The 121,896-nt window shown below is 48.6% G+C and overlaps 6 protein-coding genes across 11 annotated transcripts in view; 3 read left to right on the forward strand and 3 right to left on the reverse strand.

Moving 5' to 3' along the window:
• The window catches only part of PRKRIP1 (PRKR interacting protein 1), a 10,324-nt gene extending 5,075 nt beyond the window's left edge, over window positions 1-5,249 (forward strand). The window contains exons 4-6 of the mRNA XM_030536857.1: window positions 682-767; window positions 2,197-2,264; window positions 4,512-5,249. Coding sequence (XP_030392717.1) covers window positions 682-767; window positions 2,197-2,264; window positions 4,512-4,624 — 267 coding nt within the window. The 3' untranslated portion in view covers window positions 4,625-5,249. The remainder of the gene's footprint in view (window positions 1-681; window positions 768-2,196; window positions 2,265-4,511) is intronic.
• A 5,481-nt stretch (window positions 5,250-10,730) lies between these two features.
• Window positions 10,731-26,753, forward strand: ORAI2 (ORAI calcium release-activated calcium modulator 2). Of its 2 annotated transcripts, XM_030537077.1 has the most exons (3): window positions 10,731-10,793; window positions 15,922-16,162; window positions 24,508-26,753. In XM_030537077.1, exons 2-3 carry the CDS (start codon window positions 15,935-15,937, stop codon window positions 25,051-25,053), a joined length of 774 nt encoding a protein of 257 aa, XP_030392937.1. In that variant the 5' UTR covers window positions 10,731-10,793; window positions 15,922-15,934; the 3' UTR covers window positions 25,054-26,753. The 2 variants fall into 2 exon arrangements, with proteins under 2 accessions (XP_030392937.1, XP_030392938.1); XM_030537078.1 differs by lacking the exon at window positions 15,922-16,162 and having other exon boundaries at window positions 10,743-10,793.
• A 6,291-nt stretch (window positions 26,754-33,044) lies between these two features.
• On the reverse strand, window positions 33,045-40,804 carry ALKBH4 (alkB homolog 4, lysine demethylase). Its single transcript, XM_030537024.1, has 3 exons — window positions 40,697-40,804; window positions 39,422-39,619; window positions 33,045-38,803 (listed from the first exon to the last, which is right to left on the reverse strand). Exons 1-3 carry the CDS (start codon window positions 40,802-40,804, stop codon window positions 38,129-38,131), a joined length of 981 nt encoding a protein of 326 aa, XP_030392884.1. The 3' UTR covers window positions 33,045-38,128.
• Window positions 40,805-40,850: 46 nt separating this feature from the next.
• LRWD1 (leucine rich repeats and WD repeat domain containing 1) lies at window positions 40,851-64,450 on the forward strand. 3 transcript variants are annotated; one of them, XM_030537075.1, is made up of 16 exons: window positions 40,851-40,910; window positions 45,313-45,459; window positions 48,683-48,917; window positions 49,743-49,862; window positions 51,944-52,096; window positions 53,350-53,493; window positions 54,486-54,809; window positions 56,835-56,961; window positions 57,314-57,423; window positions 57,796-58,003; window positions 59,625-59,697; window positions 59,790-59,930; window positions 61,193-61,290; window positions 62,083-62,244; window positions 63,016-63,140; window positions 64,072-64,450. In XM_030537075.1, exons 2-16 carry the CDS (start codon window positions 45,380-45,382, stop codon window positions 64,210-64,212), a joined length of 2,241 nt encoding a protein of 746 aa, XP_030392935.1. In that variant the 5' UTR covers window positions 40,851-40,910; window positions 45,313-45,379; the 3' UTR covers window positions 64,213-64,450. The 3 variants fall into 3 exon arrangements, with proteins under 3 accessions (XP_030392935.1, XP_030392934.1, XP_030392936.1); XM_030537074.1 differs by lacking the exon at window positions 40,851-40,910 and adding an exon at window positions 42,339-43,697; XM_030537076.1 differs by lacking the exon at window positions 40,851-40,910 and adding an exon at window positions 43,777-43,867.
• Window positions 64,451-64,634: 184 nt separating this feature from the next.
• POLR2J (RNA polymerase II subunit J) lies at window positions 64,635-71,689 on the reverse strand. The gene is made up of 4 exons (XM_030537079.1): window positions 71,559-71,689; window positions 68,189-68,278; window positions 65,798-65,972; window positions 64,635-64,990 (listed from the first exon to the last, which is right to left on the reverse strand). The coding sequence occupies exons 1-4, from the start codon at window positions 71,609-71,611 to the stop codon at window positions 64,955-64,957; spliced, it is 354 nt and encodes a 117-aa protein (XP_030392939.1). The 5' UTR covers window positions 71,612-71,689; the 3' UTR covers window positions 64,635-64,954.
• Window positions 71,690-72,356: 667 nt separating this feature from the next.
• Window positions 72,357-121,591, reverse strand: LOC115636608 (ras GTPase-activating protein 4-like). Of its 3 annotated transcripts, none has more exons than XM_030536929.1 (21): window positions 121,455-121,591; window positions 105,662-105,718; window positions 103,437-103,550; window positions 100,308-100,369; window positions 97,868-97,997; window positions 91,477-91,558; window positions 88,963-89,094; window positions 87,773-87,864; window positions 87,184-87,301; window positions 85,860-86,013; window positions 83,711-83,775; window positions 83,114-83,226; window positions 81,773-81,965; window positions 80,494-80,631; window positions 79,816-79,960; window positions 78,451-78,611; window positions 77,334-77,471; window positions 76,653-76,788; window positions 75,695-75,815; window positions 74,666-74,727; window positions 72,357-74,361 (listed from the first exon to the last, which is right to left on the reverse strand). In XM_030536929.1, the coding sequence occupies exons 1-21, from the start codon at window positions 121,517-121,519 to the stop codon at window positions 74,225-74,227; spliced, it is 2,415 nt and encodes an 804-aa protein (XP_030392789.1). In that variant the 5' UTR covers window positions 121,520-121,591; the 3' UTR covers window positions 72,357-74,224. The 3 variants fall into 3 exon arrangements, with proteins under 3 accessions (XP_030392789.1, XP_030392788.1, XP_030392790.1); XM_030536928.1 differs by having other exon boundaries at window positions 85,860-86,016; XM_030536930.1 differs by lacking the exons at window positions 87,184-87,301; window positions 87,773-87,864.
• Between the last annotated feature and the right edge of the window lie 305 nt (window positions 121,592-121,896).

The following is a 121,896-nucleotide window of genomic DNA, read 5'->3' on the forward strand; positions in this document are numbered from 1 at the left end:
TCAGACCATGCCATTCCCTCTCTGTAATGGCTGACCCTGCTGGAGGGTTATGCCCTCATTCCCAAATATGACTTAAAAATGCTTTAAAAATCAATAGAAATATGAGTAGATTCTTCCCAGCCAACAAAGTGAGCAGCATTGGTTATGCTTCCTTGGTTAACAGCCCTTGGCTTACAAAGACAGCATCAAAACAAGTACTTCTCTAAAGTCAGGAATCAAAAATTGCCCACTCCTGGACTTGCTCTCAAGTCCTGGACGAGGGATACATTAGCACTGCTCTCCCATGGATCTTTGTCCCTCGGCCGAGTCCCCCTCTCAACACATCTTTCAAAGTCACTTGATTTGTGTGTTGCTGCTGATGTCTTCCATGTTGTTTCCTCTTTTGCTATATAATTTTCTAGGGCCAAATCCTCAGGTTCTTGTTGCACTTGATGTTGATTAGGTCCTCACTCTTTCCCCCCTCCCCTCTCAGTTAAGGATCTTGGAATTTGGCTGTTAAATTTTACATAGAACATTTTTCTTATCAATACACATTTTTTAATATAAAAAGGCACCCACACCAAACCTGCTGGCAAATCTTCCCAGTGTGTCTGCTAAGAGACTTCTCCCAACATCGAGAGATAATTTATATAATCATATTTTGTTTAGATTGTAACCAAAATGTCACATGATCAATTACAGCAAAAACTGGATGAGGAATACCAGAAGAAACTGGAGAAGAATAAGATGATTGCAGAAGAGCAGACGGCGAAACGCAGAAGGAAGCGGTGAGAGCAAATTGTTCCTGGAAGACTGAACATAGAAACTCTAAATGCTTTATGTCCTGCCTGTAGCTACATAGTTTGGCTGAATGCTGTCTTCCACGGTCCAGATCTTTCAGCTCAGATGTCTGACTACAGAGATCAGTTTCAAAAGTGTTTTAAAAGTTTCTTAAGTGAGTGTCTGTAGCACTTGGAGCCAAGAACTTTAAGTTCAGAAAATGACTGTGCATCTTGGGTATTTGCAGGGGTATGAGCCTGCAGAACAAAAGGTGACGACTTTGTAGATCGGGGTTCTGTTTAAATCAACGTGATTTATTCAGCTCATTGTTTCATGTGGATGCTCAAAAAGACTGCAGATCAGAATTACTACTTAAGTTGACTATTTAAGTCAACAGTACTGTGTGTGCTCTCTTATACCAGTAGTGAATTTAGCTCTGAAAATATACCAGATATATGGAACTACTGATTAATGTGAAATGTTTAAAATCACATTATAACTGACTGCTATCCATCAGCATATATGGGATTGACACAGATAAATTCCTGTTAACAAGCATACTCTAGGAATTGTATCCGATTGATGGAGGCATGTGAAGTCTGCAATCTTTGTTTAGTGCAGTGTCTTTTTAAAACACTAGGGCAACCTAGAGGACTAAATTTTCAGAGGTGTTGAGCCCCTGCAGCTTTCATTCACCACCACTGGAGACTATTGTTCAGGGTTCTAGTGACTGAAAGGTGCTACCAGCTGTTGAAAGGTCTATGAAATTAGTTACTGGTCTCAGTTAATGTATCTGTGCACAAGTATCCACATCACAAACAGCCTTGTCACCCTTGACTCTTACTGGTCCCTTGTTAGCATTCTTGACATAAGGGCCAAGGAGAGAATGAGCCCTGGAGACTGAAATTCTCTCCTACACCTTTAGGTTAGAACTGAAACATGCTGCTGGGGAGATGTTTGTAATAGGTCAGTGTAGTTAAAGAGATGATATCAAGTTAAAAACTTGTATATAAAAACTGTTAGTGATAATACCTTCCATTTTTTTAATTTTCAGCTTTAACAAACTGACTTCGCCATTCTGTTTGCTTTTTGGGCTTTTTTTCTTGGATAATGAAAATAGATGAGTCACGCTCATTTTTGTTTCATGTCTGTTCCATTTTCAGTTTCTTCTGTACTAGCACATGGGTTGCCAGTCCCCCAGGGAAATGGCTAAAAAAAAATGAAAGTTTTCAGTTGGAATAAAAACAACTTGGGGACATTTCTGTTCGTCTTGTTTTTGTCAAACTTCACTCTCACTAAAGGGAAATGTGAGGCCAGATTTGACCTGAACTTGGCTTTTAAGGTCCATGTTCCAAACCTGACAGGAACATTAAAATGTACAAAAAGATTGAAATGCTGGAATTTTCACTGTCATGAGTGTTTTTTCTTGTTTTACAGACAGAAGTTAAAAGAGAAGAAACTGCTGGCTAAGAAAAGTAAACTTGAGCAAAAGAAGCAGCAAGAAGGTCAGCAGAATAAAATTTTCCCGTTCTTCAGGGCTCAGTTCTGCTCGCTCTCCTCCCCCTCCCCCCTGCTGAGCTTGCAGTTTGTGCCTGTGTGACAGAGGACAAGCTAGTCTGTTACATTTCAGTATAACTTTCAAAAGCCCCATTGAAATTCACGTAGGATGGGAGCTAGGCTGGTAAATCACGTGGGGTATGTCTGCAGCAGCTGGGGCAGACAGATGCGCTAGCTCTGCTCGAGCTAGTGCACTCACGGTAGCAATGTGAAGGTCTGTGCTGCTTACCGACCAAGAGGGTTGAGTGGATGTGTACTCAGTTGGCTAGCCCGTGCCACTGCCACATGCTGCAATGGCCACACTAATATTTTTAGCTTGCTAGCTTGCCAGCACATCTGTCTGTCCAGGCTGGGAAGCAACCTCCCTGCTGCAATGTAGACATATCCTTAGGTGCTTCTGAAAATGCTACCCTTCATTCAGAATATCGCTGACCTACAAACTGGTTCGGTTTGCTCCTTAACTGCAGCAAACGTTGATGTTTTCCTAAGATGATGCTGTTGCAAATATTTTGGCTCAGTCAAACTGAGAACTTGCAGAATTAGAGCATTTTACAAAAGGCATTTTTAGAAAGGGAATCAGATGACATAAAAATAGTCTTACGCACTGAGGACAGGGCAGAAAAATTAGAACTGCACTGAGGAAAAAACTGCATACTGTGTGGCCAGCCAGAAACTGACTTATGGTACTGCGTGTAAAAGAGTGATCTATTCCGGTACCATCCGTGTTCCACATATAGAAAGAAACATCCACAATTCTATAGCTGTTCTGTTTAAATTTGGAAAATCAGGTATTTTAGTACAATCACGATTACTGATTGGAGAATCAAACACTTGTTGACTAGGTGGCTCTAGTGAGAGCACGATCACTCACTTTTCTTAGAAATAACTGCACGTTGTGGCTTTGAATTATGATTGCACAGGAAGTCTTTGAGGGCTGTAGCAATGCTGATAGTTTTGCTAGATGTGACTATATCTGTTTGTAAAACACACATCTGTTTGAATCTGACATTTGCCAGCCTGTGACCTATTAAATCAGAGGGTCAATCCTTGGCGTAATTCCACTGAAGTGACACTACAGGTGGATTTGATGCCTTATCATCAGTTCATTAGTTTGTTGTGGAGCTTGATCTTGAGGCGAACATAAATTGCAGAGTCTATATTTTGACTGGTTATGTACTGGTGAGGATGGAATTGCTGCATCAGGGACTTGTGATGTGGTGTGGAGTCTTTCACATCTAGGTTGTTGGTTGCAACTAGCATCACAGTTGGCTGTAACTGGCAACGGTCTTGGAAGTCTCAACAGAGATCACACTCTCCCCTCTGTCTTCTAGAGGGAGACCTTCCAAAGCAAGGTGGAAGTTTATTGGTTGGATTGCGTAGGGAAGCGTGTTCTCTGAATAAACAGGACTTCAGTTTCCAGGACTGTGAATCCAACTCCTGTCACCTTCTCTTTTTTTTTTTTTTCTTTCAGTAAAGTGTGGTGCCTAATATCAAGTGACATTACACAGCTTCACCAGTTGGTGGCATCAAACTACTAAGAAATAAAATGCTGTGTGCAAGGGTTGGTGCTTGGGATGAGTACTATTGCGTCCCAAACCAAATTCAGGTGTAGGAGCTGGAGGAGGGCGATAGGAAGGATTTTGGATCAAGGGTCCCATTTTATCCAATCAAAGATCATCATTGGGGTTCTGATAAATGGTCCCAGGTCTGGTCCTTCTCCAGCAGATTGAAACTTGAGACGCTTTTCATGAACCTGGTTTGCAACACCTACCCCACAGAGCTCAGCATACTCCTAAGCAAGGCCAAACCTGTCAATCTGTTGCAGATCCCAGCATAGCTATAAAATAGCTGTGATCTTGAACGGGCACTACCTAGTGGTACAAGGAGTGCTAGTAATAACTAGGAGCAATGGGATACAATTAAGAAGCTGAAGTGAGGGAGTATTCCTGAAGGTGTGATTTTTCTGGTGCGCCCATCGTTTCACTTGGAAGCCTGTTACATGGGGCCTTTAAAAGATAACTGGACAAAATATTAGTAAATACATGGTAGAGAGCAATCTTGCAGTGACGCTTTAGGATTGGACAAGGTGGGTAACCTAATTAACTTTTTCTCTTCTAATTTCTGAGGTTAATCTGCTGTTTAATACATCGGCGTGCATGTTCCAGGTAATCAACATGTTCTCTTTACCCCATTAGAGTCTGACCAGTCTCAAGAGCAACAGACCAGTGAGGAAGAAGATGAGGATACCAAGGAGGAGGAAGAGAAGGAGGATGATGCAGAAGATCCCAGCTTTGTGATGGGAAGATGATGATGATGCAGTGGCAGCTGGAAACAACGTTCATTACTTTATGTTCAGGAACACAGAAGCTTTCATCTCATATGCTAATAGGTTCTGCCTGGCTGTTGTACCTGCTTGACAGTGGAGGTGTGACCTTCACATCTGAGTCCCAAAGGCTTTTGGTAGAAGGCTGCCAAATAAGAGTATTTTCATAACTGCTTGTATAACTGCTGTGCAGTCTGCTATAAGGTTGCTCTAACGAGCCAGCCACAAGCCTGCGTTACCCTAGAGTTCTTTCTAGCATGGCCCAAAGTGTTTTCTGGCTGAGATCGAAAACATATCCATTGACATTTGAGGGCAGATTCTGCCCTGAAGGCTGTGTATGCAACATTCATTGAACTCACTAGCAATGGGATGTATGATTTGAGGGCAGAATTTAGCTTGAAGTAAAGATTGGACTGGGCCCAAACTCCCCCACACTGTGAGTATTTTCAATTTGGGGTTGTGTATTGGGCCCAGCTCTAACCCGAAGAAGTCAATTTCTGTTGCTAGACGAGGGTGAGAGGTATTTAAACTGAGAAACCCTTTTTTATTGCTCAGATGTGCCCTATTCCTTTCTTTTCAATTTTTCTATTAATAAAACGGGAATGTCTGATTTCCTGTCTGCTCTTATTTGAATGTGATTTAACTAACACAGGAACCTCTTGCCTGCTGATTTTAAAGCTGGACTCAGGCGTTTTTAAAGAACATGAATGATGCTTTGTTTCCTGGGGGTGGGGTGGAGAAGCATGTGAAATTCCAGGAAATTTAGAGAAATACTTAACACTATATGGCAATGCTGTGCCATCCTAACCGTGTTTGGATTAAGGGAAGAAGAGATCAGTAGTGACACTGACGCTTAACAGGGAGATAACAGATTTAAGACTGTAGAGAGCTGCTGTGTATACTGTGCCTTTAATTTTCTGATAGGAAGAACTTTTTCTTCTAATTTTTCCAAAAGAAAGTAGGTCTGTAACCTACCAACACAGGGCCAGTCATCTCTTAAGGGATAGCAGCCTCTCTTTCTATCATGCTTTGAACCTTGTGTTGCTGTGTTAAATGTTTTGCGATCCTGGGACACACATCCTTCTCTTAAAGACTGTCTTGGGGCAGTCTCTGCAGAAAGATCCAGCACAGTGCAGCCTCAGGGTTGACGCACGCTAGCGAGGCACCTTGCCCTGCCACTGCTTGAACTGTGCCTGTTTTGTGGAGAGAGGACTTTAGGTTTCAGGAGCTGTCAGTGTAGCACCTTCCATCTGCGCTGACCAGTTAAATTAAAACCAAAACCCATTATTGTATCCATTGCCAGCAGCTTGGATTGAAGAAAACAACTCTTGTTTCTTTTTAACTTGGAAGTGCTGGTCGTTTTTTGAATGCTTTTAGTCCAGGAGCTATTTTTTTTCCTCTCAAGCCTTTGCTGATGCTAAGTTATCTAAAATATCCTTAAAAGAAAGGGAGACTATTAGATCAGCCTGCTGCATCTGATGTTGCTGCCTGAAACCAGTTGTGTTTGAGCAAGTTAATGTTCTGCTTCTCTGTAAAGTTACCTGCATAACGGGGAAGCAGACTTTGTTGCTTCCACTGAGGTTTTTTCCAGTTCTCGGAGGCTAGATCCCTTTCCTTAATGGCCTGTGGCAAGGTCATTTCTCCTTCAGTGGTGGAAAGCTGCTTTGTGCTCTCTTTGGAGGTCACCGCTGCAGAAGGTGAGGCTTCAAAGCAAGCTATATGCTTTGTATGCTGTCTCTAGCCCACTCCCAGTGCGGGGAGTAGGACTGAAAAGACTGAATGATTCCATGATCAGTGAGACAAGGTGGGTGAGGTAATATCTTTTATTGGGCCAACTTCTGTTGGTGAGAGAGAGGGAGACAAGCTTTTAGCTTACAGAGAGGAGTTCTTCAGCTCTGGGAAATGTACTCAGAGTGTCCCAGCTAAATACAAGGCGGAACAGATTGTTTAGCATACGTGGTTAATGTATATTTCAAGGTGAAGTGGCCTGTCAACACCAGTCATGCGGGAGAAAGGAAGGAAGTGGGAGATGAGGAAAAGAGAGGCAGCTGGGAGTGGGACAGAGTGGCTGTTGTGGTGAGCCACAATTCCAGTGTCCCTATTCTGTCCATGATTCGTAGTGTCTAGCAAAGTTATTTCAGTTCCCAGGCTCGTCCTTTGAAGGTGTTGTGCAGATTTCCCTAGTGGACGAGGACTGAAAGGTTTTCCACCCACAGGTGAAAGGGTGTGTTTATCTTTTTTCCTTTTCCTGTGAGCTCATGCGAGAGTGTAGTAATGGCTTTCACCCACGTAGTTGTTGAGGTGTTTAGTGTGCTGGAAGGAGGTACACGACATGTTAAGAACACGCTACGATCAGTGGCGTTTCCCCAGGGATCTTGGTACAGCCACGAGTTAGGAGAACTGTGCCCTCTGCTTGCTCCGGGCAGGCAGAGGGTGAGCAGACTTTCCACACTAGGATGATTTGTAGGTGACAGGTAAAACAGGCTATTTCCCAGCCTGTATGGGGGGAAAAGGGAGGGGAGGAGTATGAGTCTCATGAATAAGCTGTTCCCTGAGGCATAGCTTCTCTTCCGACCTGTCAGGTTGCTGGGCTGAATGAAATGAATGGGGTTTTTCATCAATTAAAGTCATGTGTGTCACCTGAGGACTCTCGTCTGAATGGTGAAGATGGACTTGTCTATCCCACTACATTAGGGTCCAACTGCATTCAAACTATGCTGCCTGGTTCTGTCGCCTTATGACTCCCTAACGACCTATAGTGAATTGTGTATACACACACACACATCTCCTTCCAAGAACATTAAGCTTGTATGTGAAACTCCTCAAAGGACTGATGTTGCACCACTGAAGGTGAAATGTGTCCTGCTGTTTCCCTTGCTAGCAGTCTCTAGGAGGGCTGAATGTGTGTGTCAGTTCAGGCCATGTTTGGTGTATGTTGCAAGAAATCCTGCAAAGAACTGTATAAGCTACTTTAGAGAGATGTTTCAATGGTGTGTCTTCTAGACCACAGACATTGTACTGTAAATATCTATGCAGTATGTCTGCCCCTGAATACTAAGACCACAGTATGCTGTGGTAATCTTATAAAGGAAAATTAGTATCATTATCCTCATATAGAAAGGAAAACTGAAGTACAGCAGGGGAAGTGGCTTGTTCTGGGTCCCTTGAGAAATCAGTAGCAGAAACCTAGGTCTCTGGATTTCTAGTCCAATGCAGTTCCAAATGAGGATTGGTAAAATAAAGGCTACAGTAGTAAAACTGAGCAACTTTCAGCATCACACCTTGAATGAATGCAAAAATTGAACAACCTAAATGGTGAAAAGTAAATTAAATACATATTTATATTATTGTCGGGCTAGGAGTTATTTGGATTGGCTTTTGCTGTGTGTCTCCCCCCTTCCCCCAAGAAAACTGACTTCTGAAAGGTGGGAATGACTTTAGGGGTCAAGCTCCCCTATTGTGCTACGTTTGTCCTGGTAACATTTGGTATGGAATTTGCATTTTCCTGCATCTCCTTTTTAAGTAAAGAACTATGATGGCCTCTTCCCTGCAATGCAGTCCCCATCCCTGCTCCCTCTTACAATGGGCTCCTCTACGATTTCCTGCAGAGTCTATAGAGAGCAGGTGCAGCCCAGGGTGCTGTGCTCTGGTTTTGTTTCTAATGTACAAAGGGATACTTTCCTGTGCTGCAGTTCAGAGGTGGCTGCAGCTCAGAAGAGGAGGTCACTGCCTTCCTCAGTTCATCTCAGTGGGACAAATAGGGATGTTTTGTAAGGTAGACAGATGATTGCTGGGGTGCATAATTATTTATTCTACAATAAAGCAAATGGGGTGGTTCTTTCCATCCTATTGAGTCCCTCCTGGCCTCGGTGCAAAGAATAGCGATTACGTCTGAATAGGGTTGTGATGAAATTTTGATGCAACGGATTTGTCCTCTTTTGATCTTCAAAAAGCCTCCTTCAAAGATTGTAGGCCTTGCAAACACAATTATCCGCTTGGTTGCTCCTGGGTTGTTGGCTCTATCTATGTTTTCTATATAGCAGGACACTGCAGCAGGCAAGTGCACTCCTCCATCTGATCCTTGTAAACCACACACGGTATGGGCCTGGCAGATGCAGCTCCTGGTAGTGTGGGGTCACTCTATTCTCACCCCTGTAGTGCTCTGCAGTCAACGGCCTATGCCTGCAGGATGCTGGGCCCTGGGGGGAGGGTGTCTGTCCATTGCAGAGCTGGAGCGATTTGCCTACCTGTTGGGATTTCCCTGGAGATTGGAGATGAACGGACCAGCCCTGCAGTCCCCATCCTGGCTTTGGGAGCTGCAGGTGTTACACAATCCCTTAGTAGAGAGGTACCCCAGCGTGTGTGGCTGCTGTGATTCCCACTGCAGGGTAGGGGAGACCCTCTGCACCCTTCCTGCCCCGTCCACTCCTATGCAGACTTCTCCTGCTCGTCTCACAGTGGGGTGAGCCCCAGATTTCCCCTGTCCTACCCCAGAGAACTCACCCCAGACTCCCCCTGCCCCCTCTATGGGGGCGTGTCCCAGACTTCCCCTGTCCCACCCCAGAGAACTCACCCCAGACTCCCCCTGCCCCCTCTACAGGGGTGAGCCCCAGATTTCCCGTCCCACCTCAGAGAACTCACCCCAGACTCCCCCTGCCCCCTCTACAGGGGTGAGCCCCAGATTTCCCGTCCCACCTCAGAGAACTCACCCCAGACTCCCCCTGCCCCCTCTACAGGGGTGAGCCCCAGATTTCCCCTGCCCCCCCCCAGAGAACTCACCCCAGACTCCCCCTGCCCCCTCTACAGGGGTGAGCCCCATATTTCCCCTCCCCCCCCCAGAGAACTCACCCCAGACTCCCCCTGCCCCCTCTATGGGGGCGTGCCCCAGATTTCCCCTGTCCCACCCCCCAGAGAACTCACCCCAGACTCCCCCTGCCCCCTCTATGGGGGCGAGTCCCAGATTTCCCCTGTCCCCCCCCAGAGAATTCACCCCAGACTCCCCCTGCCCCCCTCTATGGGGGCGTGCCCCAGATTTCCCCTGTCCCCCCCCCCCAGAGAACTCACCCCAGACTCCCCCTGCCCCCTCTATGGGGGCGTGCCCCAGATTTCCCCTGTCCCCTCCCCCAGAGAACTCACCCCAGACTCCCCCTGCCCCTCTATGGGGGCGAGTCCCAGATTTCCCCTGTCCCACCCCCGAGAACTCACCCCAGACTCCCCCTGCCCCCTCTATGGGGGCGTGTCCCAGACTTCCCCTGTCCCACCCCAGAGAACTCACCCCAGACTCCCCCTGCCCCCTCTACAGGGGTGAGCCCCAGATTTCCCGTCCCACCTCAGAGAACTCACCCCAGACTCCCCCTGCCCCCTCTACAGGGGTGAGCCCCAGATTTCCCGTCCCACCTCAGAGAACTCACCCCAGACTCCCCCTGCCCCCTCTACAGGGGTGAGCCCCAGATTTCCCCTGTCCCCCCCCAGAGAACTCACCCCAGACTCCCCCTGCCCCCTCTATGGGGGCGAGTCCCAGATTTCCCCTGTCCCCCCCCCAGAGAACTCACCCCAGACTCCCCCTGCCCCCTCTATGGGGGCGTGCCCCAGATTTCCCCTGTCCCACCCCCCAGAGAACTCACCCCAGACTCCCCCTGCCCCCTCTATGGGGGCGAGTCCCAGATTTCCCCTGTCCCCCCCCAGAGAATTCACCCCAGACTCCCCCTGCCCCCTCTATGGGGGCGTGCCCCAGATTTCCCCTGTCCCCTCCCCCAGAGAACTCACCCCAGACTCCCCCTGCCCCCTCTATGGGGGCGAGTCCCAGATTTCCCCTGTCCCACCCCCGAGAACTGACCCCAGACTCCCCTGCCCCCTCTATGGGGGCGAGTCCCAGACTCCCCCTGCCCCCCCACTGGGTTGAGCCCCTGATTCCCCCTGTCCCCCCCGGAGAGCGATGACCCCCCCGCGCCATTCCCATGGGATGAGCCGCAGGCCCCGCCCATCTCGCCCCCTCCCCGTCTGGAGCGGGGCTGCTCCGGTCACGTGGCGCAGGACTCCGCGAGTCACGTGCCGGGGGGGGGAGTCCGGCGTTGCCTTGGCAGCGGCGGAGGCGGCTCCGGCGCAGTCGGCGGGGCTGAGCGGACCCGCCCGGGCGCTGTCTGCCCCCGCCGCGGTGCGTGAGTGCCGGGGACGCCGGGGGGAGGGAGGCGCGTGGGCCCCCGGGGGTGCGCGGGGGGGAGGCTCTGGGTCCCCGGGGGGGGCTGCAGCATCTCTGCCGCCGGTGGCGGGGAGCCCGGGGCAGCCCTGGGGGGCCGGGCGGGCGGGCTCAGTGCCCGGGATGCTGTTGCTCGTGCCCCGGGCTAAGGAGGGGGCAGACGTCCGAGACCCCCCCCCCCCCCCGGCCCCTTGTCACAGGGGCTGTAGCCCCTTTAGGGTCCCAGGGCCACTGAGGGGGGGCCAGGCCAGGCCATGGCCCCAGGGGGCTGGGGCAGGTGTACAGCGGGGTGCTGCTGAGAGCCACTGAGCCAAACCCTTCCCGGCCCCCCAGCCCCACTGTGCACGCGTGGCCAGGGGGTCCTGAAATCCCTAGCGACGCCGATGTGATTCATTCAGCAAACGATCAGGCAGGGCACGCTGGCAGGGGCGAGAAGGAGACGCACCTGTCGGCCGGAGCGGTCTCCTCCTTACTGACTGCAGAAGTCCCTGGGTGTGCGTTTAAAATGGTCTTGTAGGCAGCTGAGCTCTAGGGCAAGGCAGAGGCTTTCCCCGCCATATCTGCTGTGGTGAGGGCTAATGTGGGACAGAGTGAGGTCAAAAACAGTATTAACTGGCACTGGCAAAAAGCTTCCATGGGTTCTACTGGCATGAAATGTAGTGGGGAGAAATGCATCTCTGTGGTAACTCCTCTGAAGTCAGTAAAGCTACCCCAGGAATGAATGTGGCCCAGTTAGTTTGCAGGTTTGTTTGGAGGTGTTGGTTCCAGGATATGAAAGAGACAAGGTAGGTGAGGTAATGTCTATTGGTCCAATAAAAGATATTACCTCACCTACCCTCTCTCCCTTGGCCCAATTTGACTATTACAGTGGTTCTCAACCAAAGGTCTGGGGCCCCCTGTGGGGCCACAGGCAGGCTTCCGGTGGGCCTCCAAGCAGGACCAACATTAGGCTTGCTGGGGTCCAGACAGAAAGCTGAAGCCCCATTGCCTGGGCCTGAAGCCCAGAGCCCTGTCATTTGGGGTTGAAGTTGAAGCCTGAGCGGTGTAGCTTCATGGGGATCCCCGGTGGTGTGGAGCCCCAGGCAGTTGCCTTGTTTGCCACTCCCTAACGCTGACCCTTGGTTTTATATGCAGAAAAAACAGTTGTGGCACAGGTAGGCCGTGGAGTTTTTATATCCTGTTGAGAGGGGACTCAGAAAGAAAAAGGTTGAGAACCCCTGGACTATTAGACTGGAAGAGTCTCCTTATGGAATTGTGGCTGTCTTGTCACTTGGTCCAAAACATGACCTAGTGCTGGTGAATAGACTTTGGAGAACACTGCTACTACGCTGACTTAGATAATAGTAAAAGCAGCAAAGAATCCTGTGGCACCTTATAGACTAACAGACGTTTTGGAGCATGAGCTTTCATGAGTGAATACCCACTTCCTCAGATGCATGTAGTGGAAATTTCCAGGGGCAGGTATATATATGCTAGCAAGCAAGCTAGAGATAACGAGATCAGTTCAATCAGGGAGGATGAGGCCCTGTTCTAGCAGTTGAGGTGTGAAAACCAAGAGAGGAGAAACTGGTTCTGCAGTTGGCAAGCCATTCACAGTCTTTGTTCAATCCTGAGCTGATGGTGTCAAATTTGCAGATGAACTGAAGCTCAGCAGTTTCTCTTTGAAGTCTGGTCCTGAAGTTTTTTTGCTGCAGGATGGCCAGCTTAAGGTCTGCTATAGTGTGGCCAGGGAGGTTGAAGTGCTCTCCTACAGGTTTTTGTATATTGCCATTCCTAATGTCTGATTTGTGCTCTTCCATATCTGCCTTAACTTTCATTTCTTTTCCATTCTGCGAGAGGCAACGGCGGGTGGTCTCCTGTCTTGCAGTATGACACAGGCAGGACCAGGATTCGTAGAATAACTCTGCCGCTCTATTCAGATACCCAGCTAGTGATTACTGTGCAGTAAAACCGTTCTGTTAAAGACATCATCCATACAGGAATCTCCTTCTGGGTCTCCTGTCTCAGCCCTCAGAACCATCAAGTCATTTCCCTCTGCAGTTAGAAAAGGTGCTCCCACCAACTCTTTTGTTGCTTATCTGGCATTTGCCTTTGCTTTTGCAGTGTTGTTCACATTCATTTTGGGTGATCTGTCAAGCTACTTGCACTCAGAGAGTCACAGTCCTGTACTAACGGTATTTTTTGAAAAGAGAAAATTATTCACCTGTGAATCTGCTTCTTGAAAATATCATGCTGGAGTGTCACCATGTGGAGCCTCCTTCTCCTTTGTTTGCAGGGATGTTTCTGAGGTGGTGTCATTTTGGTCTGGTTTTTATTGTCGCGTGCCTTGGGATGTTTTTATAGACATTTTATCTGATTCCTGAATGGAAATAAATTGGGAGGTCTTGCTTCCTGCACAGTTCAGGAGCTGAGTAGGAATGCTCCAAGGGCTGAGGCTGTAGCTGCTGTTGCAAGCTGACCAGGAGGAGGGTCTTGCACTGTAACTATCACCATGTCAGAAGGCCAAAATCTGAAAGAATTTGCAGAGCACAAGACTCAAGAGTGAGAATCCTCAGTCATTGTATCTGCAAAATAATAGAAATTGCTGGTAAGCAACTTTCCCTTGTTTGCCATAGCAACTTTATTCCTGGTTCACCATGGCATGTAGAGGTAGCATCCATGTTAAAATAGTGTATGGAATGAAGACAGTTCATGTGTATTGTTGGCACTTGAGTGACATTTACTTCCATCATTGCTTGAAACCCTGGAGAAAATACTGGTTTATTAGTTATATTTGTAGTCTCCATTTGTACTTCATGGGTGTGAATAAAAAGTAACTTGTGCCAAACTAAAGGCAAGGTGCTTTTGACCTTGAAGCATGGTGCTGAGATGAATTAGTACCACGTCATGTGTGTTCCTTCTAGCTATGTATGAATATTCATAGCATTAAAATGCTGACGTGGTCCAGTACTGCAGTAGCTCCTGTGTGTTACTCTCATTGAGGTCAGTGTCAGTCTTGTTGGTACAAGGGTTGATTGCAGGATCAAGGTCTCTGTTGTTTATCTGAAACCTCCTCATTAGGATATGAGTTTCAAACTTGTGTCAGAGTTCACAAACCCTGCTCAGTTAAATTCTGCTATATGTCCATGAGTAACACTGGGATCATAATCCAAGAGGTTGCCTTTTAAATAACAGTAAGGTTAACTCATAGTATTAATGAAGGTGACGTTTGGGTCAGGGCCAGTGTTGTATGTGGTCACTTGAAAAATAGTCTTGCTGATTTAACTTGCTTTTCATACAGTTGGTTGAATCTGATGATGTTTGAATATTTATGAAACTACATAGTTGAGAAGTAAAACCTGATTTCCCCTTAAGAGTCACATCTTTTTCTTCACTAAGCGAGGCTGATAGAAATAAAGAAGCACAAATATTGGCTGATAAGCATGGAATGGGGTGAGTGGCTTAGGAAATCCACAGCTGTCCCTTTCAAGGTGTCAGCCAGTTCAACTGCTATACACTATATGTCATTCAGCTCCTTTCGTATTTTTGCAATCTCAGGTGGCGAGAGGAATTGTAAAATGAATTGTGATCAATGATGTGATTGTTACAGTTCAGGGCAGCTATATTTCCCCTCTATGGTCCAGCAATGACACCCATTTTTAGGCTTCCAACTCCCCCTTGTTACCTCTCTTGAGTAGAGACCCACTTCCCTTTACCATGTACCTGGGCTTTTCCCCAGACTGCATGGTTCCCTGCCTACATTGAGGTATTCTCAGCAAACCAGACTTTCTAAACAGGCCTGCATCTCTACTTTACTTTCTCTTTGAGTGCTTATGATCTGCTTAACTGCCAGCCGTTATGTTACCACACAGCTATTTGTAAGCAAGCACATTTATTCTTAAGGTGTAGGCATTAAAGTGAAAACATATTAAAACAACAAAAGAACCAACACACATGCTAATAAGCTCACACACCAGAGCCTGCAACTCCTCCCCCTCCCCAAATTCCAACAAGGACTGTGGTAGGAGTCAGTCCTTCAAAAATCACACAGGATTTTCTGTGGTTACAAGTTCATACCAGCCTTAGCTCAGAATAGGTTAGTGTTTCCTTTATACAGTTTGGGCCTTTGACCATGTCACTCCAGGACAGGTAATCAGTAGACAGTGGGCCCCCCTTCAGCATGTAGCTTCAAAAGGCTGGACTTTTGCAAGACTGGAGGTGGGAATTTGCATTTGCCTCCCCCTAAAGATTCCCCAGGCAAACCATTTGACACTGTTTGTCCGAAAGTCCATTTTTTCTGGCCCATTGTTCAAAATAGGCCTCTGAAGTTCAGAGGACTTCCCAGGTTCAAATCCCATCTTCCCTCCAATGTTACTACATACAATCCCAACCCACATTAATACATAAAATTTGCCTTTGATACAATGAACTCGAAAGCTACTTAAATTTAATTCAATAAGGTTTTTCAAGGATACTGCAGGAAATTGCCATCCTGTCAGGTCAATTTAATTGAAAATGCTTCAATTTAGAAAATAATTAAAATGGACACACTGAATACAGTAGCCAATATTACAGCAGTGCTTTAATAAGAAGCTTTTGAGACACACCCATGATGCAGCATGGAATTAAACTGTGTCACTTTGGAAAGAACAAGCCAGATTTAAATTGAAAAAATAAGGGCAACCACTTTAAAACAAACGGGTGGGGGCGGCAGAATTAAGCAATGGTTTAAAGTTGAATGCAAACTGGCAGCAACCTAGAGATACAAAGTTCAACTGTCACAAGCCCATCCTGAACTCATGCTGAAAGTAGTTCACAGTTTTACTTATGTCATCTTTCCCCTTGTAACTCCCATAGGCATTCGCAGCAGTTACAGATGAGCAGGGAGTAGAGATTAGGGCTCTGTGTGTCATGGAGTCTAGTTTACATCTACCTCCTGAGGGTAATTTTTTTTTTTAATGTAGCTTTTTACTAAATTCCTGTCCATACATCTTATACAAATCAGGCTAATAAAACAGCCTCTGGGATTGCCCTCTTCTGTTCAATGGTTCATTCATGTTCTTTCTGTTGTTGCTATCCTGAACATGCAAATATTTTATTTCTCTAGCGTTGCTTTCATCATGAGTTCCGAGTTAAATGTCCCGGCGGATCCTGCCACTCCTGCTTGCGGCTCTGAACCTGGCACAAAGGGCATGGATTATCGGGACTGGGTCCGGCGTAGCTATCTGGAATTGGTCACTTCAAATCATCACTCTGTTCAGGCCCTCGCATGGAGAAAACTGTACCTGAGCCGAGCCAAGCTCAAAGCTTCCAGCAGAACATCTGCTTTGCTCTCTGGATTTGCTATGGTATGTGTTTCTAGTTGTTGGATTGTGAATGTTGAGTTGTGTAAAACCCTCCCCTGTTAATAGGGGTTGTACATAGAGGAGGACATTCCATTTCCTTGTTAGGTGGTAAGGAATCCGAGTGTGTATGTTTTTGTTTGTCTGCTGTTGAAAGGTTTTAACATAGAGGTCAGCTTTCTCAAGACACTTCTTGCAGTGTTGTGATATCAGCTGCCTAGAAATAGTCTCAGGGAGCCCCCAGACCCACACCCTAAAGTATCAGCTGACTTGTCGCTAACTGGCAGCCAGCAAGAGTCTTTGGCATAAACAGAACACTTGCATAAGATGATGGAGTGATGAACCTCCCCCTTATCTAACCTCTGGATCTCACTCATTGGTGGATGGAATTGAAACTCCTATCCCTATGCATGCACAGCAGATATGTGTGGTAGTGAGGAGGTGGAGGAATAAACACTGCTCAAGAAAATGCAGACCTGGTATTAGGGCTCTGTTGGTTCCTGAGGGCTTGTCCTTTTCATATGTCCATGTAAAGAGGTGTGTTGTGTGAGTGAGGGGGGCATGAAGGGATTTCAGGACTGAAGAGAGAGAGAAACAAGTTCCATAGAAAATTTTTGATTTGCTTGTAGGGTGTTTTTTGTTTGTTTTTTTTTAAACACTGGCAATTTTTTCTCTGAGTTGCAGGGGATTTTTCTGGGGGTGACAGGGGAAAGCAATAGGGGTTATATTTCCTTTTGCCTTTTTGTGGTTCATCCTCTTCCTGCTGATTATTTTTTCTTTTTGGATATAGTATATATGTGTGTATTTACAAATTATAGTAATGTACAGTAGAACCTCAGTTTGACAGACTGCATGGGGAATGAGGAGTTCATAAAATGAAAGTTCATAAACTGAACATCTCAAAATTACAATAGGTAAGTTGTACATAAGTTGCAGTATGGTGCACTGGATCACTTTCTTCTGGTCCTTCAAACTACCGCAAAGCAATTTCCAATGCGCTGAAGGCATCAGAATATGAAGGGATGTCAACTTGTTCTTCACTGACATCACTTTTGGGGTGGGTGGGTGTGTGTGTGTGTGTGTGTGTGTGGGTGGGTGGGTGTGTGTGTTTTATTTCTATATCTATATCTATTTCCTCCCAACCCTTACCAGGTCAGGAAAAATGATTCGTATAGTTGGTTGTTCATAAGATTGGTGTTCCTAAAATTAGGGTTCTTCTATATATCAAGTTGTAACTTCTTTTGTATTCTGAAGTAGCAGATGGAAACTTCTAACTGCAAAAAGTTGCAGATCACTGATCCAACGTATTTTTGTTAGATCCTCCAGAATAGCAGCTTTCTTGATGTTAGGTCATATCTATGGTCGGAGTGCTCTGCCAGTATAGGAATAGCAGTATACTATACCAGCCAAGCGCTTCTAATGTGGACTCAGGTTATACTGGTAAAACTGTGCTTGTACCTGTATAGAAAAAACACTCCCGTGAGCGAAACAAGCCTGTACTGCAAGAAGCAGAGTTTTGTGGGTATAGTTGTGTTTGTGCTAAGAACTTCTGACAGCATAGCTCTGTCAGTCATGTATGAAGAGGTATGTTCCCTTACAGACAGAGAGATGCTGGTAGAAGTCTGCAGCATAGCCAGGGCCATCCCTAGGGTAGTGTGGGGCCTGGGACAAATCAGCCCCCGCCGGCTTTGGGGCCCTGCTCTGCATTGGTGGCTGGGACAGATCCAGCCTGGTGCTGAATCACCTGCTGCTGCTGGCAGTTGCCGGCGCCTATTGTGGGGCTATTGTTGGCCATAGTGCCAGGGCGGCTCAGGGCTCTGGTTGGGGTGCGGGACTCGCAAAGCCCTGGTCGCATGGGGTGACTTCGGAGCCCTGGTCACGCGGTGTGGCAGCCGTGAGCCCGGGGGTGCTGCACCACCCTCCTCACCCCTAGTTCCCATGCCTATCTCTTCCAGGACTGACTGAGATAGCTAATTGCACTGGCCCGCAGGGCCCCCCCAAAGTGAGGGGCCCAGAGCGGTTGACCCGATTTGCTCTACCCAAGAGATGGCTCTGAGTGTAAAAATAAATAGTTAATAAGTTGGTTATTAGAACATAAGAGAGGATACTGGGCTAGACCCAGTACGGCCAGTCTTCTGACAGTGGCCGGTACCAGATGCTTCAGAGGGAATGAACTGACAGGGCAATATATTGAGTGATCCGGCCCCTGTTGTCCCCAGCATCTCAGTCAGAGATTTAGAGACACCTAGAGCATGGGGTTGCATCCCTGACCCTCTTGGCTAATAGCTTGAACTTATCTCATTCTTTTTTGAACCCAGTTATACTTTAGGACTTCATAATGTCCCCTGGCAATGAGTTCCGCTGGTTGACTGTGCATTATGTGAAGAAGTACTTCCTTTTATTTGTTTTAAAGCTGCTGCCGCTTAATTTCATTGGGTGACACCTAGTTTTTGTTATGTGAAGGGGTAAATTACACTTTTCTACAGGGGTGCTGGAACTAGGGGCGCTGGGGGGTCTTGTCTTGTCTTGAAGTAGTAATAATAACCAAATATGTGGTTTCTGCGTTCAGCACCTCCACTATAAAAATTGTTCCAGCACTCCTGCTTCTCTAGTCCTTTCTCCACACCATTCATGATTTTGTAGATGTCTATCATAGCCCTTCTCATTTGTCTCTCTTCTAGGATGAACAGTCCCAGTCTTTTGAATCTCTCTGCGTATGGAAGCTGTTCCATACCCCTGATCATTTTTGTTGCCCTTCTTTGTTTTTTTTCCAATTCTAATACATACTTTTTTAGATGAATACTTGAGTGAATACCATCTGGGCCTGGTGACTAATTTGTCAATTTGTTCCAAAACCTCCTTTGCTAACACATCAGTCTGGGACAGCATCTCAGACTTTGAAGGACTGGCTCAGGTGTGGGGATCTCCCACACATCTGCTGTAGTGAAGACTGATGCGAAGAATTAATTTAGCTTCTCTGCAATGGTCGTGTCTTCTTTTAGCACCTCCATCATCCAGTGCCCAACTGATAGCTTAGCAGGCTTCCTCCTTCTGATGTACTTAATTTTTTTCACTGTTAGCTTGTGTGTCTTTAGCTAATTGCCCTTCAAATTCTTTCTTAGCCTGCCTTATTTTATTTTAAAATACATTTTACGTGGCTTGGTTGTACTTTTGCACGTGACTTTCCAGAGTTTATTCCCCTTTCTGTTTTCCTTACGAGAATTTGGCTCTTAGGCACTAATAGAGTCTATAGGTAAAATCTGCTTCCTTTTAGTAGTATTTAGCATAATTGTTTGTCTTTAGAGACAGAATTCTGTAGTAAGAACAGTGTCATCATCCTAGATATAATGCATTCTGCAACCTGATCTAGGCAAACAGACCTTCTATGCCCCTGTGGAGTGTCACTGAAGTCCACAGAACTTCTCCTTGGCTCAGGGTCGACCCACATAGATCTGTTTGCAGGATCGGAAATCACAGTGGTCACTTTAAAAACAAAACACTACTTCTCAACTCCCTGAATACAAACAGCAATGGAAAGTTCTCAGCAAATATACAGTATAAACCATCTGACTTCTATTTATGGCATGTTCACAAGGTGTTTAGAGGTCTCTGCTAAAATTATCCGCTTCACTTCATGCTATTGGATCGGTCTCAGAAGGATTCTTGCTCCTGTTAGATTTTTTTTTTTTCAGTGCAACTGTTGTGAGAACTTCAGAGCTGACTCCAGGGAGCACTGATGGTTTGGGTATATTTAAAAAAAAAAAATGTAAAGAATATAGACCAAAATGACTTTCATTTTGGATGGTGTATGTTTACATTCAAAGAAATGGGATCTCTAGTTTTGGGTATTACCGTACTTGCAATATGTTTTCTTCATAAACCGAACTTTCAGAATATAGGGATTCCTTTAATTTGTGCAAGTTTGTTACTAATTTTTCTCCAACTGATAGAATTGAGCATCCCAATTAATGACCATGATATCACTTGCAGACAATTTATTTCTGCTGCAGTAATTTGGTAGGCAAATACTTATTAAGCAGGCTGTGTACTCTGTCCTAAGAGAGACGATAATCTGTCTATTGAAGGAAGTAAAATGTGTTCCAAAGTCTTATGTATATTTAAATAAGTCCAAAGTCATGTAGTATAGGATGCGGATTCAGATCTTTTCACCACTCGGCTGCTGCTTCCAATTCAACACAGATCAGTAGTGGCTGAAAATTGTTACAGCTGATAGCTCTTTAATGATCTATGTGAAATAAGCTGCTAATCTGGGTCCCATTCCTATTGGGCAGGCATCTCATCACACTAATCATCACTAATTGGTGCTTTTATTGGCCGTTTTAGCAGAGAGACCAAAGACAGAATAGGTCTGGAAGACAGAGCTCCTCTTTTTCCTGTAGGTGTATTCCCTTTGAGTCTAGTTTGAGGCATGTTGTCAGGGCAAGTGCGGAAGGTCTGCATTGTCACTCCACCTGGCCTGTGACCACTGCAAACAGAGGGCCTCCGGTACCCATGCTCTCAATCTAGCACTTCTCAGAAGCACTAATTTCACTTTAAAAAGAAAGATCAGACACCTGCAGTTTAGGAACCAGAGGCTATGCGCTCCCAATGGTCCTTGCCAGTCATTCTATGTCCCTATATGAAGAAGGAAACTGCAATCTCCTTTCTGTCCTAACTCTTGTGTTTAAACGGTCTGATCCTGTGCCTGCCTCCCTCAAGGTCAGAGTTTATTTTCTCTCAAAGATGTCCACCAGTGACTGCTTGAATTAACGATTCCAAGACTAACTTCGAGCTGCCTAAATTTTCTGGTAATATATTTTATTTTACAGAAAGAGATGAAAATAAACTCTAGGTATAAAAATAAACTTGACTAAATGACTAATATGGAAAACTTTTTACCAGGCTGACTGACCCTATGCTGAATTACATGTACTGAAACAGTTACCAGGACTTCTAGCATATTAGCTTGTCCTTTTTCTCTGATCTTGGCTGGAGAGCAACATGACAGCCTCTGAGGGGAAAAGTGCTAAGAGGACACTACGTTTCTTCAGTACTTGTTTGGGCTGAATAAAACCCCTTCCTCCTTTTCTTCTACCTCCCATCATCCGTCTTCCTCTGGACTGTTGTTGTTTACCTGTGAAATAGACTGATGACTCTCTGATATCTGAAAGATTCATTGGTTCACACCACTAAGGCCAGCCTTAGGTAACGGTAGTGTGAGAGGGAGCACCCAATCAACTGGAAACTGTTGTCCGCACAAAGGGTAGTAACTGCAAGTGGAAACTGATATTTTGACAAGCCAGGCTGATTATATAGGATTTAAGGCTTTTTATTATAGGTAAAATTCCTGTCTAATATGTTGAACACTATATATGTCCTTTGGGTCTGGTACCCTCCCTCAAACAACGGTATAATTTTTCCAGTCAAATATGGTGTGGTTGACATGCAGCATTGTAGAACAGCAAAGTGGAGAAGGAGAGTCCTTTTTCACTTGGAACTCAAATATTTGAGGACTGATGGGTCTCTCCTTGAATCAACACAGAGAGAATTACAGGGGGAGAATGTCTGCAAACATATTTCAAACAACAAAACATACATTTTGGTTAAAAGATTTGTGCTTCTAATGGATGGCAAAGCTAATACCTTCATTAATCCTGTCAACATATGAAGAGAGCTCATTTTTAGAGCAAATGAGCCTTGGAAAACCGTTTGTAAACACTAGTGAAAAGATACATTGTTTCAGGAGTATCCAAAATACTTGAGATGTATTTACTGAAATGAGAATCATAGGATCATAGACATGTAAGACTAAAGGGACTTGGAAAGGTCACCTTGTCTAGCTCCCCCATGCTGAGACACCTCCAACTATATCTAGACCATCCCTTGACAGAAGTTTGTCTAACCAGTGATACTCAGACTGTGGCTTGTGAGTTGCAAGTGGCTGTTTAATGTGTCTCATGCAGCACTAACTTATTTGCTGTGAGAATAACATGTATTATATATAATATACACAGACACTAAGTATTTCCCCATCATACTGTTTAAATATGAATAGTACTATAGTAAATGAAACCATGAATTCACACTACTGTGGCTCTTTTGGGTAATGTTGATCGCTAATTTGGCTCCTGAACCACTGAGGTCTGAGTATCACTGGTCTAACCATTTCTTAAAAACCTCCGGTAACTGGGATTCAACAACCTACCTTGGTAACCTGTTTCAGTGCTTAACTATCCTTATAGTTACAAAGCTTTTCCTAGTATTTAACCTATCTCTTCTTGGTTGCACATTAACCTGATGATTTGTCTTACCTTCAGTGACCATGGAGAACAATTGATCACCATCCTTTTTATAACAGCCCATAACATATTTAAAGACTGTTAACAGGTCCCCACTAAGTCATCGTCTTGCCAGGACTAAATGTGCTCAGGTTTTTCCTCATAAGTCATGTTTTACAAATCTTCTGACCTTGTTGATCTCCTCTGGACTCTCTCCAATTTGTTCTAAGTCCAAGAACATGGAGATTCACAATTTCAGTCACTGTAGGAACAGGTTTTGTTCAGCTAAATTAAAAATAACAATGTCACCTGTGTATACAGGTATGCTGTATGTATTTGCTAATGTGACTTTCCTGCAAGCTTCTAATCAGTCTGCTGGTGGTTTCAGAGTAGATGGTAGGTAGAATGTGCAGTCACCCTAGCCTAGGCCCTAGTCCTATCCCGCTGAAATTTAATTGCAGAGCTTCCAATAACATGAGTGGAAACAGGATTATATCTCTTGACTCCCAATGCATTTTAAAGGGTCTTGCTAATAGGACGTATCCCACAATAAACAAATTGAGGTATTGTGTAGAACCTGCAAGAACTATTCAAGACATGTTTCAAATGGAATTTTTGTAAAAGTGGGGACACTTGGCCCAATGAAATCCATTCACCCAGCACTATGGTCAAGCTATTCATTCTGCCTCCACTAAGCTCCTGTAAACATACTGAGGTCCCTCCTGACAGGGACTGATCTGATGCTGGTATCCAAAAAACATCCCTGTTTGATCCTCTTATTAACAGATGTGGGTGATGGGGCCTCAGTGGAATACAAGATCGGGGAGAGTATGACCCAACACATTTGTTTTTATTCCTTTGCTTACTGAAACGCTTTGCTAATCAGTGTAAAATCAATAAATACAGCTGCAAACAAATTTGAACAATATGCTGGAGGTTGACTAGCGGAGACATATAGTATCTGACTACTACTGTTATACAGGGGCATTGCACTTACATCGGTTCTCTTAACTCTGGATTTTCTGAGTGCTTTACAAAGGTTAAATTTCACAGCAAACCTGGGATATAGTTATGCTTTAGTATTTTTCTTGTTATAAATGGAGAAACTGAGTCACAGAGTGGATGAGTGACTTGCCTAAATTCACCCAGCAAGCCAGTAGTAGAGGTGGACTGGCATTTGAGTCCTGAAACCCAATCACCTGCTCTGTTGAACATGCTTCTGTTTTTTACATGGAGCTTAACTTAATGAAGTGATAAAACTCAACAGTGTATGGGCAAAATGATCAAATACACTTTATAAAATGAGCTAATTAGCTGTGAAGCTAATTTCTGTAGAGTACATTGGAAACAAAAGTGCACTTTTATATGGTGTTACTAAGCATGCATAACACATCTATCATCCATTTCTTTTGAATATTCAGTAGTTATTGGAAACTGAGAAAGATACTCTGGATGGAAGTAAGTTCCTTTATCTGGCTATATTTGTGGTGACATGAAGATGTAAAATAATAGGAGGCACCCATTTAACCAAGGAATAGTTAAACTATTCAGTAGCTTGGGAGATAGTATCACCTATCCAATGACCAGAATTACAGCTTTTCTGACTTAACCCTTTTTACACGAGAAGTCAGTGTTTCCCATCACGTGACTACTAATGATGCAAACTGAAGCTGTGTCATGAACTGCGTGGTTGGCTGCACTGTTATCTGTACAAAGTTAGACTTGCTGCCTAATAAATTCCCCTTGTGAGCCTTTCGTTTGATGCTATTCATATGGGTCACAGTTTAAGGGAGAGTTTGCTAAAAAAACAAACAAACCCTGCAATGTTGAAATAATTTCCTGTGGGCTCGGATGTAACTTTGTGTGTAAGCCCCGAGAAAGGGAAAGATACAGACTGTTCATGCATCTTTAGAAAAAAAGGAATGATTCATTTAGGCCCCAGATCAGGAAAGCACTTATTCAGAGCGCTTAAAGCACATGCTTAGTGATGCTTTCCTGAACTGAAGCCTTGAAAAGTGAAATATGGGAATTCTAGCAACTGACCATCTGTTTTTTTGCCCCTCCTCCCCTCAGGTTGCCATGGTGGAGGTGCAACTAGAGATGCAGTATCAGTACCCCCAAATGCTGCTGATTGCGTTCAGTGCCTGCACAACAGTGCTGGTAGCAGTTCATCTCTTCGCCCTTCTCATCAGCACCTGTATACTACCTAACGTGGAAGCGGTGAGTAACATACACAACCTAAACTCCATCAGCGAATCCCCACACGAACGCATGCATGTCTACATAGAGCTGGCCTGGGGTTTCTCCACAGTCTTGGGAATCCTCCTTTTCCTCGCTGAGGTGGTGCTTCTGTGCTGGATAAAATTTCTGCCTGTGGACTCCATTATGAAAAACGAGACTTCCATCGTTCAAAAGCCCAGTGGCCATGTGGGCTGGCAAGCAGCTCTGGTCTCCACAATCATCATGGTCCCAGTGGGTCTGATTTTTGTTGTCTTCACCATTCACTTCTACCGTTCTCTGGTGCGGCACAAAACGGAGCGACATAACCGGGAGATTGAAGAGCTTCACAAACTGAAAGTGCAATTAGATGGACATGACAGAGGGTTGCAGGTAGTGTGACAAAGGAACAGGGATCTATTTCAAAGCAAACCATTTTGCTCAGGCTAAGAGCAAAATAAACATTTTGCTAATAGGAGCAACCCAAACCAATTATGGATTATTTGGGGGTCTAACAATCTAAAATGCAAATTGCCTGATTTACAGGCCAATGGGTTCTAGTGCTTTTCCAAACTAATGGGGTCTCTGGCCTATTTCTCATCCTGCACGATTGTGTACTTAAGTTGATACTGCCATACAGTTAAAAACCAAAACTTTACCTACTTTAACATTATGTTCTGGAGAGTGGTTTCCAAATTGTTATATTTTAACAATGCAACTTTCTTTTGCCAAGAGTGAAACTACTTGACACTTCAAAAAAAGCCACTGTTTTTGTAGGACCTGTTTGTTTGGGTTATTTTTAAGAGTCTGAGCTCCCTTTCTGGCTGTTCAGCAGCAAACTGACAATGACTGTTTCCAGGGTTGAGGTGATAAGTAGTGCTATCTACTACAAATCTGAGGACATTCTGAACGCACTGCAGAACATGGGTGTTTGTTACCTTTATTATAAAATGAGTATTACAGAAACAGATCACTAGAATGATGCAAGAGATTAGAAATCAGCAGTCTTAGTACATATGTCCTCCTTTTGCTATCTCCTAACCCTCCTTTAGAACAGGGAGGAGAGAATTTCAGACTGGCAGAAGGCTGGGAAGTGTTTTTGCCTGCTTCAGTAGTGTCCATTCTTTTACAATGAATGCATGCCCAGGTCTTCTAATGTTACTGATAATGAAAGTTTGTGTGTCCAGGGAAGGCTTACAGGTATTTTTATTTTAACAACAAAGACATTGTTAAAACAGGAAACTAACTGGGAATTTAAAAAGACCTGGCATAGAATTTCGAAGAACTAGAAAAGCAGATTTAAACGTGTGAGGAAAGTTAGCACATAAGACAGTGACAGATTTCAGCAGTATGCTTTTTTCATTTGCTTTGTATATACCAGAATGAGTCGTGTGTTTTGCTGGCTTGGTTTGTCACACAGGACTCGGAGTCCAGATCCCATGCTGCTCCCTTGTTCTTTGTGCTAGTTGTGCCTGAGAGCGTTCAGCATTCTTACTTCTTAGGGAAGAAAGCATCGTGCATTTTCTCAAACACATACGCCTTATGGCACATGAAGCTGTGTTTTTGAGTTTGGGGTGAGCTGCAACCAGCCATTCCAAAGGGAAAGCTGTGTGCAGTTAAAGTACTATCACATTTCACTTGTTGGCTGTATTTCAGCAGTGGAGGAAGTGATTTTTGTTTGTGCTTATATAGCTTAGTGAGTGAAACTTGTAAAGCGCTGTAGCATCTTTCTGGTGAAAGTATTAATAAAGTCACAACTAATTACAGCTACTTCACGGGGAGGCAAAATATTCTTCTGCAATAAGTAGAATGATTTTAGTTTTTAAAGGAAAAGTAACACGTATTTCAGCTGCAGAAATATGTCAAAATACTTAAGCAAAATGGTCCCGTCCTGTCCTGTCTCATCACGCTCAGTAATCTGCAGGCTGCTGCCAGTGCTAATTTCAGGCCCTACTCCCTTGCATTCTATAATAGTTTTACAATTTCTGCCAGTTCTTGAATATTTCTAAAATAATTGAAGTTTGTAATGTTCTATTTCAGGGGTAGGCAACCTATGGCACGGGTGCCGAAGGCTGCACACGAGCTGATTTTCAGTGGCACTCACACCGCCCGGGTCCTGGCCACTGGTCCAGGGGGTTCTGCATTTTAAATGAAGCTTCTTAAACATTTAAAAACCCTTATTTACTTTACATACAACAATAGTTTAGTTATATGTTATAGACTTGTAGAAAGAGACCTTCTGAGAACATTAAAATGTATGACTGGCATGCGAAACCTTAAATCAGAGTGAATGCATGAAGACTTGGCATACCACTTCTGAAAGGTTGCCGACCCCCGTTCTATTTAATCCTTTCCCTTTAACCAGTGGCATTTAGGAAATAGGTCAGTGTATGAAGTATCAGATTCCCAGTATGGAGTGTGTGTGAAATAATGAGAGCAGCAAGATGAGAATGTATCTTTAAATATCTCTCTCTGACAAGTTCCTGGTAAGCCAACTCCAATCCTATTTTTTTTTTCATTTTAATTCAGTCATTCCTGGGCAAGCAGCTTAGCACTTGTCTGTTTTTTTTTCATCCATTATTCTTATCCTCATCAACATGGGCCATGTTTACACAGGACTAGGGTGACCAGACAGCAAGTGTGAAAAATCGGGACAGGGGGTGGGAGGTAATAGGAGCCTATATAAGAAAAAGCCCCAAATATCGGGACTATCCCCATAAAATTGGGACATCTGGTCACCCTACACAGGGCTACCTACTCCTTTCCAAATACACAAGATAAGGATCTTATTCCTGGAAGGGGTAGTTTTAAAATTCCTACTAAAGCTCCTGAATGTAATTTCAGTGAGCTTCCATACCAAATGCTAATGCACTTCCTTATATGTAGTACCTCTATCCTAAGGACCCCCAACATGTTTTGAATGTCAGACGATAATCTCTTCATCCATTATTGAAGTGTAGCCTCTCTCTGACATTGCACAGGTACACTATGCAAGTTTTAGGATGGAACTTTAATACTGATTGCAGTTGAAATTGCTAGGATAGTTTAGGTGAGTAGAGTATAATTACCTGATTTGGAGGTTGGCTAGGACATTAGGGTTGAATTCTGTCCCATCTCACTCCTTTTCTCATCTCACCACAGTAAAAATTAGTATTGACATTTCAAAACCAGATCAGGATCACAGTAATGAAAATCAGAGTTTCGAATGTAGTGGCATGAAATTGTTCACAACCCTAAATGAAGTAGCTAGATTGACTTAAGTTTTTGGTGTAGACCAGGCCTCAGGCTGTGCCTAACTTTGTTCACTAGAGCAGTGGTTCTCAACCAGGAGTCTGGGGCCCCCTGGGGGGCTGTGAGCAGGTTTGAGGAGGGCTGCCAAGCAGGGCCAGCATTAGACTTGCTGGGGCCCAGGGCAGAAGCTGAAGCCCCAAAACCCCGAGCCCAGTCACCCGGGGCTGAAGCTGAAGGCTGAGTAACTTAGCTTCAAGGGGCTCCAGGTAGTTTCCTTGCTTGCTACCTCCTAATGCTGGTCCTGCTTTTTATATGCAGAAAAACAGTTGTTGTGCCACAAGTGGGCCATGGAGTTTTATAGCATGTTGGGAGTGGGAGGCCTCAGAATCAAAAAAGGTTGAGAACCCCTGCACTAAAGGCTGTCTCCTGCAAGCCAGTAGGATGATTTGGCCCTCCAGCCAAATCAAATTGTCCTCTGCCATGGCAAATAAAGTCAAAACAACAAGAAGCAAGATTTAGGCCACAGCCTTGCCCTGTGTGTGTGTGTGTGTGTGTGTGTGTGTGTGTGTGTGTGTGTGGGCGGGCATTAATCCTCCTTGCATCAATAGACTTTTTACTGCTTGGCTGCAGGGGTCTGTGACAGCTAGGCACTCCTAGACCCTCTCATCAGCTTCTTGCTATGGCTCCTCTCCAGCTCCTGCCCCAAGTGTAGTGGTTCCTTTTCTCTTTCTCCTGTGCCTCTTTGTCTTCCTCTAATGTGTCTTCATCCTCACCGCTCTCCAATACAGACTCACTGTTGTGTGTTCCTTAAAGGTTGAACATGGTGTCAGCCACAGCTACAGAAATTGTAGTTGATCCAAAAAACGGGTGTTTGGCAGCATGGTGAAACTCAGCCGTTTCCCAAGCAATGTCTGAAGCGGTATGAGCTTGTTTTAATTAGACTTTTGTGAAGGCTTCATGGAGTTGAGCCCTGGTTGGCCAGCTGTGCGTGTCTGAGCCACTGTGCCAAAAATTCCAGCAGCTGCTGCTTGTCTTCGCATGAAAGGATTTCCAGTAGTGAAGCTTGTAAGTGACTGTCCTGTTTCCTTCCATTACATTCTCAGTTGTCTAAATTTACCAGTTGTTGTCTTCTGTTTGTTGCATTTTTTCCCCACGGCCTCTAGTCCCTCTATTCCAGATTTCACCCCGGGACCTCCCTATACTGTAGAGCGACAACTTGTCTTCAGCTTCCAACTGCTTGTTTCATGATTCCCAGGGCCACATTCTGCTTATATCTAGCTCTGTTCAGGCTTTCTCCCTGGCTTCTTCCTGCAGTCTTCTACTCAGCCCCTCATGGCCTCTGTTTCTGATTCTTTGCCGCAGGGAGCCACCAGTGGTTTTGCTGCAGACCCCTGATGACTGCTCTTCCCCAGGTCGTCTTCTGAGTCTTCTCAGGCAGTTCCTTCTTTGGCTCCCTTTTAGCAGAGAACCATGCAGGCCCTGACGCAAGCTGTCCCCACTGAGCCTTCCCAACCAGCTGCTGCTCTTATTAGGTCTGTTTCCTCTGCTGAGGGAAGGAAGCTACCTATCTAGGTACTTAAAAGGCCCCTCCTCTTCATAGTGTCGGGGCACCTCTTATTACTTAAAAAGGTGACAGTGATCTCTCTCTCTCTGCCACCAAGTATCAGGCTTAGAGTATTTCTGAAAAGAATGAATTTGAGAATGAGAGCACTATTGTAGGAAAGTCTAGGGAAGAGAGGGGTTTTATACTTGGCTCTGAATACATTGAGGTTAGTGGCTGTTCTGATTTCTTCTGGAAGTGAGTTCCATATTTTTAGTCCAGACCCTGTCTCCCATAGTTACAAACCTACATCTATTGGTCGACAGTATCATTTTCCCTTAAAAACACAGTGGCTGGGAGGTCCTTGTCACAGAGGGAGATATGTGGTCTCAGGGGGTTGGGATCAGTTCTCTGTACGATTTTGAAAATCAGGACTGTGATTTTGAACTGGACTGTCTTCTTTGGGAAGCCAGTGCAGAAAGCAGTGTGTTGGGGTAAGAACATGAGAACAGCCATACTGGGTCAGACCAAAGGTCCATCTAGTCCAGTATTCTGTCTTCTGACAGTGGCCAGTGCCAGGTGCTTCAGAGAGAATGAACAGAACAAGTGATCCATCCCATTTTGCCCATTCCTAGCTTCTGGCAAACAGAGGCTAGGGACACCTTCCCTGCCCATCCTGGCTTATAGTAATTGCTGAACCTATCCTCCATGAATTTATCTGGTTCTTTTTTTTTTTTTTTTGAACCCTGGTATATACGTGGCATTCACAGCATCTTCTGGCAAAGAGTTCCACAAGTTGACTGTGCGTTGTGTGAAGAAATACTTCCTTTTGCTTGTTTTAAGCCTCCTGTCTATTAACTTCATTTGGAGACCCCTGGTTCTTGTGTTACAAGAAGGAGTAAATAACACTTCCTTATTCCCTTTCTCCACACTGGTCATTATTTTCTAGACCTCTATCATATCTCCCCTTCATCGTCTCTTTTCCAAGCTAAAGAGTCCCAGTCTTTTTAATATCTCCTCATATGGAAGCTATTCCATATCCCTAATCATTTTTGTTGCCCTTTTCTGAATCTTTTCCAATTCCAATATATCTTTTTTGAGATGGGGGTGGCCATATCAAGGTGTGGGCATACCATGGATTTATATAGAGGCAATATATTTTCTGTCATCTTATCTATCCCTTTCTTAATGATTCCCATATTCTGTTAACTTTTTTGACTGCTGCTGCACGTTGAATGGATGTTTGCAGAGAATTATCCACAATATCTTCAAGATCTCTTTCTATGCAGAGTTTACTCTGGGAATGGGGTCTTCCTTACTAGATCCAGAGAATTGCAATAGTCCAGCCTAGATGTCTGGCACTTTGATAGATGGGATTGTAATGCCTCTACTTTCCTCCTCTTGCTAGCATTCCTTCAGCCTTATCCAGATTCAAATTCAGCCAGCTGCTCTTTTTCCTGATGCCGATGTCAGAAAGACAATCAGAAAGCTTGGAGGCTGGTTTTCAGTTGATGGAAGGAAGATGTACAGCTCGGTGTCATCCATGTACTGTTGGTACTTCAGCCTATGCTATCTCACTAGCTCTCCCAGAAGCTTCACACGCATTGAAAAGAATGGGAAAATAGCTAAGCCTGGTGGGACACCTGGTATGAGGGGGCTAGAGGCAATTATTCCTGACAATCCATTGGGTTCAGTCTGAGAGGAAAGACCTGAGCCATTGTAGTACATTTTCCATTCATCCCTGGCTGCTTTTGGAGACTGCATAGGAGGGTTTGATCATGTGCTGCAGAGTGGTTCAGCATACTCACTTAAATCCTGCTTCTTCCAAATAGACCTTGCGATAGCCTGTAGTTGCCTTATTTTGGAGGGAACCAGGTGTGGGCAAGAGAGAGCTGGGGCTTCAGATCTTTTTAAAGGCCCAGTTCATGCTGTGACAAGAGGTAAATAATGTATTGGATAGAAAGTTGGCCAAAACCGTGAAACAAGTGTTTATAAATGGCATCTTGCCTGCTGGACAAAAGTTCCTTGTAAGGTATTATACATCTGGGTGGTAGCTTGAGACTTTTCACTTAAAAGTTATGAATTGGATATAAGAATGTGCACATTTAAATAGTTGCTGTCTCCAGACAGGAGGGGAAAACAATGCAAGCAGATTTCAAGAATCTGGATTGATCTTAGGGAAATGAAGTTTACTCTAGATAATAAGAAATAATAAGTCTAAGGCCAAAGCTGGCTTATGTATGACAGAAGAGTAGTCCAGACCAAAGATTTGGGGATCATAATAGGGAAAAGCTCTTAAGGTACAGTGGACTTTGTCGTCTTCTCCTCAATTGTTTCTTTGCAAGTACCTGAGACAGTTAGGATTGCTAAGCAGGTTAAGATACGATAAAATGTGCTTTGGCTCTCTCTGATGGGGACTTTTTGGAAAGATTCGCAAAATCCACTTAGTGGTGTCTTAGTGAAAGTAGGGTAAAAAGAAAAATTGTGGTTTTAATTTTAAAAAGTGGCCCAGTGCACTCTATTGTGCACATGTGGGGTTTCTAACCAAACGATTTTTGAACATGGCTACAAAAAAAAATGGCTGGAGTGTGAAACTTTGCCGGGACATAAATCCCCAGAGGATGTGTGCCTTTGTTTTGAGGAGGAAAGAGATGAGACACTGAAAAACTGATTAAGGAAAAAATCACATCTGAGTATGCTCATGGAGCATCTGCTAAGATTTTAGTAAAGCCTATTGAAACTCCCTCCCTCTTCAACATCACTTAAATTCTCCCTGATAGCGGAGGGCCCAGACAGGGACATCAGCTGGTGCTGGGACTGTAAATGTGTCAATGGAGGATTTTGCTGCAAGGAAAAGGTGAATAGTGTAGGTGCAGAAAATGCCAGATGCTTCAGAGTGTATGAATAGAACAGGGCAATTATCGAGTGATCCATCCCCTGTCATCCATTTCCAGCTTCTGGCAATCAGAGGCTTAGGGACATTGAGGGTTGCATCCCTGACCATCTCGGCTAACAGCCATTGATGGATCTATCCTCCATCAACTTAATCTAATTCTTTTTAGATAATTCTTTTTTTAACCCAGTTATACTTTTGGCCTTCACAACATCCCCTGGCAATGAGTTCCACAGGTTGACTGTGCATTGTTTGAAGAACTACTTCCTTTTGTTTGTTTTAAACCTGCTGCCTATTAATTTCATTGGGTGGCCCCTGGTTCTTGTGTTATGTGAAGGGACAAATAACATCCATAACACAAGACTTAAATAAACAAATAATTGTCATTGTGCCTGGAGTGAGTCACAGCTAAAAATGCCAAACTCAGGACAGATTGTCAGAAAATAGGGCAGACACCCCTTCCCCCCCCCCACAAACTGGTGGTATATTCTACCATTAGATTTTACCAAGCCAGTAATAAAATCTGCTGCTGGATCATTTATACTAATTTTACGAGGGAGCTACAAGCAATCCCCTTAGACATTCCAGCCCCTTATTACCACCCGGACAAACTGGACTTCTGTGATGTAAGGTTATTAAGACGAAAAAACCCACCCCACATTAGGGTCTACCCAGGTCAATGGATGCTCAGGACCTTACACAAGAAACAACTCTGTGGCCAATCCTTAGTAAATTAACTAAAGATTTATTAACTAAGAGAAGAAATGATTTATTAAAAGGTTGACAGGTAAAACATATTACTGTTGGATCAGAGAATGTAGTCCAAAATGTTAGCATGCATGTTAAATCTGCTAGTTTCCTATAAGTCTCTCTGGGTTGCCCAAGTAGCTTTAGGACCTCAGTCCTTTCGTTTAAAACTTCCCCAATCAGAATTCACCATCCAGAGATGGGGTAGGAGAGAGGTGGCCAGGAACCTTTGTTCTCTCCTTTTATATCTTGATCCTTTGTTTGCTGGAAAAATCCTGGCTGTCTCAAGGGGTCGAGCAGTTCCATGGCAGAAGTGCTTTGCCCTCAGTTCCTCATATGAATTTCAAATCTTTGCTTGCCCCTTCCTGCACACATGCCATCTGAGGTGTCTTTACCCTTATTTACAGCTTCTTTGTCATTCTGAAGAGCTAACCTGTGGGTGTTGCTCAATCTCACAACATGTTTGAGTTACAAATATATCTCAGCTTTTCATAACTTCATATATAACGATGATACATTCAAACAGGACAATGAGTTTCAGCAAATTATGACCTTTTAATTGATCCCTTACAAGGCACTCTTTGTACAAGATTTATTACAATTTTGCAACAATGGTGACCATATTAGTGTAAACGGTCACCTTCCCCTTTAGACTGCATCACAATAATAGTAAAAGACAAATACAAATTATTTGTCAGGAAAGGAAAGGCACCAGACCACAGTAATGCAGCATCAAAGTTTTGATTTTGCAAACATTTGAATATCTTTAAGCAAATGAGTACGCCCGCTGAACTCGTCTGTATGTACTGGAAGGGTTGGGGCCCAAGGCTGCTCACTTAAAATCACAGTCAAGATACAAACAGAGTTTTGGAAGGGATAAAAACTCCAGATGCAAGGTTGGAGCCAATCTGATTCTTGGGGATTTGGATGAGACTTGTGTGGGGGCAGACCACATCTGCCTACTATGGGTGCTGGCATCTTCCTCTGAGGCATCTGGTGGAGGTTCTCTCAGAGACAAGATACAGATGGACCTCAATCTGATCCAGTCTTATAATTCCTATGTTCCTATGATAAAGATGCCTTAAACACAGTGGATGAATTAAGGTATGGCATGCATTTTACAGTAGGCGGTAGTAATATGTGGGAAGGTAGAATGCACACCACCACAGAGTTAGTGTGCTTGACTTTGTGACTTTAGCAATGTATCCTTAAGCTCTGACCCTGCAATTTACAACACACAGATGGAGGCTGTGTCTGTGTGAAGCCCTATTGACGTCACTAGAGCGCCATGAAAGCACAATAGGCTGCCATGCAATGTACATTGCAGGACTGGAGCCTAAGCTCCTTGTCCAATATTTTCCAGTATTTCAGGACATCCACCCTCTTCTCTCCCCCTCTCTCTCCTACATCCTGGATTTTAAATTCTCATACCCTCAACATTCCCCATTTCATACCTTCCCTATCCTCCAAGCTTTGTACCACTGCCACAAACCCCTCCCCTCCGATTCCTTGCAGCCAGAGAAACAAAGAAACCAGTTCTATCCCCAAGTGCCTGAACAATCAGACCAGCCCATTTATTTTCTAATTAACTTCTCACCATCAATCTCCTTTGTGTCCACTTCAAAGTTAATACTCTAAATCATTTGATAACCATCTGAATATAGCAAACATCTCCATTAATATCTGTACATACAGTTCAAAGCTCACCTTTGCTTTGATTGTAACAGCTGATACCGAGAACAAAATGTTGAATAATTTAAGTGCCAGGAGAAAACTTTTGAAGGCTGTGGGGCTTTTTCCACCTAGTTCCTGTTCCAGTCTTGCTTTACCTATGCATGGAGTATTTTATGGAATACATATATATCCTAGACTGTATCTAGATGTGTGAATAATAAGAACCCATCCTATGTGAAACTGGATCTAGATTTTCTAAAGTACAGTGGTCTTTACACTGTCATGCTGTTTAAGACTATATTTTTGAAGGCTAGACTGAGTCATCCAGTGTCCTGTATGGACAAAGAAAATATAATAGTACATTAGGATGTTGACCTAATTTAATTAATTTTGACCAAATATGGTAGGCTCCCCCTTTATAAAATGTACGGGATGCAAGTCAATTTGATAAATCTGATTTTTGAGAAGGAGCCTGTTTTTGAAATGTGTTTACAAGCACTAATCTAGGTTAAATTTATACTGCTCTGATGGGAGTTACTGTTGCATTGAACTCGAATAGTTTAAATGTATTACATTAACTGCATTAGCAAAGAAGCCCCAAACTCTTCTTAGCAGCTACTAGTTACAGATTAAAAACCTCTTTATACCTTCCACAGATCTCTACAATATTTGATAATCCAGAACAACTATTCATGTCTTTACAATGCTGCCATTCTGCCTTTTCAGGAGAGAACGTGCAGATGCTTTTCACAAATCAAAACAGAGCCACCATGTGTGTTACCGATGCCATAGCAGCATGAAATGCCAGGTTTACAAGTATTGCATTCAGGAGCTCCTTAAACAGGTGCTCATGTCAATGTTTACCTAGGAAAAGTATGCACTAAGATGCAGCAAGAAGCCGTTACCAAATTAAACTTCAGCCTCTCTAAAATACATAGTATAAAACCCTTTAGTTTATAGTTCAGAATATAACAGCATACATTTTTTAAAGGTTAGTTCATTCTGAGTCTCTCTAGTCTGTTTTCCTCAGGGCAGGGACTGTCTTCATTTAGATTGTACAGGGCTGAAAACACAGCCAAGAAACACATAGTACAGCGTGAGCCAAAGTATGCACTACAATTAATCTTCTTGTTATGGAATTCTGTTCTCCATGAAACAATCTGGTACCTTGAGATTAAAACAACCAGCACATCGAATATTTTAGCAGTGGAGTGAGAGCACAGAGCGTAAGTTAAATGAAGAATGTTTAATGACTGAAATATAAGGACCAAACACTAATTTAAATACTCTGTCTACTGTCGCTTAGTAAACTAACAGCAAACAGGATGATTTAGGACCATGGTTCCAAAGTATTGTTACATATACAACTGTGGTTCTCAAGGCTTTCTAACTCACTGAACCATGGTACTGCGCTCCAGGATTCTGCCACTGCCTTCCTTACAGTCAATTGGACATGCACTGAATTGAGATGTAGTTGGGAGCACTCCAAGACTCATCTTGCAACAGAGCATGCTATGCAACTGAGTAATAGGACGTAGGTGCTAGCAGTACAAAAGAGGTTAGAATGAACTGGTACATTTACCAGAAAAAGTTGGGGGGGTCTTTAGCTTAAGAGTACAAGTTACACACAATCCTGCTTTCTGATTGGACCAAAAAGCTTGTAGCCTATGGGAGAGGGGGTGTGTGTGTTTGTTTGGTTTTTTAAATAGACATGTGGCTGTAGTAAACAAGTCTCATGCACGTTGCATTTTTATAGTAGTATCGGGCACAAAGAATTGTCCTGCCGTGACAGATCTTCCCTGTCACAGTATATTGTTTCCTGCAGAGCGAGGGAATGCTTTAACTGTGTGAAGGGAATGCTTTGCTGTCAGCAAATCTGAATAGCAGCTCATGGTTTCAAGGCTTATGCGGGAGTCACGGGTGTGACACGATGTACATTTAATACTTGCTAATGAATGTAAGAATTAATATGTTGCTATTTGTGCATTTGCATTTAAATATTTGACTAAACTGAAACTGGTTCATTTTGTCTGCAATTATGATCAGCCCTGTGTTTTGTGTATGTAAAACTCAATGTGATTAAAATATCAGATAACTCAATGCTTTTTCTATTTGTGTCAGTTGTTTGTAGTGAGTAATTTTTTTTTCTTTAATAGAAGTGGCTGAAGCCTAAGACTTACTACATGAAGAAACTAGCTTCTGCCACAGCTGACTTCTCAAATCTCCTACATGGAGTGACACAAACCTGAGCCTTTGTTGGAAGTTACAGGAAAGGATTCATGCTGTAGTCTGCCTCTTTGCTTGTTCTTAAAAACATATTTTTATAACTGTGAATTAATGGCAGGTCAGAGATTACATATGCTCAGAAAAGAACACAACCTACTTAGAGTTCAGATACTGAAGATGTCTGAACTGTCTTTGAAAACAGCCCACTGCAAATGTTGCTCCGTCGCTCTGAAATCCCAGAAGATGTAGGTCATACACTTATATATGATTAATTCTCACAATGACCGTTAATATTTTCAGTAAAGGCAAAATTACTTCAATTAGTTCTGTGCGTATTGTATTATCTATGGGTAGATACTTATGCTCCTCCCCTGGAGCGCTGGCTTTTAAAGGAACTAGCCGATGCAAACAAGAAGATTATGTTCCTAAGGAACAGTGCAGCTCTAAAAGCAGTGTCTCCAAACTGAGCCTTGACAAGTAAAGTTTGGAATCTGCTCCATTGCTTGGACTGAATTTGAACCAGAAGGTTAGTGACTAGCTCCTAGAATGATAGTGTGAAACATTCTGCCCCATAGTAAGGGACATTTATTTTTCATTCACTATTAGTTTAGGCAGAGCACCTGGATTCTTAAAATAGAGCCCTAAAAGAAAAGTCCAGGCAGTAAGAGGATCCAAAAAGCTTAAAGAACAAGACCCTTTTCTGCTTGCAGTAATTTGAAACATCAAGATCAACATAGATCAATTTACAGTAATGTTTAGACTATACAGACTGTCAAATTGAAAATCACTTACAAACTAAGTTTCCTTCCTCGTTTACACCTTAGCTTCAAGTGATTATTTTAAAGTGATTTGTTTACTACTTTGCATTTCATTACAGTAAAGACAAAAGTACAATAGCCAGCTTCTGATTCTCATCCAGCAGCTAATCCTACAATGGTTTTGGTTTTGATACTGCAAGGGAAGGCTTATTTTAAAAACAAGCAAGCACCTTCAACTGCTGCAATGTTATAACATTGCCATGAGATCTAGCTTTTGTATTTTTGCATAATTTGGTCCGATAATGGCCCTTAAACAATCTCCAAATAAGACAGTGATAAACTGCAAAAAATCTGAACTTTAATTTTCAAATATCCCAACAACTCATAATTCCAATTTTCTCCCCCTGTTCACACTGGTTTTCCTTGAAATGTCAGGGCTATTTTGAGGAGCTCTTTACCCAGTTTTTCCTGCTTTCCTCCCAAAGCGAATTCTGCAGACAGCTCCCTGAAGGTGACACAGATCCGGCGATGCTCAATGTGCTTGCGGTAAATTGCATGTTTCCACTTATAGCGTGCATCTCCATACAGCACAATCAGGGATCTCCTAGGTAAGAGAATGTCTACAGTAACTTCTTTGTATGGAATAAGTCTTGGGGGAGATGAGCAGTCAATATCCCAACTGTCTAAATTTTCACATGCTGATGTGGGAGTATAGTTGTTTGATTCATGGGTCTGACAAGCTTGAGATGAGGCAGAGTGATTTGATTCCCCACTTCCTTGACTGAGAGTGGCAAATAACTGGAGACTGTCCTCCGAATCACAGGACATGGACAGCACAGTTTTTGAGAGCAAGTTTAAGCTAACCAGTCGCTCCCCCCAAAGCCACCAGTCATCAAAGTGTGGGTCAATGGCAGACCCTCTTTCAGGCAGATAGTCCAGGTTACACTGCTCAACAGGAAAGAAATCCTCTAGCGCAGAATGAGCCTTCATTCGCTGCACAATCTCCTGGCTAAAACTGGGCAAGCCAATGAAACTATCAACTTTCAGCTTCTTTTTCTTGAAGTTCACTTTGGGCCCATAGTCCTGTTGAAAAGGAAAACCAGATGATGATAAATAAAAATCTGGGGCATGCTTTTCTAGGGAGGCATTATCCTCTGGACAAACTGAGGAGACCTGGGTCTTTTGGGTTCTATTCCCATCTTTACCAGTGACGTGCTGGTGCAAGTCATGTTCTGATTATATGACTTTCATGGGGTCATTTTATACTCCTGTATTCAGTTTTCCTGTTTATGGACACTGATAGTGCACATTCAAATACAATCATGTGTGATTCATTATAACTATATCACAAATGCACTCTTGAGAGAACATAAGAACGGCCGTATTGGGTCAAACCAAAGGTCCATCTAGCCCAGTATCCTGTCTTCCAACAGTGGCCGATGCCAGGTGCCCTTGAGGGAATGAACAGAACAGGTAATCATCGAGTGATCCATCCCGTCGCCCATTCCCAGCTTCTGGCAAACAGAGGCTTAGGGACACCACCCCTGCCCATCCTGGCTAATTTCAAATACAATTATGGTTTTATTTAAAAAAGAATCAATTTAATGAAAATATTAAAACTAAAGTATGATTTTTGTTAACTGAAGAAATAATCTCCTTCCCCAGAGGGAGTTAGAAATAAGCATATTTCTGGAATCAGACCTGCTTCCTTCGGCCAGACTGTGATAGTTTCCAGTCATCTTGATCCATCAGCTGAACCATCTGAGATTCCTCATCTTGGTTTATAAACTCCTCCAGCAAGAACACGCCAGGAAATGGAAATGCCCAGCCAGCAAACTCTGAGCATTCATTTCCTACTGCTAAACCTGCTGCTGGACAATAAGTGAAGTTACCCTTTTCCTGCGGAAATAAAAAAGGACACAGCAAGATAAAAAACTGCCATGATATCTGTTACATCATTGCAACAGGTGAGCTATGCATAAGACTGTTATAGAGTTAAAAAGTTACACTGTTTGTCTTCATTGAAATGTTGCCCTCCTTTTGTAGCTGCATCTTTGCAATGCAGGTTAATAGATGCTATCTTTCTTTAACAGTGACCTCTATAGTACAAGCCATCACTGGAGGAAAAACAACAAGCTGTGCATTCTTAAAACATAATGTATATTTGAGGGATTATTGCCCCTCTCCCATCCCTCAGTGCTCCAGGTTGCAACAAACTTCACTGGGGCAGAGAGTGCTGGACTCCCCGCAAAACCAGAGGCACCTCTACCAATGCTGCTGGTTAGAGTAACAGAATCCTATGCTTTAAAAATGGACCCACTGTCTGGTGCACTAGCCCCAGGACTACCCCAATTACTATTTTGTGTTTTTCCTGCCTCTAGGTGAAATGTGAGCAATTGACTCTGGACGGGGTGCTCCAATTGCATTACTAACAAGTCCTTTGATGCCTTTGACACAGGCCTAATCTAAACACGAAGTGATCCAGATCTGGCTGGACAGTGCCCTATTCAAAGTCGAAGCAACATCTACTGCCCTGGCTTGAGGGGATGCCTTCTGAAGCTCATTAGCATCACTTCTAATCAGGTAGAGATCAATGTCATGCTCCCCAGGCCTGGCTGTTGCCTAAAGCTATCACCAGTACCATGCCCTGGAAATGCCAAGGGCAGGGGCTGTCCTTGTGGGGTTTCCTCCACCTGGCAGGAGTAGGGGAGGGCACTTGAATGGAAGCAGCTGATGTAACAGATACGCTTCCCCCCCCCCCTTAGCCGCTCCCTCTAACGAAGGAAGGGCGGGGGGGGGGGGGAATGCAAAACCATTCCAGGCAGGGAGAGGCAGACTACAGCCCCCTCTGCCGCTCTCTGTCCTCCGGGGGCAGCAAGGGCGCACGAGGCATTGGGCAATCCCCGTGCCTGTCCGCACCGCCCCCAACCCACCCCCCACTTACCCCAACCCACCAGTGTCCCCTCCCGCCGCTACCTGCGGGGGCGGAGCGGCCGGCGCGGGCCCCTGGCAGAGCAGGCAGCGGCGGATCCCCTTGCAGCCGCAGGCGGGCCCCGCGCCCCCGCCGCCTCCCCGCGCCTCCATCCCGCGGGGAGAGGCCCCGCCCCGGGCTCCGATCGCCGCCAGCCGGGCTCCGGCCTCCCCAGCGGCGGCAGGGGCCAGCGCGGCCCGCTCGCGGCCCCGGCGGCAGGTGAGTGAGTGGCGGGGGTGTTGGGGGAGGGGACCCGCGGCGGGGGGAGGGACACTCGGGCTCCCCAGCCTGGCTCCGACAGGCCCAGAGCTGATCTGGCCGCCCCGACGCGGAACTCGCTTTCCCAGCAGTCTGCGGGACTCCCGGCCAAGCTGGAGGGCCGCTCTCGGACCCGGGGCATGCTGGGAGTTGTAGTTCCCCCTATTTCCGGCCTTAGCCTCTGCTCGGCACCTACTCCAGTCCCTGCCCCTGGGGGCCTAGGTCCAGCTCCCGGCTCTGCCCGGCCTGGGACGCGGGGGCTCCCTGCCCCCCCAGCACCGCAGGCAGGGCCCCGAGCCAGGGCCGGCTGGGACCGGGGGCTCCCTCCCCCCAGCACCGCAGGCAGGGCCCCGAGCCAGGGCCGGCTGGGACCCGGGGGCTCCCTCCTCCCCAGCACCGCAGGCAGGGCCCCGAGTCAGGGCCGGCTGGGACCCGGGGGCTCCCTCCTCCCCAGCACCGCAGGCAGGGCCCCGAGCCAGGGCCGGCTGGGACCGGGGGCTCCCTGCCCCCAGCACCGCAGGCAGGGCCCCGAGTCAGGGCCGGCTGGGACCCGGGGGCTCCCTCCTCCCCAGCACCGCAGGCAGGGCCCCGAGTCAGGGCCGGCTGGGACCCGGGGGCTCCCTCCTCCCCAGCACCGCAGGCAGGGCCCCGAGCCAGGGCCGGCTGGGACCCGGGGGCTCCCTGCCCCCAGCACCGCAGGCAGGGCCCCGAGCCAGGGCCGGCTGGGACCCGGGGGCTCCCCCCCCCCCCAGCACCGCAGGCAGGGCCCCGAGCCAGGGCCGGCTGGGACGCGGGGGCTCCCTCCCCCCCCCAGCACCGCAGGCAGGGCCCCGAGTCAGGGCCGGCTGGGACCCGGGGGCTCCCTCCTCCCCAGCACCGCAGGCAGGGCCCCGAGCCAGGGCCGGCTGGGACCCGGGGGCTCCCTGCCCCCAGCACCGCAGGCAGGGCCCCGAGCCAGGGCCGGCTGGGACCCGGGGGCTCCCTCCCCCCCCAGCACCGCAGGCAGGGCCCCGAGCCAGGGCCGGCTGGGACGCGGGGGCTCCCTCCCCCCCCCAGCACCGCAGGCAGGGCCCCGAGCCAGGGCCGGCTGGGACCCGGGGGCTCCCTCCCCCCAATGCCGCAGGCAGGGCCCCGAGCTGGGACCCGGGGGCTCCCTCCCCCCCCAGCACCGCAGGCAGGGCCCTGAGCCAGGGCCGGCTGGGACCGGGGACTCCCTCCCCCCAGCACTGCAGGCAGGGCCCCGAGCCAGGGCCGGCTGGGACCGGGGGACTCCCTCCCCCCAGCACCGCAGGCAGGGCCCCGAGCCAGGGCCGGCTGGGACCCGGGGGCTCCCTCCCCCCAATGCCGCAGGCAGGGTTGGCATGAGACGTGGGGTGTTTTTGACCCCATCCCTCAACATCACAGGCCTTGTCCCGAGCCTGAGACATGGAGGCTCTCGGCCGCCCCTCCCCCCCCCAATTGCAGGCAGAGGTGTGAGCCTGGGCTGGCCTAGAACATGGGGGTCTGGCAGCTCTCCATACTTTGGGCAGGGCTCTGAGTCAGGACTACATTGATACATGGGGACATGCCCGTGGAGGCTCTGCATCCCCAGACCCACCCCGGAACTAGACTGGACCAGAACACAACATAGTCACAGCTGTGTTAACACACAACATGGTAACGTGTCCCGCTCTGCAACTGGACCAGACCACAGCAATCAGGGCAGCCCTATGTCTCCGGACACAGCACCGTTACAGGATGAGACCATGCTGATTCAGACATAGCCATATGGCCCAGAACATGGCAATGCCACGGCTCTCTGGAACTGGACCAGGACACAGCACCGTGACAAAACATGGCAATGTAATCTTGAGCTGGGACGGAACTAGAAAAGGGTGACCTGGCTGCAGCCACCTGACCCATAACATAATGGCACAACCCCACACTGGAACTGGACCAGCCTAGACCATGGCAACCTGGTCACAGCCACGTGACATGGCAACACAACCCCATGCCAGAACTGGATTGAAAGGGTGACTCAGCCACAACCACATGGACCTTAACATGGCAACGCAATCCGGATCCAGAAGTGGATGGAATATAGCAATCCAGTCACATGCAGCCCCCATGCTGGAATGAGATCGAAACACAGTGACCTGGTCACAGCCATGCAACCCATAGCACGGCAACGCAACCCTGTGTTAGAACTGAACCGGAACACCCCAACTCGGTCACAGCCACATGATCAACAACATGGCAACACAAACCTTTGTTGGAACTGGACCAGAACAAAGTTACATGGTTACAGCCATAACATGGCAAAACAATCCCGCATTGGAACTGCACCAGAAGATGGTGAGGCAGCCACAACTAGAGAACCCATAATGTGGCAACGCAGTTTTGGGACAGAGCTGGACTGGAACATGGTAGTGCAATCACAGCTCCACAGGAACCTGTAAAATGGCAATGCAACCCTAAGCCAAAACACAGTGACAGCCACTCAGATGTGGCTTGTAACATACCAACACAATACAGCCCTGAGCCGGAACCAGACCAGAACATGGCGACAGTCACACAGCCAGGCAGCCTGTAACGTGGCAAAGCAACCTTAAGCCAGAACCAGACCAGAATACTGTGACATGGTCATAGCCACATGGCTCATAATGTGGCAACACAACATGACAATGTGGATACGGCAATGCTGTCATACTATAGTGACCTAATCCATAATGGAGATGTGATGCTGAGCCAGGACTGGAGGAGAATATGGTGGTGCAGTCCTTATCACTGTTCTGATCCAAAAGCACCTTAGAACACAGCAATGCAGCCTTTACACAGTGACACAGCCCCGATGCATAACTAGCCTAGAACATGGTGATTTGTATCATAACGTCGTGCTGGCACCTTTGAGCCAGCACAGGCGAAGGATGTGTCCCTGAGTGAGTGCTAGTCCAGAAGGTGGCTGTGTGAAACATGGCAGTGACGTGGCCTGTAACATAATGGCAAAGCCTGTAATACTGTCAATCTGATCTGTGACAGAGCCCTTGTATGTGAGATGGTCCGTGTGGCCCATAATGTGGCCCATGACAGTGTGACACAGCTGTGTCTGCGATATCAGCCCAGTTTCTGACATGGCTTGTAACTCAGGTGTGCCTGCCCTGGTTTTAGCTCCTAACTGGACTTTCATAATTGAGATAGGGGTTTATGGTTGGCTTGAATATATTGAGCTTGGTGAGATTAGTACCTAGGGGTCTAGCTATCTGTCCAGAAACTCAGCTCCCACTGACAACCCTGGTAGATGAAGGGGGCTCTGCAGCTTGCTGGATCAGGCCATAAATGACCACTGTTTAAATTGTCAGGTTTAATGCTTTTAATTCTTGGATACAATGGGGAAATTATTATTTGAAATGAGAGATTCTCCCTGCTGTTGAGCCTGCAAAACCTTTATTTGAACAAAAGCAACAGTGTTGGTCCCAAACAGATCCTACAGCTGGCTCTTGCCTGTAGCAAATCTTCTTAAGCAAGACAAGTGACTGCTCAGGGCCCCACATACTCTCATCAGCTTGCAGCCTAATCTCCGTCCCATTAGATGGCAGGTCATGATCATGGTCTAGGAGCTCTTTTTGTACTCCCTTCCTTTAGAACAAGGGCTGGAAAGGAAGCTAAACCAAGGCCCAGTATCCCCAACAGCTGTTCCCTAAGGCTGTTCTGGCACTGTACATAATATTTTTTAATATGGGTCGTTTCCACTTTCCACAGCAATGTGTTTCCTAATAACCTACAATATTGCTATTAGCATTTCTTTCCCCTGTGAGAAATTAGTGCCCATCAAAGGTGATGGGCATTATCACTTGTACTTTCTCTCCCTTTGGATGGAGGAATGAGCTAGTTAGTCCAGCTTTGCAAAATTCTGGGCATTTCCAGACTGGATCCAGCTAGTGGTCTCTGTAGTCCAGTATCCTATCCAGGGGCTAGTAACACTTGCTTCAGAGGAAGAAACCTTGCAGTAGGCAGACTTTGTTTATTATTTGTATTGCGGTAGCGCCTAAGAACCCTATCATGGACCAGGCCCTGTTGTGCTAGGTGCTGTACAGACACAGAAGTAAAATGTCGTCCCTACACCATCTTACAATCTAGGCTACAACTCACCTGCAAGGAGTAACTTCTTTTGGCAGGGGAGCAAAGTATCACTAATGTTTTTATTACCATCATTGCAGTGAGGGCAGTGAAGTGGAATTTGGTTGTTTTGTAAGTCTGGGTTGCTAATATTACCCAATGATGTCAGCTTTATCAACAAGGGGCAGTTGCACCATAACTTTTTTTTCTTTCTCTTGCTGGGACACAGTTTTAAAAGATTCCCCCTAATTCCTGTTTATTTCACCAGGAAGGTGCTGAGAAGACAGTCTACTGCTGACGGCCCTGTGTCTCCAGGAAAGGGGCAGAAATTAAAAATGTCAAAAGTTACTACAGAGCTTCTTTTGGAAAGAGCAGTTCCAAGATCTACTAGGCTACGAAAGATTGAGAATCTGAAGTAAGTGCAAACCAGACTCTCGCAAATTCTAGTTGAATCCAACCTGGGCTATAACCCCCTCTTTTTCCTTCTTTAAGTAGTGCTATTGGAATATGAAATAACTAGGGCGGTCAAGCGAGTAAAAATATTAATCATGATTAATTGCGCAATTAAAAAATGAATCGCGATTAATCGCACTGTTAATAATAGAATACCATTTATTTAAATATTTGTGGATGTAGTCTGCATTTTTCAAATACGTTGATTTCAATTACAACACAGAATACAAAGTGTACAGTGCTTACTTTTTATTTATATATATTTATTTTTGATTACAAGTATTTGCACGGTAAAAAAAACAAAAAAAAAATAGTATTTTTCAATTCACCTAAAACGAGTACTGTAGTGCAATCTCTTTATCATGAAAGTTGAACTTACACATGTAGAATTATGTACAGAAAATAACTTTATTCAAAAATAAAACAATGTAAAACTTTAAAGCCTGCAAGTCCACTCAGTCTTACTTCTTGTTCAGCCAATCACTCAGACAAACAAGTTTGTTTACATTTGCAGGAGATAATGCTGCCTGCTTCTTGTTTACAATGTCACCTGAAAATGAGAACAGGCGTTCTCTTGACACAGCCGGCGTTGCAAGATATTTACATGCCAAATGCACTAAAGATTCATATGTCCGTTCATGCTTCAACCACCATTCCAACAGACAGGCGTTCATGCTGATGACGGGTTCTGATCGATAACAATTCAACATACGGACTGACTCATGTTCATTTTCATTATCTGAGTCAGGTGTCACCAGCAGAAGGTTGATTTTCTTTTTTTGGTGGTTTTGGTTCTGTAGTTTCCACACTGAAGTGTTGCTCTTTTAAGACTTTTGAAACCATGCAACACACCCCGTCCCTCTCAGATTTTGGAAGGCACCTCAGATTCTTAAACCTTGGGTTGAGTGCTGTAGCCATCTTTAGAATTTCACATTGGTACCTTCTTTGCGTTTTGTCAAATTTGCAGTAAAAGTGTTCTTAAAATGAACATGTGCTGAGTCATCATCCGAGACTGCTATAACATGAAATATATGGCAGAATGTGGGTAAAACAGCATGGGACATAAAACTCTCCCCCAAGAAGTCACAAACTTAACACATTATTCTTTTAACGAGCGTCATCAGCATGGAAGCATGTCCTCTGGAATGGTGGATGAAGCATGAGGGGGCATACAAACTTTTAGCATATCTGGCATGTAAAGGCCTTGCAATGTCGGCTACAAAAGAGCCATGCAAATGCCTGTTCTCGCTCTCTGGTGACGTAAATAAGAAGCAGGCAGCATTATCTCCTGTAAATGTGAACAGACTTGTTTGTCTTAGCGATTGGCTGAACAAGAAGTGAACTGAGTGAACTTGTAGGCTCTGAAGTTTTACGTTGTTTTGTTTTTGAGTGCAGTTATGTAACAAAACAAAGTGTACGTTTGTAAATTGCACTTTCAGGACACAGAGGTTGCACCTCAATACTTGTATGAGATGAATTGAAAAATACTATTTTATCTTTCACAGTGCAAATATTTGTAATCAAGAATAATATACACTTTGATTTCAATTACAATACAGAATATAGATAAAAATGTAGAAAAACATCCAAAAATTTAATAAATTTCAATTGGTATTCTATTGTTTAACAGTGCGATTAATCGCGATTTTTTTTAGTTAATCATGTGAGTTAACTGTGATGAATCGACAGCCCTAGAAATAACGCATGTACATTATAAAATATGGAATATCAGCATTATAAGGTTGAATAAGCAAGAATTAATAGTCATATTATCTGCAATTGTAAGATCTTTACCCCCATGTATATTCTGCATATGCCATGCATTTTACTGCAGAACTGTTTAAGGAGGGCTGGCTTCTGATCTCCTTACATTAAATAGCACTTTCCTCCATTGTCTTTAGTGGGAACCACTCCTGGAGTAAGGTGCTACTTGCTGTGAGTAAGGGCATCAGAATCTGGACTGTAATGTAAAGGTTTAACTAGACCAGTCTGACCCTAATTCTCATGATATGTCCGGTGGGAAAGGTCCTCTGTCCCCTTAGAAAGAGAATTTCCCATTTCTCCAATGGGATGAAACACCTGTTTGGTTTTTTTAATAGGACCAGTTGTTCACAACTACTATAAACTTCTGCTTGTTCTAGGATAGGATTCTGCCCTTCCTGTACCTCGGGCCATCATGGACTTGGAGATGGAATTCCACATTGGAACACTTTGATAGCGTGCTTTTATTTATTGAAAGTAAAACATCATGTTGTTGTTGGTTTTTTTTGAAAGTTGGTCAGTTGTTTGAAAACTGCCATGGGGCTGATCCCAGGCAAGATGGTTTAGTGGTTAGAGAGGGAAGTGCTTTGAGGTGCATGAAGAGTACACCTCTACCTTGATATAACGCTGTCCTCGGGCGCCAAAAAATCTTACCGTGTTATAGGTAAAACCACATTATATTGAACTTGCTTTGATCCACTGGAGTGCGCAGCCCTCCCCCCCCCCCGGAGCACTGCTTTACCACGTTATATCCGAATTCGCGTTATATCGGGATAGAGGTGTATAATGTATTCTGTGGGTCTGGCCGCCATGTATGTGATGTAAATGGACACAACAGACAGTTTGATGAGGAAGTAACTCTGCTATGTTATTTCTCTTTTGGAAATAGTGTTTCAGAAGTCAAGTGTGGACTCTGAAAGATGTGAACCCAAAGAATTCAGCAACAGACATGCATCAAAATTGCTACAGTTATAATTTATCATTATAGGATATGGAATAGTATGAGCGATATGTGTTCATAGGAACTATAACTTGTTTCGTAGTGAGCCACTGATTGCATGGCCTGGGAATTAAGATACAGTCGTTCCACTGTTTATTTTCAGTGAATTGGGAGTGTCACAAATGGCTGTGTTTTCTCAGTAAGTAACAGGTGCAGGTTTTGCCTGTAGATAATAGCAATGGTTACTGTTCATCCACCAGATTTGTGGTTACACTTAACAAGTCTCTCCTTGTTGTCTTCAGATTTGTGCTTGAAACCTGTAGCGTTACACTCAAAAGTTAATGTAGGGTCAGTGAGATTTACTCAGCAAGTTTTGCCTGAGTGAGAAGTGCAGCAGAATGAGACTTTATATCCATTAAAAGTCAGATGTGCCCGTCTTTGGGGAACTGGAGACAGCATGTGTTCTGTTTTTGTTTTGTTTCAGCTTATCCAAGCTGCAGTTAAAGACCGGAGACTTGGACCCCCGGTTGTTTTCCCGTCTGAGACATCTGCAAAATCTCGATCTCTCTGATAATCTGTTGGACAAGCTACCTGCTAATCTAAGCCTGCCAGACCTCCGTGTCCTAAACTGCAGTAACAACCAACTGGAAGATGTGACTGTTCTGAAGCAGTTCCCACTGCTGGAGGAGCTAAACTATGAAAACAATGTGTACCTGACAGTGAGTGATACAATTTCCATCCTTATGTGATAAGCAGTATATTGAGTGAAAAGTAAATAATAATAGTACCTTATATAGCACTCTTCAACAGTAGAGTTCAAAGTGCTTTACAAAGGAGGTCAGTAGCATTATCTCTATTGTGCAGATGAGGAAACTGATGCACACAGAGGGCCCAGGGTCACCCAGCATGCCAGTGGCAGAGCCAGGTCTCTTGTGTCCCAGTCCAGTGCACTAGTCATTAGGCCAGCTACAGGAAACTTCCCTCCCAGGGCTGCTTGTTCAGGGTGTTCTGACATCATTCCTCTGTGCAACGCTTTGAAGATGGAAAACTCTATGGAAGTGCTAAGTGTGAAAGGGATCTTGGGGACCACAAAAACCCTTTTGCTACTTTGTACTCCACATAACGCTGCAGACGTGCCACAGCTGTGCGAGAGCGAGAGAGGTCATCAGCAGAAGAGTTAAGTGAGTTCTACGTGCAGAAGCAAATTCTGCCAGCCATCATAGCTGCACAAGTCTCTCTGGTGTAGCTACTGGCAGAGATTTTAGTCGTGTTGATGTATGAACAGGAAAGAGCCCAACGTGACTTTCAGACTCCAGGTTGAGTTTCCAGGGCTGGCTGTCAGGAAAAAGCTTTTACTTGTCAAATATGTTCCATTGATCGGGAAGTCTTATGTGGTGCTAAATGACTTCATTAAGTGCCCGTTGTGGAATAAATCTCTTCAGTTCCTTCCTGGTGATTTTGTAATTTAAAAACAAACAATGATTATTGATTCAAGAGAATATCATATGTGTCACCATAACTGAAACATTGTATCCGTTTTCTAGACCAATGATGACTATAAGGTCATGTTTCTTTTACAAAATCTTCGACTACTCAACGGCAAGGATGTCACCAAATTAGCTAATCATGTGAGAGTTGTCAACAGCCGAGAGCTGACCAGCAAGGTAAGATGTGTAATGTTTCCCCAGGCGTGCCTAAGAAATAGCTTAGACTTACAGTAGAACCTCAGAGTTACAAACGCCTCAGAATGCAGGTTGTTCATAACTCTCAACAAAACCTTTTAGTTCTTTCAAAAGTTTACAACTGAACATTGACTTAATATAGTTTTGAAACTTAACTATGCAGAAGACAATGTTGCTTTTAACCATCTTAATTTAAATGAAACAAGCTCTTTGTCAAATCTTTTTTGTTTAAACTTTCCCTTTATTGTTTTAGTATTTTACATTTAAGACGGTACTGTATTTGCTGCTGCTTTTTTTTTTTTTTTGGTCTCTGCTGCTGCCTGATTGTGTACTTCCAGTTCCAAATGAGGTGTGTGGTTGACTGGTCAGCTCATAACTCTGGTGTTTGTAACTCAGAGGTTCTGTGGTAGATACAATACAATATGCAGGTTAATGGTTCAGCCACTGTTCTCCACTTTGCCATTGAAACTATGCTGGCAGTCGGCGTGTTTAACTACAGTAGTACAGTTCCATCTGCAGTGTGAACAGTCCTTGTAAATACTTCAGAGTCCTCTTCACTGGCCTCCTGTTCTCTGAAACCAATTCGTGATTGCTCTCCTGGTTTTCATTAGTTTCCTTCCACTCACTTCACCCAGCCTTCACGGCCGTCCACTGCCCCCAATTTAAATCATCATTCTCAGCACTACAAGACATGGGCCCCGATTCTGGGATTCCCAGCAGCACCTGTATGCCAGCTGTGCTGGTGTGTAGGGGCTGCAAAGCTGGCAATCTTCCCACCTGGAATTCCCCTTAGTGCAGGGGGGATTTGGCAGCCCTCAAAGAGCTTGGCTTGTTTAGCCTAACCAAAAGAGGGCTGAGGGGAGATCTGATCACTCTCTATAAATATATCAAAGGGATAAACATCAGGGAGGGAGAAGAATTATTTAAGCTCAGTGCCAATGTGGACACAAGAACAAATTGATATAAACTGGACATTAGGAAGTTTAGACTTGAAATTAGATGAAAGTTTCTAACCATCAGAGGAGTGAAGATCTGGGAACAGCCTACCAAGGGGAGTAGTGGGGGCAAAAGACATATCTGTCTTCAAGACTAAGCTTGATAAGTTTATGGAGGGGATGGTATGGTGGGATAGCCTAATTTTAGTAATTAATTGATCTTTGATTATTAGCAGGTAAATATGCCCAATTGCTTGTGATGGGATGTTAGATGGGGTGGGGATCTGAGTTACTACAGACAATTCTTTCCTGGGTGCTGGCTGCTGAGTCTTGCCCACATGCTCAGCGTTTAGCTGATCACCATATTTGGGATCAGGAAGGAATTTTCCTCCAGGGCAGATTGGCAGAGGCCCTGGAGGTTTTTCGCTTTCCTCTGCAGCGTGGGGCACGGGTCACTTGCTGGAGAAGTCTCCGCACCTTGAGGTCTTTAAACCATGATCTGAGGACTTCAGTAACTCAGACATAGGTTAGGGGGTTGTTACAGGAGTGGGTGAGTGAGATTCTGTGGCCTGCGATGTGCAGGAGGTCAGACTAGATGATCATAATGGTCCCTTCTGACCTTAAAGTCTATGAGCCTGTAGTCAATGGGTTTGGCTGAGCTTGTGTGTGTCAGGGGCCTTCAGCTTTTCTGGACTTACTGCAACAGCCCAGCAGTATGTGGGTCTCAGCCTTTCCAGAGTAACGTACCTCTTTCAGGAGTCTGATTGATCTTGGGTCACCTCACTTAAAAACTACTTGCTTACACAATCGGACCTAAAAATGCAAGTGTCCCATGAGTAAAGGTGCTATATGTAAATATATCATTTATTTGCAGATGCTTCCAGGGTGCCTCTGTCTATCACATACGTGTTCTTTAAAGTAAAAACACAAATGCAAAATGTGTTGTTAAATCCTCCTCCCCCTGCCCCTCCCAAATGAGCTGAGATCATATACAAGCACCTGATCGAGGAAATGGCAAACAGAGCAGTGCCTGGTCTTAGGGATTGGCCATTTCTGGAGAAATTTTAGTAGGAAGCCTTCTGATTTCCATGAAGTATCCAGTTCAGTAAACCAAATATCTCTGTCTAGGTCACAGCTCACTGGGAGAGACACTTCCGGAGCCAACTCCCTGAGAAGTATTCAGCCGAGCACGTGAAGTTCCTCAGGAAAAAGTTTCTGAAGTCTGCACAAACCCAGGTCATATACGGACCCAGCTCCCTCAGTGAATTTACCCGATGGAGGGTAAGTGTCTGATCTTTCTGAGCTTTTTCTGAGTTGCCCGACACCAGGATTCTGCAGCTTCGTTTTGTGCACCCAGGAGGTTAAACTGCTCTAATGATTCCTGGTCAGGGGCGCTCCTGCAAATGACAATATCCACAATATCCGTCTTTGGTTTTCGTGCTAATTAACGGAGGCTGTTACACAAGCGCCAGCAATAAATTCCATTCCAGATGGAGTGATGATCTTTACTGCCTTTGTTTTCTACTTGCCAGTAGTTAAGGTGCTCACAGTGATTAAGTACTAGAAATACAGTAGTCACTGCAAGCGGCAAATGATTTTAATGGCAACCACTGTGTATTCACCGCTCATTTTGCACTGCTCCCATTAAAGCTAATGGCAGCTGTGTGCATATTTTGTTTGAGTATTTTAATTGCATGTGCCCTAGGCTTCCATCTGTTCTTTGTCTAGCATTACTGCTTTTGCATTCCTTCCTCAGATGACCCCATTGGCATCAGTAACAGAGTGGGGTGCCTGGTCTACGTGGCACAGACATACCCAGTAAAACAAAACACGTAATGGCAGAAGTCCTACGTGGAGGTTAAGATTGCCGTCAAACAGGCTTGTATTTCACCACGTTGCAGAACTCTGCTGTGCTAATGCAGACAATTCACCCTAATCTCTCATTTCTGCCTGTGCACTTTGGTCTCCCAGGTCACCAGTATCTATCACTTGCCATTCACGGTGTCCCGGTGCGCCCCTTGGTCGATGAGTCGCAATTGTTGCTCCGATGCACTGGTCTTTGGCTAATAACGGGTTTCAGTTGGCTATCTTTTCATTGCATCACCAGTATTTCGTCGGGGCTCACTGTATTGCCAAGCACCCGCTCCTTTCTCTGACTCTAAAAAGAGCCGTCTTTAAACTATCGTAACTGACCCTGGTTGCTAGCAGCCTCAGCAGAGAGGCCATAGTCTGAATGAGGCCAAATTCCAACCTCCTAGCAGTGGTCCCTTCAGATCAGGAATGAGGCACAGGAGGGTGGCAGCATGGGGCATCTTGCACTGCTGCTTCCCATACTGGACGTATTCTGTGAGTAAAGAGAGGGCTTCAGTCTCCCTGCCTGTGAGCCAGTAAGTACACACACAATATCTAATGGAAGCAAATGTTAAAAAACACCCTCCCCTATTACAAACTGTAATTGCATAATTGAGTAAGGATGTTCTTGTCCTTTGACCTCCATTAAGTGACACCTTTTAAAAATGTACTTGCAATGCTAGGTGAAAATGATTGCAGAGGAGTTGCTGGCATCCATGCTGGGACAGGAAGAGAACACAAATCCTGAAACACAAGAAAGGGTGGAAGATAATGAGGAGGAGACTACAGAAAACCCCAGGGAGGTGGGAGATGATGATATTGCGCAGGTAAGGATTCTCCAGGGGATTCTTCTGGTCAAGACACTCTTGCTTTTTTAAAAAGAATACTGCATTAAAGAGTAGGGACCACGCACAGCTGCTTTTCCAGTTAGGTTTTACACACTGCATTGAGGTCAGCTTTATGATCTTGATGTCACTAAGCTGCAGGTGAGTAGTATATTTCTCTACTAAGGATTCTGCAGCCAGGAGATCTTAGCAGATTCAGTTGCAACCTCATCAGGGAAGTAAAGACAGCTCATTCCAGCTATGTTTTTACTTTCATCCAGAAGGATCTTAAAGTCCTCTACAAAATTAATGCTGCTGTTATTAATTATTTGTATTTGGGTAGTGGCTTAGAGGCCCCAGCCTGAGATAAAGGCCCCATCGTGATTGGTGATGTAGGTGTATATAGTGAGAGACTGTCCATGCTTCGAAGAGCTTACAACCTAAACAAACAAGACAAAGAGCGAATAGAGGCATAGCAGGTCAATGGCAGAAATAGGTCACCTGACTCCTTCTCCAGTACCGTAGCCACTGGACCAGGCTGCCTCTCCGTTAGTACAGGGATTGCTTCACCCGCCACTAAAATGCAGCCACCTCTGGGATGATATGCAGCAGCTGCATGCTGACTTTCAGAAATCCAAACTGAAACGAGGGGTTGGTTTTGTTAACTTTTTTTTAATTGATTTTTCTTACAAATTCAACAATACTCATCAGTTGCATCCAAAACTTACCTGTCTGTAACTCAGGCAGCATCTCAGTATTATCCTATTTTAACAAACCTTGCAAGCTAGTGGCACCTTTATGTGGTGCTAGCTTTAACCTTTCCCAGGAATGTGAAGGCAGGGTTAGTATCCCAGAAGACTAGCCAGATTTAGGAGCCCAGTCTTTGGGCATTTAAGGGAATCAGTTTTTGGGTGAAGACTTTCTGTGAATTACAAGCTGTCTGTATGCTGGCTGGGGCGAGAAACAACCCAGTACATTGCCAGTGTGTTTTGTAGGTCACATTAGTCCCCAGCAAGAGAAGAGGGACTCACTCAACAGCGGGATCTGTGAGCAAAAGGCCACGGTCCCAGTGTAACACTGAGGAGGAAATGGTGCTTAGTCCCAGAAAGTCCGGCCATTCACAGGATGAGCCGACTCCCGATAGACCAAGAGCATCGAACCAACAGACCAAGGTGGCCGAAGAGACTCACAGGAATGGAGAACAGCCTCCGAAAGGACAAAGCCACGGAAGATCCAGCCAGTTGACAGAGGAGCAGAAAAGCCAGGAGCAGGATAAAAGGGTTCTGACCATAACCCCGGTCAAGAACCTAGAAGACAAGGTACATTGATCATTCTCCTTTGGGGTTGGTTTTTGGCCTCTTGGGCATACAGAGAGGATCCATGTTCAGATGGGAGGATGGGAAGGTTCTGCTCTTTCAAGGCATCTTAACGATTCACGCAGCTTTCCCTGATGCACAGTTGACCGAAGGATTCGGGGGTGGGGATTGCCTTTCTCTGAAGCATGAGGGTTTGGCCACAGTTGGAGATGGGACACTGGACAGGGTGGCTCTGAGGTGGTACAGAAAATCCTCTTTCCTAGATGCTTGGCTGCTGTGCCTTCCTTGCATGCGCAGAGTCAAACTGATCACCAGATTTGGGGCTGGGAAGGGATTTTCCCCTGGTCTGATTGCAAGGGGGATTGATTTAAAACAGAGATTTAAATCACTAATTTTAATCCTCATTTGAACTGACAGGCAGGAAACCTTGATTTAAATCGTCTGTTGTAATTGTGTTTTGCATTTGTACTTTTTAGCTATTTCAGCCAGTTCAGTGGTGTGAATTTCTTTAAAATTTGGTGGCAAATATTAATTTTTGTATTTAAATTATTTTAATAGATTATAATAAGTTTAGGCCTTAACATAGGTTGTCAATTTCAAATTTAATTTTAAATAAGTTTATTAAAAAAAAATTGCATTTAAATTAAAAAAAATCTGTTTTTGTTTGTGTTTTTAATAATTGATTTTTATCTACCCTGCCAGATGGGCATGGAGCTTGGTTTTTTTTCACCTTCCTCTGCATCACGGTGCTGGGTATATCCCACTTACTCAATTGAACTGCTTTGGTTTAACTCAGTTATTGGGCTCAGTATAGAGGTAAAATGTAATGGTCTGTGTTATACCAGCATTCAGACTAGAAGATCATCTGGTCCCGTCTGGCCTTAAACTCTATGAATCAGTGACACTGATTCATTCCAGATTTGGGATCAGTGTATGTGCTCGGCTCCCAGGGATGTGGAGGAAAGGCAGCAAGGGGGAAGAAATCCCTGTGCCAGTTGTGTAAAGTCTCCAGCGTGTTGGAATTTCTTTTTCTAACGTTACCATAGAATTGGCGGATTTGTCACGGTAAATGAGCAAAAAGGGTTTCGTGAGCAGAGCCTTGCTTGAAGAATCCTTAATTGTTTTTGGACGGTTCATGTACAGAGGATACTGTCCACTGCTTCGTGTTACTTCAGTCTCCCCTCGCATTGAAGCACAAGCGAGCAGCTGCAGCGAGCTGTGCTGGCTTAGCTGAACAAGGGAGGACTCTCTGTGTGGGGTGTTCTGACACCACCCCTCTTCCTGGTGTAGGGAGGCAGAGCTGGATTCTGTCTGTGCCCCACTGATTCCTGCCTAGCAGAGCAACCTCTTGGTGCCATAAGTGTCTGGAAATAAATTAAAAGAGCCCTGAAACTCCTCTAACATACAGCAGGAACTGGCCCATTTCTCAGCCAGTCCCAGGATCAGGAGAGCATAATTGGGGCATTAAGCCACCTTTCCGCCCAACATGGATATAGCGCAGGATCAGAGCCCTTGTCTTCAAAACCCTAATGGACTCTAGCCAGGCTACCGAAGGGAGTGCCTTGCTGCCTGGAACACTTCATGTCCAGACACTGGTAAGGACTTGGAAAGTAGAGAGGCCCAGAGAGAGGGTTAGCAGCTGGGTCTGAGGCTGTGGGACACCCCATAGGAGGGGACTAGAATGCAGCCTCTAGTCTGATCCCCTTCAGAGACTTGTGCAGACCTTCCAGTTTATATGCAAACCTCCCAAAGGTTGAGATGATGACTAGGTGCGTAACACACTAGTACAAGCAGCTGGGACCTGTGTGCGCAAGAGCAGATCCCTTTTATACGAAGTATTCTGCCCTTTTTTTAACACTGTATTTCAACTCCTAGCTGCAGTGACGGGGGCTGTGTAAACACCTAAGTTCCATCTGCCTCTTGAGCTAGTCACTGATGTCCTGTTTAAACAAGCCCTTGGAGTAGAAGGCCTCTGATCTTCTATTCCTGTTACTGGCGCATGTTTTCTAACTGCGAGGTTTATTGCAGGAAGTTATCAGTTTGGAGCCATTGCATTTTCTTCAATGTCACAGTAAAGGCAACAGCCGGGAGGATTTTAAAACGCAGCTCTGGTCCTGTGTCTTCGAGCCGCCATTGGATTCTGGGGCGAGGAAAGGTGAGTTTGTTCAAAGGCACCTGGAGAGCATTTTGCAGTGGGCCGGCTTCACAGAATGACTCCACAAACCCTTTGCTGAAGGGTGCCCAACTGACTCATGTGTTAGACCCCTCCCCTTTCAAGCAGCAGTTTCCACTGCTACCTACTTACATTTTTTACTATAAAATAGATCAGGATTCTCTTGTGGTTTGTGTGTGTGGATTTTGTGTCAAGTTAACCTCCGTAGAGATGCCAGCCCCCAGAATCATTCCAGTACCGCACAGACAGGGGGAGCCTCGGGTAACAGAGAGATGATTATGGTTAGTATAATGAGCAGAGGTCTAACCACAAGCCCTGGGATTTCACCTTTCAGACCCTGTAGTGAGCACCTCCAGAACCATGGCCACATGTGGAGGGGAATCTGTTTGTCTTATCGACTGTGAGACCGGAATCGTGCTGAAAAAGTATAAAGTTCCTGCGGAGGTAGGGGCAGGAGTACAGTGACTATAACTATGTTACAAACCAGCCTGTTAGAAGGGTGGACGGGCATTAAAATGATGGGTACAGACAGAAAATGTCATTTGTTGATCCTGAAAATAATAATACAGGCTAAAACTTAGCTACCCCACTTGTAGGCTGCTGAATCTGCTTCACAGCATAGAAGGATCCATGTCCTGCTTTTGCAGTTTGTTTCTTCCCTTTAAGTTTGGTCTGACATGTATGGCCCCTGACTGAATATTCATGTCATTTCAAAATGTGGCTTCTCACTAGTTCCCTAGATTGGGATCTAATCTGTGACCTCACAGCCATCCTCCTGTGTTACCTTTCACAAATTCTCATCTCTCTCTGTCCTAGGAGTTTTTCACCGTTGCATGGACAACTCTGACCATGGTAACTAATGACGGTCGGAAAAAAAAACATAATATCCTGGCCGCAGCCGGGAGAAGAGGAATTGTAAAGCTAATTCATGTATCGGCTGATTTCTGCTACGGAGAGATTAAGGCTCACAAAAAGCCCATTGCTACAGCCTGCTTCAGCCCAAGCTGCGAGACACACCTCTTTAGTAAGTCTCTAATTCTGCATCTCTCTAGTAGCAGGGAAGAGGCCTTTTGTGGTGGTCAGTGTTGGAGCAGGTACTGGTAGGTGGATATTGACGTGGATGGAGGAGTGTTGAGACACACGTGGAGCACATGTACCTCACTGGGGGGTGTGGTACAAGTTTCCCCTCAGTGTCTATCCACAGAGGATAGGAATTGTTACAGCCTTCTGCTATAGAGCCTTGATTCTTCCGCTCCAGTGGCAGCAGCTCAGGCTTTTGGCTCTAGAGGTGCAGTGTCTCGCCCGTGAGGGCAGCCATCCCATCGAGACCACATAAAACCCCAACTATTCCCTCCTGAGGCGTAAAGAGGGTGAGACCGACCATGCTGTGTCTTGTGGGTCAGAAGTTGTGACTCAGTCCCCATGTCAAATGAGAGAGCTTACCCTGGGCTTCTTCATTGATCGGAAGAAATCAAATTCTGTGCCTTTACTTGTTGTTAAATAAATTTAACGACCTCCGATTTTACTCACTCTTATTAATGACCTTATTCAGGGCCAGATCCTGACATCGAGGAGAGTTTTGCCTGGGTAGAGAGAGCGCGGTTTGGTGCTCAGTGAGCAGCCAGTAATAACCATTGGGTTACAAGTTACAGTTGTATTTTCTGTACAGATCAACCCTTCTGTTTTTTGCATTCCGTACATTGTCTTGCGTCTGAAACGACTCAGCCTGCTGTGTGCCCAGTGCCACATGAATTCATGAAGGCTTAAACTTTCAGAAGCATCCACTAACTTTGGAATCCCCCAGTTCTGGGTGCCCAACTTCTGGAAGCATCCAAAACTAATGGACAGCCTCAAAAGTACGCTCAAGAATTTAAAATGGAGAGGCTAGCCAGCTCAGTAGATAGGTACTCTATCTGATTATCATTCTCAGCTGAGGGGGACTTTCACCTGGAGAATTGTTCTGAGTTGGACAACCACAGGGACCTGGAATGGAGGCAGGGCCATTTTATTTTGTAGTTGTGGGTTTTTTGCAGGTGTTAACAGTTGTTCCCTGAAGGATGGTCTGGTGGCCAGTAGTGGCAGTTTGAGGGTCGTCATTTGATTGGGGTCTGAGTTTCTTTCTGAAGACTCTATTGGAAAAGTACCACATAGCTCTCACTGCCAAAGATTTTCAAATCTTTTGTACTTGGTACCTAGTGTCCACAGTGGGAGGTTCTGTGATGGTTAATCAAGTACGTGGAATGAACTGGTGGGTTGCAGTCCATTGGGAAAAGTAACAAAAACAACACTGTCTGGAACTGGCATTGATGCTTTTATTGGCCTTCTCAGAGGCCTGGAAAACTAACTTCCCTTGAGAAGACAGATTTGCTGTGGGGAAGTTTGCATTGCCTGTGCTGTGGATAAAGGGCCCCAGGGCTAGCAAGCTGGCACTCTTCACCAGCAGTAAATTCATACAAGATAGGGCTTGGCTGCTTTGTTAGTTGGGCCAAAGCCCATATGGCTGATGCTGTGTTAATGGCCTCACCCCAGACACAGCTGTGCAGTGTCATGTCATGTGAGCCAGGTGGAATTTTTAAGTGGAACAGAAAGAAATGTTGGCAAGTAATGGTCTGTAACTACCTGGTACTGTTTTTTGTCCCCCACAGCTGCATCCTATGACAAAAGAATTGGCCTCTGGGATATTGGGGTTCCGGATTGTGACTACAACTTCAAAGCAAGGTACGTGTTCAGAAACAAGATGCACTCAGTTAAATTCTCCTGAGAAGCAACTGTTACAGGAGGTTGGATTAAGTGTCTGTTTTATTTGCCAGCCAACTGATGGTGCTGGAAGTTGCCTCTATTCCATTACGGATTGCCCTGGTCCCATCCTGCCCAGATCAGTTCCTGCTGGCTGGTTGTGAAGAAGGTTGTTTTGCTTGGGATATTAGACTGGACAAGCCACAGAAGAGCAGGTAAGAACTATGGGTCTGGGACACAAATTCACTTTCCATACCCATAAGCATTCTGAGGGCTTTGGGATTTTGATTATAGAGGGCTGAGATGAGGAAAATCTATTAGATCTGGATATAATTCCTCAGCTCTTACAAGATGGTGGACCCCAGCAAGAGGTATAGAGAGCAGTTATTTGGCATGTGTGATGCTCAGATCCCTGATTCCAGTAGCGAGCTCCGCAGCACAAGGTTTCACCTTGTTCTCACCAAGCTAGTTACTCCTTGGAGGGTGACACCAATGGATCTGTCCTCCCTGAGTTCTTAACTACCATACCCTCAAACTGCCCCCGTCTGGTTTGTCATCCCAAAGGCATGAAACCAGCCCTCGGTTATTGATTCACTTTGGCACCCATGTTCCTAGCACAACAGCGACCTGTTTGGGATAAAAATAGACAAAAAGTTCATTTAACAGAAAACCCACCGCTTCAGAAATGAAATAGTAAGGGAAAGCAGACAGACACAAATGACACAGGCTTAACCTCAGGCTTTCCACTTCCACATTAGATAATGTCCCTTTTCTAAAAACAATCTACCTAATGCCTTTGAACAGGTTCCCCTAGTACCCTGTAACTCTAGGGGGATCCAGGTTTCACAGATAGCCTCCTGCCTGAAGGCTGTCCCTCAGTTTCCAGATTTAAAAGAAAAAACCCTCAGACACAAGCTTACTTTTAAAAGACTCCCCTCCCCCTTTTAGTCCAGGGTTTATTCAGTGTGTAAATCCCCTCATAGCTTTCCATTAACTCTAATGCTCCACCACTGTCTCTTCCTGACTGGACAATGGGTCATTACTTGAAGCCAGGTTCTTGAAAATACCTGGCTTGGGAGATGCAGTTGAAATTGTAGTGCAGGTATGTACCCATCTCTTACAAAACCTGTCAAGTTCAGCACATTACAGGCATTCCTAAAAGACTTTACTCAATACACTTTGATTGCGTACTATCAATTGCTTCAACTGCTCATCGTTGGGGGTTTAAACCTTCTGTTCTTCCCTTGGGGGTCAGGACCCGATTATCACAGCATAATAGGAGGCCTAGTTTTAGATGGGCCAAGAAATAGATCGTATTAGGGAATGATCCTGCCTAGGCACCGACAAGGGTTCGACGATGCACTGTTTCCATCCCTGAACTCTGTGAGACTGTCTTGTTTAAAGGGTCACATGGTGCTTGGAGAGGGTTTGTTTGTTCAATAGCTGAGCACTCTTTAACTTCTCAATTTTTTATCAGGCCTTTTGAAGTGGCGTTCCAGTTTCCTAATGATAAAGGAGAAGCAACAGCTTCCCACAGAGTGGATGGATTGGCTTTTTTGAACAAGGATGTTGTGGGTAAGCATGAAGTCAGATAGTTGGAGGCAGATTGCCATAAGCACAGTTATATTGCATGTAGGAAGTAAGTCATGATCCCCTGGTCTCAGGAAGACTGGAACAACTTTAATTTTGTACTACAGCTGTGGCTGTGAACATTTCAGTAGGTTTTATAATATTTGGGCTGGGACAGATTTGGGACTGGAGCCACATACCGTGAATATGGTAATGTTACATTCCTAATATAAGGATGAGTCTCTAGCTATGAAAGGCAGAGGGCTTGTTCTTGGTTCAGGGACCTTAACTCCCACCCTGAAATCTGGCAGGGTTTGGCTCTCTGGGCCTGTCCACACATGCCGCAAGCTGGGGTGTGAACTTAGCTATTCTGCCCTGTGTGGACACTCACACTAAGTAACTTTGTGCACAGTGAGATTAGCTACAGTGCATTAACGTCCTGTGTGGACAGTGTGTTATAAATTCACACCCTACCTTGCTGTGCACTAAACTTCTCAGCCTTCGTAGTAGTGAGCAGTACATTGGCCGCCTGTTTTCAGCTGCTGCTTCCTAGGCCCCACTAGCTCGAGTCCTTAAGTGCTGCTTTAAAGTACTGTGGGGTGGAAAAATCAATTAGTCTGCTTAAGGCTAGGATGGCTAGAAAGGTCCCTCAGCTATCATCATACATGGTGATTGGATTTCTTTTGTAATGGGGAGCCATGTTACTGTCAGAAAAGCAGTATTTAAAGAGGGCTGAGTGTTCTGAAATAAATGTCTGAATATTTTAGGACATTCAACGGTGTTTGCTCTCTCCTCCAGTTTCTAAGAGTTCTAAGACAGGGTCTATCTACTTATGGAGCTGGAGTCAGTCATTTGAGGCACAGGGAAAATCATGTCAGAGAACACGACCTGCGCTTATTTTAGCTGAACTGGAGTGGTCTACGACAGACCTGCCCTACCTTACCCTCAGCACCTGTCCAGGTAAGCCCACCATTGTTAGCTATAAATGAACAATGCAGAAGAGTGGACTCAAGAAGCTACTGTTCAGAAAGGACTTGGGCAGGGTATGTAAAGCAGAAATGGCAAGGTCTATTAACTTGTACCTTCTAAGGTATCAGCAGTAAGGCTAGGCCTAAAATCCTTCCCTGAGTTATTGTTCTGATGCTGCCTCTGTAAAATGCTAGTACCTAATGTCTGCAAAGCACTTTGAAATGAAGGGTGCGCTTACTATGCAGGTGGGCAGTGTGGTAGAACTTCCAGCCAGCCCTAACAGTGACACATTTCTGGGAGGAACCTGAATCTTAAAATAATCCACCCTCTTAGTGCCTTATGCAGCGAGTGCCTCATAACAAAGACCAGCTGTTGGCTGGAGGCACCCAATGGAGATGCTAGCAGTGCAAGACCAATGTTAAAATGACTTCATTTCAGCCTTGTGAAATGGTCATACCAACTTAACAGCCCGAGTCCAAAATCCACTCATCATTTGTCATATCATACTAAGGAGGTGCTATTGGCCAGCCCATAAAAATAATAGGAGGTGAATTTTGTAAGGCTGGTTTACTTAACACTCTGCAGCAATTAAGAATGGGACACGTTTCATCTGGAAGGTGACATTCCTTATACTGGGCTCTGTCTCCCCCTCTTAAGCTATGGCTGCCGCCAGAAGGGGTGAATGAGTGGTAGAGGGTGGAGAAGGTTTTGGTCTTGGCCATCAGATCTCTCAACACTGCCCTGGTTCCTTTGCATTTGCAGCTGCAGAGTCTGTGTTCTGTGGCGATGAGAAGGGAAGCGTGTGGATGTACAATCTCAGCAAGCACTCTTCAGCCTGGAGGGCCTCCAAGGGAAAACGCTCAGAGAGCAGAATAGCTCCCACACAGGTAGGCCTTGGCCTTTGCTTTTTATATTGAACAATATTCCCCATTGGTGAGGCTGTGCAAACAGGAGGCATAAGACAAATTACTTAACAGCTGTACAGATCTGAGTTTAAATCTCTCATTAGGTGGCTCTTTTAAGAAGAGAATTTTTTTTAAAATTCAGACCGTTCAATTTAATTCTAAAAGGGGCTGGCAAGAGTCAGCAGAGAACTAAATGTGGGGTAAGTCTCTGCCTTTCCCACGCTCTTGGTGCCATTGGATAGCGTATTATTAACCTCTTCCTCCTGAAAGGCTTCTCACCTGCCAAGTCCTGACAGTACCAAGTCATAGTTGATGTTTTTTCACCACCAGCTCTGAAAATTTGATTCCCCCAAAACAGCTGCTCTTGAACAGGGCTCTCTGTATTACCTACTGTCTTTCCGCAGTTAAACCAGTGTATCAAAACCTGAGTTAAGACTACAGCTGTTAAACAAGGGGAGATTTTAGCTAACTTGAAAATCTGTGGTCAAGCTTACATCTCTAATTGCCTAATAATCCTCTAGAATGGGTTTACTGTCCTAGATTGGAGTTGATACACTCCCAACAACTGAGGCCCTAACTGTTAGCATGCAATGGCAGCAGTCTGGAAGAATCACTTACGAACAGTACATGCTGTTAGCCAATAGCTACTCCACAACCCTATACACTTACAAACTTTTTATATAATCGTACCATGACTGGTATGTATAAAGGGATGGACTGAGGGGTCAGTCTCAACCTGTTTTATACCCTCCTGCAGCAAAGACTTAGGCTTTGCACAGAATGTACATTTCTGATAGAGTGGGTAGCTGCAGTTTTCTGACTGCATCCCTGTACCTTTCCTTTCTAAACAGGTAAATCCAAACCAAGCTTTAGTTCAGAAAAGCTCATACAAAGTAATCTGTTCTCTTGCTAGATTCTTGAGTGGCCAGAGCTTCGAGCAAATGGGGAGCTGCTGACTGAAGTCTTAATAAACAACGTGGTGACAGACCCTACTTTCACTTACCTTATTGCTTTAACTGGCGTAAATATAGCAGCAGTATGGAAGAAAACATAGCTTGTTCTTTATGGAAAATTTCATTCCTGTGATGTTTTGAAATAGTGCAGTATTAGTGATTGTTTCCAAGAGTAACCATGAAGTTTTCTAAACCAGCCCTTATCATGCAAGAGAGAAAACGCAAAGGGACTTGGCACACATGCTGTCATTGACAATGCCTAGTTTCTTTTACTGTGAGTTTTCACAATGTGTATTTGTTTTATAGAAATGATACTTAATAAAATGTAATACCTGGTAACTTGGGAGTGAAGAGATGACTTCTGGGGATGGGAGGGAATGCTGCCATAGATCTAGGAGGGGCATTGCTCAGCAGTTAATCATGTTCTGGAAGTACAGTTTCCAAGCCCAATACTACCTGGTGAAAAAGCTGTCACTTTAACATGCTCCTTGCTACACAAGACAAAACAACATGGAGACTACCCAGCTGTTAAATCTTACTTCTTTATAACAGTAATCAAAGGCTCTACACTTGTTGCGGAAGTCTCACACAGCTTTGAAAAAAGTGTAATAGCTCAAATAATACAAGACTTCTCATACACTTACCATCCTACCTGCAAATAATTTATCCTGTACAGAACTCTCAATACTGCAGGCAAATTAACTACAAATTAGTGAAATTAGAGACATTAATTCTTACTGAAAGTTTTAAATAATCCTTAAAGAAGTGGTTCAATGAAGTAGTCACATCCACTATCATGAAAAGAAACACCACAATCCAGGTCAAAAGAGAGAGTTCATGTTTCTATTCAATTCCTTCTTGTTTATCTTTGATAGCAACCTGTAAAACAAACAAAAGAAACAGATAGCCTGTTTTAAAGGAATTCTGTACCAGAAAGTGATCTCATTTATTTCCTCTCTAAATAATTTGATATTAAAGAGATGACTTTTATAAGAATCTATGATTAAATATTGTTTCCACCAGGCAGCAGGAAAAACAGGTAATGTTCTGAGGGAGAATGTATAGTCATACATTTCCCTTCCAGTAATTAATAAAACGTAAGGCATTTACATAAGAGGAAAACTTTCAAAGGATTTCTTGTGTGTCAACTACTTTATTCTTTGAGATATCATTAGTTGCTGTGATTATATTAAAACTGACTATGATTCAACTAAGGAACTAGCAAACAGGAGTGTATGAAATTCAATATAGCTTTATTCTGAAATGTTTTTCAGATCAATGGTATCTCAAACAATTTGAGGTTAAATAGGAATGGGGTAATTACAGAAGGGCACATAAATATTATTAAAAAGAGTTCTTGGCATGGGAAAGAAAGATGCGCAAGGCAGAATTTTTCAAGTAAGGTGTTCCAGGCAACAGGTTTTCACACTTGTTCAGTTTCTCACACACCTTGTCTCTCTAGGTGTCTAGCATTTGCTTTCTCTCCCTTTTCACAAGATCTCAAGTCTCCTGTGGTAACAGCCAAATTCTGCTCCGGCTTAATGGAATTTACACATGGGTGTTCAGATCAGCTCATAAAAGTTACATTTTTCATATGATAGCAACAGCTGTAAGGTTAACTGTGACCTGTTTTAAAAACAACAGTTTCAGAACCTTTCCTCACATTAGCCAGAAGAGCAAGCTTACCCTGAATCTCTCCTCTAGAAGGGAGAGTTCACTGATCAGGTCCGTGATAGCATTGGTGAAAGCTTCCTGGGGACTGTAATCAGGAGTGGTCTGAACTCGAATGATGATTTTATGTTCCAGAGGATGTGGGACCTTGTATCCTGCAAACAACACCTGAGGGTCTTTCAGTAATTGCCTGAAATGGGAAGGGAAGCATTTAGAGGGTACAAGACAGATGGCTTAAACAGTTTAGCTGCAAAATTTCTGTAAGATCCCAAAGCATGAAGCTGGGTCTGCCACATATTACATCTTTCTAACAGGCTAATTCAATCCTTGGAGAATTTTTCCATAAAGATTTTTTTGAGGGCTAGAGGAAATGTTATGTCCATGCCAATCTCACCTTGAGAGCAAGCTTTATCTTATCCTAATAAGACGCAGTACATGCATTTCATAAAACCACTGCACATTTTGGCAATATTAACAGTTCCTACCTTAGAGATCCACGCCTGGAACAGCAGGAGTAATGGGAAATGCTTGGCAAGCACTGGCAGAGCATCTAATAGCAAGAACTGAGCAGTGCTGTTTGTGTGAAAGAAGCACCACGGTGTAACTAGAATCATTTTCAGCAAAAATCTATGCAGAAGAGCTATCAAAAGCACACTTCAATAATCTGATGCAGAGAGCCCAAGTTTAAAGGCAGCAGTATTTACTCCTATCACTGGAGGCCACATGCTGCTGTCCTGAGCTTATACAGAAGGGACTTACGCAAAAGACCTACTGCATCACCAGCTATGAATGGATTAGCTCCTGCCATGTCCAACCACGTGAAGTCAACCTGGTTTAGCCTTGGAGATTCTTGAATTTCCTATACTGTTAAATGAATAGTTTCTTGCTTCACTAGAATCAGTGTGTATTGCTACAATGCTAATTTGTAATTTATAAAAAATAAAAGTAGGCATTTGCACCTTTGCCACCCAGGTTGAGAGTCATATTTTAAGGCCAGACGGGGTCCCTGGATCATCTCTGACCTCCTGTATATCACAGGCCACTACCACCCCCCAGCACTTGCACTAAACCCAACAACCAAAATTAGACCAATGTATTACAGCCCACAGAAGACTAGACTATTATGTGCCACAGGCAGAGACTACGAGGGACCGAGCTGTATCAGGCCCAGTAATAGCAGGGGAAATGGCAAAGTGAGAGAGAACCAGATCATTCAGGGAAGCAACCTGCACCCACATACAGCAGGGGGGGAGGTGAAAAAGAAACCCACAAGGTCACTGCCAATTTGGTGGGCTGGGGTGGGGTGGAGAGAGAGTTCCCACATTACTAGGAACCAACCTTTGCCCAAAAGTTACAGGCTATTTGCTAACACTGTGTGCTAGAGCAGGGTTGGGCAAACTTTTTAGCCCTCATCTGGGTATGGAAAATGTGTGGCAGGCCATGAATGCTCATGAAATTGGGGGTTGGGGTGTGGGGTAGGGTGAGGACTCCAGCTGGGGATAAGGGGTTTGGAGTGCATGAGGGTGCTCCGGGCTGGGACCGAGTAGTTTGGAGGGTGGGAAGGGGATCAGCGCTGGGGAAGGGGCACAGGATGCAGTCAGGCTCGGGGAGTTGCTTACCTCAAGCTCCTGGAAGCAGTGGCATGTCCCGGCTCCGGCTCCTACATGGAGACGTGTCCAGGCTGCTCTGTGCACTGCCTCATCCACAGGCACCACCCCTAAAGCTCCCATTGGCTGTGGTTCCCGGCCAGTGGGAGCTGCAATGGCAGCACTTGGGGCAGGGACAATGTGCTGAGCCCCTTGGCTGCCCCTACGCATAAGAGCCGAAGAGGGGACATGCCGCTCCTTCCAGGAGCTGCACAGAGCGAGGCAAGCCCCCGACCCCATTCCATGGCAGGACCTCGAGGCCCAGATTAAAATGTCTGGAGGGCCGGATGTGGCCCCTGGGCTGTAGTTGCCCACTCCTGCACTAGAGGTATGATTCCCATGCTCATGTACACATACTCTTGCTAGCTCTCATAGCGGCAGAAGTACAAACCTGCCTGAAACCAGGGGGCTGGGGGGGCGTATGTCTGCCGCTGCTGCTACCAGTGCTACTGCGGCCATACTGCTACTTATGCTCACGCTAGGAGCTAGCCCCAGTATGTGAACACCAGCAGAGAAATCACACCCCTAGCTCAAAGTTTTACACGGGGTGGTAACAATGGCCACAATGAGAAGTGGGTGTCAATTTCACATTCATAACTACCGCAAATAGGCCTGTGGGCATCACTCAAACATGCTATTGAAACAGCTAGTTATCCAGTGTTTATGATTTGTCACTCTCTGCACTTTGGCAATCTTCCCAGCTAAATGTAAGCTACTGCATCACCATTAGAACTATGCAACAGGAACTGGTTTTACTTACGATTTGATAATATTTCCAAGTGTGTGGTCTTCCTTGTTGATTGTAAACAAACAGGCATTTGGTACTTTTGTATCCTTATTAATTGTGATCCTGAGTAAAAGAAAAATATTGGCATTAAAGCAAGTGATGTTATCTAACAAATCAAATCAAACCAAACCAAACCGTTCTAGGCTTTCAGTCATAAATGGTTCTCTTTAGATTCACACCAGATAGATCCTTTTGTACCCATTTTGGATAAACAAAGTTATGAAATCAATATGGAATCATAATGATACTTTGATTCAGTGGAAGGAAAAGTTTATGTAATTCCTACAGCATTGCCAAAGCAGCACAACAGTGACTTAAAAAAACGAATGAATTTCAGAACCCGGTTTACTTCTTTAAGAATTACTGTAATAGCAATTGCTTCCCACACAGCTGTAGCTCTACACTATTGGCAAGGGAGAATTTTTTTAATGTGCCAAAGATTCCTCTGCACAGAGCACTAATAAAAGGGTAATTTAGCAGATAATTTTTAAAAGCTCTGTGGGTGAAATACAGAATAATTCGTCAACCTCAAAGTTGCACTCGTTTTTAAATTATAGCGTCTAAATGTCACTTCATGATGAATACTGTAAACCCACAAACATTTTATACTTGAGCTGTTTGCTAAATTATCTATTTAGTAGACGCTGCCTTTAATACAGATAATTTTTTGGAAGATTTAGCTTGTCAATTCTTTTTCCTGTCTTTAATCCATTTGTATTTCTGAAAGTTTCTCACTTAACCCATAACTTTGGGTGGCTACACTCGAAACTTCAAAGCGTTGCCACGGCAGCGCTTTGAAGTGTGAGTGTAGTCGCAGCGCCAGCGCTGGGAGAGAGTTCTCCCAGCACTGCATGTACTCTACTTCCTCATAGGGTTTCGCTTGCAGCGCTGGGAGCCGCGCTCCCAGCACTGCGGCACTGTTACACTGGCGTTTTACAGCGCTGTATCTTGCAGCGCTCAGGGGGGTGTTTTTTTCACACCCCTGAGCGTGAAAGTTGCAGCGCTGTAAAGTGCCAGTGTAGCCAAGGCCTTTGACTGATTGTGCAACTCAGAGACTAGGTAAAAGGTGCAACGTACAACCAATGCATGTCTCACTGATTGTCATTTTGCAGCTGCCAGAACACAGCCATATATACCAAAATGTCACGGCAGAAGAGAGCAGGAGTTTGAAATGAAAGGATTTGATTGGGACATGCTTGTTTTTGACTGCATGTCCTAGGACTGTGTGCACACAGGCCTTGGCTACACTGGCACTTTACAGCGCTGCAACTTTCTCACTCAGGGGTATGAAAAAAAAAACCAAACAACACACCCCTGAGCGCAGCAAGTTACAGCGCTGCAAAGCACCAGTGTAAACAGTGCCCCAGCGCTGGGAGCGTGGCTCCCAGCACTGCAAGCTAATCCCCACAGGGAGGTGGACGGTCGCACTTCAAAGCGCTGCCGCGGCAGTGCTTTGGAGTTTTGTGTGTAGCCAAGCCCATAATGAAACAATTGAAACAAAAATGAAACATTTCTAAACTGGAAATAGATTTATGGTCTGTCACCTAATTCCAAGTCCTTCTGCCCACTGAGATTTTACAATAGCAGCAATGTAGGGATGGAAGGACCCTCAAGAGCTCGTCTAGTCCAGCAGTTCTCAAGCAGGAATCCACAGGCAGATTCCAGGGGGCTGCAATCGCTGGCAACCGCATGGCCACAGAGCACGGCTGAGCAGAGAAGGAGGAATCGATTCCACCCGCCTTCACCGCAGCAGCCAGTGTCCCAAAAAGCAGCCTCCGCGCCAAGGAACGGGCGACGAAGACCGGGGTGGGTGTGTCTGATGCTGCCCAGCTCAGGCTGGGGTGGGAGGAGGCCCCGGGGGGGGGGGGTGTTCTGGGGCTGCCCGGCTCGGGGAGGGGGCGAATGGCGCGGCCCGGGGAAAGATGGAAAGGAGCCCGGGGTGTGTCTGGCTCGGTGGGAAAGGAGGGCCCGGGCGGGGAGGGGGTTCCCTAGGGCTCCCGGCTCGGGGAGGGGGTGAATGGCATGGCCCGGGAGAAGATGGAAAGGAGCCCGGGGGATGTCTGGCTCAGTGGGGAAGGAGGGCCCGGGGGAGTTTCTGTGGCTGCCCAGCTCGGGGGTGCAGGGGTGAATGGTGCGGCCCAGGGGAAGATGGAAAGGGGCCCGGGGGGTGTCTGGCGCGGCAGGGAAGGAGGGCCCGGGGGGGGGGTTCTGCGGCTGCCCGGCTCGGGGAGGGGGCGAATGGCGCAGCCCGGGGGAAGATGGAAAGGAGCCCAGAGGGTGTCTGGCTCGGTGGGGAAGGAGGACCCGGGAGGGGTGTTCCCTAGGGCTGCCCGGGGGAGTTTCTGTGGCTGCCCAGCTCGGGGGTGCAGGGGTGAATGGTGCGGCCCAGGGGAAGATGGAAAGGGGCCCGGGGGGTGTCTGGCGCGGCAGGGAAGGAGGGCCGGGGGAGGGGGGGGTTCTGGGGCTGCCCGGCTCGGGGAGGGGGTGAATGGCGCGGTCCGGGGGAAGATGGAAAGGGGCCCCGGGGGTGTCTGGCTCAGTGGGGAAGGAGGGCCCGGGGGGGTTTCTGGGGCTGTCCAGCTCGGGGGTGCGGGGGTGAATGGCGCGGCCCGGGGGAAGATGGAAAGGGGCCCGGGGGGTGTCTGGCTCGACGGGAAGGAGGGCCCGGGGGCGGGGGGTTCCTAGGGCTCCCGGCTCGGGGAGGGGGTGAATGGCCTGGCCCGGGGGGTGTCTGGCGTGGCAGGGAAGGAGGGCCCGGGGGGGGTTCCCCTAGGGTTGCCCGACTCGGGATATGTGTGTGTGTGTGTGTGGGGGGGTGAATGGCACAGCCCAGGGGAAGCTGCACAGGAGCCCGGGGGGTGTCTGGCTCGGCGGGAGGGAGGGCCCGGGCCGGGGGGTTTCTGGGGCTGCCCGGCTCGGGGGGTGAATGGCCTGGCCCGGGGGGTGTCTGGCTCGGCGGGAAGGAGGGCCCGGGGGCGGGGGGTTCCTAGGGCTGCCCGGCTCGGGGGTGGGGGGTGAATGGCCTGGCCCGGGGGGTGTCTGGCTCGGCGGGAGGGAGGGCCGGGGGCGGGGGGTTCTGGGGCTGCCCAGCTCGGGGAGGAGGTGAATGGCGCGGCCCAGGGGAAGATGGAAAGGGGCCCGGGGGGTGTCTGGCTCGGCGGGAGGGAGGGCCCGGGGGGGGGTTCCTAGGGCTGCCCGGCTCGGGGGTGGGGGGTGAATGGCCTGGCCCGGGGGGTGTCTGGCTCGGCGGGAGGGAGGGCCGGGGGCGGGGGGGTTCTGGGGCTGCCCGGCTCGGGGGGGGTCGGGCTCTCCTAGCGACGGGGCCCCGGCCCCCCGCACTCACTTCTTCTCCCCCTCGAAGAGCAGGAAGGACTCGAAGGCCGGCGGCGCGTTCATCCTGCGGCGGTGGCAGCGGCGGCGCCTCCGGTCCCAGCAGCGCCGAGCTCAGGTTCCGCTTCCGGGAGCACCCAGGGGCCCGCTACTTCCGCTTCCGGGGCACTACGCAGCGACTGCGCCCCCTGCCGCCAGCGAGGAGAAATTGCCACTCAGCCCAGAGGCCCCGCCCCCGGACACCACCCCGCTCATCCCCAGCGCCCGGGGCAACATGTGCCACCCCCCCCCCCGCGCCAACAGCAGCACCCTGGTTACCACCTTCATAGACAGCGATGCCATGGCAACGCCCTCATCAACGGCACCATCCGCACCCCCGTCGCCCCTGGCAACGCCCTCCCCCGTGTCACCCAGGCCCCCTCACTGCTGGCAACACCTCTTAGCACCTTGGTGGAGGTGACCCTCTCAGCGCCGGCAACACCCCTGTCAGCAGCAGCCGCCGCCCGCTCTGATGTAGACACAAGCCGTGGTTACTGATCACAACACCCTCTGCCCGTGCAGCCCCCCCAGCCCGGGCCTGAGGTGCCAGCAGGACCCCCGTCCACAAATGGCTTATAGACAGGCCAGGCCCGTGCACGGTTCTGAACGTGAAAGTCAATTCCATTAACTGAACTGTCAAACCAACCAACCAACTCGCCCTGAACTAAACTGAGTGTCCACAAATCCCACTGGCATTTCCTCAAGAGGGAGATGCTGGCAGGGAATGAAAAGCAAACACATGGCCTCATGGTAAAAGATGTGTTTATTGTACATTCAAATACACAGAGATTTCTCTAGCATTGATTCTGTACAGTGGCTGGGAAGCCATATGCCCTGGTTACTCCCTTTGACACTGGTCTCCTCTGGAGTCTATTGCTTTAGGTCATATAGCTCTGATCAGGTGTAAGCCACCTCTGCAATGAACACACCAGTCATGCCCCTGCCTGTACTTGATCAACTGAAAAAGGGACACATTTTCTGTGGCAAATGGATGGCTATTTGGGTCCCTCCACCAGGCTGCTGGATTGTGCTGACTCCATATGCTGCACTAAATGATAATATTGCACAGAACAGCAGGTCTAACCTACGGCATTTTCCATTCAGTTCAATGGAGAGTCCAGTGATCCAGCAGGTGCACTGTTCTGACACCCAAATGGCCATGAACCAGACTGTTTATAACCAGCGCTTTAGTTAGTGCAGGACACCAAGTAAGAGCCAGGCCACCTGCTCAATAGTTTCAGAGCATCCATTTACCTGGGCCTGAAATACAGCACAGGTGGTAGTGGCCAGCCTGCATCTCTATAGCACCTTTTGCCAGGGATGTGAAAGCACTTTTCAGACAGGAAGCCATTATACAGAGAGTATTTTGCATTTCCTGGGATCAAGAACCACTTGACAGGTAAGCAAGCTTTGCAAGACCCCTGGGAAATAGGCATGGGGAGTGAAAATCTGCCTTTGGTGACTGCCAATGGGATTGCAACTGAGAACTTGGTTTAGCCTAATATATATTATCCGCAATTACAGATCAGAAAACGGACGCAGAGGTCAAGGCCCTGGCTTTCAGAGGTGCTGAGCCCCTCCAGCTCCCACTGACCCTTGTGGGTGGATGCCAAATGCTTCTAAAAAACAGCAATTTACCCAGGGTGGGGAGAGGGAATAGAACCAGGAGGCCTGGCTCAGAATCACCTGCTCTAACAAACCACTTCCTCATCTCTTTTTCCTCAAGGTGTGGAATGGTCACTGAGCAGCCAGCAGTAATCACATACCATGCAATGGGGTCTGAGGTGCTGACTCAAGACTTGTCCATGTTCATTCAATAAGCTGAATCTGCATTCCTTTACCTCAGCTTCAACCCAGTGAGACGGATGGATGTGCTGCTCAGTGACGATGGTTATAAAATTCCAGGCGTCAGCCAGCATCTCCAGTTAACGGATACTTCACTCCTCCATTGCACCTTTCATCAGAGGATGGCAAAGCACTTTAACGAAGGAGGGGAAGTCTCATCATCCCTATTTCAGAGATGGGGAAACTGAGGAACACACCAGGGTCAAATGACCTGCTCCATCTCATACTGTGGGTCAGTGGCAGAAGAGTGTATGGAATCCAGGCCACCTGACTCCCAGTCCCCTGCCCTAACAGATTCCGCCTCCTCTTCTGCAGATGCATCAGCCTGTGCATTACTACTGGCTTCAGTGCTCCACCGAATCATTTTGACCTTGGTGTCTCAAACCCAGGGTGAAGCAGCTCAGATATAAGGTTGCACTGAGGAACTACGATTTCACATCAGACCAGGCTTGACAAAACAGCTGGATCTTGACTGAAAGGTAAAAATAATAGTGGAGAGACGTGAATCCTTCTGCACTACCTTCTGGATACAGCACAGGCACCCATGCCACTCTGGGGATTAGTGAGAGCACAAGAGGGTCATTGACAAGTTGGTCGCTAATGGAGACACGCTAAGCTGACAGAAGCCCATGACATGGCTTTTTGAGCAGTGGGGCGATGGCGAGAGCACACGGTGTCGAGGGAGTTCCCGTTGAAAAGATGTCTAGTGTTGGCAGCTCTGATGGATGCAGCAGGACCCAGTGAGCAGAATGAGAGGCAGCGGCGTCGCCCTGACGGAATGGCTCACTCCAGGAGTCACGTCTGCAGCTCCAGGAGGCAGTTTCTGTCCCCGTCAGCTAGGGTGCCTGAGCTGAAGACAGCTGTGTGATGGGCGTCTTCGAGGTCCTGCAGCACCTGGAATAGCCTTGTGGGGCCGTCCACATTTTCGGGGTCTGTGGAGGTGCAGGAAAGCAGAGAGAATTGCCCCGATTGGAGTGGTGCTTGCACAGCAGCTACTGACAACCCTACCTGCCCCAAGGATCACCAGAGGAGACAGCAACAGCAGAAATTCGAGCCCACCCCCAGCAGCAAAGGATGATAGCTAGGGCTGGTTGATGGCCAGGACAGAGAACTATTACACAGTAATGTGGCGTTGTCTGGGAAAAGGGAGGAGAGTGTTGGTTATTAGATGTATTGCTAATCATAGCACATGCCCTCCTAGGAAAGATTAATAATCCATCAACAACAAAGCAATACCTCCACTTTGGCGCAGAAGAACGTTTTCATTTTTCTCTGTCAACATCTCCAGATACTTTTCCCTGAAGGGAGCAAGATGAAACAAGAATGGGTTTTCAGATGTAATCCGCAATTAACCGATTAGCCCCACCATATTCAAAGCCAAAAAGTGCAATCCTGCACAATGCCACTGATAACAGGAGCTGAAGATAAATCAGCATCTCATGAGATGGTCAGGACCTTGTAAGATTAAGTTTGTGTGTCTGCTCCCCTTGGCTAACTCTGAACACATGGTGGCTTCTTCGAAGGATCTTTGAGCAGCCATCCCAGCCTCTTGTATATGTCCATCCCCCTGCTCACACACACTTCTTTCTCTGGGATGTAGCCCCAGTGAATGCTCAGGAAGGAGGAACTGTTCAGGGTGATATGGGGTGTAGATGGAGGAGGATGGAGACAGTCAGAAAGGGAACATTCAGAGTGAGATCCATTAAGACAATGGAAGAACCTCCCAAGGGAGATGATGAAAGCCCCGTTGCTTGGGGCATTTAAACTAGAATGGACAGTCTATTTATCAGTGCTCTGAAGGGAACAATCCTGGCCTGGGGATGGGCAAGATGGGACCTCACAGGGATTCCAATCTCCAAGGTAGTCACTAATGATCTCTTTCTGCACAGGATCCCAAGGCTGCAGACCAGCGCAGAGGGGGCCCCTGGGGTATCATCCTCATCCTGGCTTCAGTCAGAACGCCTGGAACATATGCACATAAGGATTCCAGCCAGTCCTTTGAAACAGAGCAGAACACTGGGCCTTAGGCAGATGATTGCCAGGGGCAGAGTGCATGGCCTGCTGGCCCCTGGAACATGTAACTTACTGTGCTGATTGGCCCCCTCCCTCCTTGGGGCCACAGAGATGGTCCTCTGCGAGCGAGAGCACACTGTGAGAGACTCGCTCCATGCTTACAGGCCCCTCGCAGGGCACAGAGATGATCCCTGGGTGCAAACTCCTAGAAGGAAACAGCCCCAATCATGCCGCACGAATCAAGCGACTCACCTCATTAACTCCCTCACTCCAAACAGGTGTCTAAAAATTAACTGAGACTCTAGATCTGGATCCAGGGGGTCATTCCATTCCTGCAGAGTGACTCCGTGCCGGGTTTTATCACATCCCAAACCTAGGCGACAGCAGCCAGGACACAGCAGGTTAATTTGTGGTGGGCCCCACCTCTCACAAAAGGCTGACTGTTGGTATCTGAGTGGTGTCCTCTAGTGGATGTAAGAGCCCACGGATTTAATTACACTCACGTAGGCATTCTGCGACTCCCCCTGCTCTGGCTTCCCTGGAGAAGGGAGCGTCCGGGCGTTCCCAAGCCATCAGTACAGCAAATGAACACAGCTCCATGCCCAGGGAGACAGGAGCAATACTCTGCCTTTCTCTAGCACCCGAGCCCTGGTCTGCACTACAAACTCGTAGTGGTAGAGCGAGTCACCCATCCAGCCGAATTCCCAATGTAGCCAGCGCTACGTCGACAGGATGGTTTCTCCTATTGCCTCTCAGGGGGGTGAAGCACGTACACTGATGGGAGACGCTCTCATAGGAGCGTCTTCACTACAGCGACACAGCTGCATCGGTGCAGCTTTATAAGTGTAGAGATGCCCTGAGCTGAGGGCCCTCTTGGCAGACAGCTGGGAAGCTCCACAGCTAAAAACAAGCTGATGACCCACACATCCCTAGTTTGGCCTGTACCAGCCACAGGCTCTGCAGGTCAGGCACAGAGGGGAACCCATCCCACCCACCCACCTGTAGATTGGGCAAACACTTGATGCCCAGGCATGCATCTCACAGATGGGACCCTGAAGGCACAGAGGGGTCAGGTGACTTGCCCAAGGTCAAGCAGTAAGGCAGTGGCAGAACTACAGCCCTAGAACCCACCCAAGAGCCATGCCTCTCCGTCTCTCTGCTCTCACCACTAGACTCCCTTTGCTGGCAGGAGGCCGGGCATGCGAAGTACCTGTTTTCTCCTTTTGGTGGCAGCAGCTCCATTTGTCTCCTTTGAACACTCCCGGGTGATAGGAGCCCAGCATCTCGGCGTTGTTAACGCAGACTTTCCTCAGGGCCGAGAGCCACTGGTTCAGCTCATTGACACACTGAAACAGACACACACAGCGGGCACTGCCCTATGTCCCTGCCAGAGGCACCAGGCACTGAGTGACTGGAGGGTCCCCACTCACGGCTTCTAGCGTCATTTGGGCTGTATCCCATGAGCACTGCCCAGCACAAGGTTAGTGCGCCAGACTGGGAGCAAAGCAAAGGGCCCCCATCCGTGGCACGCCAGCCGTGCATTGCACTAAGTGCTTTCCCAGGTGCCAGAGCCGCCTCCCCAAAATAGCCAGCCTCACGAGGCAAATGAAGCTTCCGCCCCTCACCGCCCAGCATGGGAGCCTCTCCTGGCCCCTGGGACTGACCGGCTGTGTCGATCTCTGCTCTCAGCACTGCTGCTCACACATTCTCGAACTGCTGCGCGGCGTGGCTGGCCTGCAGACATAGAACCCAGGAGTCCTGACCCCCCAACCCGCTGCGCAGTCAGGGAAGGGGGATGACACCGGACATCCATGACCAGGTCCATGAGTTCCAGTCTCCAGTGCATCCTCACCCGCTACCTGAACCCCCTCAGCCTGGGTGACCAGCCCACCTTGCACTGCAGATAGGCCATCTCCAGCTGCCCTGCCTCATCAGCGTAGATGATCTGCATCACGTGGGAGCTGCCAAAGCTTTTCTCCTCCACCTTCTCGGCTGCCCGGATGTTGGACAGGGTGATGAAGGAGCTTTTCTGAAATGAAGGGGAGAGCGGGAGCCATGGAAACCTCAGGAGGGAAGGCGTGGTGGGGGCCAGCCCCACAGCAGAGCCCAGGAGATCTGAGCTCGCCCTGGGAGAGGCCATGCCCCCCTTAGAGGGGCTTCACAGGAGAAAGCTCAGTCTGGGGCTGGGTCCATGCTGATCGGTCCCCCCTTCCCCCCGCAGACTCTAGAGACGATGCCAGCGGATCCCCTGCACTGCAGAATGGCTGGCCATGCTTCTCCAGCCTGCTCTCTGCAGGTCAGACCGGGTGATCCGAGCGGCTCCCTCTACCCTTCAGATCTCAAACAGATGGGCAGGAAGAGCCTTCAAGGCCCTGGGACAGCTCTGGCCAGTTCTCTTCCCCCCGACCAGTTCACCCATCCCAATGGCTGTTTTAATCCAGCCCTCGAGACCCCGCTGGGGAGCTGGGTCTGGAGCTTGCCCCACTCCAGCCAGAGAGCCGGATCGGGGGCTGCTTCACGACCAGTTCACCCACCCCAGGCGCTATGCCCATATTCTTGAATTCTCACCACCACCTCTGGAAGCCAGGAGCAGTTCAGCTCCACATCACAGATGGGCAAATGGAGGTACAAGCCCAACCCCGGCTCCCAGTCCCACCAGTGCGAGAGAATCCCCTCCCTAGGGACAGGCCAGCAGAGTCTTTGCCCCGTGTCGCGGCCAGGTGCGTCAGGGGAAAATGTGCCCTGCCCCGAGTATCCCCTAGAGCACAGTGCTCCAGGGGGGCTCACTGCGATGCTGGGCTGGGGGCTGACCAGGGAAGCAGCTTCCATCTGTCTGCCAGGTCCAGGCAGAGCCGAGTGTCCACCTGGGGTCCCCCAGCCACTTCTCTTCCACAATCAGTGCAGCCAGAGCGAAGACGTGGGACCAGCAGCTGCCTTCCTGAGATAGGCCAGTCCTAGGGATAGGCTGAAAACCATCCCCCACTAATGGCAGGGTGCGTCCCCCTTACCTTGGAGCTGGGCGTCTTGGCAAAGCTGAGGGCCTCACTCGTCAAGGAGAAGTGGAGTTTCTTAAAGGAAGATGACAGCAGCGGCCCTTTGCCTTTGCCCCTGTGGATGAATAACGGCCCCTCCTTCACAACCAGTGTCTGTGCCTTTGGCTGGTCCACCTCTGCAAGCAACAGGGATGCCCTCAGAACCGGGCAGCCGCAGACCTCAAAGCGCCTCACAACAGTGAGTCCCAGAGCTATTCCCATTTCACAGCTGGGACAACCACACAGGTCTCCTTCCCGAGGCAGTGCCTTGTCTGCTGGAGCACACCGCTTGCAGGCAGGGCCGTCTGCGACAGAGAAGGCAATTTCCTACACTGTCCCTGGAAAACTTTCTTGGGACTGGAGTCCATTGTATCAAGAATGCAAAGTTTATGTATCGCTGTGGGATTGCATGTAATGCCTGCAGGGGCAGAGAGGACCTGTGTGAACCCAGGGGAGTGTTCTGCACTCCCAGGGAGCATTTGAAACAATGGGCCAGACAAGAATGAACTTTGGGGGGACAGTTAAGTGGGTTGCCCAGGGAATCTCTAGGGACGTGGTGAATGCCAACATACCTCCCCGCCTCTGGTTATGCAAAGCCCCACCCTGAGGAGAGAGCTTGTGTCTGTGATTCACTCTTGCATGAGCGAAAGGCCCCAGCTGTATACAGGAAAGGCTACCTATGCACCTGTTCTCAGCAGAAGCTGCCATGGCCTTGTAACCACGGAGAACCCCCTGGGTGCAGTGTGAAGGACTAATCACCCCTTGCTGGAGCTGGGGGGATCTCTGGTAAGTGTATTAGCACACATGTAGGTTTGTAATGCTGTCACCTGAAGAACAGGGTGTTTGCTTAGAAAGGGCTGCGTGGTACCTGATCACTGTGGGAAATTCTCCTAGCCTAGCCTCTGGAGAGGGAGCATTGGCCTTTTAGACAGTCTGGCTTGCTGGGGTTATCACAGCATAGGCAGGAGACTATGTATCCTGAGGAAACCTGTCAGGTGGGCGTGAGATGTGAGTCTCTGTCCAAGAAAGGGGATGGCTGGGGCCCAAAGCCTGAAAGTGGGTGTCCTTGCTGATCCATGGAGCAGGAATACAGGTCCCGTACTCTGTGTCACAGGCTACCTCATTGATCCCAGTCTGATCTACCTTGTTCTATCCATCTAGGCTGAGTAGAGAGACTGAGTCACAGCATTCTACTTGTGGGGGCCAGAAGCTGCTATGCTTTTCGAAGAGGGATTCAGCCCAACGCCACATCAGTGACAGCGAATCCCACCCCCACCCCCTGAGCCAGATGGAGCAAGGTGTGGGGTCCTTAGACCAACTAGCTCCAGCGGATTGATTCACCTTCCTTTTCCTCGATGTCTATGAGCTTGGTGATGAACTCCTTCATCTGGGAGATGCTCTGCTGGATGGTGGGCTGTAGAGGGGCCATCCAGCCTTCCTTGGCCCGGCTGGCCGCAGCGTCCATGTTCCCAACGGTCTGGATAGCCTGGCACCAAACGAGAGGGAAGGATCACAGCACACCACCCGAGCTGCCCACAGCTGTGCACTCCGGGCAAAGCCAGGGCAGTTACACGCTGCCTGACATCAGGGCAGGAATAGAACCCAGGAATCCTGATTCTCAGTCTCCCACTGTAGAGAAATGGGCACCTGGACAAAGGCAGACTCTGTGGTTCGCTCTGGCTGCGTGACTGTCTGACACAGCCCACTGCTGCCTGGAGTCCCCACTGAATGTTCTGGCCTTGCTCAGAGAGCTGCAGGAAGGCTGGCTGACCCCATTGCTGCCTCCCATCCAACGGGAGCATGACACACTGGATCAGCAGGCAGCGAGGGCTGCCTGGCATCCTGCAGCAGGTGGGCTGCTTTGGGGGGGATATTGTCTATGCTCCCATGCCAGCTCCTCAGCTTGGCTGATCGGAAATGCTGCACTGGGAAGTGCTGGCAGGGTCCCTTATGGACACAGACACCTCCTCCCCTCTCCCTCTGCCAATGGAGCGCAGCGTAGGGCAACACGGGACTTACCTTGGCTAGGAGCAGCAGGGTCCGACTGGTGCGGGCGTCCGCATGCTTCTCCCGCAGGTGGAAGAGCTTGGGGGACATGATGGCAGGAGAGAAGAAGCGGAGGCAGAGGAAGCTGGTGACGGCAATGAACTTCACGTTCTGCAGGAGGAGAGTGGCCGGGGGGGGTGGGGTGTCGGCAGGGAGACAGAAGGAAATCGCTCATTAAACACCAATAGCAGCAACGTAGGCTTCCCAAGGAGATGTTTGGGTCTGTCAGCTGACCTCTGTGTAAGCACAATCAGAAATCGGGTCCCCTGAGCTTTCTTGGGTCAGCACTGTCGCAAAGTGCTTTAGCAATTATACAGTGTATTCTCCTGCCACTGTAATGCAGCCACCTCTGGGGAGAAACGAACATGCCAGCTGTTTGACAAGGCAGCCAACAGTGGGGAAGAATCCTGCATTCAACTTAAACTGCAAAGGAGACATGCACCATGCTGGATATGGAGACAGTCAGAAAATGCAGTTTTTTCCTGCAGAAAGTTCAGATGAAAAATGGGGGGGGGGGGAGGGGGAATGATTTTTATCTCAATTTTCTCTGGTGAATTTTGATATTTCAGTGAAAAAAAATTGGAAAACTGGTACATTTCAATTTGCTGCCATGGTACCTCATAGGTGCTGTAGTTCAGTGTTTCATGCTCTCCTATACCGGTCCAGCTTCCTGGTTGGACTACATCTCCCATGATGCACCACAGGATTCTCTGGCCTTGGGGCATCATGGGACATGTAGAAACCACACTACAATTCCCATAAGGTACCCAGGCAGGCAAATCCAAATCAAAATATTTCAGTTTACATTTTTTTGACAAAAAGTTTGAGATTCTCTACGGAGCTTCCTGCAAAAAAGTTTATTTAGCCAAAAACCCCATTTTCCATCCCAAAGTTTAATTTCTGACCAACCCTGCAGGCCACCATTGCTTCATTAATGGTCCAGAGGGAAGAGCGCCCCCTGCTGAACCACAGCGCTGCTCCTTGCAGCTCCCACCTCAGCAGGCCCTGCACTGGGAGCCGCCTTGGTCCAAACTCAAACAAGGCTGCGATTTCCAGCCATGGCTGTCCCCTTCCGGTCAGTGCTGTGTATGAGCAGCAGGCTCAGGGCAACTGCTGTCTGGCGGGTTAAGCTGTTCTGCAGCCTCACAGTCAATGCCTGTTTGAAGCCAGCCACAGCACGGGACAGCCAGGTGCCCCCAGAGAGTCACGATCCCGGTCTCTGTGCTGGGCTGGCGACGGCTTGGCAACCAACCTTGTGTTTGTTCTCTGGGAAGTGCTCCTCGACCCGCTTGAAGAGCTGCCTGAAGGTGGCACGGATGGTGGCGGGACACGTCCTCACCGACTTAGCGATAGTGATGAGCAGGTCGGTCAGGTACGACTGCAGGTGCTGGGTGCTCTGCTGGATCACCTCGCTCTCTGTCTGGATCCGATGGAGCCCGGAGCACCTGCCAGGCAAGCCGCATGGACTCAGTCAGGAACGCACACGGGGGGAGACCGTGTGCGTAAGCATGAGTGGTCTCTGCAGCCACGCAGCTGGGGTGCAGGGCTGCCAATCCACATGCTTCAGGACATGCTGGCTACCGGCTGGGGTCAGGAAGGATTGCTACCCTTCCCCACTGGGATGAGGGCTGCACCATTTGGTGCTGAAGTCTAGCACAGACTGACGTGGAACATAGGACACACTGAACTAGCTGGACCATCGCCGAGCGAGTTAGCTCCCTTCTTCCTAAGTCATCAGCCGATCCCCCAGCATCTGTCTGGCTCTGTTTAGGGACAGGCCTAAGACACCAAGTCAGGAGTGAGAGCCAGAGGTTTGGGCTCCTCTCTAACCCTGCGATTCCAGAGCAGGCGCAGATATTTGCAGCCAAGGAGTTACAGGCTTTAGGAGAACGCTCTGTTTGGAGGAGAACATTAGGCAGGTGTGTGATCCACACAGAGTCTAGGGCTTGATCCCCAGCTGGTGTCAGTCGGTGTAGATCCATTGACATCAATGGAGCGATGCCACATGACACCAGCTGAGGACCTGGCCCCTTAGGGTACGTCTACACAGCAAACCCCCCACCCCGCAGTCAGCTGACTTGGCCTCGCACTGAACAATAGCTGTGTCGATGTCCAGGCTCAGGTGGGAGCCTGGGCTCTGAAACTCAGCAAGTGGGGGGTCTCAGTGCCCAGGCTCCAGCCCGGGCCCTAACGTCTACACTGCTTTTTTAGCCCCACAGCGCAAGCCCCCTGAGCCCGAGTCAGCTACCCGGGCTCAGACACTGCTGTGGGGTTTGATTTGCTATGTAGACGTACCCAGAGACTCTGGCTCTTAAAGATCGTGGGCCTGATCTCACTTGTATCAGGTATTCCTGGGAGTTACAACCGGGGAGAGGGGCATCCGGCCTCACGCATCCCCTATGCTCAGGGAACACCGTCGGCGCCAGCAGCAGCGTGGTCTCAGGGTAGGGTGGCTGGCGCCAGGGCAGTCCGGGGTAGCGGTCTACATGTCAGCTCCACATTCCTCGGTGTCGGAGCCAGAACATGGCTCTTGGTTTCTTCCACGCTCGTCCCCTGCCCCGGGGATTGCCTGACGCCCTGCACTGCCTCTTACCCGACCTCTTTAATCTCCACCTTGCTGGGATCCAGCTCGATGTACTTCTTCTCGTCAAAGACTCGATTCACTGTCGGCCCCAGGACGTTGTGCAAATACTGCATCCCTGTCACCTAAGGAGAGGCGGCCAGTGAGGCAGGCAGAGGAGCATGCAGCTTGCACACACACTCACTCTCCTCCCTCAGCATTTACAGGCATAGTCCTGCGTCCAAAGGGCAAGCTGGATCCACACCACGTTTCCGGATCTCTCCCCACTACAGCCCTTTGGCCAATGAAAGTCTCAGAGGCCACCCCACTGAGGATGGGGGTCTAAAGTATACAGATGGACTCCAGCTACAGGGATCCAGGCCCGGTCTCCTCACCATTCACTGGTCTCAGAGCTGGGTGTTTATCTTGGCCCGTTACAGAGCAAAGATCTGGATCCAAAATCTCCTCAGTCACAGGGTTTCAGCTCAGACCCAGCTCTGCTCCCAACTTGTGGAGCAGCTTTCAAGGCAGACTAGGGCCTGAAACTGGAGGGAGCCAGACTCAGTTATCTAGGTCAGCTCCCGCCCTGGCGTCCGTGGATACTGCAAGACCGATAACACACTCCAGCACCTTCAGAAAGGATTCCATCGACTTCGAGGCCAGGGAGTTGCTCCGGAATAATGTGTTTGGCTCATCTGAAAATGAGAGCGTCACCCGTGAGAGACCTGAGGAGCCAGAGCCCACGGCTTTGGTCACCGGGAGCAGAATTTCCCTGGCACGTCTAGCACGCTTAGGGCACATCTTGCAGGCCAGTCCAAATGTGTTTGGATAAAATAAGAAAAACCCAAAGCTTCACTTTGGAGCTCAAGTCAAACCTAAACTGACCCTTTGAGGGCCTTGGAAAAATTCAGGTCCCCCCCCCGCCAATTATTTTATCATCATTCCTGTTGTAGTTTCTAAGCATTCCCATCATGGCAGGGTCTCCTGGCACTTCCAGCCCAGCCGTGCCGACCTAATGGGAACGGAGGCGACTCTCAGCAGTCCTGACACCTAGTTCCCACTAACATTCAGCCTCCAGCACGGAGCTGAACCAACCCTCCAGGCCTTTGGCCATCAGCCCCACTCGGATACTTGGGCCCCCGTCTCCCAATGCAATGTTACTCCACATGTGGTACTGCAGCCCTTGTGACTCCTCCCTCTGAGTAGCTCCATCCTGGCCAGCAGATGTTAGCCCTGGTCACTAGGAGAAGAGAGCTCTTCCTGAAGCCTGGCTCCAGCTCAGAACACCCCCAAAGTGGGGGATTAGCTAGTTCTGGTGGGGTGGGGAGAGGTTGGCCTGTTTGAGAATTCAGTGCCATTAGCTGACTCCAGAGCCATCCAGCCCCTTGTCTGTGACCTCTCTGCATCATCTGCTGTTTGGAGGTTGACAGAAAACTCACATGGGCTGGGGCAGCTGACCCTGATTCATCCCAAACCTGCAGGGACATTGGGGGTTTGTCACCAACACAGTGATGTTTGATTCATGCTTTCAGACTTGGGGGATGGTGGGGAGAGAAGGGGTGGGGTGGGGAAGGCAAAGACAGTCTCATGAAAAACTCTGAGCACCACCCCCTGCTTCTGAGAGGAAGGACCGTCGGGTGGTTAGAGCAGCAGCCCAAGGTATGGCTTCCTGCATTACCTGGGGCAAGTCACTCAGTCCCTCTGTGCCCCAGGACCCCCTTTGTACGACAGGGATAGTAGTCTTGCCCCACCGCCCAGGGCTGTTGCGAGGATGAATCCATTAAGGATAAGGAGGTGCGGAGATCCTCCAGTGACAGCGGCCATAAGCACCCCTTGGACAGATTCTCCTTTCTTGCCGGAGCAGTTAAATTCGTTCAGAGCTGGGGCTTCAGCAGCCACTTGCACCAAACAACTTTACCTTCCTTACGAACAAGGTCCAGTTTTCTTACTTGCCAGTCGATGGCGCTCTTTGTATGCACAACTTGCCTACTCACAGCCGGTAAACAAACTGGCCTAGAGAGACCCTTGTAACAGCAGTGGCACTGCACCGGATTCACATCAGAGAATGCGAGAGGAGAACTGGGCTGACAGCTGCAGGACACGCACCTGGCTTTGGGGAAGCTCGTCTATCCCGCACACATGCAGCGGGCTGCCGCTTACCTAGAATCACTTGTGGTGTTTAATGGAATCCCCGGGTGTGAAAGGGGACAGATACGTGACAGGAGAAACATGGTTTGTGAATTCCTGCTAGTTTTACATCCCTGTAACTACACCTACCTCGCCCCTTTCATCAGTAGATCTCAAAGCACTTTCCAAAGAAGGGCAATAGCATTATCCCACTTTACCGGGGGGGGGTGGGGGGGAGGGAACTGAGGCACAGAGAGGCAGTGACTTGTCCAAGACCAGCTAGCAGAGCCAGGAATAGAACCCAGGTCTGCTGAATCCCAGTCCAGTGCTCTATACACTAGGGTCCCAGACCATTTGAATCTAGCCGGGCAGGGCCGGCTTTAGGCTGATTTGCCCAATTTCCCCGAATCAGGCCCCGCACCAGCGCCTAAGAGGCCCCTGTGCTGGCACCTTTTTAATTTTTACTCACTCAGCAGCGCTCCATGCGGGAGGAGCCGGGGTCTTCGGTGGCGGATCCTTGAGTGCCACCAAAGAACCGGAGCGCTGCCAGGTGAGTATGAATCAGGCCCCACACTTGCTAAAGCTGGTCCTGCAGCCGGATCACTTGCTGCTAGTGTAATAACAGGCTCCTCTCCATATCCTCATGCCTCACCTGTTTTATCCAGCTCCAGCTTGAAGAGGAGATCCAGGAACTCTTTGGCCAAGCCTTGGCCTAGGAAGAGCTTGATGAGGTTGATGGCCACTTCCTGCCTGCACTCCGCCGTCGTGGTTTCGTCAATCAGGGTGATTAAACAAAGCTTCCCATCCTGCTGGGAAGAGAAGCGGGGGCCGCAGTGAGTGGAAGAGGCAGCCAGGATAAGGCCTTCCCCCTCGGCAGGGCACACTGGGTTCTGGGGAGTTTTCTTGGCTGCTGGCAGCTCTGGAGGCTGACGTTTTCCCTACACAGTGGGTACAGCCTGGGCATTGGCAGAGCTGGGGTAACCAACCCCGCTTGGCCTGACAGCAACGTTCAAAACCCTGCATCATCAGTGGTAAAAGCCCAAGCCTCTGCCACATGAACTACAGGAGTAACTCCCTCAGCTGCCAGCTGTAGTAGACTGCTGTCCTTCTATGTGGGCCAGCCACTGGACCGAGACACAGACCGCACTCGCTTCGTGTGGCATATACTCGCTTCCCCCATGCGGCCGCACCAGAACGCCCTACAGACTGTGGGCTGCTTGGGGCCGGGGCCATCTCTGTTGTGTGTTTGTACAGCACCTATCACAATGGGGTCTTGGGCCGGGACCACAGCTCCTAGGTGCTATCGCAATGCAAACAGATGGTTAATCAACCCAGCGGGACTATGTCTGGGAGGTCCGTCATGGCCTGAGAGGAACTGGTGTGGGCCCTGAACAGATGTCGAATGGTAAGTGGCTGATGGCCTGAAATGAGCTGATCAGCAGCAGGGAATGATATTTTGGTCACTACCGACCTAGAAGCGAAAGGCTCCGTAGCTCATTGCCAGGCCCAGCAGCCACCTGCGGCCTGCAGGGACTGAGGGGTGGCTGACCGGGAGCTCTCACGGTGACAGAGTAGTTGAGTTCCGAAGGGCGTTTAACTGATTTAATTCTTTTGATAGCTTAAAGTACCTAGCACACAGGCTCCTACAAAAATTTGCCCATGTGCATGTGTGAGCATGCGCAGTAACCATTGGAACAGCTTCCCAAGGGATGTGGTGGCTTCTCCCTCACTTGGGATCGTTACGTCCAGTCTCTAAACTCAATGCTCTAGTTTACCCTCTGGTTACGGGGCTTCATGCAGGAATCGCTGGGTCCAGTTTCTGAAGAACAGACCAGATGATCAGAGTGGCCTGAGAAATCTGTGACTCTGAATTCCTGTTTTAAACGGGGGTGATGCCAGGAAATATTAGCCATGTGCCCAGCTGTGCAGCCTCCCAGCCGTGTCCTGCATGGGATGGTGTGGTGCAGCCAGCTCACCTTGGGCCCTGCTTTTACTTCTTGGCACAGCAGCTGGACCAGAGGCTGGTAGTAACTGCCTGGCAGCACCGTCTCATCTCGAAGCCTCACCTGCAGCTGCAGGGAGCCCAGGTTGCCTCTGAAATGGACGGAGAACAGAACCAAAGAGTGGAGAGAAGCCAGAAGCTGGGAATGGGCGACAGGGGAGGGATCACTTGCTGATTACTGGTTCTGTTCATTCCCTCTGGGGCACCTGGCATCGGCCACTGTCAGAAGACAGGATACTGGGCTGGATGGACCTTTGGTCTGACCCAGCCTGGCCACTCTTATGTTCCTATGAGATACCACATGTGCCAGGACCCATGAGGACACCCACCCGATCGTGGTGCGCAGAAACACCATGGACGAGCATCCCTTCAGAAGGGCTGGCACAGAAATACAGACGCAGCGGGAAGAGCGCTCCCCACCGCGTCGCCTGCCCTGCTTAAAGCAAGCCCCAGGAACGGTGAGGTCAGCACTGCCTAGGAGGACGAACGCCCCCGGCTGAATCCCCTGGCGTTTTCTCTGCATTTTATGGCATGAAAATGTAAGTGGATAATGACAGACTTACTCATCCACTCTGGGCTTGGATTTATCTGGCCTCAGCCTGAACCATCCTTCCTCTTGCTGAACGGTCTGTGACCCCTGGATATTAAACACCACCTAGGAAGGAATGCAGGAGGAGAAAGCTGGCAAGGAAAACTGACCGGGTTACCACAGGGCACTTTGGCTATCGAATCACTTCTGGAATAGTTCTGAAGAGCGTCACCGGCTACTTCTCTCACCGTTAGCTTGTTCTCATGGCCAATTGCACATATTACACCAGCACCTAGGAGGCAGTAACTGAGATCGGGGGCCCCCCCATGCCGCTAGGCGCTGTCCGTGCACATAACAAGAGACAGTCCGTCCGCCCCCTTGCCCCAAGGCACTTACAGTGTAACAGACAAGAAAAAAAACAGGGTGGGAGAAAAGATTTCACAAATGGGGAAATGGAGACCCAGAGAGATCGGGTGACTTGCCCGAAGTCCCACATGAAGGCTGTGGCAAAGGTGGGAACTGACACCCAGTGCAGTCCCTTAATCCTGAAAGCCCCCTTCCTCCGCTAGGCCATCCTCAGGATGCTGGCGGCTAGCCTAGAGATGGCCCAGACTCAGATGCTTCTGTCTGAGCCCCCAGACTGCCCCAGAACTTCACTGGTTTGGATAAAATAATAATGAAAACACTTCCCCTCTCTACCTGACTTCACCGAGGGACTGGCAGCACTTTACAAAGGAAGGAAGAATTATTTCATCCTAACTTAGGTGTTTCTATCGAAGCATCTAGTTCCCGCTGAGATTTTACAGTGATGGGAGGTACCTGAGCCCCTCCCCATCTTTAACGCATTTATCCTGTGTGGCAGGGCAGTGCTGCCATCCCCTGGTACAGATGAGGCACAGGGAGGCTACAGGACTTGCTCAAGGTCACACGGGAAGGCTGTGGCAGAGCTGGGAATTGACTCTGGGTCTCCTGAGTCCCAGACTAGTGCCTTGACCACTGGGGCATCCTGCCTCCATTTCAAAGATGGGGGAAACTGAGGCACGGGGCGGCAACATGGCTTACCAACGCCACAGAGGGAGTCAGTGATAGTGCTGGAACCAGACCTCGAGGTTTCTGACTCAGCCCCAGGTCTGATCCATGAAGGTTATTAAATATTAATCCTAATGACTGTATAAGAAACCGGCCAACGGAGGTGGCTCTGATCAGCTGGTGGTCGCCCCTCACCTTCCCCAGGAAGTCGTTCCTGCTGACGAGATCCCAGTCCCACACCTCAATGCAGACCTTCTCTGTGGCTGACTCGTCCAGGTCAAACTCAAAGGTCTCGTTCCAGCGGGGGTAGCAGGATTTCTTGACCACCTTTGGGCAAGGCAAAGCAGTACAGCTTTAATCACCCTCCCGAGCAGGATCCGTAATCCTCCACTAAGCAGTTCAGGACAAGGGAACAGCGTCTCACCAAGCCACCAAGCAGATTAAAGGGAAAAAGAATGGGGTTTTTAAAAAGAGTGTTCTTCCCTGTGTCACTAACAGCCGTTAGGTTATCAACATGGGAAGAATTTTAAAAGACTAGTGCCCGATTCTTGACCCCATTCACTGCGGCTCTGCACCTTGTGTGGTCATCTGCATCAGTGCAAAGCACGTCAGGCCCACTTTGCACAGGGTGAGTGACCACACAAGGCACAGGGCAGGGAGTATCAGGCCCTGGATTTGCAGAGATGGCCACAATCGCCAGCGCTAGATCTCCAACACCTCAGAGCAGAGGAGTGGGGAGAGCCCAGAGGGTTGGAGCAGCCTGTTATGAAAAGAGGTAGCGTGTGCAAAATTCAAATGCAGATGTAAAATGAAGTCTGGGCTTTTGGGGCCAGTCTCCATCGATTTGTCACCCTGGCTGTTCTTAGTTCCCCTTTTGCCCTTTGGACATCAGAATTACGCTCAATTTCACCTCTGTCTTTTCTCTTTCTAATCAGTTTCACTGCCAAGGCCCAGATTCCTAGTGACACTAAGGCCTCCTCAATGGTTCTGGCAATCTAATGGGGCACTGAAGTGCATATAAATTTACATTTGAGACCACTGGAAGGCCTCTTTTCCCTGCTAGAGTGGTATAGTGGGGCCTTAGTATCCCTGAGAATTCAGGCCTTTGATCCTCATGCACTACAGCAGTCTTAGATCTCAAACACAAATGTTAACCCCCGCTCCTCACAGCCCCCTCTTGCCATGACACAGTTTTACCAACTCCTGTGATTTCATAGCGAGTCTTGCCATAGGACATGATTCACTGAAAGCCCCAGCTCCTGGAGTCATGCGATTATGGGGTGGTTGGGGGGGGAAATCGCAGCTTTCATTTTATAAAAGTAAGTTTCTAGCTCTCAAGGGCGAAAACATGACCCAAAGGTTCAAAACGCCAAAGGCAAATAAAAAGAATCCAAATTTTTTTTTAAGACAATCTCATGATTTTTGAGAGGACATTTGTGGTTGTCAGTACTGCTGTCTTTTTTCGTTTGTAATTGTGCAATCATTTCGATTCCTATTAGCTCTGGGAAAACTCTCTTAAAAACCACCCTAACTATACAAAAGGGAACTAAACTACCTACATTTCCATCCCCAGGGTCAGCAGCTCTCTCACTCTGCTGAGTTCTTCCCACAGGAAAAGAGTTAGCAGCTCTAGATCATTCCTATGCATGGTTTGCCATCCAGGAACACAGGACTTGCAGAGACCTCCGGGGTCATTGAATCTAGTACACTGCTATTGCGGGCAAGAATCCCATTCCTAAATTTATCAAGCTCCACCTTAAAACCAGGGAGGTTTCTTGCCCCCGCTACTCCTGTTGCGTTCCAGAGCCTCGCTCCTCTCATGGTCAGGAACCTTCTAATTTCCAGCCTCCATTTTTTCAGGGTTAGTTTAATTGCCATTGGTTCTTGTGCTAAGATTGTCATTAGGCTTCAGCTGCTCTTCCCCCTCCCTAGAATTCACCCTCCTGCCGTATGTCGAAAGCGCAATTGGCTCCCTTCCCCAGATGAGCATAACTACTTCCCCATGACCAGACAGTACCAGTCGGCTTGTCCCTGCTCTGCTAGGCAGGAGGCGCAGACCTGGACTGAGGGTCTATGCCCACATCTGGAGCTAATTTACACTCCTGTACTAGGTCACTGCAAAGAGGCCTAGGCCGGATACAGACAGCACCAAGCTATGAGGCTGGCAGCGACAGGAGTCAAACAGGGCACTAGAAATGAGGCCACACTGCAACATTTCAATTGGGGTGCCAAGCCCCCCTCCCAAAGCCTGAGGTTGCTCAGACCACAGGAGTCTGGGTCAGGCCCATCCTGAGAGGAAATCCTGAGGCAGTTCAACTTCTATCCGAACTAACGTCACTGAAATGGCTCACAGCACTGCACCTGAGCGGCTTTCCTCCTGGAGTCCTGAACACGAGGGCCAAATTCCAGCCTGATGTATACCTCCCCTGAGCCATCCCGTTAGTGCCAACAGAACATCTGCAGAGAACGAGGGTCCCAGCACCCTGGTCCCAGTGATGCTCACATGTAACTCACTGATCCATCCAAGAGTAACCTCCTTCTCGATGCTGTGTCCATGAAGGGAACATGACCCATGCTGCTGATTGCATCCCTGGTTCCCCCCGTGGGGAAGGGAAAGGCAGAAGGGAGTTTCTAGCATGGGTTGCATTCCTCCCTTCCACCCTGCCCCCACAATGGAATCAAACACCCCGACCTGCTCTCTCAACTCACCGAGCTCTCCTGGGTCTTGCTGTTGTAGCGAACTCTGACGAAGGGATCGGAAGCGCCGTTCCGGTCTTTCCGAGCCAAATCTCTGCCGAGAGAGGAGGAAGCAGAAGGGCCTTGGCACAAAAGAGCCTCTGACTCGAGCTGGCAACATTTTTCAACTGACACAGGTCAGTGCAAAATGCAGATTAAGGTCGACCGAAACATTTCGCCACTTGGTGTCAGCCCAGAACCAAACTCATTTCAGACAGGGTTCGCTTGGACGTTTTCAAAGTGATTTTTTATTTAGAAATGTCCTTCAGTTTTATTGAAACCAATGTAAAAAAAACTTTTTTTTAAAAGCTCAAAATCTAAATGAAAGGTTTCATTTTTGTTGGAAATTAAAAACAAAATCGTTGTGGGTCAACCAGAAAACAAACAAACAGTTTTTTGGTTGTTTTTTTTTGAACTGCCACTGAACTAAATAATAAAAAAATACATCAATTCCTTGCACTCCTCTGGGTCTGTTTTAGGGGAACCTGCAAGATCCTCACTCTACCTACCAAAAGCACATGGGACAGTTCATGGTGCGCACCATAAATGAATCTGCTACTTAATCAAAGCAGCTTTCAAATGCGCAGTCCCTCCTCCATTACTCCTGGCTGCTGCTTGTGCACAGGGAGGAAGGAAGCCGAACAAGCTGCATGCCCATAACTGGTGTGAATGTTGATGGGAAGGTAGGGGAGTCATGGATAGAGGGAGGGATCTGCCATGTGCCCCAGTCAGGGCTAGGAGATAAGGGCAATAACTTGATTCCCCATGGGGTACCAGCTGCTTCCACAGAGCTCCTATACATGTCACACTGGGCTGTGGCGTGAGCAGGAAACGCTGTCCCAGTATCCCTTGGTGGGGTAGGGCCATTGACGGGGCAGGTTTGGCAGCACTGGATGATCCAGACTGGCCACCGAAAGCCACCAGCGGCGTGGTATCCCATCTGTTTCTTGGTAAGCAAGGGCAAAGTGCAGCTCAGTGTCCCCCCCTCTTTGTATGAGCGCTTGGGGGAACGCCAACAACAGTGGTGCTTGGGGGAAAGACGGGAGAGAACTCTTTTGGGTAGGTCAGGCTGGGCTCCCCTGGGCATGGGAATTGCTAGACTGGTCCAATAGCTCGTCTCTGGGAGTGGTCAGTATCTTTCTAAGACCCATCAGTCAGAGGCTAGCTGGAAGAATGAGAGTTTACATTCCTTCCCACCTTTGCCTTTTCTTCTTTTTCCATCCCAGCCATTGTAACCCAGGAGCTTCATATATATATATATAGCGCTAATCCCTTTTGCCATCCTTCTAAGCTCTTGGCCTCAGTAACATCTTGTGGCAATGAGTTCCACAGGCCAACTGCATGGTGAGTAAACACTTATTTCTTGATGCGTCTGTCAGTGACATTCCTTGTACTTACATTACAAGACAGAGTGAACAGAAGGGCCTGATCTACCTTCTCTCTAGCATTCATTATTTCAGTGTGTCACCTCTCTCAGGTAAGCCATCCTCTCTTTCACGCTCCCTTTTTCCAGACTTCTAATCATTCCTGTCGTCTCCGAGCCCTCTCTACTCCTGCTCTATTCTTTTCAATGTAGCGTGACCGGGGTGGATATATTATTTCAGATAAGGACACGCTACCAATTTATATATCATCATCATGCTATTTTCAGGAATGTGCTTAACTCCAGGCCCAAGGCAGCGTTCTCACTCTTTTGTTCCTTACGGTAACTGATCTCTGGCCAGAGAGCCCTCCCTAGAGGCAAACTCTTTGCTGACTGCCTCTGTGCTTTGTCTCTGTGGACTCAGCCCAGCTGCTTACACTGATGTGTTAGAAGGCAGCATGAAATTGATCAGATTCCAGCAGAATCTGCAGTAGAATTGTCTGATGGAAAATTTCCATCAATATGCCTTCTGGCCTTATAACCTATGGAGACACATGCCCTCCCCCCCACCCCAAAAGTGCCCTCATCTCCCCAACCCCACACGCACCCCCGTCATTTCTTACCAGGTTAAAATGCAAGCACCACTCCAACTAAGGCTCTCTGTAGCAAGACAAGTTATTTCCACATGTGGCATCCCCCACATCTTTTCAGAGCCGTTCAATCAAACCCTTCCTTGAAAACACAGCCAGCTCATTTTTTTACCCTCTCTCTGTGGCACTCTTTAGCAAGACAATTCCCGCCTGCTTTAAACTAGCCCAAGAGATTATTTCCACTGACGTAGGTTTTCCATGGCAAAGTTCACATTGCGGGGTGCTGACAAACTGGGAATAAAACACTTAGAGCCTTCTGTAGGCCAAGAGCAACAGTCTATTTTTAGTCTGGATGGCTTAAAATAAAAGGAACAATGGGCCAAGAAAGAACAAAAGCAAAGTCTCAATGGCAGAGCACAGCGTGTGTGGGGGTGTGTGTGTGTGTGTGTGTGGCCGGCCACCACGACACCCCCTTCATATTCATTTCATTACAGCCGAGTCCGCTCTGCCTCCCACGCTCCAAGTTGTTCCCTGAGATCTAAACACATCCATGGTTGCGTCAAAGCACTTCTGATCACCTATATGAGCCTGTTAACAAGGCAGAGCTCGGCCGACCCCTCCGTTCAGAATTCAAATGGCAGAGATCCCTGTGTGATGTTGCATTTAACTGCAGTTCATGTGTGCAGGGCTCCAGGGCATTTTATGAAGGATTATTATTCGCCTTAGAGAACTGGCAGGTACAAAGAGACTAGTGGGGGAGACGCATTTCCATGCAGTCTCTCTGACTCATACGGGCTGGATCCTCACCTAGCGTAAATCACACTCGGCAGAGCTCCCCAGAAGGAGCGGAGTGACGCCAGGGACAGAAGCTAAAAATAGCCAGACACCCAAACCAGAATCCTCCTCTTTAATTAGGGAATTAAAGAGACTAACACGTTTCAAAGTGCTCCCTTTCCAGAATCCACAGGGCGGGTCGGAGCCATGAGACAGGTGCCATCCACATGCAGGGTGAGTCACCGACTGCTAGCCGGGAAAAGCCACCCTCTGCTGCTGGGCTTACGTGTGCAAAGCGTCAAAGCCACACGCAGGGCCGGCCAGCGAGGCACTTCCCAGAGCGAGTCACAAAAGGGGTGCATTTGTTTCATGGGGAGTCGCAGGTTTGGCACTCGCCCCTAGAATTCGCACTCAGCGCTTCCTCCAGCAGCAGGGAGATGGGAGGTGGGAGTGGGTTAGCTGACATGGAAAATAACAAAGCCCAATAAAGCAATCATGGGGCAACCAACAGACTCTCTGATGATGCAGTTCAGCAATCGGAGAGGCCGACAGAGCAACGAGAAAGGCTGCCTTCTCTCCTCCTGCCCCCCCCAAAGAGGGACCAGTCCCACACCCAGGGGCTGCGGTCAATATCAGGGCCTCTAGTTGCTACCCCAGTATGAATATTAATTCCTTATTGTTCATTAATAGAGAAATAATACCCACCACTACGGAATACTGCTGAGTACCTGGGTAGGTGCACTCCAGGAATTTGTATTTGGTGATGGAGTATATGAATCCCTGCATACTGAACCGATACCCCAGGCGCACCGTGCCACAGGGGTTACGTGTCACATAGGACATGCTGCCTCTCAGATGAAAGAGTCCCTGAGCACTCGTGCTTATTAGGAGCCCCTGGGAAGAGAAACCCCAGAATCCTGACTAGATTCCTCCCTAAATTCCCCCTGCAATGTCACTTGGACAACAGCAGCCTGCAGAGGATCCCTGCCCACAGGCAGTCTGGCTCAGAGCAGGACAGAAGACAGCTAGTATTAGAGATAATCACTCCATGCAGCCGGACAGACACCAGAAGGAAATTGTGTCCGAATCTCTCCCGTAGGCGCCCTGCTGTACCTTCCCCATGGAGCCCTTGGAACAAGCCTCCCAGCCATCAGACTGACTGTGATTAGAGACTGGCTGGTCATCGCTCTTGTGCAGGGTATTCCCCACAGAGCCAGTGGAAAGGTCAAGAGAGAGAGAGAGGGAGGGGGAATTGCGTAGCTGTGAGTCACAAGGAAGGGAACTCCACGCAGCTGTCTGGCCTGGGGAAGCGGATTCCCTGCAGCTCCCCAGGGGCTTCTCCTCCCCCCTGTGCCTGGCTGACAGCACAGGCTGGGCCGCTTGGCTGCTCTAGGGGGCGGCCTCAAGGGCGCTCTGGCAGAACAGCGCTGGCTTCCCATCTGCACAGCCTTCGTGGGTCACAGAGCTAATGCCTGGGCAGGCTGGTACCCTGGTACAAACACCCAGCAGCAGCCGGCACAGTCTCACTGACGCTGCAGCAGCAAGGCCCCTCGCCAGCCTGGCACTGCCCACAGGCCCCGAGCTTCACAGCCACACGGCTCTGCAATGGCAGACCCAGGGACAGACAGGAAGCTGTCTCCAGGAGTGGAACCCAGGGCAGGAAATAGTTACACACAGACTGAACTGAGGAAGGAGAGGCCCGTCTTTGGGGTCACTCACCTGCAGCTAGCGGGATGGATTTGGTCCTGCATTTTCGAGTCACCAAAATGTCTTGCACACATCAGCCCCTTATCCTGCCCCTGAGTGTCGTCACTGCGGAGTTAACCCGGGCTCTTTACCCAGGTGTTGCCCTCGGTCCCCCACCCATCCCCACACTAAACCCCCTCACAATTCCCTGGGAAAGCATCAGAGAGCAGCTCAGCTCACTGCAGCACTCAGAGCCATGGGACATGCCCCCAGGAATCCTAGAGACTCACCCCGGGAGCGCAGCCCCAGCGAGCACCCAGTAATTGGGGCTGGGCAGACCTGGCGCCCATCGCCTGGGCTAACTCTGCAGTGAAGACGTCTCGTTTGTTCTGCGTGGCATGAATCCTCCTCTCCCCGAGACAGACGGGGCATCCCACACCTCTGCCTGTCTGGGGGGACAGAGATTCCCCAACAGCCCCGGAGGATGGTACCCTGCTTGAGCACATGCAGCAGAGAGAATGGCAGGCGACAGAGAAGGGAAGGGAAACCCCTGGGCAGTCATCCTGTCCATTCCCACTCTGCCAGGGCAGGCTCTTCCCTGGAGGACATCCTGCCAGCGCTTTGGACAGCCAGACTCCAGGGTGTCTGAACCTACAGGGCTCCCATCACTTCCCTGGGGACCCTCTTCCACAGCCTAACGCCCAAGGGCAGGAAGCTTTGCCTGATGTTCATCCCCTCCATCCTTTGGAGCTCCCTGAATAGTTCCTTTCTGCGCTGCTGTGCACCCCCCAAGCAGCGCCAGACATCCCGGCCCCACCTAGTCATTTTCTAGCCAAGGCAACCTTTAGGGCAAAACCAAGACAGCAGTTGCCCACTGGTGGCCCCCGCCTGCACCAGATCCTCACAGAGCCTGTCCCATTTGTAGCAGCAGGGGGTCTTGAGACTCATTTAACAGGGGCCGTGATGGAGGGAGCTCAGCTGGGTTTGCAGTCGGAGCTGCAGGGAAGATTAATGTCTCATTAGAGGCAGGCAGGAGAAACGGCTTTTCAGTCTAGCACCTGCTATTCTGCCAGCTGTATCAGGGATTCCGATGTGCATTGTGTGTTAGGATGGAGCAGACACAGGGTCCATCTTGCCTAGCGTCTTGTCCCCAACTAGGGCCTGTAGCAGCCATTGCAGAGGCAGGGACAAGAGACCCCGGAATGGAATAACCTGGCCCCAGGGGAAGTTTCCTCCCAGCCTCAGGCACTTATTGGTTGATCTATGGCCTGAGGCAGGAGGAGGTTTTATCCTTTTTAATGCAACTTTCTCAATATCCAGATAAACATCTGATCCTTTTCCAAATCCTGTTAAGCTATTAGCCTCAGTGACATCCTGTGCTCATGAGTTCCACAGGCTAATTATACCCCGTGTAATAATAATACCTAGCTCCTATATAGCACTGTCATCAGCAGAGCTCAAAGTGCTTTACAAAGGAGGTTGGTATACTTAGCTCCATTTTACAGATGGGGAAACGGAGGCAAAGGGAGAGGAAGCGACTTGCTCAAGTTCACCCAGCAGGCCAGTGGCACAGGTGGGAACAGAACCCAGGTCTCCTGAATCGCAGGCCAGTGTTCCAGCCAGTAGATCACGCTGCCTTCCCTGTAACATCACCAGATGTCCCTTTGTTCTCATTTTATGAGCAAGGGTAAAAGGAAGAACCCCAATGACCTGGTATACATCACTTATTTCTACACGCATCTCTGTGACACTCCCCGCCCCTACACACATACCCTTAAAGCCTTACTGGTACATTGCACTGCCCCGGGGTTTTAAAAAAAAAAACAAACTCTCCTCCTTTCCAGGCCCCTGATCAGTTTCATTGCTCTTCTCTGGATTCTTCCTGGAGAGCAAAGGGGTGTTAGCTGCTTCCTTCCTGCAGGCTGGTCTCTGCCTTGCTCCACCTCCTTACCTGGCTTCAAACACGCTGCAGCGCAGCTTCCTCGCTGCATCACTGCCCAGGATCTCGATCTGGAGGTGGATTTCCCCCTGCACCTCCTCATCGGGATCGATTTCGGTCAGGTTCAGCCAGCCACTGTAGCCTAGACACAGAGAGAACAGCCAGTAGAGAAAGCTGCATGTGCCCCCCTGCCACAGGTTTGTCTGGCCAGGCCCGTTTTCCACACAGGAAAGCAGGCACAGAGAGCTTAAGCAACTTACTGATGATCAATCAATGAAGCAGCGCCAGGGCCTGCAACAGAACCCGGGCGTCCTGACACGCGGTCTGCCACTAACCACTAGGACGCACTCCCCAGGTCTCCAGCAGAACTGCCTGGATATTAATATCATCTCGCTCTTATGCAGGGCTTTCTCTCAGGAGATCTCAAAGCACTTCACAAGTTTTAATGCTTTTCTCCTCCCAACATCCCTGGGAGGCAGGGCTGGGCTGTCATCCCCAGAGTACAGCTAGGGAACTGTAGAGAGGCTAGGTGACTTGCCCAGGGTCACTTAAGAAGTCTGTGGCAGAGGAGGGACTTGACTGTGAATCTCACAAGGCCTCACTAGACTAGTGCCCCAATCACTGACCCATCACAGTGCTGCACAGTCAGCTCACACCATCTCCCCCCCACCCCTCCCAAGAGACTCGCTGACAGGGAATTTAGTGCTGGCAGAAGACACCAGGCTTAGAGCCCAGAGTCATCTCTCTGCAGAGCCCTTCCCCCCCACCCCAGCAAGCCTCACGCCAAACCCGGAGGAAGAGGAGATCTGGATCTCCAGGCCCACTCAGGCCCCAGCTATCCCCACCACGGACACAGGCGCCCATTACTGCGAGCAGCGGCTGGCGGCATGTGCCAGGCAGGCCCTGTCCCACAAGAACCGGGCCAGCAGCTCAGTTTGCAGATGAGGCTGCCAAGCAGCCATCAAAGGGTAACGGCGTTCAGTCACTGCTGGCCCAGAAACCAGCGGCCTGGCAGGGAAAGGCGCTGTACCCCGTTACAACCCCCTGAGCCACCCAACGCCTCTCACTGCTAGGGGCAGCAGGGCAGGGTCCCTCTACCTGGATCTTTAGCCTCTCTGGTGTCTAAAAGAGCCAGATACTTCCCAAGTCCTCACAAATCCGGACAGAGCCTCCCATAGGGCAGCTCCCTTCCCTTCTGCAGCCTCCTCTGGCCTGGGCCCAGCTGCCCAGACAGACACACGCAGGAGGGAGGCCAGTGCAGAGTTCTCTCTCCCCGCCTCCTCTACCCACGCAGCATTCAACGCCCTCATCTAGCGGCTGGCTCAGCCGGGCAACAGTAAGTGGAGGATGCAAGCTGCCTACTCAAGGATGAGGGGACTCGGGCAGCCAGAGACCTGCATGACTCATCCCTGATAGAGGTGGGAGACTGAGTTCTGATGAGCCCCCCCACCCCACGTTGGGCACCCCGAGCGCCTACGAATCTTTTTTTCCAGGAGGAAACACTCTGCTCCCTCTTGGCGTGCACCCCTTTGATCCAGCCACTACCTCGAACACGGGCAGAATTGTCAGGAGCACAGGATGGCTCCAGTTTGCATGGAGGGCTGGCAGATCACCTGTGGGCTCGTAACTTGCAGCTAGGCAGTACTCAGAATGGGGGGCGCTCTCTGCACAGACGGAGCAGGTAGAGGCATGGGAGCCTGCTGGAATGAGCAGCTACACTCCTGCAAACTAGCCCTTAGCGCGTCCTCTCCGAGTCCCTGCAAAGGCTGCTATTGCTACAGCGCTTCAGGGGATAGAGATCACATTCACCGACAAAGCACAATGCGAGACGGTGCATTGGGACCCAGGCTGAACTGATCTGGGGCAGCATCTTGCAGACAGACACTTTGCATGCAGTGATAATTTGTCACTGAACACAGCCACACATGGCTTAGAGACTGCGCTAGGACACAGACTGCATTGATTTACAGGGGGACTGGAATGAGTGACAGCCCAACACCAAATCAAATGTCACTGCATTTGCCACACCCGTTTCCTGAGGCACTGTGCCCTGCGCAGTCCCGCTGTTGGGGATGCAGTGGCAATAGGCAGCATTGACAGGCTGTTGGTTTCACTCCCACCTAGGGGTTGGGGCAGTAGAGGGGTCGTAGTGCTTGAGGGTTCAAATCTACCCTCAGATGCAACCAGGTAAGTCTGTCGCTTTTGACGGGGCGCGTAAATGGCAGGAGGGAAGCCGCAAGAGAAATTCTGGCTGGCTCAAGACAGCGCTCGGCTTTGGGGTCAATCTTGCTCGTTTCCACGGCTGCGATCTCCCTGAAGCAGCTTCACAAGTTGCTTTCCATTGTCAGCTCACCAGGGAACAGGACTGTGCTGTTTCACGCCTGGCGGAATGCACAGCTGTACGTAGAAACCAAACCCAGCCAGACTCCGCTGGAGCGAGAATCTGCCTTACCCTTTGGATGCGCAGTCAGCACGTCCCGAGTGACACAGACTTTCCCGATAACATCATCGCGGCTGGGGAGACAAAACAAAAGCGCCTCGCAGTGCAGGGGCTGAGCCAATGTAAAACCTTGACATGCCAAACCCCTGCAAATATCCGGTTCAAATCCCCAGGTTGGAGCCTGACCCCGTGGTTCCAGTTCACGGATGGAGATAGCTCGCTTTCTGGTTCACACACGGACAAGATTTTGGCATAACCCACCCAACCACCTAAGCCTGTGATGATGTCCCAATGGACTTCAGTAGGACAAACACATGTTTATGTGCAGTCCTGAATTGGGGCTATACCCCTCCTTTGGTCTCAAACCCAAGCCCCATTCACCCAACCTAGTTCCAAACAGCACTTTCCATCAGCAGGTCTCAAAGCTTTACAGAGCAGGTCAGTATCATTATAACCATTGCACAGATGGGGAAACTGAGGCACGGAGCGGGGCAGGGACTTGGCCAAGGTCAGCCAATAGCAGAGCTGGGAACAGAACCCAGGTCTCCCAAATCCCCACACTGTGCTCCACCCACTAGGCCAGGCTTTCTCCCCATACCAGCCTGCCCAGGATGCAGCCTCCTTGGCTCACTAATACGCAGAGCAATTTCCCCTTTAAAGAGCCCAATCCAGAGAGATGTGGAAACTCTGCAACTCCCTGGGAGCCCCCCTTAGCCTGTTGGGATCAGTTTCAGAGAGACGCTGCTGGGCAATCAGCCAAGCCTGTCACCTGAGCAAGTGGCCTCCCCTTTCCTGTTTATGAAGACCTGCTTTTTGCTGCTTCCCGACTCCTCATGGGGGTGAAGTCAGGGCGGAGGGGGCAGTCCTTTTCCGGTTAGCTTGACTAAGCTTCCTGATCCATATCTGCTTGCGATGCTCGGTGTGCGGGGGCTCCATCGCTCCCCAACCCCCCACGGCGCACGCACGTACGCACACATGCGCTTTCGGGCACCAGCACCACACCACACCAAGACAAGAGGCTGGCAAGATGGCATCAGTGCTGCTGCTGGAATGGGGAAACCGAGGCACTGAGTGGGGATGTGACTTGCCCAAAGTCACCCAGTGAGAACTGAGACCCAGCCCAGTGTTCTATCCACTGGAACACACTGCCTCCCTCAATCCTGCCAGAGGCGTCCAACAAGCTGCTTTACAGAGGCTGCTAATTGAGAACGTGGCAGCCCGTCGAAATTATTCTTCCCTGTGCTGCGGACACAACGTGTGTGTTACTGTAGGGTCAGCAGGGAGTGCGACTGCTGCACAAGCTGGTTTGCTACTGTGTGGCGGCTGCCACTGCGCACACTGTTGTGTTGCTGGCAGGTGTGAGGTGCAATTCTCACCCTGAATCCTTTGTTGTGAGAACTAAATTCCCATAAAAAAAAGTTACACACACTCAGCAAATTCCACATGTGCACGCACACAAAGGCAGGCCCCATGGGGCTGACAGTCCAGATCTGTACCCTCTAGGTTTGAATGGCTTCTCCTCCTCCATTCCCACTTGGTTGTGTCCACTCCTGTGCATCAAGCAGACAAGGGGTTTCCTCTCCCATGCCCTTGGGGTAACCGCTCATCTGGAGTTTCCTCTCCCACCGGTGCTCCCAGCGCCACACCGAACAGCCCAGCCCCTTTGGCATCCAATGCTGGACCAGCATCTGTGCACTCAATTACCTGCGTGCAGCCTGCAGTGGGGTTTGGCCTTCTGTCCTCCTGACATTCAAGGAGAGAGAATCAGAAAGGAGGGCATCTCACCCCGCAGTGACCCCATCCCATTGTTCCAGCCCACCCCTGCCAAGCGAGGCCACTGTTCTCCAGCTGATCACGACTATCTGAAATGCTCTGCAAGTAGCTAAGCGAGGAGCTTGACTCTGGAGCGCTGATCTCCAGGGGAGGCAGAGACCTTCCCATATGGCTGATTCTCCAGCTCCTCCATCTGCATCACCACCAGGAGGCATCGGACAGCTCCTAGGATGGGGGAGAACCCCTCACCTCCATCACAGCTGGCAGCCCATTCCGTGCCCCTCTCTGGCCAAGGAGCGTAGGAAGCACATTGTGCCCAAGACAGGGAAGGCCTTAAATTCCTACTGACCCTACTAGAAGTAAGGATGTTTTCATTCCTAGGCAGCTTTGGGGCTCGGTAGCTGAAAGCAAGGGGTTCACAAGAAGCCCCTCAATTTGCAGGACAGCCCTGATGCACATTCCCCCCACTGAGGTCACTGAAATGAGGATCTGGCCCCGAGGCGGCTGGTAGTTCTCAGTCCAGCCCAGAAATCACTGCAGTGGAAATGCCCTGTTTTACATGCCTCTCTCACAGGCACCACTGCAGGGTGCCCACCCTGCACCTCCTCTAGGCACCACGCACTTCCCTGCTGTGGCTGCTCACGCCAGCTGAGTTTGCAAAGGACAGGAGGGAGTTTCCCTTCAGCAGTCCTTCTCCATGGAGCCGAGGATTCCAGCAGGAGGGAGGAGGGTCTCCTGGGCTGACGGAGACTGGATGAATGCCCCATGGCAGCCACAGACACATGCTGGGCTATTCAGCACTGAGGGCAGCTTGTGAATTAAGCAGTGGAAGGTTCTGAAATGACTGTTTTTCCACAGTGATGGTGCTGAGGGTTTGGCATCTCCTGGCTGCAGTTTTATTTGGATCTTTTTCCACCCATCCTTCTCAGAGGGTGTCAGCAGAACCCAGCAAGTCAAACACAGAATAGTAATTTCTCTTCCCTAGTCCGTTGCAGTTGAAGATGGTCTTGTGGCTAAGGGACTGTGGATACCTGGGGGGGTTCAATGGCCTGAGTCCCTGTGTGACCTTGGGCAAGTCACTTGATCTCTGTGCCTCAGTTTCCCATCTGTTAATGAAGGGGTAACAGCACTTCCTGGGTCTTGTCTGTTTGGAGTGTAAGCTATTTACGGCAGGGGCAGTAAGTACAGGGTCTAGCTCAGTGGGGGGTCTCCTGCTGCTACTGTCCTACAAACAAACAATACTAATGTCTAGACAGATCTGCCATGGATACGGCCCAAGGCTGAAGTCTCATCCTGGGGAGAGTCAGGGCTAACTCCTCTGAAGCCAGCGGAGTGAGGAGAAGAGTTGGAGAGGCGTCTACACCATACCTGAGCGCATCTTCATCCATCACGTAAAAGGAGACGCTGTGGAAGGTGGGTGGCAGATGTACCTCATATTCCTCCCCCCAGAATGGGGATAGCGTCTTCCAGACCGTGGCTGTCCTGGAGGGAAGAGGGTCCCTTTAACCACAAGGCATTACCGGAAGCGTGGGTACCTGTCTCCCAAACAACCATCCGCTCCTCATTGATATGTACCTCCTCTATACACCTACCTGAGGTCTTCTACAGTAGACATCAGTCGTTTCCAAGTGTTAGTATAGGGACAGTGAGACACCAGCTTCCCCATGCAACAAAGCCACACGAGGTGTTCTCCCAAGCTTTCCTGACCATTCATGGTCATTGAGGGTTTGTCTATGCTGCAGTGGCAGCCCAGGGTTAGGAGAACTTGAGTTAGCAGACCCTGAGTTTGTTAACCTGCGGTTTGAGCATCTACACTCAGTTGTAACCTCAGGTTAGGAACTGTGGAGCCCTAGGTCCCAACCTGGGGCTCCAGTGAGGACACTGCCTTATGCGGGCCTGAGCCCACCACCCATCTCCCTGACTTCCTAGAATTCTCCCAAAAACATGGCCACTCTAGCCCTCTGTTCATGGTGCAGTGTGGGAAAACTTGACTGTCCAGAGGACAAAGAAAGTTGGCCCGTGGGATTGTGGGATACTTTTGACGAACTCCCAGAGCATGAGTCCAGTGGGGCTGCATCTACACTGCAAAACTCAGGGCTTGAAACTTGGGTCCTGGCTTGATTCAGGTTCAGCCTCTTCACCCCCCAGGGGTCCTGGGTCTGAGCCCTGGGTTACTGCAATTTGTGTATAGATGGAAGGGAGGTTAGACTTGAGCCTGTGTTTGAACCCTGGGCTTACACTGCAGTGTAGACATAGCCTCAGGGACCCAGGGAACTTCGCCATAGTAGTGTGTCCTAGTCAGACTGCAGTTCCCCCTGAACTTTCATTTGGATACACTAAGGGCTCTCAACCTGGGGGTCAAAATCAGGTTTTAGCAGAGTATGCCGAGCGGCTCTCTCTTTATGGTTAGATGAGCTTAAAAGGAGCGGGAGGATCCTGAAACTTCTCTCTATTGTAATCACGACGTGGACATATCTGAGAACCACCAGATGACCACCTTCAGATTCACTTTCTGTCCTAAACTACACTCCAAAGCTAACAGCTTTCAGTCACTACTAACCTGGGGCTGGGGATTCAGATCAGCAACCTTGTAGCAAAAGGACTTGTGTGTGAGTAGCAGCCTCCTGTCTACACTAGTTAAAAATAAATAAAGAGCTATCACATTTTAAAAGGCGAACACATACTAAAGTCCTAGTGCAGACAGGGTGAGCTGTAGCTCTAATATGGGTTAGCGGGTCCGGATCCCAGTGCAGAGCCAAGATAGCTGGTTGAACTTAACTCTAACATGTTTTAAACTTGTCCAGTCTACACAGGCATTCTACCACCGGTTAGCGATTATACTCAAAAAGCACACATTTCAGCCCTTAGCGCCGGGTCGTCATGGATTGCTGGGAAACAAAACATCAAGCTCACGCCAGCTCTGCTCCAAACACACGAGAATAAAAAGCAATGTCTGCTAGAGAGGATATGAGACAAAACAGGAGATGGGAAATAGCTTTTCTGATAGCTCCTTCTTGTTTACAGAGCCAGCTTGGGAGGGAACAAGTTGAAAATCAAATCTACAGCTTTTAAAAAAAAAGGGGGGCGGGGAGTTGACAGTTCTACCAGCTGTTCCAAAATCAACATGACATTAATCTCTAATCAGAAGGAGGAAAAATTCATAACCTCCCTAACAGTCATTTCGCATGAAAAGGAAATGTCTCTCTGATCACTGGCTCCTAACATCCTAAAACTACGGCAAACTTTTTTTTATATATGGCAAATGTTGTAAACTGCGCCAAACTGCACGGAGCTCGGGATTAGTCCCTCGCTGGCTTTTCAAGTTTTGGAATATACAAGATGATCACATGGAACACACATTCTAGATGTGCAGAAGAAATCAGCGTTTGCTCCAGGGAGCACTTTGAGGGAAAACAAACAACAAAAAAAGCTAACCCATGACCCCAGATCCTTAGAGATGTAAACAGGCCTAGCTTCACTGAAGTCAGCAGAGCCAAGCGGATTTACACCAACTGAGAATAGAGTCTGCACAGAGAGAGCGTGCAAGATCACGCGAACGAGCATTAGAGAGCGCAAGCCGATGAGTCTGTTACCTGATGATAGCTTCATTGTCGATTTTCACGATGCAGTAAGGGTCACTGCTGCCCGTGCTGCAAAACAAACACAAAATGCCCATGTTAGCACAGACTTCACTGCCCAGGGAATTTCTAACCACAGTTGCTACAAGGGAAAGGCGGCACCCAACTTTCATTCTTCAGTCACAATGGCCTTTCCCACCTACACAAGTCACGGTCCACTCATCTAAGGGTGCGGCTCTCCTGCAAAATAACACCAGGGCAGCATGTCTCAGAGCCCAGATCTACAGACTTGGACTCATGCTACGGCTTTAAAAAGATCAGTGTAGACATTCCCCCTCGGACTGGAGTCTGGGCTCTGAAACCTCGCAAGGGTAAGGGAGGGGGAGCGTCTCAGAGCCCACACAGGAACCCCTACATGCCTGTCTTTAGCACCAAAGGGTGAGCTTGCAGGCCTGAGCTCCGAGATTCATGGCTGGGTGGTTTATTTTGCAGCATAGACGTATCCTTAGAGTGCTAGCAGCAGGCTTCCAGAGGCATATTGTGTCAGGGGATGAGACGGTTTATTGGTTTTTGTGGGGGTTTTTAATCTCATGACTTTCTCGAGGCCTGACTCACGGTTTTTGAATGCTCACGGTCGGCAGTTCTGGGCCTCTAAGGAAGGGCTGATACAATCACACAGCAAGTATCAGCTCTTTTTAGGGACAGCGAGAGGTAAAATCCATTAACTGCCTTCCCTGCTATACCCACGCTTCCCGGCTCCAGAACAGCTCTTCTAGACCTGATCTTAGCAGGGGGATCTAGGTCCTATTGCAATGCAAATAATAAATAAACTAATCGGGGCAGCTCAGACAGGCTATTTCTCAGAGACCCAAATGGAGCAGGCATGCCAGTGAGGCACCAGCCATTGGCACTCTAAGCTCGCTAGGAAATAAAATGAACCAAAGAGTCCTGTAAACCAATGGAAGAAAGTGGTGGATTCTCCATCTCTGAGGTCTCCAAATCAAGACTGGTGCCATTCTGGAGGCTTTTGTCAAGCACAAAGTATTAGGTGAAAAAAAACTGGCTTGTGTAGGTCAGACTATCCAGTTCAATGGGATATTCTGGCCTTAGAAATCTATGCAAGCACTGTCACCCGACAGGATCTGGACTGAACAGAAATCAGAATGGATCCAGGATGGGGGATGGTTAGGCACTAAGGAAATAAATCTCAGACCCTGGCTTCCTTGTAAACACAGAGGTGCCTGGCTGGGAATCTCTCAGTCCTTCTGGCTGCCAAGAAGTTTTCTTCTTTCCAAAACAGGGGAGGAAAACCCCCGTCTCTATCACCGGATCTGAGCACGTCCAACTTCCCCCATCAGGTGCTGGCACTCGAGTCAGAGAGTGACTTAGTGCTGTTGCAGATGCAGCTGTTTCCTGCAGTGGCAACGTGACCAAAAGGAGAGACAGAGCCAACTCCAGCCCAGTTGGACCCGGCCCAGCTCGCCCAAGTTCTGGGGGGATCAGAACGCCACCAGCCGGGTTCTTCCTCTCCTTCCCCCACTGGGCAAACTGCATGGGGAAGTTAAGATCTGCGATATTTCCTTGACTTTACCTTGAGCCAATACTGAACCCAGGTGTCCTGAGAACTAACTCCAAGAGGCCCAGAATCACCCCTCATCATAGCCAACACTCTCAGTCTGGCATATGGGTCCCGTAGCACATTCAGCTTCTCTCCACCCATGTCCCATACATGTTCCTAACAGCCACAAAAACTCCTGTAGCTCTCCGGGGATGGGCTTTAGGTGGCTTTCTGCACGTCCTGGAGGAGGGACATCCTTATGCCCTGAAGGAGGAAGTCCCAGTGGTCTCGGTTTGGGGGGGTAATTCCCAGCCAGGAAGGCACACTGACCTGGTGCTGACCCAAAACTTCTGGAGTTAGGTGGTGCTGGCCTGAAAGCAAATTCTAGGTCAAGGAATAGACTAGATCAGGGGTGGGCAACCTATGGCACGGGTGCCGAAGGTGGCACGTGAGCTGATTTTCAGTGGCACTCACACTGCCAGGTCCTGGCCACCAGTCCAAGGGAACTCTGCATTTTAAATTTAATTTTAAATGAAGCTTCTTAAACATTTTGAAAACCTTATTTACTTTAAATACAACAGTTAAGTTACATATTATATAGACTTGTAGAAAGAGACCTTCTAAAAATGTTAAAATGTATTACTGGCACGTTAAGCCTTAAATCAGAGTGAATAAATGAAGACTCAGCACAGCACTTCTGAAAGGTTGCCGACCCTTGGACTAGATCCTTCTGGCACACGGACTCAAGGCCTTTAAGGCACAGAACTCAAAAGAGAAAAAAGATCACCAACCAGCACAAGCAGCTGCCAGAAAACCAGCCGGAATTCCCACTCAACAGATCTGCACTAGGGGGAAAGACAGCCCACCACAATGGCTTCAAGGGTTGAGATTTCAGACAGGTCCTTACCAACTCTGCTGCAGATATCAAGTCAAAACAAATTTGCTTAGGACTAAATGCTCTTCATTAGGAAAGGGACATGGCATGAACCTACCAGCCCACAAACAAAAGGCTGTCTAGCTCAGAGGAAGCGGAAGAGGAGAAGAGACCTTTCGTGCCTTGGCCACTGGCTCACAGATGCCCAGATCAGGACTGACTGAAAGCCACTCCCATTTGACAGCTGCATGGGCCTCTCTGATCAATGGAGCTGAGGATCTCCTCCAAGCTGTATTTGACCCATGGACGGTGGGGTTTCATTGCACAAGCATGTCCAGAAGTTATTCTGCAAGACTGCTCTGGTGGCCTACAGCTATGTGGGGAATCCCAGGCAGATTCTGCATCCAGCCTGCTCTGTGGCAAAGTCCTCAGATGGCCTTATGCAAACCCTGCCCACTGGGGTCTTTGACGACAGGCTGCAGATCCATGGGCTAATGCTGGATTCCTCCCAGCTGTGGGTTAAGTAGAACTCAGTTCAGCCTTGGACTGAGCTTGGTGATCTCATGACAGCCTGTGCACCGTCCTCTGTTTCCCAGCACAACTCTGCCTCTGTCTGCCCTGGGACTGGAAAGGGCATTCGTGCTGCCAGGGGACTGGGTTCAAAACATGGCTCTTTAAAGAGGTGTGGACACCGATTCCATCTTCTCAAAGGGCAGCCCTGTGCTGCAAGCAGCAGCGCCTCCTTCTCGCCCCCACCAGGCAGCTACAGCCCCCCCCCACACCACACCCTCTCCTGCAGGTTGCCTCTCCACTGACCAAGCAGGGAGGGGAGCAGATCTAGACAAGGGTGTAAAGAGGCTGGTGCCACCCCACTCCCACCATCACGGCCAAGGGGAGAGATTCCCATAAGGGTGTAGCACAGCCAAGGAGGGGAAAAGTTTTGAGGAACCAGCACAGCTGTCCAGATACCATGGTGATGGTCACCGGACAGAAGAGGCACATGCTATGGGCCTGACCCAAAGCCCATTGAAGTCGATGAGCTTTGAATCAGGCCTATTACAGGGTCTGGGCAGGGAGAAATCAGGTGGAAAGAGCCACGTGTCCCGGTGTGCTGGACATAGTCACCCAAAGGGAGGCTAGAGGTCAGAGTCAGGGTCCTGCTTTGAGGGGGAGGTGAGGTGAGGAGACCCCCACACACACTGCTACACTGCACCGCGCTGGCTTGGGGCCTGGAGCCGGCATAAAGCAGGGAAAGGCCAGTGGTAAATGCAGCCTCTTTGGCACATTTGCTGTTTCAATTAAACTTTCCAATCAAAGGAAGGAACAGGGGTGGGAGGACCCAAACACGGCATTCTGCAGAACTGTCTTAATGATTTGCAGCCGGAGCAACAACTCCCCTGGCCAGTGGAAAGGTTAATTCTGCCAAGGAGCGTTAAGTGGCTGATAGACTAAAAACAAACATTAGTCGCATGGCCGCAAACTGCAGGCAGGGCTTGGGCCTCTGCTCTGATGCTGAGTTCAGTTTGCTGCCCTCAGGCGCTGTCTGTCACAAACCTACTCCCCAGAATAGCAAGAGCAGCCGCCTGGGGGAGAAGGAATGGGAGGGCCTGTAGTCAGAGCGCTACAGGAACCCACATCAGTTCAGCAAGACTGGTCTGGCAGCAGCCATGGTGGAAGCCCGAAGGCAGACAGCTCGCAGGTTCTGGCGGCCATTTTCAGTACCATACGAATGAGCGGGGAGTGGGGGGAGAGGGAGAGCCGTCGCTTACACCTGTGCCACTGAGCTGGGCATGGTCCTAGAGCAGTGGTGGGTAACCATGGGTTTATTCTTATTGCGGTTTCGCACCCTCATCTGTTTAGCAGGTTTGGTGCTTCCCACCCATCTCACAGCAGGGTGGGGCGGCTGAATGTAGCAGGGTGCCATTTTCAATGCCTTGCCTGAAGTTGCAGCAGCTACATTTGTACTGAGGCACCCATGGTTTGGGTACCTATGTGTCACTTTAGATAATGAAATGATTAAACTGTGGAACTCACTGCTACATGAAATCACTGAGGCCTAGACTGAAAGGGATTGAATATTAGCACGGATAAGTAAAAACAATCATTCTGAAAGTATCTAACTATTAGACCAAGATGAGACCTAATATGAGGATAGATTTTCCCACAGCCCCTACTGTGGGCCTCTTTCTTACACTTTCCTCTGAAGCATCTGGTACTGGTTAATGTCAGAGATAGGTTACTGGACTGGATGGACCAGCCTGGCAATGCCCATGTTTTTCCCAAAGCTGGCCTCTCAGATAAAATAACTGACCTAATTTATTTTAAAGAGCCCTTCTTTTTGTCCTGTTACCAGCACCATTTTCTCTGCTACTGTGTCACTTACATTCTCTGTTATTATTTGACAACACATTTTCCAATGCAATTTCATTTTACGGGGAGCTGATAATTTGAATCTGTGTTTTTCGCTGGAAGGAATTTCAGGTTGCTAAGAAAGTGTTTCTCCCAGCATTTCAATGAGCTACAACTGCATTCTGGACAGGTTTTAAAATGAAATCAGTGGATCAAATTCTGTTAAATATATGCCACTGCTGACAATAGTTTGTCTAAGGCAGGAAATGTTAAGTACATAGGGAATGTCAGATATGGACAAACTAGTCTGTAGATTGTTTCTTTACATTCTCCAGGTTAGATATTAAGGACCAGCTCCTAGCTGGTACAAACCAGTGTAGCTTTATTGAGGCCAATGGGGCTGCATCAATTTACATCATCATAAGTGTCCCCTGATCTACGGAGGACACTTAGAATCATGATTCTATGATTTTAAGTGTCCGTCCCTAGATCAGGGGAGGGCAAACTATGGCCTGGGGGCCGCATTAGGCCCTTCAGATGTTTTAATCCAGCCCTTGAGCTGCTCGTATCAAACCTTTTGTTTCAACAACTGTGAAACAATATAAAATAAATTATTAAACATGATCATATTTATAATATCAAAGCCAAAACAAGTGTCCAAATGAAACAAGAACATGGAAATCAACCCCTCCATTTCAATGGCACACCATTTTGAAATTTTCCATTGAGAGTTGTGTCAAGATCAACATTCTCTCACTAATCATTCTGATTTCAACACAATGGCATTTTCCAACTCTTCCAATGTTTCTCAGCCAGTGCCAACAACAAATGAATCAGGCAGTCCTGGGAACCATTCAGCTCACTGCTCCAGAGAATGGAGGAGAGGAAGGATGGTTCAGTGGTTATGGTGCTAGCTGGAGACCTGAGTTCAACTCCCCGTGAAACCTTAGGCAAGTCATGGCCTTACGCTACAGTGCTCAGGGTGTGAAAAATTCCAACCTAACCCCCAGTGTAGGCATGGCTAAATCCATGGAAAATTCTCCTCATGACCTAGGCTCTGTCTACACTGTGCCACAGCATGAACTACGGAGGTGTGAACTGCAGAGTAGCACCAAAGAGGTGCACTCTAACTGCCCTGGGAGAACACTGCTTGCACCAACGCAAGATACCTACTTCACGTTAACCCTTAGCTACCGCTGCTTGGAGAGGCGACTTCCTACAGCAATAGGAAAAACCCTTCCACTGGGGTAGGGGCCATATAAGCACCTCAGAAAGATCCTGGTTGAACAGGCATTTCATCTGAACAGAGGAAAGCAATCCAGAAAAAGTCTGCTGCAGAACAAGGTAGCACAAGAGGTGCCTGACCTAAGGTAGCTGGAGAGAGGCCATTTCTAGGCTTCCTCCCAGCAGGTTTTAACGTCCCATTGTTTATGGGAGGCCACAGATCCTTAGGGGAGGCTGACAGTTTTATAATGAAATGCCAAGGTTGAGTTGTGTGCATAGCTTGTGGTGCTGGAAACTTCCCGTTCTGGTGGTTTGTTAATCATTGCTGAAGCTAAATGACCCAGGACTTCTGGCTGAGGCTGCGAATCAAAGCACCACTAAAAAGGTGGCAGTGGCTCCTTTTGCCTTAATGGGTTTTCCACCATTAACTCTAAGGATGCTGGTGTTTCCCTGACTGCCAGGAGGATGGCTGCTTAACAGGACAAAGGAGCAGTCCTAAAAAAATAATAGCGTCATATTTTCTTTATAAGGCCCCAAAGCCCCCTGACATACCAAGAAAACAGAATTAAAACCAGGTTAAAGGGAGCAGAAGCAGGAGCCATGACCTGCCAAGGGACATGAAACTGAAGCTCTGCCCTCTCTTTGCAATGGATGTAGAAGGCCTAAAAGGGGGTTTCTAGGTGTTTTTTTACCTTGGCAATGTCAAATCTTGTCTTCCTTGTTTTAGAGAACATGGATAGGCCTTCCTGGACTGCAGTCATACCTTTGCTTGCAATGGAGGCTTGCTACAAAACCCATCATCCCAGGGTGCCCCCCCGGCATCACGGTGTTGCCATCTCAGTTGCCACAAGGAGCTTCGGCCTACTTTGGCCATAGAGGCAACTTGACGTCCGGCCAAGCCAGTTTAAAGCATTCAACCCCTTCCAGGATTACACGGTCCCTTAGTTCAAGTCTTCAAGCAACATCCGAACAAGAGGCTCCAGTCTCACAGGACTTGGTCTTCGGCCCCCTTCCGTATAGGTGGGCTCCCAGCAGCAAAGGCCTGCCCCAGTCTACCTATTGTGGGTCCTTCTGCTGGCTCCTTCACAGCTTTCTAGTGAGGTTCTGGCTGCATTTCCCTCCACATCTCCTCAGATTTGCACCTGCTATCCGTGGCCCCCACAAAGTCGCAAAACCTCCCCGTCAACTTCCTCCCAGCGCTGGCCAAGAGAGCCATCCACAGGAACAGGAGGAGGAGGAGGAGGAAGCTGGATGGGGGGCTTGCTCTGTGACTGTGGATACGGCTTCTGGCTCGTCATGCCACGTCTCCAGGCAGTCTGGTTGGGCAGGTGGTGTCCACTGGCTCCTCGAACTCCTTCGAGGAACTGTGGGGGCTGTGTGGGGTTCCCCTTGACCCACACTCCCATGCCTCTTTTCTTGTGGTTTTTTGGGTCCCAAGGCCATAACTGTTTGACAGCTGGGCATTGTGGTTCCTCCCCATCAGCTCTTCAACCGATGGGAAGGAACCACAAAGCCCAGGTTGCAGCCTGCTGTCCCACTGACTGACAGCCAGAATCTGGGCTCCAATCAACCCGGCCATTGGGTCAGGTCTACCCTCCCCTCAAGGGCCTCAGGCAGGCCAGAATCCTCAGTCAGCTTTTTGTCTCCTTGCGGAGAAGCCTCACTTCTGTCCTCCCCAGCTAGCCGCCAACTGCTGGGCTCTCTGCTCTCCCTAGCTGCCCTCATTCCTCAGGGATAATCACAAGATACTCTCCTGCCTCCTCCCAATCAGCTTTTCTCCTCACCTGCTCTGGCCTGCATGCCCACCATGCCCCAGCAAATTTTGGCAGCCTTCCCCCAGAAACTCCTTCCCCACTTCTTCCTCCTCTTTTCAAGTCCCACACCTTGCACAAAGCTAGCAGGACAGGGCTAAGCGAACAGGACTAACTGGCCCAGGCATCCTGGCCTGCTGCAGTGTCCCCCCGGGGACTCCCACATCTTCACTAGGACCATGTCTACACAAGGAAAAGGGTTTGTGTTTTTCTTTTTTTAAATGCCTTCGCCAGAACTTATCAAATCCTAGTGTAGAGAGAGCAAGTTGTCGTGTTAGCAGGGTTTGCTTCAGCCTGTTCATCTATGTTAAAACTCGGCGTAGATAGGGCAAGTTGCAGATTTTATAACACACGTTAATTAATATGTAGCAAAAAGACACTGTTCCCCCTAGCGTACGTACACATAGTCAGTGTCTTCTAGAAAGATGAGGGCATGGAGACTTTTGATGTAAAAAAATCCATACAAAAAAAATTAAGAAAAAACAAAGTTAAATAATCAAAAAGTAGTAAGTAAGAGCTCACACTGAGTTCCTTGCACAGGAAGGACAGACAGAAACTAATCCAACTTGGCAAAATCATTAAAAATGTACTAGCCAAGACACAGAATCTGCTTGCCACCTTCTCTATGAAGATACCCAAGTTTTACTTGCCTTTTTCCACTTTCTAGAACCACCATCTCCCGTCAATTTTGCAAGCCTCGTCTAACAGACAGATATTTAAGCTGGGATAGAAACAAATAGCGACATGATCCACCCCCGTACACACAGGCTGAGCAGGGTGCAGAGTCTCACCCCACAGCACAGCTGCAGACTTACAAAAGCAGTCTAAAAACAAATCTAATCTCTGGGATTTCCAATGGACCCTAAAGAAGTTGGGTACCTAACTCCTCTTTCGGAAAGCCCTGCCAAGGTGTCTCAAGTCACATGCAGAAGGACATACAGACAGACTCTGGTGTCCGTGGAGGGCAAGATCATTTAAGAGTCACGGGTCTTCAGACAGGAAGAGTAAGGGGCAGCATTGTCTAGTGGCAAGCACACCTGGGTTCCTTTCTCAGCTCTGCTACTTGCTCCACAGCCTTGCGCAATACATTCCCAAACTGTGTTCCCCAGATTCCCCATCTCTGCGAGAGTGGGGATATCTGCCTTCTCAGGAGATGGTGAGATTTAGTGCACTTATGTTTGTAAAGCACTCTGAAACCTTCAGGCGGAAGATGCAGCGAACTCCAAGGGCTACCACTGTAACCCAAGCTACTGGAAAACTCCAGCAGACAGAAATGGCCTTTGCTCAGATGAGACTCCAATACTGGTGTCTACATTTGTGCTAGCTAAGTACAAGGACGAAAGCTTTAGGCAAAACTGTACCTGAAGGCATCAGTATGACCCTGCTAGGACATCTGTCCATGGAAATAACCCATGACCCCTCCTGCAGAGGCCATCTCCTTGGGATTCAGAAGGGATATTCCTCCTCTGCAGATCAGATGTACAAGCACAGTCTATAAAGGTGAAGTGACTCGCAGCCTGCATTCATGCCCCATCCTCGGCCAGGAACAAGGAGCAGGTACAGCAGAAAGGCCGAGTGGTGGAATATCATGGTCAACAAAACGGCCGCAGAAATTCTTCAACTAACGCTCCAGCTGAAGCCTCCAGGGGGCCCCTCATCCCCTAGGGATGAGCTGCTTGGAGTCTCCTAAGAATTAGCCCCATCCCTCTCTCCACACTCTGCTGCTCTGACCTCCTCCTTGCCAAGGGTTCCAAACCAAGGAACTGGTCAGAAGGGAAATACGTACGGTGGCTCAACGTGGTCCCCATTCGTCCCCAATGCAAACCCAACAAATCCATGCCTGGTCCAGTTCCACTGGCTGCAGGGGAGATACCCCAGGCACGATACAGCCTAGGAAAGCAAGACAGGCTGCCAGCCAGGACTGCGATTCACTGGCAGAGCCGTGGAGGGTGTCAGGTGTGAGGCCTTGCAGCTCCACTTGTCTAGTCACCGGGCCTCCTGTGAGCACAGCTGAGCCTGAGATGACCACTCTGCCTGACTGGCCAAGGAAGCCAGCAAGCCTGCTGTTAAGCGCACCAGCTCTAACCGAGCTCTGGCTATTCACCACATCTGCCTGCGGCTGTGACCTCTCCTGTGCTGGCCCTGCTCCTTGCTTTGCTTCAGCCCTGATCCTGCCTTGTTCCCAGCCTTGCTCCTGCCCTGCTCAGTCCTGCTCACCTACTGGCCTCCTGACTTCTTCTCTGACCCCTGGCTTCAGTTCCTGAGTCCAGCTCTGATCCCTTGGCCCTGGTTATTGCATTCCGGACTCTGGCTCCTACTCCAACCATCAGGATTGATGGTCCACATCCCAGCTGATGACAGTGGGGAACCTGTACTGAACTGGAAGAGACAAGCTGCAGGTCACGACTGAGGTGCATTGCGGGGAGGGGCCCAGCATTAGATTAACAAAGGGTGCATTGCAGCTCAGGCTAGAACCGCACTGTGGTAGGGGACACTCACACAACACCAGTCCGTGCTATTTCTGGTTGCTAGGAGTCCCCCACTATCAAATGTCACTGAATCACCCACAATTAAACAATAAACAAATCGGCAGCTTGACTGCTTGGGAGAAGGACGCTTAACATTTCCCCAGGGGTGGGAGGAATCATTCACATGGACACAGCATGTTATTACAAGCAGTCTAGAAATAGCTTCTTGAGAGGTACCTTCCTGGTGAGCACCCAGACACTGCAGAAGGTAAGACACCCAATCTCTTTAGGGGAGCCAGCTGGCAAGGGCTGGGCTCCTGGCTGGCAAGGGGAGTCACTCTTCCCAGAACGGTCCACCCAGCACCAGGTCCTGGACCCAGCCCTCCTAGGAAAAAACTTATTTCAGGTGCCAAACCCAGGATGTACCAGAGCCAGAATGGAAAAACATGACTCAGGCACAGCCAGATCATTTAGGAGCATGCAAGGTCTGTCCTGGTTAAGCAGCAGCAAGTTGTAGGCTTGCACTACAAACGGGTTCTGCCACTCAGCCTGCATTTTGTCCAAATCCCTCTTTTAGGCCGGATCCAGAAAGGCACTGAGGGCCAGCCACTCCAGCGATTGTGGATTTTTAACAGGGCCCACCGAAGTGAGGCACCCAAAGATAGGGGCTGTGTTTGGAAACATGGACTGATGCTGCACTGAAAACATGCCTGGTACACAGGACAGCATGCGGTGGGGTTTCCCTATAAACACATTACACATACAGAAACCCGTTTCTTTCCTTGTCTTCCTAACATGACACTAGATTATTGAAAGGGAGTGTCAAAAATCCAGTTCACTTGATGCTGTTCATGGCTCTTTGCACAAAAAACCAAACCAAAACTATCTCCCTTGGCTCGGATCATAGTGGGGGAGAAAAATGAAAGGAGCCTGTTTCCCTCTGGTTTAGTCAGTTTCAAGTTCTCAGCGCAGGCAAGTCTGGGCTGCAAACCCTGCCAGGGGAGATTTGTGCTTGAAAATGACTTTTTCCATTGTTAAAATGGAGGTGAAAATTTGGGGCCAGGTTTAAGCGTTTTTTTGAATAGGAGGTACTTGGGTTTGTCCAGCTTCCGCAGGAATCTGAATCCATGCACCAACTGGGTCTGATTCATATCTCACACCTGCTTCACACTGGGTAAATAGCTCACATCTACTGCAGTGTCAGAGGTGAATCCGAAACACTTATGGCACAGTTTCCATAAATCATCCCTGCATTGTAGCCATCCTGAGTGCATACTACAGGCCAAATTCTGCCCTTGGCTACCCTGGTGTAAATACACAACGATCCATTGATTCAAATGGCGTTATCCTGGATTTACAACTGTGTCAACCAGAGCAGGATTTATCCCTACAGGGCCTGAATCACTTCACATTTACGCTGGTGCTGGTTTGCAGTAAATCCACGGAATCTGGTGGAATTACACTCTGGGAAAGCTGGTAGAAGGGAGAGGGAAGAAAAAAAATATATCAGGCTTTAAGACTTTTACAACCTCAGAAGTGATTACAGGCTGGGCAGAACATCCCCAAGGTCACTGAAGGGCAAATCCAGGCGAAGTAGCACGTTCAGAGCTTCTTTCCCATCTATTTCCAAGGATACAGGACATCACTAGCTCAAACTCTCCACTGAGCAGTCCAGGGCCTTGAACCCTTGGGACTCATGGCCCCATTAGTAGCCCCTCAAAGCACTTACTAACACAGACACAAGACAAACACAAAGAGGGCCAGCGAAGCCAACCCGGAGCTGGAGACAAGCCAAGGCTGCCTGGGGAGTGAATTTCATTCCAGGCATCAGAGAAAGCAAATCCATTAATATATTAACCAGTAGGCTGCCTAAAATGTCAGGGTGCCCTGTGGACTGAATTGACACCACAGGTGCAGCTGTGGCTATCAGCAACCTCACGGATCAGTCACCCCGGAGCTGCTGGTTTCTACCAACAGCTGGGGCTTTGGGTCAGTTTACAGATGTGGAGCCCGACCTTCAGCAGGCATAAGTCAGCACAGTCCCCAGGACTTGTCATTAGCAACTGTGCTGATTTAGGCCAGCTGAAGATATGGCCCACGGAGTGAAAGTCGGGAGCAAGGATCAGAGCCAAATCCTGCTGTAAATCCAGAGTAACTCAGCTGGAACAAGTGGCGTTACTCCAGATTTACATCAGCAGAGCAGGTGCACCACCCACAGACATCTACAGGCAAGTCTTATCTTATGCGGGGGTTCCTTCTGTGGTTAGCGCGTAAAGTGAAAACCGCATATACTCAAAATTACATCCCCAAGCCCTTTAAATCCCGCCTGCAGCTCTGGCAGCTGGGCCAGGGTGGCATTTAAAGGGCCCAGAGCTCCACAGTGGCTAGAGCCTTGGGCCCTTTAGTTTACCCTAGGGGCTACCAGCCTCCTCTGCAGCTGGGAGACCCCTGGGTGATTTAAAGGCCCTGGGATTCCCAGTCACAGCTGGTGCCCCAGGACCTTTAAATCTTGAGGCCACGCCTCTTCTGCTTGAGGCCACGCCCCCAGACTCTGGCCCTACAGCGTAAAGCTGAAATCACGCATGTTAAATACGCGTAAGTTGCGACAGACCTGTACAACTATAATGGGCCAGATCCTGGGCAGGTATAAAGCAGCATCGCTCAGTGACCCTACCATGGTTTACATCAGCTGAGGAGCTGGTGCATGGATTCAACGGATTTAATCAGAAGAGCAATTAATAAAAACAACCCTGACCCCAGTAATGTCACCAAAAGTGTCGGGAACCGTGGTCTGATCCAAGGCGAAGGGTTGGGATCCTGTCCTTCGCTTTGGAGCCCAGGGCACCGGAGCCGCAAGGAGAAAGCGCTGCTGCAGAGCTGCACTGGAGGCAGGCAGACTCGTATCAGTCTGGCCACCCATCCCATGACACATCTTGTGCCTCCCTTCAAGTTAAAGCAAGTTGGGCCAGATTCTGATCTCACCTGGGGGTAACGTCCATTGACGTCAGCACGGTTCCCCCCGGGTTAGCTCTTGCTTACACCCTTGCGTCTACCAAAGGTACTGACATAGCCCCGTCACTAGGCTATCTGGGCACCTCAATCGTTGCACGCTTTATCCTCACAGCCCCCTGTGAGCCTGGGCAGGGCTGTTACCCACCTGTCACAGGTGCGCCACTAAGGCACTGAGACAAATCCGTGGCAGAGCAGGGAATTTCACCCAGGTCTCCCACGTCCTAGACTAGCGCCCTAATCACTGGACAATCCTTCCTCAGAATTAGGTCCAACTTTTTGAAGGGGATCCTCGGGAATCACCCCGTTATTCCTTGCCACCCAATGCTAAGCACCCTGCACCAGCTCTACTGGCTGGGTGTATCTTCAGGCAGTGCCTGGGAGCTGCTCATCAGCTGGATTGTTCCAGCGTGATGGAGGCGATTCCCTCTCCCTGCCAGAGAGGGTGAAGCACAGGACACGGATCCACCTCATGGCAGCCCAACCGGTCACCTCTAGAGCACCTGGGTGAGCAGCAGCCACCACTCAAAAACGGAGTGTGGAACATGGATGAGGAAACTTGTTTCCCAAAACGACACAGGCTAGCAGCCCTCAGCAGATACTTCTGCTCCTCATGAGCCTTTTTGTGGGGACAGCACTTCCTCACTTGCCATTGCCGACTGGGGAGCCCCCCTAGGGCAGTACTGGCCAACTGGACCCTCACAGCTGCAGCACGACTTCAAACCCTCATGCTCCAGCAGGCCCTCTCAGTGTACAGAGCCTGCACCACCTCCCCTGTGCAGCCTCACCACCAGCTTTAGAGGAAGAGGCTCTGCAGAGTACAAACCTGAGCAGCGTTTGCCTGGCCAAGTTAAAGACAGAAGAATAGCGGTCAGGTTTTTCATTCACAGAGCTCAAGGCACTTTAACATAGGCAGATAATTAACCTCGTTTTACAGAGGGGAAGTGACTTGTGCAGGGTCACCCAAAAGGCCAAGACAGAGAACCCAGGTCTCTTGTTTCACCAGCAAATGCCCTACCCACCAGGCCACACAGCTGTGCTGGTGAAACGGGAGCTTGTCAAGTCCCTGTTCCCTGAAAATGCAGTCTATGGGCAACACATTCTTTAAAATGCCGTTTCACCCTCAGTTTTCTGTAATGTCCAATTCAACTCTCATTCACACTCAGGCAAATCAGGAGTGTGGCATTATTATTACACAGATGTAAACCTGGTTTCAGAATCAAGCCCATAAAACACTCAAAAGTCTGGTTTCTTTCCTTATTTATGTTTATTCCTTTTCCATGACGATTGTTGGGGGGGCGGGGGGGAGTTGGCAGCCTTTCAGCCCCATCAACCCAAAGGCTGATTCCTTAACACTAACAGCCCGCGGAAATGGCTGTCCTAGCTGAGCTGAGCGATTCAGGATTTACACTGGGAACCTGGTTACAAATGCCTCCATATGGTGAGAAGCAAAATCTCATCTGTTTCATTTACTAACCCTTTTCCCCATGCAGCTGCTTCCTCTCCCCTTCCCCAGAAAAAAGCAACGTGTAGCCACTTCTCCTCTTCCCCAAGAAAGGGCCATGCAGGATGGAAAAGAAGAATAAATCAGGAAGCAAATAAATAAGTCAATCAACCTCTTTTGGGAACAATATGATTTTTTTGGTTTCGGTCCAATGCCTGTAAACGAGAAGCAACGCGAAGAACAGACAGGTGCTGGGACACTGCTTTGTAACTACTGTCCAGAATCCAGAGTTCAGAGAGTACGTGTGTAGTGGGTGAGAATCCTAACAAACATGCATGTGTGGGAAAAGCATGTGGTATATATTGGGAAATAACTCCTCAAGCATACCTACACCAGGAGAGGGTGCATGTGTATTGGGGGAAAACCCTAAGACCTGGCTTGCTTGGGAAGGAAGCATGAGTGGCTGTGTTGGGGGACTAACTGCAAGGTGTGTGGGTCTGTGTTGAGGAAACACACCGGCGCTGGAGAGGTGTGTGAGGGTTAACGTGCAAGAACTACACTGAGAGTGAGGGGTGGGGAGGAGATCCCTCAAAACTTGCCTGCAATAGGGGTTGTCTCTGAATAGCAATAACCCTATAGACAGGCCTGCACGGGTACGGTGTGTGTGTGTGTGTGTAAGAGACAGTCTTGTGGATAGCTGGGGGAGGGAAGGGATACTACTTTGGCCATACTTGCTGTTTGGGGGCTGGGGATTAACATGCCAGTCCTGTGGGGCTGGGAGATCCTTTTTCCCTTGCCCAACAACCATCTCTATCCTCCCTGTGTTTCATGGGCCACCTCTAATCTGCGACCTAGAACCAACCCAATCCCCCACAGGCGCTGGAACTAGTGGGGGGCTGCCGCACCCCCTGGCTTGAAGTGGTTTCCATTCAGTCCAGGGTTTACAGGTTGGCTCAATGGACCAGCAGCACCCGGTGCCAGCCCCCCTGCAAATCACCCCCACCTGCCTGTGCCCCACGAGGGGCAGCCCAAGCGAAGCCCCCACCCCTGCAGAGAGGCGCTTTGACTCACATGTCCTTAGCTGGCAAGTGTTTCCCTTCCACGATCCGTATGAACAGCGAGCTCCTCTTGGCCATGGCAGGAGCCAGTCTGAGCTGCAGCCGCCCCGAGCCCGGCCCGGCTGCAGGACACTGGGGACTGAACCCAACCGGTCAGCTCCATTCCCCCATGTGTGGGGACCTGCGTCACGGCCAGCTCGCTGGCCTATCAGAAGAGGGAGAGGCGTGGTCAGGCGGGCAGCTCCAGCGGTGATTGGCTGTTGGCGAGAGACCCGCTTGCTTGCTCTGTGGTCAAGGGACCTTTCGTGCTCCCCACTCTGGGGGGTTGCTCTTCACAAGCGAGGCGGCGGAGTGTGACACCCGACTATCCGAGCTGGGTAACGCGCCTCTGAACTAAGAGCAACTCCGGTGATGTTAGTGTCGGTGAATCAGCCACAGCTGCGGCTTCTCCACCT

The sequence above is a fragment of the Gopherus evgoodei genome, chromosome 17 (genome assembly GCF_007399415.2).
Source record: "Gopherus evgoodei ecotype Sinaloan lineage chromosome 17, rGopEvg1_v1.p, whole genome shotgun sequence".
NCBI lineage: Eukaryota > Metazoa > Chordata > Testudines > Testudinidae > Gopherus > Gopherus evgoodei.

Bases quoted from the DNA above. Each gene is read 5' to 3' on its own strand.
- ORAI2 (XM_030537077.1), top strand. From the start codon at position 15,935: ATGAGTTCCGAGTTAAATGTCCCGGCGGATCCTGCCACTCCTGCTTGC. The intron at 16,163-24,507 runs GTATGTGTTTCT...TCCTCCCCTCAG, and splicing joins TGCTCTCTGGATTTGCTATG to GTTGCCATGGTGGAGGTGCA.
- ALKBH4 (XM_030537024.1), bottom strand. From the start codon at position 40,804: ATGGAGGCGCGGGGAGGCGGCGGGGGCGCGGGGCCCGCCTGCGGCTGC. The intron at 39,620-40,696 runs GTAGCGGCGGGA...TTATTTCCGCAG, and splicing joins CGGCCGCTCCGCCCCCGCAG to GAAAAGGGTAACTTCACTTA. The intron at 38,804-39,421 runs GTCTGATTCCAG...CCTTTTCAACAG, and splicing joins AGTCTGGCCGAAGGAAGCAG to GACTATGGGCCCAAAGTGAA.
- POLR2J (XM_030537079.1), bottom strand. From the start codon at position 71,611: ATGAACGCGCCGCCGGCCTTCGAGTCCTTCCTGCTCTTCGAGGGGGAG. The intron at 68,279-71,558 runs GTGAGTGCGGGG...TCTTTTACTCAG, and splicing joins CTCTTCGAGGGGGAGAAGAA to GATCACAATTAATAAGGATA. The intron at 65,973-68,188 runs GTAAGTAAAACC...TTCCCATTTCAG, and splicing joins CTTGGAAATATTATCAAATC to GCAATTACTGAAAGACCCTC.
- LRWD1 (XM_030537074.1), top strand. From the start codon at position 43,582: ATGGCTCATAATGTGGCAACACAACATGACAATGTGGATACGGCAATG. The intron at 53,494-54,485 runs GTAAGGATTCTC...TGTGTTTTGTAG, and splicing joins GAGATGATGATATTGCGCAG to GTCACATTAGTCCCCAGCAA. The intron at 59,698-59,789 runs GTACGTGTTCAG...TTTATTTGCCAG, and splicing joins GACTACAACTTCAAAGCAAG to CCAACTGATGGTGCTGGAAG.
- LOC115636608 (XM_030536928.1), bottom strand. From the start codon at position 121,519: ATGGCCAAGAGGAGCTCGCTGTTCATACGGATCGTGGAAGGGAAACAC. The intron at 87,302-87,772 runs GTAAGTCTGTCA...CGTCCATTTCAG, and splicing joins TCCAAGCCCAGAGTGGATGA to AGGCAACCTGGGCTCCCTGC. The intron at 74,362-74,665 runs GTATTGCTTTGT...GCACCTCCACAG, and splicing joins TCTTCTGCGCCAAAGTGGAG to ACCCCGAAAATGTGGACGGC.